General features: G+C 40.5%; 1 protein-coding gene across 8 annotated transcripts; it reads right to left on the minus strand.

Moving 5' to 3' along the window:
* Positions 1–7,509: 7,509 nt before the first annotated feature.
* Positions 7,510–114,086, minus strand: BTBD7 (BTB domain containing 7). 8 transcript variants are annotated; one of them, XR_010323219.1, is made up of 12 exons: positions 113,957–114,086; positions 70,010–70,197; positions 68,212–69,291; positions 34,437–34,645; positions 32,835–32,910; positions 30,132–30,292; positions 26,441–26,584; positions 24,705–24,894; positions 21,465–21,643; positions 19,663–20,103; positions 16,729–17,668; positions 7,510–13,737 (listed from the first exon to the last, which is right to left on the minus strand). XR_010323219.1 is itself a non-coding variant. In XM_003408843.4 (11 exons), the coding sequence occupies exons 2-11, from the start codon at positions 70,089–70,091 to the stop codon at positions 16,853–16,855; spliced, it is 3,378 nt and encodes a 1,125-aa protein (XP_003408891.1). In that variant the 5' UTR covers positions 70,092–70,197; positions 113,957–114,086; the 3' UTR covers positions 7,511–16,852. The 8 variants fall into 8 exon arrangements, 6 of the variants coding, with proteins under 6 accessions (XP_003408891.1, XP_023402290.1, XP_064148973.1 ...); XR_010323218.1 differs by having other exon boundaries at positions 7,511–13,737; positions 15,884–17,668; XM_003408843.4 differs by having other exon boundaries at positions 7,511–17,668.
* Positions 114,087–144,179: the final 30,093 nt, after the last annotated feature.

A 144,179-nucleotide genomic window follows, 5' to 3' on the forward strand; every position in this document is an offset into this window, starting at 1 on the left:
CAGGCATTCAGCCATGGGATCAAGCCTCGCTTGAAGCTTGTGCTGCTGGCAGACTTTTCCATAGCAGAGAGCACTCCTACAGTCCTCTAGCTTCTGCTTTTGAATGCTCGCGTGATGGGGTGCTCATTACCTCACTAGACACGCATTCCCAGTCCTCAGCGACTCCTATGGAAAAGGCTAGGGCTTCTGGACTACTCTGTCGGCTTCCCATCCATATCTTTGCTCCTGTCTTCTCCCCGTGTTTCCTCCTTGGCAGGAGTGGGGGCTGTTGACGGTGCTTTCTGTTAGCCTGCCAAGCAACTCCATTGTTCCTCCTTGACTCCCCCCACCTGGAGACTCCCTGGGCTCCTGTGTGGTTCTTGCTCTGTTTCCCTCCCTCAGGGCCCAGCCTCCTAGCTTCACCCTCTTGTGTCTGCCTCAGGCCTCAAGACCCAGCTGACCAGCAGTTTAGTTAAATGAGCTGAATTGAAAAGGCTACAATCAACCCATTACTTTTGTCTCCTTCCACCCCAAGCACTCTGTGGAGCAAGGTACGTCCCCTGGGGTCTGGAAGGCCCTGAGACCCTGGGACCAACTGTGGCCTGTGCTTTACCTTTTCGTACGTCCCCTTTGGCCCCACGTGCAACTCAGTGTTTCCATGGCAGAGGCCTGCTGAGGCGCAGAGCAGTGGGATGACCATCTCAAGGCCAGAGCACAGCCCATGTATGGGGAAGGGACTTGTTAGCCTCCCTCAGGAAAGCTCCCTGAGGCAGGCCCAGAGCTGTAAACAGAACTGGGCAGCCCCTGGGAAAAACAGAACCTGCTTTAGAATGACAGAGTTGCCTTTTCTACACAGTTTATTCCCAAAGGCTGGAGTCAAAAGTCATTCCCTGGTTTCCTTCTTGGTCCGTGTGCAGGTCAAATGCCTTTCCTGGTATCTTCCCTGCATTGCGGCCCCTGCCCCTCAGCCACCTCTTCATTGTGGATGGGGAAGACCTGAGACATCGTGACAACGCTAGTATTCAAATCACTGACGTTTCACTTTGGAATAGCACTTAACCCAGTTGGTAATAATATATCTGTGAGTGTATTTTGTTAAAATCTGTTCCCCCACTAAGCCACAAAAATTCCGTGAGGTCAGGGACTGTGTCCTTTCTGTTCATTATTAGAGCGCTGGAGCCATTGTTTGTTAGATACATGAATGACAGTGCTCATTTGTGCATCAAACAGTTTGTGAGCGCTGGGCACGGGCTGGAAGCTTCTGTGTACATTATCTCATTCAGTCCTCACGATGACCCTAAGAGTATCATTGTCTACCCCCATTTTAACCAGTTAACCAATTGTCATTGAGTTGACTCCGGCTCAAGGTGACCCCATGTGTGTCAGAAAACTGCTCCATAGGGTGTTCAATGGCTGAAGTACATCAACAGGCCTTTCTTCTGAGGTGCCTCTGGGTGGACTTGAACCTCCAACTTTTCAGTTTGCACCACCCAGGGGCTCCACCCCCATTGTACAGATATAGAAACTGAGGCTCAGAGAAGGTGAGGTGGTACAGCTAGTCAATGATGACACCCAAAATCAAGTATGGACTCACCTGATCCCAGGCCCTGCCTCGTACCCCACCAGTCTGGCCTCCCTGAAGTGGGGGCACCTGGGAGCTGTTAAGAGACTGGGCAGAAATAAAGGAAGAGGCCGATGGTGTTTGTCTAAATCACAGGGTGCCATATGCTACCCTGGAGTAACAGGGGCATTGACCCTTCTTGTTTTATTTTGGACTTAACCTGACAGAACTGGACTCTCTTCCAGCATCTAAAAGGAACCCTAATGGCACAGTGGTTAAGTGCTCAGCTGCTAATCAAAAGGTTGGTGGTTCCAACCTACCCAGTGGCGGAGAAAGACCCGGCACTCTGCTCTCAGAAGGATTAGAGCACAGGAAACCCTATAACCCAGTGTCGTTGAGTTGATTCCGATTCATAGTGACTCATAGAGTAGAACTGCCCCATAGGGTTTCCAAGTAGTGGCTGGTGGATTCAAACTGCTGACCTTTTGGTTAGCAGGTGACCTCTAAACCACTGCACCACCAGGCCTCCTATGGAAACCCTATGGTGGCAATTCTAGTCAGTCACGTGGGGTCGCTGTGAATTGGAATAGACTTGATCACACCCAGCGACAACAATAACCAACATCTAAGCTACTCCAGGGAGGTTTAGAAAACCTACCAAGAAACAAGACTCCAGCTCAGCCTGCCCAAGTGCACAGCTGGGAATGGAAGGTGACACCCGCTGGAGTGTGTAGGCCTGCCTTCGCCTACCAGGAATGCCACACAGAACAGATGATTTAAAATGGTAGCCGCCAGGCAGATGGAGGTGGGCTGAGGTGGGGGCTGACAACTTGGGTAGACTCCATCAGGGAACCAGGAGCCACTTCGTAGCTAGAAAAGAGAAACACTGAGCTGTAGGAAGTAAGAGGGAAGGCGTCACCCTGCCTGGTCTGTCTCAGCTTGGGAAAAAGCAAGCCCACAACCTCCCAGGCAGAGATTCCTCCCTCAGGCCCCAAGCTTTGTTGGGCATCTGGATCCCCTGGGGACCTACCCATTGGCAAGTGGATGGTTCAGGCAGCTCAGCCGGAGGAGGGCCTAGGTGGGAGTCAGAACCGCTACTTGCCCTGGCAACACTGAGGGAAGAGTTAAATGGAGATGGCTTTGCAAGGCCTTTGTAGATGGTGAGACTTTTCTGTCTTGTGGCTCTCACTATAACCCTGTGACAAGGGCATTGGTGCAGTGTACAGCAGTTCCCCACCTTACCTATGGTTTCAGTGACCGCCCCCCACCCCCGTCAACTGTGGTTGGCAAGTATTACACATTCACATAACCTTTTTTATAGTATATTGTTATAATTAATTTTTGAATATTTTTATTACTATAAAAAATGAATTCATTATTAGTTATTGCTGTTAATCTCTTACTGAGCCTAACTTAAACATTAAACTTTAGCGTAGGTACGTATGTACAGGACAAAACACAGTATATATAGGGTTAGAGACTATCTGTGATTTGAGGCATCCATGCGGGTCTTGGAATATATCCCCCACGGATAAGAAGGGACTACTGTAGTGCTAAGAACTCCACCTGTGAGACTGGACAGACCTGCTCGCAGATCTCACTGGCCATGTTAGTTTCTGTGCCTCAGTTTCCTCACCTGCCCAATTAGGGCAATATTTATATACCTTACTGGGTTGTGGAGAGCATCATGTGCCTGGCACAGCGTAGGTGCTCACCACATGTGAACTGCCCTTACTACCACTTGACAGGTGAGGAAACAGGTCCAGAGGAACAGCAACTGACCCAAGATAGCTCAGCAAGGCAGCAGTAGAAAGCAGGTCTCTCCTATCTATTCAATTTAGTGATTTTTTTTTTTTTTTGTAGAGGATACAGAATCAAGTGACATAATCAGGGAGAAAGTGTTTTTTGAAAATGAAAACTAGACTCCACCTAACACTGTGAAGGCAAAGATTGTTTCTGTCTTCTTCACCATCTTACCTCTAGGGTGTGGAATACAGGAGGTTCGCAAGAAGTGTTTTTAAATGGATGAATGAGCACCACAGAGCAACGTGATGCTGTTAAGGGCAGTCTGTCATATTTAGCATTTGACCTTTTGCAACTCAGAATGGAACAAGACCTAGGAGGTCCTATCTCCACAGCCTTTCAGGCAGTAGCCTGTGGTGCATTCCTACCTGCAGTACTGTTTTCCACCAACAGAGGGCAGTCTCCCAGGGAATGTGAAGGCTCACAAGAAAGGTGATGGAAGACTTAGTCCAAGAAGGAAGCTGCTGGGGAGTGGAGGCTGCTGCCTGAGGCCCCACCATTCACTGGAGGGTTGCTAACTTTCGGGAGCTTGGAGTGTGTAAGACATGGAGACCATGCCCACGGTAACCGAGAAAGACCATGGTGTCCATTAGTGACTTGGGAGTCCAGGGGAAAACAATGCACTGGGCGGGCACTCTGCCTTCCCAACTGAAGGCTCAGGCTTTTGAACAGGAAAGAGCTTGGGTGGAAAAAACGGCTTTTTCATGACCCAGGATAGGCTTAGGGAGGAAAGGGGAGGTGTTATGGATTGAATTATGTCTCCCCAAAATATGTGTTATAAATCCTAACACTCCTATACCTGTGGAAGGATCCCTGGTGGCACAGTGGTTAAGGGCTGGGTGCTAACCGAAAGGTTAAACCCACCAGCTGCTCCGCAGGAGAAAGATGTAGCCGTCTGCTTCATAAAGATTACAGCCGTGGAAACCCTATGGGGCTGTTCTACTCTACTCTGTCCTACAGGGTCACTATGAGCTGGAGCTGACTCAACAGTAATGAGTTTTTTTTTTTTAATACCTGTGGAAAGGAGCCCTTGCAAACAGTCGGTGGTTTGAACTCACCAACCGCACCGTGGGAGAAAATACCTGACGATCTGCTCCTGTAAAAATTTCAGCCTAGGAAACCCTATGGGGGCAGTTCTACCCTGTCCTATAGGGTCTCTATGAGTCAGACTTGACAGCACATGTGGATGCAAGCCCACTTGGGAATAGGGTTTCTTTGTTAATGAAGCCATAACCATGTAGGATGTGTCTTAAGCCAATCTCTTCTGAGATACAAAAGGAGCAGATCAGACACCGAAGCGAGCAAGCAAGCACAGACAGGCGAAGATAGATGCCACGATGCACGAAATCACCAAAGAACCGAGGAACCGATGCTGAAGAGACAGGGTCCTTCTCCAGGAGCCTACAGGAAGAAAAAGCCTTCCCCTAGAGCCAGTGCCCTGAATTTGGACTTCTGGCCTCCTGAACTGTGAGAAAATAAAAAAAAATTGTTGAAGCCAGTACATGTGGTGTTTCTGAGACAGGAGGGATGAGCTTGTTGGAGGTAATTGCTGAGCACTTGAGAGGCGGTGTGTGTATATGAGTCTAAAGTCCAGGGTCAAGGCTGGGGATAAAGATTTGGAAGTTACTGGCCCCAATGGTAATTGAAGCCGTGGAAATGAATAAGCTAGTCTTCCCTGGGGAGGTGTTTGCAAAATGAGGACAAATAAGGGCCTAGGGAAGCTCCCAGGGAATGCCAACATTGAAAGGACGGAACCCAAGAGGCGGGTCAAGAAGAGCAGCCAGACAGGTGGGAGGAAAAGCAGGACCCCCAAGTTACAGAAGCTGCGGGGGCTATGGTGTCAATGCTATGATTTCAATTATGACAGAAAGGTCTTTTGGGGTGTCCAATGGCCAAATAAATAGCCCCCTCTTCCATAGTCAGAAGGAGACTTGGTAGCACAGTGGTTAAAGCAATCAACTGATAACTGGTTTGAAACCACCAGTGGCTCCATGGAGGAAGATGTGGCAGTCTGCTTCTGTAGCAATTACAGCCTTGGAAACCCTACGGGGTCGTTATGAGTTGGAATTGACTTGATGGCGGTGGGTTTGGTTTTGGACCGGTCCCTAGACGTAGTCCCTGGGTGGTATAAACGGTTAAGCACTTGTCTACTAACTGAAAGGTTGGCTGTTTGATCCCACCCAGATGCACCTCGGAAGAGAGGTCTGGTGATCTGCTTCTGAAGGGGCATAGCCATGGAATCCCTATGGAGCGCAGTTTTATTCTGACACACGTGGGGTTGTCGTGAATTGGAATTGAATTGACGGTAACTGGTTTTTTTTTTGTCCCCTAGACAAGTTCTAAACCAATTGAGAAATGAGTCAAAGAAGATAAATGGACTTCTCTCCCCCCCACCCACCCGTTTTATATCTGATAAAGCTGATTTTGGACAATGTGGCTTTATCTGTAGTTAAATGGGCTCCTCATGCTGACCCCCAGGATTAGGGAGATTCACCTGCAGGCAGGCACCACCACGGCAGGAAAAACACTGCAGGGTTATTACTGCTGAGCTTCCTTGTTGGTTGAGGACATTCAAGAGCTTATGTGGTCTTTGGGCAGCTAGCTCCCAAGAGGAAGGAGAGAAGAGAGGGATGATGGAGCCAGGGGCAGGGCCTCGAGCTTCCTAACTTGAACTCACCAGCAGGCAGGCCAGAGTACAACGGAGAGGGCAGAAGCCAGGGGTGCTCCCCGAGGGAGGGCCCTCTGCATGGAAGGAAGACACAGGGCGGCATGGGAGCTCCCCTGAACTGAGAAAGATGGAGGTTGGGGGTGACCCTGGCAATGTGCAGTGGGCACGGAAGCAGATTGTAGAGGGGAGCAAGTGGGTGGTGAGGCTGTGGGCCGCAAGCACATGCAGCCATTCTCCGCAGGTTGAGGAGATGAGGAGAGGGTGGGAGCTAGGGGAGAATGTCGGTCTAGGAAGGGTCCTTTTTCTTTTCTCACAATTAGACACTTGGGCAGACTCACACTCTTATGGGAAGGAGTCGGTACCGAGGGGACAGACGGAGCGATAGACGGCAGTGGGCCGCAGGTAAGCGCAAGTGGTTAGAAGACAGGATAGGACGGACTCAGAGCACAAGGGGGCACCAGGAGGGGATGGCGGCAGGTGAGGTGTAGGTTTGAAGATCAAAGGGCACAAAACTGGGGCATTCCCATCTGAAGGCATCTGTGTTCTGAGAGGTCAGAGAGTGAGGAGGGAGTTGAAGATGGCGAACAGGAGAGCAGAGAGATGGGAAAGTGACCTCCAGAGAGCAGGTGAAGCCAAGGCCAGGAGGGACTGGGGGCCTGGGGACAGAGGCTGTGTGACTGTCTCCAGTCATCCTCCAAAGCCAGGATTTGTGGGCTGAGTGCTGGGTTTGGCCAGGAGGTTGGGTCAAGGTGAGGGCTGGCACCCATGGAGGCTGGGCTGGCTCAGGAAGAGGGGAGGTCAGGGCTGGAGTCTCAGGGGAAGACAAAGGAGGGCGTCTGGGAGGAGGGCCCAGGCAGGCGCTCAGGAAGGAGAACATGGCGGCCTAAGCACGGGAAGTGAGGTGAAGATTTCAAAGGTACAGCCATTCTCAGGACAAAGGGAGGGTGTGGTATGGCGCGGGTGGCAGAATAGGAGGAAGAGCAGGTGGCTGGAGACGGTTCAGGACAGGATGACTGCAGGTGTTGGGGCGGGGAGAGCGACCGAGGCTGGAGCCGAGGGCCTCAGTGTTTGGAAGGAGTAGCCAGGGGGCCGGAGGATGAGCTTGGGGCAGCTGGTGTTACAAGAGGGAGGAGACCATCCACCATCCCTCCTGACCCCAAGATCCATGGAAGTGGGGGAATGAGCCCATGTCCTGGGAGAGGACAGCAGGGGACCTGGAGAGCTGGGACTCAGCTAAGGCAAGAAACAGACAGAATAGGAAGAGGAGGAGAGTGGGGAATTGGTGGAAGGAGCCTCAGGCAGGGTAGAGAGGCTTGGGAGGGTGGGGAACAGTGGGTAGGATCAGGGAAGCCCCTGGGGAATCCAGAGAGGCTGGATAATGGGAGAAGGCCCCCAGGAGGTGCAAATGGGTTGCTCTCAGCTACTAACCTAAAGGTTGGCTGGTCGAACCCACCGAGCAGTGCTGCAGAAGAAAAGCCTGGAGATCTGCTTCTGTAAAAATAACAGCCCAGAAAACCCCATGGAGTAGTTCTACTCTGTAACACATGGGGCTGCCATGAGTCGGGATCAACTCGACAGCAATGGGCTTGGTTTGGGAGGGGCTTACACAGAGCAATGACAGAATGACTCAGGAGAGGGGGACTGGCAGGTAGAGGGGCTCAGTTGGCTGCAGTGTTGCAAAGAGCACAATCCCAGCAGTAGTGGGGGGCACTCAGGCCCCTGAGGGCTCTCCTACACCTGGACTAATGAGAAAATCTCGGGGGCCTGGGTCGGTCTGTCAGAACAAGGAGAAATGAGAACAAGTGCTTTTAGTTCAGTCGCAGAGGGTGGGGGGCATTTATGGACATCTAATCAGAGTGCAGAAACAGAGGACATTTACGTAGCTAGTTACTGGTGTGAGGGGGAGTGTAGAGGTCAGCCAGGGCCCACAGAAACCTCGCCCAGAGAGGCAGGTGTTGAGGAGGCGGTTCTTGATCTTGAGAATGGCAATAAGGTTGGAGCCCTGGGGGTGCAATGGTTAAGAGCTATGGTGAGCTATGGCTGCTAACAATAAAGGCGAGCAGTTCGAAGCCACTAGCTGGTTCTCGGAAACCCCGGTGGCAGTTCTACTCAGTCCTATAAGGTCACTGTGGGTCAGGTTTGGTTTTTGCTCAGGGTGATTGGAAGGTTACTCAGCACTCAACAAGGGAATGGCTGTCACCTCTGTTTTAAGAATGAGGACACTGAGGTCAGTGGTTTGCCTGGATCTCACCTGGTCCACTCCCAAGGGTCGTCCTTGTCCAGGCACAGCCTTCTGGGGGACACACCCCTTCCTCCTGTGGGGTCTCCTGGCTTCAGTTCCTCCCTCGCTCTGAAGCCCTGCCACAACCCATCAGTGGTCACAAGCACTCAGACACCAGACTTTATGGATGCAGATGCCCTGAAGTTGAGACAAGTGACGATGGCCACAAATCAGAGGCCCTGAAAGAGGAGGACATCTTAATCCTGACCCTGATGGAGCCACAGGGCAGCCCCTGAGGAAGTGACTGTGGCTGTAGGAAGCTGGTGAGCATTGGCCCTGAGACTGAATAAAAAGGGATCCATGGGCAAAGGGTATACAGACCTGAGGGACCTGCCGGTAAGATGGGTCAAGGTAAAGCCAAGGGAGATGAGCAGGCCCAAGGAACACAGCAATGACACCACTGATGTGATGTGTGAAGTCGCATTTGGAGCAAGGACAGCGAAGGCAAGGTTAATGGATGACAAATGGTAGAACCACGCCACTCTCTCACATCCTGTCAGATAGCACCTTCCAGCCTGGCAGGGTAGAGCAAATTTGAAGCAGGACCTGAGGTGGCCCGGGACAGAGGATCTCGGGACCCTGAAGGCCCTGTGGTAGTGAGCAGGGACCCAGCACTCAATGACAATCTGTACAGGACAACCAAAAAGGGACCTGGGCCCAAACACTAGAAATGGCCAAATGTCTCATTTGCATTTGTATTTTTAAGTGTGGGATGGGAGATTCTGGTAACTATGGACTGGTTCCCCTAACGAGAACTCCTTAGAGGGTTGTAGAATGAACTACTGGCTACTGCTAGATGATTTCTGAGCTCCTGAAGAAACTCGCTGTGACTAGGAACTGAGAGTCCTTAAGAACAAATTTTGCCAACCTGACCTCCTTTTTCATGTTGGCAGGGTCTATCTAGTCTTCCAGTGGGGGACAAGCCCAGCTAGGCTGCACTTGGGCATGTGACAATCTCTCATGACAGGCACATGGAGATGCAGTAACGTGGGCTGGCTAGTAACCATGACACCACCCAGCTTTTGTGGCTGTCTTATACCCGACAACTCCTTCAGCTCCCACTCTCTTCCTCTTCACCTCTAAGCTCCTCAAAAAAAAATCATCTACACATTGTCTCTGCCTTCTCACCTCCTGTTCACACTTCAACCCGTCCCACCTGGCTTCTCTCCCTACCCAGCCACCAAGCCGCTCTTGCCGGCCGCACTCACCTTCTCCGTATGGCCAACCCCGAAGCATCTTTTTGGGCCTGATCTCCCAAAACCTCTGAGCAGCAGTTACAGAGGAACTTTTTGTGGGACAGGGGAGGGGCAGAACTGATCCTTAATCCCTTACCTTTAATTAACTTGAAAGACTAATACATGCATGGAATTTAAAAATTCAACCAGTACAAACAGTATACAATCCAAAGTTCTTCCCTCCCAGATTACCAATGTCTTTTTCCAGAGGTGGCCCTGTTACTATCTTGTAGGTTCTTGAACAACTTTGTATGTATACAGGTTTATTATGTATCTCTGTTTTCTGGTCTTCTCCACAAGTGGGGGCAGGTGGTAGCAATTTTGTATTTTGCTCTCTTCTCGTGTATATTCTGAAGATCATTTTCCCTTCAAAGTCTCTGCCTGGCCTTCTGCGGGGCCACACTGCTGGGTTTCTGTCCACCTGGTGGCTGCCCCTGCCAGCCTCACCCTCTAGCTGACCTGACCTGGGAAGGCTGCAGTTCCTCCAGGTGCACTCCTGGGCCCTCTTTTCATCTTAAGTTTCTCTGTAAGCCGCCCCATCTGCTCCCAAGACTATAAATGCCCCCACATGTGCGGACATGGCACAGTACCTCTCCATTTGACCCTTCCTGCCAGCTGACACCAAATTGACAGTTAGTTGGCTGCCTAGCAATTATTTCCAAGTTAACTAACCAACATTAAACTCCCCATCTCTCCCCTAAGCTGAGCCCTTGTCCATCTCTCCCTCATCCAGTCACCACGTAGGTAGGACCTGTCACGTGAAGCTGTCCTGTCCTGTCCTGTCGAAAAGGCTGTTCTCAGCAATCTCTTGGCCTGCTGTGCCCGCTGGCTGGTCTCTCACAGCCACTCCTGCTCCTCTGTGATCCACTTCTCATACTTTGGCCCTGATTGGGAACACGCAAAGCTGACTACATCACACCCCTGCTTAAAACCCTGTGTTAGCTTCCCATTGCTATTAGGATCAAGTTCAAAATCCTTACTCTGCCCTCCAAGGGGGGCAAGTCCAGGCCTCCCCCACCTCTCACCCTTCAGGAGTTTCAATCCCCTCCTCCTCCTCCCAGAGCTCAGCCTTTCTAATATCCCAATCCACCTCTCCAGACACCTGCCTCTCCCCTCCTCCTCGCCCGGCACCCGGACCTTCAAGCTCATTGCCACATTGCCATCTGGCAGTCTTCCCCATCGCCAGAGCCAGTCAGATCCCCAGCCTTACCTCTGCAATCATTCAGTGCCTTCTCTTCCTTGAGAGCCCAAAACTGCTGAGGGTGGGACTGTAACTGTCGTGCTCATTACAGTTGCCTGAGTACTGAGCAGTGTCTGGCAGGAAGCAGTTGCTCAGCAAGTATTTACTGGATGAATAAATAAATGTTTGCCAAACAAATGCCTACCTCCACCTCTTTGCACATTCGGATCCCCCTGCCTGGACTGCCTCACAGCCTGATTCTCAGCACAATACAGTCATGGAGAACTTGGGCTCTGGAGCCAGTACTGCGGGGTTTGAGCCCAAGCTCTGCCAACTTACAAGCAGTGTGATCTTAGACAAGTTACTACCACTGTTTCAGTTTTCTCGTTTGTAAAATGACACTGATAATAGCACCTAATTCATAGAAGACAAAAGGAAATAGTACTTAATTTATCGAAGGATTAAAGGAAAAACGTATCAAGAGCTTAGCAAAGGTGGTGCGAACAGTTTGTGCTGGGTTACTAACCTACAGGTTGGTGATTCAGACCTGCCCGGTGGCACTATAGAAGGATGGCCTGGTGATCTGCTTCCGTAAAAATTACAGGGAGGAAAACCCTTTGGAGCAGCTCTACTCTGTAACAAATGGGGCCACCACGAGTTGGAACTGATGGCACTAGGTCCGTAACCAGCACGGAATCCAGCATATTTCTTGTTGGACTCCTTCCATTAATTCCTGGGCCTTTTCAACCCAGCTACAAAAATCTCCTACTGCCCTGAACTGTTTAAATTTTAGGACAAAAGTCATCCCCAGGTCAAGTTTAAAGGTACCCTGTCTGTTTTGCCTCCTGCTTCGTATCACCTGACTCTGGGACGAGAGTGACCTAAGAATGTTCGTCAATGTATTGAGAAAAGGTAAGGCTTCAGGTGGCTAGGCAAGCTAGGCTGAACTCCAGTTTTTCTGGGGACAATCCAAAAGTACTGAAATAAAACTTGATTTCTTTTTCAGATTTTTAACAAGTTCCACCCACAAAAACCTGAGATTGTATTTTTCCTTGATGCTCCCCAGCTTGACAAGGTGGTTACAAAATATACAGATAGAGAATCGCCTAGCCAGGCATGAAGAGTGAAGTACTAGGACAGAACTCATTAGTGAGATGACTGAAGTAAAATTTAAAAATACGAACTATTGTATAGCAATGTTATGAAATGGAAATTAGAACACTCTCCATTTTGCATGTTTCTTTTTCCCCAGAAACCTAGACTCCACCTAGATCATGACTCTGTTTTCTCTTTCATGCTGAAAAATACCATTGAGGCTCAGTTTTAAAGAGAAGAAAGCTCAGAGTCTAACTCAGGTCTCCGACACCTGGCAGCTGTGACCACCGAGATGGGGTCTGGGTCCTCACAGACGGACTGCCGCGCCCCACCCACCCCAGCTGCTCAGTGCCCTTGGGTGGGGAGCTTAACTTCCTCTACAGAACCCTGGACAGGGAACTCTCTGTTCAAATTTGTAAAATGAATCTCTCAGAAATGTCCCAATATCTGTGATTTCCAAGAAACCCATAATACCAGTAATTAAAAAATGCCTCTGAATAAATGAAATCCTAGAAACAGGAGAAATTCACGTAAAAAACTTCCCAATTCTACCCTAGAGGGAACAGTCACGTCTACAATTGAGGCTGTACGCTACACCGCTAAAACAGACGGTCTCCAACTCAGCAGGTTCTATACAAGCCATTTATTTGAAATGCCGGCTATGTGTAGGCTAAAGTCAGTGTTACATGCTTATCAGTGACAGTAGAAAAATAGAACCAGTGAAAACCTTTGTACAACTGTAATGGTACTCAAAAGAGAAATGTATCGTTTTACAACGCTTGACACAGACGAATTCAAGTTTGGAGGTACCTAAATAAAAATACTATATATTTCTTTAAAAAACACTATGTACAATTGAAGCGTAAACAAGTTTTACAAAGTACTGGTTATGCAGGTTGTAAAAAACACTTGCATAGGACATGAAATCAGTTTTAAGAAAAATTTCTGAGCCTTTAGCATTGAAGGCACTTGACTTTATACCAGTAACAGCACAACCATAAGAAATGCAGTATTGTAAAGATACCAGCAGCCTGAAGTACAGATGTGGTACACAAACAGCAAGTGGAGTTCAGGAACCTCGACCTTCCAGCCCCCCATCGAGAACAGGATTCCGTACCACCTGCCCACTGAGCTCAGATACAGCCCTGTGCAGGTGCACCTGGAACTTTCAGAGCTATCTGATCTCTTAGAACCCACATGAACACACAAACACAGAGGTTACTTTCAAGACGCACACTTGCAAGTATTCTTTCTACAGAAACGGCCACACCATTATAATATTTTATCAGAAAATGGGAGGTTGACGCACAATCTTAGGGTTTTCTAGAGGGGTGGGAAAAAAAAAAAAAAAAAAAAAGACTTGCCGATACAATTATTATATAACAGCCATTGCAATCCATAGGACAAAAAGACAACACATCATAAAACATTGTTCATACAACAGTGTTCATGGAGGACAGGAAAACACCTTTTAGCAGTGTGCACGGTAATTCTGTTAGTAAGATTATCTGTAATGAGGTTTGAAAGTAAATTACTCGTAGACAAAGTAAACCATGGCAGAACCGGGAATAGCACCCATCACTGCTGTTTTAATAGCTACACAAAGTTGGAAGTCAATCGGATAATTAAAAAAAAGTCAAATGAGTGTTTCCCTTTGAATTCAGTCCTAAGATAAAAACATGAGTACTTCGGAATTGCAAAGAAGTATTTTTAAGTGTTTCATGAAACATATTTTTCCCTAAAAGGCAAACTAAATATTATGAAGACATGTGTTTTGCCTAGTATAGTCACTGAGAAACATTCACCTTTCAGCTCCAGAAAATGGCACACTGATGTCACTTTGTGGCCCCTTGGCTGCGCAATTACTGTCCTCCCATTTGTGTCTGCGTCACCACTGGAACTCAGCTGCACAAGAATTGTGTCCATTGCTAGAGCCTGAATAACAAGTCAAAGGGATGACAACTGTAATGAACAAGAGTTTTTGAGGGAGCTCAAATAAGGATTAAGTCAAGTTTCACAGAGAGTTCTACGCAAAGACAAACACAAAGAACTCTCGCTGTAAGTCACTACAATCTAACTGGTTACTGAAACACTGGGCTAGCTGAGGTCTAGCGACATATCCCAGAAGAAGCTACAGGGGCCTGTGAGGAAGGGTAGCTTACATGAAACATTTAAACAACTACTGGTTCAGGTAGTTTTACCTTTCATGCTGCTATTTTCCTTAGGAGTCACAGGTGACTTTGAACTTACTCATCAAAATCATAAAACTAAAACAAAAAATATAAGAAAAAGACCAACAGTATCTTTAAGAAAATTGAATCCCTTTCCACTCTAGGATCTACATGGTAGTTTTCTAACCTCAACACACAGTGGGTACTGAAAGTGTGATTGTCTGAACGGCCTGATTGTCGATGGCCTCAAAAGGAGATCTGGTATTTTTGTGATTTGGTTCTCATCACATTTCTATACCAAGTAAAATGCCAGTTCTTGTGACCTAAATGTTTTGTTTTACACATATATTTTCTTTTTCTGAAAGCAACCTTACTCAGACTTCACATTTATCTTAGTACACCATAAAAAAGATGTAACGGATAGGTTCAAAAGCCAGAGGCACATCGCTATCCAACCTACCTTATAAACCACACTCCACAAGATACACTAAAGGTCCACCAGTACCTACCCTACCACACACGGAACTACATGTTTACCTGCTGCAAGTCACATCAGTCCCCAATCTCACAGATTAAAGCTACTTTTCCCTCTATACACAGAGTTTAGCCACATGCGCTACTAAATCATTAAAAGCAAATTTCATAAATAACATTATGAACAGCAACCCCCTATTTTTATAATTTTGGGATATGAAAGAAAATCCAATGAATTTTAGGCCAAGGATGTGTGGGATCGATAGCTCTGGTCTAACAGTTTAATAAACCAGGTCAGAGGTTAAAAAAGTCCACCCCCCCGCCCCCAATTAGGTCTATTCATTCTTATTTGCAGTATCAGCACAGTACAGTCTGATTCAGAACAGAAATTTAAAACCGGATGAAAATAATTCATGTCAACACATATCAATACATGTTAAAGGATATGACGGGATTAACAACTTTTGTTTCTGAAGAGGGACAGAGACTGGGCTTCAAAAGACACCATCATCTTAGAGTCAAACCTCCTAAAAATGAAAACAGAGTTCTGTGTTTTGCTGTCTTTAAGAAAGGAGCCTTGAAGGAGATGCCCGCCCACCTTCCAGCAGACCCGCGTGTCCTCGGGCGATGTGGAGTGCAATACACAGCATCACCAACGTGGACGGACGCACTAGCAGCAGCTAACTAGCCAGGCAGCAGTGTGCCGGTGGGTGGAGATACACTGATGTGGTTCCTGTCTTTGAGACTATCTACCGTTAGGATTTCTTAACATGTCAGATTATTCCTGAGTGTATATCCACAGGGTAAAGTAGGAAAAGACTGTAAGAGAAACTACAGTTTTGGGAGAAATCAGAGCTGCTGACATCCAATAGAACCCTATTTACTTAAAAGTGCATGTAATTAATTCATTTATATGGTAGCTTGTAAAGGCTCCCGAGTCCTGCATAGTTTGGGGTGAGTGTGAGTGACTCATAGTTACATATATACACACATACACAGAAAAGAGGCTTCCAAACATCCTTCACACAAGGAAACGTTCGGAAAGCGTCTTTCCTTCTAAGTGCCACGGCCACATGTGTGTATGTGTTTGTAAAAATACAAAGTGAATGCTCAAATAATGCTGAAGTGATTTAAAAACTCAAATACTAATATATTTACATTGGGGAGTAAGAAAAACAGTCCTTAGCTCACACATTGCCCTTCCAAGGGAGGATCTTCAAAGATCCCCTGTGCTGCGGTGGTTCAGAAAAAGGCCCAAACCGGCATCCCAAGGTGGAGTTCAAGTAGGACGTGTAGTGTTTAACTGGGAAAAAAACCAACTTTTTTTTCTTTTTCTGTTTTGGCAACAAAGCATTATGCATTCTGCAACAACTTTCTATAGGACACCAAAATTCAGACATACTTTGAAAGACATCTGAAAGAAAACATATGCTTACAAACACCAAATGACATCCGTAAGACTGAAGCCCTTTTGTTTTGTGTTGTTTCCCACAGAGCAAGACAACAGAAGGCAGTAAGCACTCCTTCCACCCGTCTCAGCTGGAGAGTCAACTCTGAGAATCAAAAATCCAGTCAGGGAAACCCTTTGTTTGCTATTTCCACTGCTTTATAATTCCAATTAATTTGATCTCTTTAGAACATCACTTAGTGATATTCTAACGCACACTACTGGAGTTTTCCGTGATTCTGGTACACAGTCCATCCTGAAGAAAGCAACAGCTTTAGCCTGGGCACGGAAGACTTTTCTCCTTCCGTGTTCTTTACGGAACCAGAAAAGTTCAGGATCCTGAGTGGACTCCCGCTGGAGGAATGGAGACTAGCTCCCGAGACTTATTAAAAAAAAAAAGAAGACATTAATGGAGATCGAGCAGGAAGATTTCTGAACTAAAGTCATTACCAAAAAGAGGAAGATTTTGATGTGCTGTTCTTTGGAATTTCTGTAATTAAAAAATAAACACAGAACTATTTCATAAGAAAATACATCTTAGTGTGCAATCCAATGCACATGGGAATCAGCAGATGAAAGGTAAAATGCAAAAAAGTATGAAAATAGTCCTTTAAATGTGGCAATAAAGTTTAGCATACTGATATAAAACCAATACAGATAAAATAAATGTACAAGTGCAAAAAAATTCCATCATTTTTAAAGAGAAAAAAAGTGCCAGCTTGCTTGCTCTTAAAAATGCTTCCCCACACAACTGTTCAAACACAAAAGAGACAGACGCAGCTTTCAAAAGAACCCTCTCAGCATGCTATGTCTAATAAACACATATATACACACACGAGGAGGAGCCCATGTGAACCCGAGCTATCAGCTGGCACGGATGAACTGCTCTTTAAGTTGCTGGGTTGCATCATAAATGGGATGTCTCACATCTCAGGCACAGACGATGTAGAGGATGTTCTCAGAGGGCAGACTTCTTGTAGAGGAAGTCGGGCTTGCTTGGCGACCTCCTTCCTCTGCTTACTGAATCCTCTCTTTCCAAATCTGGGTTTCTCTGGGCTCCGTGGCCCAAGGACTCACTGTCTGCCAGTCTCCGAGTGGATCTCTCTTCTGGAGCTTCAGAGCTACATGCAGAATGGGAAGGTCTGTTAGAAGTCAGCCCAAAAGTCAAGTCGGTTTCTACTGCTGTCCGTCCCCTCATGTGGGCTGGGCCATTACCAGCATTTTCCGGGGCTGCCAAAGGAAAGTCTGACCGCTGGGGAGGTTGTTCGATGACATCAAGGTGGATTGGCTCGCTCTTTTGTCTGTGTAGATGCCCATCAGGGGAAAGTGGATATTCTCTCCTAGCTTCTTCCTGTTTTTTAGGAGAGGTCTGGCTAGGTAGGTAGGCTGACTTTAAGCCACCTGGTGATGCCTTATTGTGGCTGTACAAATCGGGACCAAAATACCCAGCCTGTGAAGGTGGGGGGCTCCGTCTGCTAGGAGCCGGAGTAGAAGGTCTGCAAGCAGCATTTGAGAAGTCATAGAAATCTGGGTATTCCTGCGGATTTTCCCTAGGATCTGTTTTTCGCTCTAGCGTGTGTTTCTTTTGAGAAGTGTGTGAATGCCTCTGTGGAATACAAGATAGATGCTGGGGAGGCCCCGGTCCTACTTTGGAAACTGATTGGCTTAATTCTGTATCTACAGCAAGTTCTGGAAGCCTTCTGTCCTTGAGTGACAATGTGGATACCCCCATGGCGATGTCTGGCATTAGCTCATTTAGCACAGGTTGTGTACACTGCAAACAGAAAGAAAAGGGGGGTAGTTAAAAAGGGCCCCAGGATCCCTCTTTGTAAAAATAACGTCCACTGATTTTATTATAAAAGTAATACATGCTTATTTAAAAAAAAATACAGAAAACAAAAAGCAAAAGAGAAATCACCACTAAATTTCCCCAGAGGGAACCACTATTAGTGTTTTGAGGTATTTCAAGGTATGTCTTATACCTTTTTTCCTTGCATATAATTTTCACAGAATTGAGTACATATATAATTCTACCATTAAATTTTCTCGAAACCACCATTTTAAATTACTGTGTAACATTCCACTGTATTGATAAACCATGACTTAACCAGTCTCCCACTGCTGGACATTTAGGTTGTTTCCAGCTTTTCATTATTATAAGCAAGACTGAGATGAACATAAAGCAATTACCTTTAAAGGGAGTTTTATTTAAAATACAAAGTAGTAGAACTTTTGTAATTATAGATGCAAGGGCCAGGCCGATAGGACAGGAATCTGGTTTATCAAACACTGTCAACCTTTGTGTTTCTGATTTGGGACTGGGGGTTATGGCAGGGAGAGTGGGTAGAGGGGTCTAAGATAGTGACGAAGAATCATAATTTGGCCTAAGGTGCACACTAGTCCATAGCTTCCAATAAGCTGTGTTTAACGACATTTCCCTGAACTAATACATGCATGCATCATTTGTTTTTCTCTGTACTGAACGCTATCAACAGTGTGCGACTAAGTAGCAAGATTTAAAGATCATTATTTTTTGTCAAATGTATTACATAAACCAGAAATTCCACCTCTAATGCAGTGAAAATCGAGTACGGAATTTTCTCTTGAATTAGTATCTCCGAACACTACCTACGTGACTCAAAGTCAAACGAGCGCTCTGATGGACGTGCTTCCTGGAGGCAGAGGCATGCAAGGGGGTGAACTTTCTGCCTATTTTCTGAATGGGGAGTCTTTTGCCATGTTGTCCCTGATGGTATATGTGGCCTAAGAAACTTCCCTTCTTGTCCTATCAGTGCATTCTATAGAATAGTAGACTCTACAGAACAGCAGAATAGAACTTAGGCACAGATTCTAGGCGTGGACTTGAACAGACCATTATGACACTCGTACATCCATTTATATTGACCATTGTTACTGTGTGCTGTTGAACTGATCTGGACTCATAGCGACCATGTATGACAGAGTAGAACTGCCCCACAGGGTTTCCTAGGCTGTGAGCTTCACAGGCACAGGTTGCTAGGTCTTTTCTCCCACGGAGCCATGGGTGAGTTCAAACTACCAACCTTTCAGTAAGCAGCCAAGCTTAACCACTGTGCCAGCAGGGCTCCACTGCCCATTAACCCTTCCTAATACTTGCAGTTAAACTAAGGACAAGGAAGGCAGTCCACTACTCCAACCACATAAAACTTTAGTCTGTCTCCTGCTGTCCTTTCTCATTCACCTATACCATCTCTCTCTTTTCCATACCCTTCAAGTCTCTGCTTTCAGTTCGTCAATAACACTTCTGGACACAGCTGAATCCCAGTGCGGATCTTGGGGCCAAAGGAATTACTTCTAATATTATATGAATTAAGTCTTTCCAATTGCCTCATATACATGTGAGATCTGAACAATGAAGAACTGATATGTTCAAACTGTGGTGCTGGTGAAGAATACTGAATATACTATGGGCTGCCAGAAGAATGAACGAATGAATCAATCTTAGAAGAAACACACCCAGCATGCTCCTGGCAAGCGAGGATGGTGAGACTTTCACTCACTTCTGACACGTCATCAGAAAAGGGCATTCTGTTTGCTAAAGAGAGTCAGTGAAAACAAGGGAAACCCTTAATGAGATGGACTGACACAGAGCTACAACAATGGACTCAAACATACCAATGGTCATGACGACGGTGCAGGACTGGACAACGTTTCGTTCTGTCATACATAAGGTGCCACGAATCAGAGTCGACTTGACAGCAACTAATAACTACTGAAGTGTTGACTTACCACTTGTTTCTCAGATGTCATTGCTGCTGATGCAGCAGCAGCAGCAGCCACTGTCTGCCTCCCCAAGCCTGCAGTGTTTGTACAGTCAGGGGGTGCTGCTTTAATGCTTGGCAAATAGACTGGAGGAGGGACCGCTTTCGGAGGTGTTCTGGAGTGAAAGAGGGAATGACTGCAGGGATAAGAAAACGACCGTGAAGGATGCTGGCTGGGAGGTTTTTGCTTCCAACCCACTTTTAGTTGGTTATGGATTGGGGTAGCTGGGGGGTGGTATGGAGGTGGAGGAGGGGGCAAGGGTGGATGGAAGGCCACAAAAGAGTCCAGATCTGTAAACATGGTTTCTGCAGTAGGGGTACTGTTAACCCGACATCGCCCAGCCTGTTTCATTGTCAAGAGTGGACTTTCATCCCCAAAACGTTCATCAGGAAAGAACTTGTGAGGATTCTAAGAAAGATTAAAAAGAGAGAAAAAAAAAAAAAAAGTTAGAACATTAGCAGATTTCTTAGATGGAAATTTACAGGCTGAAAGAATTAAGTAAGCTACCTGAAAAAACCACATTCAGCAAGAGTAAAGAGCACAACATATTTTTCCAGGCCAGAAGCCCAAGAAAAAAATCATCTTAATAACCAGCAAGCAGGTCACTCATCTCTTGCAAGATTATGCAATAATGCAGAAATAGATAATAAAACCCAATTCAAATATGTCTTTCCTCAGAAAATAAAATGAACATTAAACACCAAAGGAAGAAAAGATGTGCTACTAATAACCCTCCTAAAATATTCTGACAGAAGGTCTGAACACTCTCAGTCTGAAATAAGGACTACAAAATAATATCCCTTACACATTGTACGTGACTAAGTTTGATGAGTACTTTGAGAAACATGAAAATACTTAAATTATAAAACTTTTATGTAAATTAAGATACAATTTAGAATGTTAAAGAGAATACAAACGAATAGAAAACCAGACTATATATTTTATAGATAGAGACCATAGCAAAAATAGAAAACCATGAACTGAAACATGGCCTGCTGTCTTGCCTAAGAACGCCACACCATCTTGAAGATGTAGGCTGAAGGAGTTTGGACTCGGTCGCAAGAAAACAATTAGATCACCTGGTCAGATGAAATGACATTTTACTCTGGGCTGTCTGAGTGGCTGTGATCAGACTACTTTACAGGTCCTCTTGTCACTGCCAGACCAGTGCTGCTGCTTTCATACCTCATAATTACTAGAAATGAGTGTTCTTTTTTTTTTGCTAGATTGAAAAACAAAAAAAGCACACATTCCTTGATTCTCATGCTTATATAGCATGAGCCCTCGGGGAAAAAAAAATTTCTTGTAGAAGGGGGAGGAGAAAGAAAAAAGAAGGGTATCTGGAAGACCCAGAAGTATGGCAGTAGGCCCAAACCTGCAATCTGGAGACCAAATATGGCAGTACACCCAAACCTGCAATCTAGTAACCAAACCAGGGTGAGAGAGCAGGAGGCTTTTCTACATCCTCTGCCAGACATTCGCACCAAGGGATATTTTAGCAGCTAACATAGCAGCTAACTAACATTTATATGCTTATTATGTGCCGGATACTTAGTTGCTTTACCGTCAGCACCTCTTATCTCCACAACAACCCATTTTACAGGTAAGGACATTGATGCTCAGAGTGGTTAAGTAACTTGCTCCGAGTTAACCAACTAATACGAAACAGAGTCAGGATATCAACCCCAACAGGCTGCTCAGAATCACTAAATACTCCCTGAAGTGGTCAAGGCTCCCGATTTTCAGTCCAGTTTAATGCTATTTCCCACCTGCAAGAGCTCCGCAGCAGCATCTGCAAGGCCGAACTCTCTGAGCACGCGAATCTGGATCTCATAGCTGACAGTGGCGCCTTCGCCACAGTTCAGCGCGTAGGCTCTCTGCACCTGCTCAGTGTGTCGGAGTTCCTGCAGACGCCTGACCATGTCTTTCATAGTGAGCAGACGAGGAACTGCAAGAAGAAAGAGCGCGTATAAGCAAAATCCATGAGTTGAGGACACAAAAGATAAGCCCGTGAGCACATGAGAGTCTTAAGAAGCACGTGTTTTGCATCAGAATCTCTTACAAATTTTTTTTATAGTATTTTCATTTCCTGGCAACATGCGATTTATATACTTTTTTTTTAAATTTTATTTTATTGTTGTTGAGAATATACACAGCAAAACACATGCCAACTCAATCGTTTCTACATGTGCAATTCAGTAACATTGATTACACTTTGTGTGCAACCCTTCTCGCCCTCCTTTTCTGAGTTGTTCCTCCCCCACTGACATAAACTCATTGCCCCTAAGGTTACTATCTAATCTTTCCAGTTGCTGTGGTCACTTTGATCCCATAGAGATAGTTCTTAAAAGAGCATAATGCTCAAGGCAGACTTTTTTTTTTTAACTAGTTAAGCTAAAATATTTGGTTTTAAGAAGACTTCAGGGGATGTTTTTGCTTTAAGGTTTATCTCAGGACAATGGCTTCAAACATCTAATTATTTTTCAGGGTTGATTATACCAAACAGCTCCTGAGTTGTATTATCTTAATTCACAGCCCAGATAAAATTTTATTTGCACATATTCTTTTCTAAGTCTCAGAGCAGGCTCTAAGTCTTCAAAACACATTCATTCTTTTATTCAAATAAGTTTTTGAGTCCTATGTGCTAGGGACTGGACTCGAGGGTCCCCAGAGTAAAGACGTGGTCCCAGTCCTCTAAGAGCTCGGGCTTCAGTGAAGTAAACTAGTACAGGGAGGGCAATCCGCACAGGGTGCTGAAGTGATGTGGCAGGCGGGAAAGGCTTCTCAGACAAGGTGGATTCTGAGTGGAATCCTGAAGAATGAGAGGAAACTAGCCAGGCAGAGAATGCAGGATGAAGGCTTTCAAGTGAGCGACTGCATGGTATAAGAAGGTGGCATAGCTAGAGCTTAGGGCTCAAAGGCACAAGCAGGAAGATCGTTGAGGAAGAAGGACAAAAGATGGGTAGCGGCAGAGCACGTGTCATGATAAGGAGTTTAAACTGTACCCTGTGTACAACAGGTGTCATCTGTGCAGGGAATGCCAGGGTCAGAGCTGTGATTCAGTGACAATGCTCTGGCAGGAGTATAAAGCAGGGTCTGTGAGCTGTGGCCTGCAGGCTAACTCCCGCCTGCCCCCTGCAGGCTAACTCCAGCCAGCCGCCTGTTTTTGCAAATAGTTTTACTGGAACACAGCCACATCTGTTCGTTGAAGTACTGTCTATGGCTGTTTTTTGCCTACCATGGCAGAGTTAACTGGTTGTGATAGAGACTACATTGTCCACAAGGTCTAAGATATTTACTATCTGGGCCTTTACCCAAAAAATTTGCCGACCTCTGGTGTAAAGAACAGAATGGGAGTAAGATTAGAGGCAGGGAATCAGTGAGGAGGCTACTACCACAATTCCTGAGCCTGTACTAAGGCTTGAAACAGTAGGGCTGGGGAGGAGGGGAGGAAGCCTATAGATCTTTATTAGGTAAATTGTCTGGAGTGGTGATTGATTATTAATTTTTGCAGGAAGGGACATGATTGTTTATTGAGTGTTTACTTTGTGCAGGCAAACTCCTAAGGGTATTACTCATGGTGCTTCATTAAATTCTCACAACAGCCCAGAAAGGAGATAGTACCCTCATTTCAGAGATGAGGAAATGAAGGCCTAGGGAGGCAAGCGGCTTGTGCAAAGTCACACAAATGAAGAGGCAGAGCCAGGATATGAGCCCACAGGTCTTTCCCACTAAGCTATACTAAGCTCTAGTACTTAGTGTGGTTGGCAAGGAAGCGAGAGACCTAAGACGACAATTACAGCAGGCTACGTCTCATTAGCTGAACTACAGAAAGACAAGTCTGAGTTTTCTGAGCATTTATAATTGTGAATGTTTTTGGTTTTGAGATTCTGTTCTAAGTATTATTTTATGGTGATATTCAAGTGTACTAACCCAAGCCTATAAAAATAATGCTAATTACCAAAGCAACAAAATCTGCACAATCAGCTAAAGAAATATTTCTCTTCACACTGTTATTCAATGTATGCTTTAAGTAATGATAACTGGAAAGAACCATACATGTCTGACCACTGGATCACTGTTGTTTTTTCTTCTCTTACATAGTGACACTCGAGCCCTTTGCTCAGAAATCTTCGGGGATAACAGTTACACCTCTATCTGTGGGCAACTGCCCCAAAATACTAAGACATGAGCCTGCATTGCCCCTTCACAGAGCAGACCCTGAGAAACTGGATCTCCAGGAAACCCATGGGCCTCACATTCTTCTGGGTCATATATCGATTCAAAGAAGTTCCTGACCCAGGTATAAATTCATATTACCTTCCCAACAGGTCTTATAATATGAGAATACCCTATAGTGACCAAAAAAAAAAAAAAAATCTGCTACACCAGTGGTTCTCAATAGGGGATGACCTTGTCCCATGGGGCATATTTGGCAATGTCTAGAGACGGTTCTGGCTGTCACAACTGGAGGTGGGGGTGGCATCTAGTAAGTACAGGCCAGGGATACTGCTGAACATTCTACAATGCACATGACATCTCCCTACAACATAGAATTATAGAGCCCTAAACATCACTAACAGAGTCCTGGTGGCGCCTAGGAGTCCTGGTGGCGCAGTGGTTAAGTGCTTGCTGCTAACCAAAAGGTGGCCAGTTTGAACCCACAAGCTGCTTCGTGGGTGAAAGATGCGGCCATCTGCTTCCATAAAGATTACAGCCTTGGAAACCCTAAGGGGCAATTCTACTCTGTCCTAAAGGGTTGCTATGAGTCAGATTTGACAGCAGTGGGTTTTGGAAATGTCACTAGGGCCAGGGTTGAAAAACTACATATACTTGTCAATGTAAAATAAAACACAAAACAAAAAGCTTCTAAGTAGAGAAAAAGGCATAATGGGTATTGAAACGTGGAGAGAATTCACATACACAAAGGGGTCCGAACATCGGCAAGTACGAAAATGACAGAATTACTCATGCAAATATAAACGTCTGATGAAAAGCTACCATCTTACCCGGAATTTCATTGGCTACAACTGAAGGAGGGCTTGACTGGTTACTGCTGATCTGCTGGTGGCTGGCCATGTGACAACACTGTGGCACGGCGTTACTGACCATATAAAGTGTGTCTGGCACATTGGACATTCTAACCATTCGCAAACGCACAAGATCTGTTTGTTCCACCATCATCTCGTCGAGCACTGACTGGAATAATAATTTAGTATTAATAGAGTTAGTCAACCTGTCATTGCTGTGAAATCACACCTGGAGGAAGATTACTGCCTTCAACATATAAAATGGGAATTAGTTTACTGTCTCTAGTTCATAAAGTTTAAAATTAGTGGGGAAAGGAGAAAGTACCACTTTAATTTTTAAAGAATCTTTTTGGAGCATCTTTGAAAAGAAATAATCATCTGAAAAGTTTGGTTTTAATTGAAGTATATGAAATTTGATAGAGGGATATTAATAAGAAATAAATTATACATAAAAGCACTATAAAGAAAACAATGCATACATGAGCTAAAATCAGATCCAGTGAAAAATGCTCAAAATAAAAAATACTAAATATTAAATTAGCAGACTTATAAATAAACTCCATTTTGTTAAATTAGTTTCATATGACTCTATCTCGCCAAACTGCAGAAGGGCCAAATTGAGATAAGGTACAAACACTATTCACACACACTAGGGGCAACTGTCCACTTGCGTTTGGGCAGAGCCACCTGAGACACATCCAAGTTCCCAGGAGGCCTGTCTCACTGGCCTTCCACAGTCCCATTTCGACACAGAGGAGAACGTAGGTGACATCTAGTTTACTACAGACCTTTTATCAAAACCTAATTGACTTTTTGTGAAGACCTCCGGCTGTTTGAGTGACTCAGTACTGAACCTATTTCAGAAAGACCAGGCCCAACCATTCTGGTTTTTTCCCCTGAATTTTACAACTATTTAAAATGCCAACTACTTAGTAAGAGTTAGATTATACACCTATTCAATAAAATAAGGTAAACTTCCCCCAAATCCTTTCATATATCTTAAACTAGAAACTCTCGACAATAAAAATAAGGAAATTTAAAGGCAACTTAATTCTACGCCCAAATTGTTTTGCCTTTTACATTTGTTTCAGAAAGTTTAATGGTGATTTCTGACTTTCGAAGACTGTCAGTTCCTCAAAAGGCCAACTCCAAGTTCCTATGTTAGAATGCATCTAATGAAAATTACAGAATTCCATTTTCACATTATCATTTTTTTTGAGAGTTCTTTATTACAACATAATGCCAACTATTTATATAATAGCCTGAAATTCTGTCTTATTTTGAACACTCATTCTAAAATCAAACACAATTCCCAATGGTCAGCTACTCTAGAAACAACTCACAAGAAGCCCCGTGTTTATGTTCACTAAGGAAAACAAAATGTGGCAGTCTTCTTTGTAACATCTTCTCCATCCTCAAGACCACAAAATACTTACAACCATTTGGTAAAATGATGTTTCCCCCCCAAGTTAACAATTTACAAGGTAACTACAGTGAGAAAAGTGTAAAATGCATTTTAACATGACCTAAGCTTTAAAAACGTTTGATAATTAAACGTTTCTGAAAACTATTCTGTTGAGTAGTCAAACAAGAATTTACCTTCACTTTATTACTGGATGTTTTAGCTATTTTCAAATATTTAAATACCACAATAAACATCGTTGTGTATCCAGTTTGTAATAAAGTAGCCTCATATCCTCCAATGTTTTCATTACCTTTGCTTCTTCCACGTAGGGGGAGAACAGTCGAGGACGAACATATATACCAGCGTTCTTTTGCCGTAACCAGGCGTTTGACTTTCCACCTTCTGTTGTAGGAAGCATATCTGATGGGGGAGTACTAATCAAGCCTCTTTTCATCTTAAAAAAACAAAATTTTTTTTAAGATAAACTACGGATTTGTGTATACTTCAGTACTACTAGGATAAAAATATTTGTACCTATAAATCAAAACATCCAAACTTTGCCACTTAAATAAAAATACAGCAATATGTGAAATTTAAAAATATCTCAAATGCTTAATAATATTTAAAGGACTCACCAATAAAATATATAATTTAATACGATATACAGTATATATAATTTTCCATTTTTCTCTAACAGAGGAATGATTTTTTAAAAACAAGAGACATTATTTTAAAATTGTAATGAGTTGGACTAACTTCCAGAACAGAACTCTCAATGAAAACCAATTTTCACTTTTTTTCCTTACTCAATTAGCCACTGACTCTTCCCTCCATCTACCTGGACCTTTGTCTATAGCACAAGGATGAAGGGCAATATGTGGCTAGGAACACAGGCTCTAGAGGAAGGCTGACTTGGTTTAAACTTTAACTCCTCATTTAACAGCTGCGTGACCATGGGCATCCCATTTTACCTGGGCCTCACTTCAAGGGCTCATGTATGGCCCTAAATTTAAGATACTGCTCAACTGATGGAAAGTGGTGGCCCTGCTATTTCCTCATCTACACCACGAGAACATAAATATAAGGTGGCTATGAGAATTAAATGAAGTAAGGCAGATAAAGCACTCAGCGCACTGCCTAGGACGTACTAACAGGGCATTGAGGTTAATGGTCAGTATTAACAAGTTTTTACTGAGGATTATAATTATGTGTTAGGCATGGAGTTAAGAAGGGAGACACACATTTTCTAAGACTACTAAATCAAATTTCTAAAACATTTTTCTAAACCAAATACTACAGGGTTCAATTTGGCTTAAGTCCCAGGTTTTAAATGAAACCAAAAATTGTTTTGTCAATACTGCTGGGTGCCATCGAGTTGATTCCAACTCTCAGCGACTCCACGTGACAGAGGAGAACTGCCCCACAAGGTTTTCTAGGCTGTAATCTGTTCGGAAGCAGAACTGCCCGGTACTTCTCCTGTGGAGCTGCTGGGTGGGTTTGAACCTCCAACCTTTTAAGTTAGCAGCCAAGCACTTAACTACTGCACCACCGTACTCCTTCGCTAATATTACAATTGTTAAATAAGCATCTGATTGCTACATTAGTTAGAATTACTTTTAACTACTTAGATATGGCATTATATATATTAAAAAAAAAAAGTTGCCATTGAGTTGATTCCGATTCATAGTGACCCTTTTGGACAGAGTAGAACTGCCCCATAGGGTTTCCAAGGAGGGTGGATTCAAAATGCCAACTTTTTGGTTTGCGGTTAAGCTCTTAACTGCTGTAGTATGTATAAACTAGAAAAAACTCATAACTCTAATTATAACTGTAATAATGATATTCTTCCAGTCTTTTTCAAACAAATTTTTACAAATGTAAATATAGAATACATAAAAGTATATATTTTGTATCCTCTTTTTTTAAGTTATATTTCATCATTTGCATTTTCCATGTTACTATACTTAATAGTTTTTTTTTTTTAATACTTACTAGTCTTTATAACCACTGTTCAGGGCAACAAAATAATCTAGTCTGTTGAGTAGTCACACTATAATTTACTTTCATTTTCCCTGTTATTAGACATTTAGGCTTTCCAAATATTTAAATAACACTTATAACAATAAATACCTTTGTGCATATCTATATTTTTAAACCACTGCTATATTGTTAGGTGCCGTTGAGTTGCTTCCAACTCATGACGACCCCATGTAAAACAGAATGAAATGCTGCCTTGTTCTGTGCTATCCTCACAATCATTGCTATGTTTGAGCCCATTGTTGCAGCCACTGTGTCAATCCATCTTGTTGAGAGTCCACCTCTTTTTTGCTGACCCTATACTTTACCAAGCACGATGTCCTTCTTCAGGGACTGGTCCCTCCTGATAACATGTCCAAAAGTGCCTGAGACAAAGTCTTGCCATCTTGGTTTCTAAGGGAGCATTCTGGCTGCACTTCTTCCAAGATGTATTTGTTCATTCTTCTGGCAGTCCATGGTGTATTCGATATTCTTCACCAACACCATAATTCAAATGTATCAATTCTTCTTCAATCTTCCTTATTCATCATCCAGCTTTCGCATGCATATGAGGTGACTGAAAATACCACGGCTTGAGTCAGGTGCACCTTAGTCCTCAAAGTGACATCTTTGCTTTTTTAACATCTTAAAGAGTTCTTTCGCAGTAGGTAAGCCCAATGCAGTATGTCATTTGATTTCTTGACTGCTGCTTCCATGGGTGTTGATTGTGGATCCAAGAAAATGAAATCCTTGACAACTTCAATATTTTCAATTCCTTGGCTTTTTAAAAAAATTTTTTAAACCGAACTTGGAATTATTTCAAGAGCAGCATTTGAAAGTGGAATTATCAGATCAAAGTATACGAACATTCTGATGCCTCTTGATAATTGCTATTCATCTGGATTGCTTCAAATCAATGGCATCAATGTACCAGCTATACTTCCCCTACAGGCCAGAGGTATTATTTCAAAGGTTACTGCCTTAACAGGCAAAAAAAAAAAAAAAACACTTGTCTTATTTTGCCTTTTTTTTGGTGTGATTACTAGTGAGACAGAACATTTTTTCAAATCAGAGATTCCATAAATATTTAATTGTTTTCTTCTAGTTTCTCCATGCTTCAATTTAATATTTAATTCTTCAATCTAACAGGGATTAACTGTGTGTGCAAGTGAAATGAGAGTTTGACGTTAGTGACTCTCCACCTCTTGCTCAGCAGTTATTCCAGCACTACAATGATTTGCAATAGCTCCTTTATTATACATTTAATTATTATATTAACTAGGATTTTTTCTGGACTATTTTGTCTTGTCTATTACACCAGCGTTATGGTTTAAACATTCATAGAGTTTTAAAATATATTTTACATCCTAGAAGAGTTACCGCATTTCTTCATTATGCCCTTTTTAAATAACTTAAAAATTCTTATCAGTTTATTTTTCAAGATGACTTTTATAATGTTTCTGTGTGATTTCAAAATCTATCATGAGACTTATAAGAACTACATTAAATTTATAAACCAACTTCGAAGAACTAATATTGATAGTGATAATATCTATTTTCCCATCCATTAACTGGAGTAATTCTATTAGTTTACCGAACAAACCCCACTCTCCCTCCTGCTCTACGTGATTTATCGCTGTTCTTGAAGAGTCTCCAAAGGTAACTTCTACCTTTTCCATTTTAATGAGGAACTACTTGGTCTACACTGGAAAATGACTCAACTAACTCCCCTGCAAAGTATGCTCCTACAAAAATGGGACCAATTCACCCACTGAGCTCTTATTCACCGAATATTTGTACTGTGCCAGACACTGGGGACACATAATTGAACCCAAGGGATATCTGTCTGTCCTCATGGAACTTAAGAGCTTCGCAATACTTGAACAGTAGTAAAATTATTTACAATGATTGCAAAACAAGATAAGCACGTACATTTTGGTATATTTTTCTTTTCATGAAAGGGACAAATGAAGAAAGACACTTACTGCATCACTTAAGATTTCACTGTTTATAGGCAAGATGTGCTCAATTCGCACAAAAGGTAAGAGAGAAGAAAGGATCTCTCTCAGCTCTTCGACGTCCAGGTCTCGTCTTTTTACACCTCTTTTGTTCACACTATGAGCAGTGCCACTCAGTAAGTTTGGCTCTATGAGAGAGAAAATGAAAGGTTCCCAACCAAATCTAAATTTTCAGAGAAAAGCTTTTTTTCTTTAGTATAGTCTCAGTAACACTCTAATATACTTGATTACACATGCTTTGAAAAAGGTTATAAAAGATTTTTTGTCAAAAGAAGTTTATTTAACAGAGATGTTCTTGGACAGAGAAAAAGGATGGTGTCAACAGTACAGCAACATTCTTTTATGACTGTTCTGCCCTAAGGAATAAAGGATTCTTTTCTGTATACTAATTCACGAGGAGAAAAGATGACAATTCATTAAAATCTAGTTTGATCAGGGGTTTTTCTTAAGCTTCCTTGCTTTTGTGGCCAGTTTTCAGTACAATCATGGCATCACAGGACGTATACTGTTTCTGGTCACTGTAGGTTACCAGTATTCTCATCAGGCTACCATATGTTTATCAGCAATTTAACAAGACATTAATCACTTGGTGCCCAAAGCAGCAAAACCTAATGGGCACTGGATCTAGCTTTAAATTTTTTAAATTTCCATACTATGGGAATGTTACTACATAAAAGTGAACCTTTGATCTCTGACATGTAATATATTTCTATTTTCCAGAGCAGAGAATAAAGGTTTTCTTCATTGGATATTACTGAAAGGGGTTGATGTCAAGTATATACATGCTTATGATTTTGAGGTAGGGAGAAAAATTACATAAATTTCGGAAATCATTAATCATGTCTTCAATCTAGGGAGCAGTATTTTTTTTTCTTTTCTTAAAAACATTACCACTGAATAACAACTTTTATCATTCATGAATGTAAACGCTGCATTTTTTGCAAACACTTTACAGGCAAACTAGAATTTCTCTTCAATCATGTGCTACATATGTACATAAAGGGGTTTTGTTTTGAGAAGTTACGCTTTTTCTGGAGTCATTCAAAATAAGTGTTCCAAGTATGTGCAAAAGGTATTTTCTTTCTTGCCACGGTCTGGCTTCATACTTATATGCTATAAACTAAAACCAAACCCAGTGCCATCGAGTCGATTCTGACTCATAGCGACCATATAGGACAGAGTAGAACTGTCCCACAGAGTTTCCAAGGAGCGCCTGGTGGATATGAACCGTCAACCTTTTGGTTAGCAGCTATGGCTCTTAACCACTATGCCACCAGGGTTTCCAATATGCTATTAGGCACTGCTTTTCAAATGTTTTTTCTTCTTAAAGTAGTGGAGTTCTGTTTTCAAATGAAACCTTACATGCGACTCCCAAAAATTAACAGGTAAGGACAGAACTCTTATTATGAGAGGGTGACTAAAGCCAAGATGGAGCCTGGTTTGCTTTGCTTCCTTCTCACTCCTGCAGAAGATTCTTCCATTTTAACCCAATCTGAAAATTCTGTTTTAAGGGGAATTTTTCCAAGAATGCTTATTATATGCCCACAATAAATTTAATAGTTCATCATTACCTACCTTACATCAACGAATACGCCTATGTCATTATTATGTAGTATTATATATATATACTGGCATTTCAAAAACTTACCAATTACAGTGGTTTTTGTACGAAAAAAACTCAAATCTGAGAATTACTAAAGGCTTCTGCAGGCCACAGAAAAATAAATTAAGTGAAATAATATAAGAAAACTGCCTTTGTTCCCTAGTGCTTGGGTAGTAGCATACTAAAGGGACACTACGAAAAAGTTTGAAGGCAGGTTTAGCACAATACTTTATTATATTTAAAAATACGAATGTAGTAAACATTCACTCTCTGAACGTACTAAAAAAACACGGAACACTTTAAACAGATGAAGTTTATGGTATGTAAATTATATCTTAAGAAAACTATTAAAAACGACAAAAGAAATCTGTATTTAATTTTTCTAATTAAAAAATTTTAAATCTGGGTCTAATATATAGGAAATACAATATTTCACGAGAGGAAGAGGAAAGGTGAGTGTTCTACCTCAGGACATAAACAAAAAGCTGCTGGAGAACCATAAGCTTTCCAAGCTGAAGGCCCACCCTCCCACACGGCGCTTCCTACTCTATCCCCAAATAGACATCATTCGGAAGTATGATTTTCCCTTCATCTTCCACAAAATTTAAAAATAAACAATATGCTTTTTTTTGTTTTCATATTTTTTTGAGGTGAATTCGTATCACATAAAATTTGCCATTTTAAAATGTATAATTCAGTAGCTCTAAGTCCATACATTCACAATGCTGTGCAACCAGCGCTACTATCTAATTCCAGAACATTTCACCCACAATATGCATTTGTAACACTTTCATCATTATATGAAAAGAATCCATTCTAACACAGCTGTCAATCAATCAACACTTATTTTAAGCACACAGAAACATAAAAAAATTAAATTTTCCAATATTAATATTTCTAACAAACCATATCCTCTCCACTAAAGGATCTTACTGATTGTAAAAATTTATCTGGACCAGGCCATGGAGCCTATTTTCAAGAGTGATATGCAGCACTCATTTCGGGAAGCTTTTGGGAGTGTAAGAATCACCAAAAACGTACAGTGCAAGCTACTTTTCTGAGCTTACCTCTGTCTGCTATTCTTTTCATCAATTGATGCTCTCCCCATTTAATCAGATATTTAAGGACATCTTGCTCACTTGCCTATAACAGAAAATAGATATTACTTGTTTTAGTAAAATTACATATTTGGTTAATTTCATTCATGACTTTTCCTAACCCATATAGCACACAACTTACCCTGTTTTACTCTCTACATCGGCTATTTGAAATTTTAGATTTAAATCTGTAGTCCACAAGCAGCACATATATAAGACCTAATTACATGTGTTCTATCCATTAGCCTCGATCTTGGCTCCAGCTAAACATTTATTCTTATTCTATTTTTTCTTTAACTTGCTTTCTCCATCCATTTTATTTTCTCTTACTATATGGTTTCTATATAGCTGCCTTAAATTATTTTTGGAACAAGATGGAGATAAAGAAATAAAAGTATAGGAATACAGAGTGACTAGGTTTCCTCCAAGGACAGAAAAAGCACGCATGGCTCCTTGAGCGTATCTGGTTGCTCCAGTTTTGGCTGAAGGTATCCTACTGATGGGAGAGGACCCTTCAAATACAGTCTGTGAAAAGGCAGTGTACCCCTCATTTCTTTGTACTTTATTTAAAAACCTTAGAGCAAAGGGCTGCTCTCCAAGTTTTTCACTTTTAAGAAGAAATGCAAAGCTCTTGAAGACAATAATCTACAAGAACTGAGAAACCCCAACTCCCATACACATACTGCACGTAGCCTGGGTCAGGACAGTGAACCAAGGTAAATGAACAACGACCCTAAACAAATCAAACCTGGTGATGGCAACATCTGTGCTGTAATCAACGTGACGTAAAAAGGAAAAGCACAGACGGTAAGTTATTTAATCTGTCACTGAAATTCTGACTGAGATGGTAGCATTTCATAATTTTTCTAGTATAAATAGAAGAAAACAAGAACTGGCTCCACGGGTTTATGTCTTCATAGTATTAGAATTGTTGTATAATTTTCAGCATAAAATTAATACAGTCAACGAAAAAAATGAAGCTTAAACACACTCTGCCAAAAAATATTTTTTGTAATACTTTAAAGCTATTTTTAGTTTAAATCACCAAGTTAGATTGACATACAAGGACAAGAATTTGCTAAAAAACAACTTCTGACTAAAAATACTTGAAAACATTATACTTTGGTAGAGCACATACACTGATCGTTTAATAGTCATTTCAGTAGATCAGAAACTGAGTATTATTCTTACTTTGTGCTGTTTAAGATATTGTCTACAATCTAAGTATCTGATAATGCCACTAAAAAGAAGAGAAACGGTTATACTGAATCTGCACCAATGGAAGCCAAGACAATCACTGTCGGGATGTGCTTGTGATCCTGCCTACTGCCTCAGCCTCTTCCTTGGTACAGCTGTTAGGACCTGGGCTTGCTCACAGTGTTGAGGTGCAGAGTGCATGAAGGGCCAGTGAACACAAAGTTTAAAAATGTGAAGAGGGCATTCCTGGGGGGGTTGATCACAGCCTGTTTCTCTCTCCCTGCCCTACCCTAGAGGGAAGAATAATCACGTACAGATGAATTTCTTGGTGCACGTATGAATGACAATGAATTTGAGAGGTGTATAAATGATTACCTGTAGGTAGTCAGACTGGATAGCAGTAAGCAGATGGTCTTTGCTGAGTTCATAAAAAACATCCGAAGTCATGACCTGGGAAAATTCCTCACAGAGGAAATGTAAAGCTTGCCGGTGCACCCACTTAGAGCCGTATGGATGAGAGCTCCACTTGAGGATGGCAATTAAGGTATCTAATGAGATGCTCTCAGCAATGATATCCTCACAGCCTAAAAGAGAAGGCAAATACTTCTTGAGATTAATCATAAATATTATTTATTGAACATCAGTGTGCTAGGCACTATACTTAAAAGTAGCAGCAATAGCATAAATGAACTCAAGGAGATAAATAAAATCTCACGGAAATCACCATGACTTGGTGGGATGGGTAACAATAGACTATGACGTCTGTAGGAAACCCGCTGCTCTAAAGAAACTGATCTAGAGGAAAAGGCAGGGAATTCTCACAACTGCTGAAGAAAATAAACATCTTTGTGCAAATCTAAAACCTGAACAAGACAGGACAGCAGAGAGCAGTGGACCAAAGGGGAAAGCGGAGTAGGCAGACATGATACGGCTGTGGGAACCGGCCAGTCAGAGAAGGAGACGGGTGACAGTGGACTGATCAGAGAATGCCAACCTGATGATGGCTGGCTGGGCAGCCAACTAGGAAGACATCCGCTCTCAGTGTCATCCTAGTAAAGACATAACATCTTGCATTGCTGATAGTTTAATCCCTCAGAAAACAAACAAAATACTGACGTTTTATGCTCATCTTGGGCTTACTCTGGCAAACTAAAAGAAATAAGTGGTGTAGAAGAAAAGGACCAGGATCTTGGAGAAAGTGACTACAGCGTCTTAAGAGTACAAAAAAGAGAAGAAGAAAACCTGAGGATAGTCAGCTATTCTCCTCAGGAAAGACAATTTCAAAATACAAAGATAAAACACAAGTAAAACCTGAGTAACAAAGGCTGTAGAAGGGAAAATTGTGAAGCTGGACAGAAATTCTTTACAACTAAGTTTACTATAAAATAAAAAGCAGTCCTGGTAACACGAGAGAAGAGGCATTTCAACAACATCAACGGCAACAAAAACGTGGCTATACAGGCTGCTTTCTAATGAGCTCAGGGCTTTAAAGATATAGCCAAAAGAAAGGGCATCAATGAACTCAACAGAGCTCCAAAGCTCAAAGTCATCACGAAACCACAAAAGACGAGAAGACCAAGAGGGGAAGATCCCACGTTCAGGTGAGGAGATTGCTGGTAGCCAATACGGAGTCCACCTAAAGTGATGCCTCATTCCCTTTTCTGATACAGTACCTTCTCAGGGAAAATATCACAGATAGTTGTGTAACTTGATTTCCACAAAGTATTTAACAAAATATGTCATGATGTCACCAGATTATTAGCTCCACAAAGACTGGGACTGCTGTCCTCACTGTGCCTCCAGCACTTCTCCTGCACATGGTAAGTGCCAAATAAATATTTGTTGAATGTCTGAACGAGATCTTTGTAGGTAAGATGAAGCAATGCTAGATGAATGACACAACAGTGGTTAACAGAACCATTCCTAAGTAGCACTGATTAACCCGGAGGTGTGGTGGGGAATCTGTTTTTGCCGTGTTTATCAAGAACTTGGATGAAGATGTGGAAAGCATGCTTCAAAATCTCCAGATGACCTAAAACTAAGAAACACAGTTAGTAACACACTGGATAGCAGGATCTTAATTGGCCAAAAAGATGGGGCCAAATGAAGATGAAATTTAAGTAGGAAAACTATGAAGTTCTATATTTAAAGAAAATCAACTACAGAGTAGATGACAGGGAAGAGCTAGCTTAACTATCACCTCCATAAAAGAGAATCTGGGTATTTTCACTGAATGAATGCAAAATGTGACAAGGCTGATATAAAACTGAAACAATCAAAGGATTTCAAAATCCAAGCACAGTCCTAGTGAAGGGTGATAATGTTCTGCCACCCTGTGGGGCTCTGTGTTCTGTTCTGGGCCCTGAGTTTTACATGGGGCACTGGCAAACAGCAGAACTCTCAAAGGAAGGCAGGGCTTGAGACTTGTCACAGGAGAAAAGCTCCCAGCAAGCAAGGTTATTTGGCTTCAGTAAGAGAAACCTGAGGAGAGACAGAAGAGCTGACTTCAAGTGTCTGAGGGACCTTTATGAGGCAGAGGAAAAACAGCTGACTTTACTGTTATCCCTAGGGCAAGTCCTGGGAAACCAATGGATGTTAAAAGAAGGGAGATTCTGAGTTAATATGAGGAAATTTCTAACAATTAGAATCGTCCCTTTCTTCTTTCCTCAAAATAAGGATCCTTCTAGCAAAGTGTAGGAGCAGAGGCTGGCTCATCAGATTATGAGTAGAGCACAAAGAACTCTTACACCGGATGGGGAACTAAGGTCAGATGTTCTCCAAGCTGCTTCCACTGCAAAGATAAAATAATTTTTAGAAAGCCGGTGTCAAAGTAAACATAAGATTAACGTATTTAGTCTAAACATTAAAATGAGATCCTTACAAGAAACACTAAGCCCACCACAAGGAATCTGTGTGTACATGACACCCAAAGACATGAATATGTGCTAATGAGAAGTGGGAAAATGGAAAAGTTTCTGAACGGTTTTTTATGATTTTGTGGTGAGCCAAGCTGAGGACAGACTTCATCCAGTAGCCAGTGGAGGACTTCTGTGGGTCTGCTGTTTTAAAGCAGACACTGGCACAGAGTTGGGTACGATGAGTCCACCTGACAGGAAGGTCAGCGTGATAGATGTGTTTGGGACGGAAGCAGGGAAAACTAGAGAAAAGGTGGCTATTTGAAAGGATGCATTACAATCTTACTAAACTGGGATACTGGCCAAGGTAAGGAAAGAATTAAAGGTAACATGTATGTTTAGACTTCTGAAGCTGGCAAAGAAGCAGGACACAGAAGGAAAAACGGGCTTTTTTTTTTTTTTTTAATAACTTTTATTAAGCTTCAAGTGAACGTTTACAAATCCAATCAATCTGTCACATACAAGTTTACATACATCTCACTCCCTACTCCCACTTGCTCTCCCCCTCTTGAGTCAGCCCTTTCAGTCTCCTTTCTTGACAATTTTGCCTGCTTCCCTCTCTCTCTATCCTCCCATCCCCCCTCCAGACAAGAGTTGCCAACACAATCTCAAGTGTCCACCTGATATAATTAGCTCACTCTTCATCAGCGTCTCTCTCCCACCCGCTGACCAGTCCCTTTCATTTCTGATGAGTTGTCTTCGGGGATGGTTCCTGTCCTGTGTCAACAGAAGGTCTGGGGAGCATGGCCGCCGGGATTCCTCCAGTCTCAGTCAGACCATTAAGTTTGGTCTGAAAAACGGGCTTTGAAATTGTGATTGGACTTGAGCTCCCAGGTTTGCCATTAAGTAGCAAAGTCACCTTGGGCAAACTGCTTAACTTTTTTGAGCCTGGAATTTTGTCATCTGTCAAAATTAAGATATTTCCTATCTTATAGGGTTGTTACAAGATTTAAATGAGACAGTACCCTTGGCGCTCTTCACTTGTCCAAATAGTCTGGAGTACCTACGTGCCAAGCACCGTGAGTACATAGCTTTATCTTGTTAACAAACTGTTTCCTCAGGTGATGTCATCCACCTCCAAAGCCTTAACTCTCATGGCATTCCTCTAACTAAAGTCCCAACCCAGACTGCTCTCCTGACTTGGACTTACTCCGTAAGCTTCCCACTAGAAAGTTCACATGGATATTCCACTGTTATCTAAAATACAAAAATCAATTAGATATCTCTGAGAAATCTAATTCTCCCCTTCCTAATCCATGTTTTCGAGAAGGATATCACATCTACGCAGTCACCAAAGCTACAGGCCTATTACTGATTCTTTTCCCCATCTATCACCAAATGCTGCTCCTTCTATCCTTTGAAATCCATCATCCTCTCCTTTGGATCTTCACTTCATCGCCTGTTTCAGAATCTGATACTTTCTGCATTACTGCAAGAGCCTAAAAGAATTCCCATGTCCAGTCCTTCTCCCTTTCAATCCATTCTCCATACTGTTGCTGAAATGATCTTTTAAAATATAAACCAGATTATGTATTTCACTGTAACAAATTATTTAATAGCTTTCAATGACTTCAAGATAAAATCCAACCTACATATCCTTTCATGATCTGGTCCCTGCCTACTTCTACAGCCTCATCCCTGCTTCTACTCTACCCATTTAGCCATATTACATTTCTCACAAATGCCTAAAACTCCACCAAACTCTCACCTTCAGGTCTTTGCATTTGCTGCTCTATTTTCTCTGAAATGCTCTTAACTCATCTAAATTCTTTAAGACAGCTTAGACGGTGCCTCTTTCAGAAGCCTACTATGATCTGCCCCCGAAAGCCTAGGTCAAATGCTCCTCTTAAATGCTTTCATGGTACCCTGTATTTCTCTCTATAATAGCAGTGAACTCTCACAGTATTATATCTTTCTTATATATTTGTCTAAGGAGCCCTGGTGGTGCAGTGGTTAGAGCAATCAATTACTAACCGAAAGGTCGGCAGTCTGAAACCACCAGTAGCTCCTTGGAAGAATGATGCGGCAGTCTGCTTCCCTAAAGATTTACAGCCTTGGAAACCCTATGAGGTCACTACGGGATTGACTCGACGGCAGTGGGCCATATATATGTCTGACTCCTCCACCAGACTAAGAGCTCTTTTGGGTAGAGGCCCCACCCTCTCTCTGATTCTACAGTGTATGACGTGTAGTAGGTAACTAAAAACAAACACAACAAGAATAGTTAGCATGTCTATTGAAAGCTTATGTACCCAGCTCTGTACTATATTCTTACTTTAGAATATTTAATTTCTCAGAATACCTCTAAGAAGGTTTTATAATTATTATTCCCATTTTACAGATGAGAAAACTGAGACTCAAAGATTAACTTGCCCAAGGTCATACAGCTAGGAAGAGAAGTCATACTTAACAAATCTTTCCCTTCCCTCTTCATATCTGCCTTGCCTTTTACTCTCTAAACTTAGGCCTTTTACTGTTCAATGTTCATTAGAACTTCTTCGCTTAGAGCCATTTCTCTCATCAACAGAAAGCACCTTGTTAATACACTGAACATGGCGATACTGACTCACGAAAGTCAAAGGAAAACAATTAGGCAACAACAACAAAAACTAATCTTGGAAGGTATATTTTTAAAAAGACTTCTTTTCAAAATAAATATTTTCATATTATGGTAAACGATTTCAACTACTGATAATATGCCTCTTGTCAAAGTTATCAATACTGGCATGAAAATGGAAATACAGCAGCAGAACAGAAAGGACGCTGGCAGAGAAAGGCCAGCAAGCAGACGCCAGAGGCTTCACACAATGCCATCTCCCTGGTAAATTTCAGACTGGCCTTGAAGGTCCAAAAATGTTATTGCCACCCTCAAAGATGATCAGATTCTTGGTGACAAAGTAATACTAACCCCAAATCCATAAGACTAATGTATAAATCAGAATGCCCATTTATGGGCAGTGCAGGCATTCATTTCTGGTGAGAACAACGACATATTCTGTATCATCACTTCTTAAACTCTCGTGCGTCAAGAAGGTTTTTGTTCTTTTTAATTTCTAATCAGTCGTGGACCAAAACTTTAATAAACTTCAGTAAAAATGTCCCGAGTATTACGGTAATGTCAGATTGCTACAAAAGTTTCTGACTGTTTACTCTCAATTTCCGAACTTCTCTCACTGCAGGCATGCTTTGAACTGCGCTGCTCTATCTCCTGTGCTTCACCTGTTTCCAGTCAGGATACATACAGTTCAAATCCGTTTCCTCCCATGTGGTACTAACTTCCAGAGGGAACTCTTTCTCCTCCCTTTTCTTTCTTCCTATGGGGTTTACCAACTCTATGCCTAACTATAAAGTAGTACATATCTTATTTATTTCTTTGAAGACAATTAAATGCCACTATCAGAACTTTTTTTTTTTTTTTTTTATCAGAACTACTACTTTATCTTTTAAAATCAGAATTTTAGAGCTTAAACTATTAATCCACATACGGTATATTACTATCAGCCATATTCTTCACCAGCGGCCCACTGATCCCATCCCCATCCATGGGCAGGGTACACTTTCCCACTCCTGGACTTTGGGATTGACAGTGAGGTTTCCTCAGCCAATGAAATGTTAGTAGATATAATGCGATAAAAGGGTCGAAAAATACTTACAGGAATTGGGCTTTCCCTCTTGCCATCTGCCACTGCCACATGAAGAACATACTGTGGCCAGCTTGTTGTTCCCAAAAAGGTGAAAGAACAATGTGGGGTACAGAGGCACCTCACCTACCCATAGTGGCAACCAAAGTGGCCTCAGCTGCTGCAAACGGAGGCAGGGTTGTCCCAGCTGACCCACAAACTTTTGAGAAATACCTGTTTGTTACATACCACCAAGGTTCTCAGTTTGGTATGCAGCAACGGTTGACTAATACACCATGCAACTTTTTGGATGAAACCAAAAGCTTTCATTAACAAATGTCCTTGTAATAGAAAAACTCTGTAGCCAAGACATTTAAGGACTAAAAGGGCCAATGCATTCTGCTCAGGGAGGCTGTGAGGCTGGACGATGCCATATTATTATGCAAATAATGTGCACCTCCTACCTTTGTTTGCCAACAGGACCCTCCCCACTACCAGGTATTTTCCTAAGTGTGCTATGCTAACATTTTTTTTTTTTCACAGTAATATATTTTAAAAAGTTGGCATAGTGGCACTTATATGAAAATACCTCGTGGGGGGAGGGTACAGTTGGTAAACAAAACGTAGAAGGTATGCATTATTTGGGTAAAATATGGTAATAGGAAGTAAACTTCTTAAAATCCTTTTTGCTTCTGTGATACCCACGTTTTACAGACCCATACCCTATGTGTTTACCTCTCCTGTTCTCTTTCACGAGAATCTTTTCTGACCCTCAATGTGGGCAAATACGCCTCTTTTAAAAAATTTGAACTACACAAACGATATGAGTGATCAAGACTGAGCATAAAAAGTTGAAATACAAAGTAAAACAAACTAATTTGACATTCAATAACAAGCGATTGTTATTGCTACATGTTAAGTAGGATTACTTTCTCTTTTTATTATCAACATTTTTTGTTTTGCTCCGCTTCATGTTCCTCTGGTAAGGAAAATAAGCCACAACGTTGAAAGGTATCAGGATCTCTCTTTATTCCCACTCTCATAGACTTCATTATTCCTAGGTATACCCTCATACTTGTTTCACCAATATGACTGGGAAACCTTTTGACTGGCTCATGTCCATCAGGAAATATATAAAAGCTTCCAGATTCAGAGCTTCATACTGGGGCAGGGTGGGAAGAGGAAGAGAGCAGACAAGGGGGAAGAAAAGAAAGAAAAATCACAGATTGCCATGGAACATACAAATCTGTCTTGGAAGGAGTACAGCCAGAATGTGCCTTAGAAGCAAGGATGGTGATATTTCGTCTCACATACTTTGGACACGTTATCAGTAGGGATCAGTTCCTGGAGAAGGACATCATGCTTGGTGAAGTAGAGGGTCAGCGAAAAAGAGGAAGACCCTCAACGAGATGGACTACAAACAGAGGCTGCAATAATGGGCTCAAGCGTAGCGACTGTGAAGATGATGCAGGACTGGGCAGTGTTTCGCTCTGTTATACAAAGGGTCCCTATGAGTTGGAACCGACTGGAGAACACCTAACAACAAAATGCAACGTAAAACAATGTAACAAGTTTAGAGTGAAGGCTGGCCTTAGAGCGTGAGTACTGATTCTTCAGTGGCATCAGAGTTAGAAATAAGACTGAAAGTGCCAACAGGCTTGAGAGAAAAGCAGCTTCGATTCTTTCACACTAACTTGTACGTGATCGATTCCAAATCCTGAGGAAAAGAAGTACAAAACGAGGGGAGAGTGAGGGCAACAAGGTGTCGCAGAAAGCACGGGTTTGGAATTCAGGCAATTATGTCACTGACTCCCCGTGACAGTTCAAGACACATCCCCTGTTCTCATTTCCTCATACATAAACCGAGGATTAAATTAAATAACACTGGGGAGCCAATGTGTCCATCAACATCACCTTTTTTCTAGACTAGAAATCTTAGAACAGCTGTGACTACTCACCCCTCAATACCTAACTTATTGATATGTCCTACTGATTCTTCCTTTAAAATGCTCTTGGATTAGCCTCTTCATTCTCTATTCCTACTAACACCACCTTTGTCCAAATTCTTAGCGCCTCACATACCATTTACTGAAAAGCTTCCTACTTATCTCCCTCCCTCTAGGCTTCCAATCCATATTGAGCACACTGATGAAAAGATTAGATTTTTAAAACATTGCTACCATCACATCATCCCTGCATCTCTATTTTAAAAAGGCAACCAAGAATTCCAAATCCAAGGTAGAAAGTGAGTTAGACATATGGGTTGGACAGTAAGTAAATCTGTGCCTCGGTGTTTTTAATTGCCACCTCCTGGACTCTGCTACTTCCAGAGCTGGTTCGATAAATGCTCCTCTCTACTATTCCTCAGGGCAGTTCAGAAGAGCATTCTAGAGAGCTCCTCGTGGTGTAGTGATTAAGTGTTCGGCTGCTAACCAAAGATCGGCAGTTTGAATCCACCAGCCACTACTTGGAAACCCTACGGGGCAGTTCTACTCTGTACTATAGAGTTGATACGAGTCAGAATTGACTCAATGGCAACGGGCTTGTCCTCTGAGGATTAAGGCAGGGTCGGTCACCTCTTGTGGTGACGAGCTCACTGATGCACTCTTGTAATGCTTTCCCTTCTTCCCTGTTTCATTCCCCACCCCCACAACCCAACTCCCACTCTGGTTCATGGAATTACTTACCAAATAAATTACCGGTATGAAAGCCTTTGTTCTGGACTGTGCTTTCAGCCAAAAGGTAGGAGGGTGGGAGAGGATGCTCAGACAAAGACAGCTAGTAAGAGATGTGGCCAGAGAAAAACAAGAAATCTCTGAGACCCTGGAACTAGCTCACTCACTGGTCAGATGGCAAAAAGGACCAGTTCCTAATGATAAGTGAGGTGGCAAGAACCCCTACATACAGAATGGCGATACTAAAATTTCACCAGTAATGGGTTAAAATGAGGTGCAAACAGAAGATGAAGTATTAGTGGGAATACTTGAATGGTATGGAAACATTAGTAATTATAAGGACTGTGATGTTGGCTGGCTTCAGTTAACAGCTTTAGAAGCCATAAAAAAAACAAAACTGGCTCAGGTTAGCCAACTGTCAAGTCAAGGCATTCTGTTAAAGTCAGAAGACTTCCAGGTCACTGTTCAGAAGGACTCTTATTCTCTGGAGTTGCAGGGCAGACTGCCAAAACTCAGGATCAACATTTAATTTTAAGGATATCAGGGCTACAAGGAAGACTTGAATCCGAAGCCTCGGTAAGTCTTCTATGGGTCCTGATAGGAACAGTCAGACACAAAGACCTGGAATGGGGATGTTTGGGTGGATGAGCTGAGAATGTCCAAGCTTGTCTTCAGGATCTGCCCGCCTCCTCTCACTAGCTCCGAACCAACAATCAGAATCAGATTCACAGCGTGGTTTGAGCAGGAAAATACAGTCCCTCGTCTGGGAGAGAAAAGTAAACACACCCCAAGTATTGCAGGATCTGGCTATACGGAGGAGGAGCACATGTGGAAATGGATCCTGAGTGTTGGACCAGGGTGCCAGACTTACGATGACACAACAGGAGCAGGAAGAAGTTCATCTGGAACCCAAGAATTCACTGGGGCGTATTTTGGTGCTTCTTTGCCCAGGGTAACAGAGACTAGACAACTGTGGCAACTATGGATACAACAACTAAGTGCTACTTATGGGATAAAGGTCTGGGTTGCTCCACCTGGCAGGCAACCTAGACCTACTGAAATACTGGCAAAAAATCTAGGTTGGGTGATCAAAGAGGGACGTTGTGCTGACTTGTACTGTGTCAACGTGTTTAAGCCAGAGGTGTTTCCTACAGCCTCCATCCCTCTATGATTCCAAGCTAGAGTTTGCCAAAAGAGAAGTATGTGAGATTTAGAAGGCAGAAGGGAACCAGTAGCCATTACTCCCTAAAAGCCATTGTAGCTAGATGTGGTGACAAGTAGACACAAAGGTACCAGTGGGTCTTACCTTGTCCTAGCTACCGTCTGCTTCGCATCTGGCTCTTCCTCCCAACTGCAGCCCTGCTGACCAGGAGTGACCCTATGCCCATCATCAGGTGTTTGGCTGCAGAGCCAGAGACAGCAACTGTTGTTCATCAGCTCCCCCTCTGCAGTACCACCGCAGCAGCTGGGTGGGCTTGGCTTCTCAGGTTGACTGGCTGATGATTACTATGGATCCTACCACTGTGCCTTTCAAACCTTCACTTCCCCAGCTTCTCCTGCAACTGGGTAAGGTCTAATTCCTGTAACAACTCCTTATCCCTTAACTCAGAGCTGCTAAGCTTTCCTGATTGAGCTCTGACTGATGCTGTTCTGATGAGAATATCAAATACAGCCTCCAGCCAGTTGCCCCATCTGGAACTGTGGCTAACTCCACCATCTTTTCCGAATTGAGTCTTTTGTAGAATTATGACTGACCACTACTTTGAAGGCTTGGAGAAGAACTGGATTTAAAGGAGAACACAATTGATCTGAGTGATGCAAGGGGTAGACTGGATTAAATATCTCTTATGTCTACCTCATATCCTTTCTACCTTTCACTGTAGCAAACCAATTTCATAGTTGTAACCTGGCAGCACCTTGCCTCAGCATACTTTGTACCTCTTGCTTTCTGCTATGAAAATTTTGACATTTTTGAGTAGGGCAACTCTGTGCAAACCTTGAGATACAAGGGAGTTAACAGCCCACGTGCAATCTCTTCCACTGGGGGAATGGGAGCTGGTAGATAAATGATTCCCTCTCCCACCCCTAATGCGGATAATTCTGAAGTGTGTCCCATATGGCTCCTCAGATGGTTCCAGCAGGATTAAGCCCCAGTTGCCCGTATCAGTGAATCAGCTCAATAACACACTCTTGTATTGGCTCTCTCTCTCATTCTCTGTTTCACTCTTATCAGTCCCGCACTCCTGTGCTCTGGAAGCACTTCCCAAAATAAACTATCTGCATGCAAGCCCTTCCCCAGGCTTTTCGTGCTGGAGGAAACCTAGGCTACAACACAGCAGATACAAAAACCTCTAGTCTTGACACTGATCTATTAAAAAACAAACATAAAAACCCTTTAACTGTTACTCTGGATTTTGGTCAAGCCGATGGACCATTCAGCCCTGGATTCCACCTTACCTTTCTAGCCCTTCGTTTAAAAATTATTTACCGAGTTATGTGTCAGGCTCTGTACTAACGCTGGGGATACAATGCCGAAAATTAGTTCTTGATCTCAAGAAGTTAACAATCTACAAGGAAGTTGGTCACCTCAACTCTGTAAGCGCTATGACAGGAGTGTACAGGAGGCTCCGGTACACAATGCGGGTGCCACCTAAAGTTTTGGGGAGGTGGGAACAGTTAAGGTATGGGTTTCCAGGTGAGGTGACATCTAAAATAAACCTTTAGGGGGATGGGAAAGAAATGGTAGCACAGGCAGATGGAACAGCATGTGTCTGAGTGGTGGTCGTTGAGGGAAAAAAATAATCATAAATAAGGTAAGTGGTTTCAAAAAATGGTTTGATAGAGAAAAAGAACATTCAATAATACAATCTAGGTTCTTTCACAAAGTTTAGTTGCCTGTAATCAATCAATACTACAGATTTGTTGCTCAGAATGTTTCAAGTAATTTGAACCTATTCTAGAAATGAGGTTATTAAATTTCCTCTACAAAAGTGCCTATCTTAGTTTTTATCAGATTTCAATTTTCTCATAAGTTAAATAACATGAAATTTTTGTTGTTAGATTGTTTTTACCTATGAAGATAAAAGAAGATTAAGTAATATATTAGTTTTCTGTTGCTGCCCAGGAAACTCTGGTGGTGTAGTGGTTAAGTGCTATGGCTGCTAACCAAAGGGTTGGCAGTTCAAATCCGCCAGCGCTCCTTGGAAACTCTATGGGGCAGTCCTACTCTGTCCTGTAGGGTTGCTATGAGTCGGAATTGACTCGACAGCACTGGGTTTGGTTTGTATTGCTGCCCGCAGTTCCTTGCCACGTAACTCTCTAATAACATGGCAGCTTACTTCTTCAATGCCAGCAAGGGAAAGTCTCTAGCATTAGACTACTACTAATATGGAGTCTTATACAATGTAATGTAATCATAGGAGTGACATACCATCACCTTTGCCATAATATATTGGCTAGATGCGAGTCATAGATCCTACTCACACTGAAGGGGAGGGGATTCCATAAGGGCGTGAACATCAGAAGATGGGGTTCATTAGGGTCTATTTGTCATAAGTAATACATTTATGACCACTTCAGCTATACCCTTTCTGACTAAAAATCCTATCACTTAGTCTTAGCCCCTTAAGTAATGCGGTGCAGTAAATTAATATGGCCCTTCTAGGCATAGTCTTTGTAACTCCCACCAAATGACTGGGTGCGGGTATGCAAACGAGGTGCTTGTGGCCCACCAAGGGGATTGGATAGCTTGCCAATAATGTAAATAAGGTACATGGCACCCTTGTGGGGGGTGGGGCCATGCAAATAAAGCATATGAAACCCTAGTGAGGGGACTGGTCAGTTTCGCCACCCCCTAGGCTTAAAACGAGCCATCCCAGTGGTGGAAGAGAGGATCTCAACACCACCAAGAAAGAAATGCCAGGAATGGAGCACATCCTTTGGATTCAGGATCCCTGAGCTGAGAAGTTCCTGGAACCAGGAGACCAAAATATGAAGAGAAAACACCGGAGATGGTGAGAAGCATTGGCATGGAAATGGTGGCAGCAGGGGCAGGAGATCGGCAGAAGACAGCAAGTGGGCTTCCTGGCCCATGGAGTGAGAAAGCTGAGCGCTTTCTGGCAGAAGGCTTGCTGGCAGAGTGGGGTGCCTCCAGGCACATGGTGGAGCTGGGTTTGCTGACCCAAGGAGCTAGAGCTGAGCATCTCTGGGCCAAGGCTTACTGGTGCAGTGGGGTGTCTTGGGGTACTTATCAGCAGAGCTAAGAGCTTTGTAAGACTTGCCTGAGCAGGGCAGAGGCTGAGGGGCCAGAAAGAGGCGTGCCTGCAGGCATCGCTGAGAAGAGACTGTCCTAATGGAAGAACTGTATCCTGAGCTTTCCTGATCCTGAATTGTAACCTGTTACTTCCCTAATAAGCCCCATAATTGTGAGTATGGCCTGTGAGTTCTGTGCGGCCATTGCAATGCATTATCGAACTCAGCAGAGAAGAAGGTCGTGGGAGGGATGGTTGGTGTCAGAATTGGTAAAAATGGCGCAGAAAAGAGGCATGTCTGATCTCTGCCTAATAGGAATCAGTCTTGGGCTGTCTATTTTGAGTCTCCTTCTAGCTCATGAAGTTACAGAAGGTCAGATGACACCCCTGCCATGCCATTTTTATAGTAACACTCCCATTCCATTGATCTACTTTGCTGTCTTTTTTCAGAACATGTATCACTATTTGTCTCCCTTCCCCTGCAAAGGCTGCGTTTTTGTGTTTTATTTCTCTTGCTTTTGACTAATGTTCGGAATTTGATTGTCCCTGTTGGGTGTCATTGTTAGTTGTCATCAAGTCAGCTCTGACTCATGGCGACCTTATGTATAACAGAACAAAATGTTGCCAGGTCCTGCACCATCTTTATGATCCTTAGTATGTTTGCGTCATTGTTGCCGCTATTGTGTCAAGCCATCTCACTGACAGTTTCCCTTGATTTTGCTGGCCCTCTACTTTACCAAAAATGATGTCTTTTTCTAGGGAACGGTCTTTCCTAATGATGCGTCCCAAGTAAGCGAGTTGAACTCTCACCATCCTAGCTTCTAAGAAACATTCTCTTTGTATGTCTTTAAGGCTGATTTGTTCACTCTTTTGGCAGTCCACAGTATATTTAATATTCTTCACTAACCCCACAGTTTGAATGCATCAATTCTTCTTCTGTCTTCCTTTTTCATTATCCAACTTTCATACAAGGCAACTGAAAAGACCATAGCTTGGGTCAGATGTGCCTTAGTCATCAAAGTGACATGTTTTTAAAACTTTCATGAGGTCTTTTGCAGCAGATTTGCCCGATGCAATACATCGTTTGATTTCTTGACTGCTGCTTCCATGGGATTTAATTGTTGATGCAAGTAGAATGACGATGTTTATCAGTCCAGTTGTGAGGCTTTTTTCCTTCACATTCAGCAATGCTCCATACTGAAGGCTTTGGTCTTTGACCTTCATTATTTAATGCTTCACTTTGGGCAAGCAAGACTGTCACATGCATATTGCAGATTGTTAATGACTCTTCCGCCAATCTTTTCTTTTGTGCTTTAAGAGAAAGTTTACAATTCAAGTCAGTTTATCATACAAAAACTTATATATGCAGTTATGTGACCCTAGTGCTCTCCCTATAATGTGACAGCACACTCTTCCTCTCCACCCTGTATTTCCATGTCCATTCAACCAGCTCTTGTCCCCCTCTGCCTTCTCATCTCACCTCCAGAGAGGAGCTGCCCACATAGCCTAATGTGTCTACTTGAGCTAAGCAGCACACTCCTCACCAGTATTTTATGTCTTACAGTCCAGTCTAATCTTTGTCTGAAGAGTTGGCGTTGGGAATGGCTTTAGCTTTGGGCTAACACAGAGTCTGGGGGCCATGTCCTCGGGGGTCCCTCCAAACCCCCGCCCCTGCTACGCTGTCCTTCGAATCGTTCGGTTTATTCAGGAAACTTCTTTGCTTTTGATTTAGTCCAGTTGTGCTGACCTTTCCTGTATTGTGTGTTGTCTTTCCCTTCTCCTAAAATAGTTCTAATCTACTATCTAGTGAATACCCCTCTCCCAACCTCCCTCCCTCCCTCTGCTCGTAACCACAAAAGAATGTTTTCTTCTCGGTTTAAACTATTTCCCAAGTTCTTATAATAGTGGTCTTATACAATACTTGTCCTTTTGCAACTATTTCACTCAGCATAATGCCTTCCAGGTTCCTCCATGTTATGAAATGTTTCACAGATTCATCACTGTTCTTTATCGATGCGTAGTATTCCATTGTGTGACTATACCATAATTTATTTATCCATTCATCCGCTGATGGGCATTTTGGTTGCTTTCATCTTTTTGCTATTGACTACCGCCAATATTATGTAACTCCTATTCATTCTCTAGGTCTAGGCTTCTCTGCAAAGTTCCTCTTGACACTGTCCCTTCTCCGCATTTTCCATACTGGGGTTTGGGGCTTCTCTTCCTCCTATGCGCTCCTTCAGCATCTAGTGCTTTGTTCTTTTACAGCACTTGACCATGTTACGCCGTTGACAGTGTAGTGGTACTTACCACTGGATGGTTTTATTCATAACTTCACTCTCAGGGCCGGGCATACAACAGGTGCGTGACACACCAGTGGCAGTGATATTTACCACTGGACGATCCTATTCATTACCTTAATCTCAGGGCCTGGCTTACAACAGGTGCGCAATAAATGTCTGCTGACAAGAGTCATAGTGTCAGTTCTACACCAAGAAGCCCATTTGAATTAACAGGTTATATCTTTTTTTGCCTTTGTTCCATCTTTATCTTTATTTGCTTGAAAACTCAGACAGCTACTATTCTTTCGGCCATGTAGTTTTTATTACACTGTATCCATCTACTTCTATTTAATTTAGTGCCTCTAAAAAACTGACATCAAAATGTAGTTCAGGAGTGCTGTTCACCTGTGAAGATCTTTGTATCTCTGTAGCAAGACCAAAGCATGTAATTTATTTCTGAGCACACTACTTAAGTGGTCATACTGATTCTATACTAATAAGAAAAAAAAAATTCCTAAAATCTGGTCAATTACTGCTGAATTAATATTTTCAAGAGTCTAAAAAAATTTTTTAACCCTTCACAGAATGAAATAAAATTCTTTAGGAATAGGCAAATCACACACACACACACAAAATCTTTCTTCACCAAGATTTTTACATCCTTAGAATATGTTTAAAATTCTAAATATTCACTACCTCACTGCAATAAATGCTCTAATATTTTAAAATACTTCAATAAGAAATGGATACTTTAGATACGTAACATTTTTATTATTTGACTTATAAGCAGAAAACTAACAACTTAGAGTTTAAGATGAGTATAAGTATAGAAATATAAACCATTTCAAAAAATAAACCATTTAGTCACACAGTTTAGCTTAGAAAATTTTCTGAACCTCTCATGAGATACAAATTCAGCTGTCAATAGGTTTAAAAAACCAATGTCATGCCCATGTACAGAATTATTTTAGTGAATCAGTATCAAAAGTCACCATCGTTCTTTAACGTAACCTTCCATGAGGAAGGAATACTGTCAGTGGAAACCTAATACTAAAACGAAGCCACTATGGAAAAGGCCTAAGTCTATTACAGTCAAAGAGGAATATGCTTAGAAATAAAGACATATTTACGTAAGTGTACAAATGCGTTTTCTGTTTTATGGCGCTTTCATATGTGTGGATATTTCATCTTCAAATGGCAAGACATGTAAAACATTTATCAGAAGTTTTTAGCATGTCACTGCTAAATATAACAGATACAAAAATATTTTAGTGCAAACAATCAAAGCAGGATTAAGTGAGGTATTCCACAGAAAGAGTTTAGTCCAGTGTCTTGCACACAGTAACAGCTAAATAATAACACTACTAATTTTTATTCCTGCAATAGTTTCCTTCCAGGTACTTCTAAAACCAGAAATACGTGGAATGCTTATGCCTGGTCAGAGTCCTTCTACTCTGGATATTTTAGGAGGTAAGAGCAATATTTGGTTTTAAGGCAGAAACTTCAACTCCATATCTAAATAATGAGTCTGAAAAGCCAGGGTATTTGTACACTGCAGAGGTCCTTTCTCCCTTCCGTCATTTCCCCTGCTCAAATACTAATGCCACCCCCCAATCCTATTTTCCTCACACCAAATAACCTGCATCTTTGACTGCATTAGTGTTTGTATTCCCGGATGGTGGAAGCTGTTAAGACCGAAAACTTGACTATGGCCAAGTCAAAAAACTAAAAAAATAAGTCGGAGCTTTAGAAGACGGTAACAATTAGGCCATTCCTCGTAATGTTTATAAGAGAAAAGGGGACTATAATTGAATCAAAGTGTAATGGAGTGGGAGTTAACACCAATCAGCCCACCATGGCGTGAACCATTTTTTTATGAACTTATTTTGCCATCTAATGTTAAATGTTCCTTGTAATTGTAATGATATGTGTTGCTACTGTCGTGGTTAGATGCTGTAGAAGTTAGTTCTGACTCATACCAACCCCACGTACCACAGAACGGAACACTGCCTGGTCCTGTGCCATGCTCACAACTGTTGCTATGTTTGAGCCCCACTGTTGCAGCCACTGTGTCAATTTAGCTGACAGTGACTTTACCAAGCATGGACTGGTCGGTCCCTCCTGATAACATGTCCAAAGTACATGAGACGAGGTGTTGCTAGCCTCATTTCTAAGGAGCATTCTGGCTATACTTCTTCCAAGGCAGACTGGTTTCTTCTTCCGGCAGTCCACGGTATATTCAATATTCTTTGTCCATACCATAATTCAAAGACATCAATTTTTCTTTGGTCTTCCTTATTCACTGTTCAGCTTTCGAATGCATATGAGGCAACTGAAAACACCATGGTTTGGGTTAGGCACACCTCAGGCCTCAAGGTGACATCTTTGCTTTGTAACACTTTAAAGTCTTTTGAAGCAGATCGGCCCAATGCAAGACATTGTTTGATTTCTTGACTGCTGCTTCCGTGGGCATTGACTGTAGATCCAACTAAAATGAAATCTTTGATAACTTCAATCTTTTCTCCATTTATCATGATGTTGCTTACTGGTCCAGTGGTGAGGATTTTTGTTTTATGTTGAGGTATAATCCATACTGAAGGCTGTAGTCTTTGACCTTCATCAGTAAGTACTTCAAGTCCTCTTCACTTTCAGCAAGCAAGGTTGCGTCATCTGCATATCACAGGCTGCTAATGAGTCTTCCTTCAATACTACTGGTTCTTGATCAATACTACTGGTTCTTGATCATACGCTGCGTCCTGAAGTGGTTGAACACTGACCAATTCTTTTTGGTACGATGACTCTGCAGAAGTAGATCACCACATCCTTCTTCCTAGTTTCTCTTAGTCTAGAAGCTCAGCTGAAACCTGTCCATGGGTGACCCTGCTGGTATTTGAAATACCAGTGGCATAGATTCCAGTATCTCAGCAACATGCAAGTCACCACAGTACAACAAACTGACAGATGAGTGCTGCAATCATATGGGTGTTGAGGCTAAGTGTGATATATATGTCATTGTTTTTAAAAAGTCTGAATTTAGTAACTTCTTCAGACTTTGTAAACTTGGAACTGTGCTGTCAAGTGATGTGTAGGGAAAATAAATTCTTATCTCTAGAAATTTCCTACTAAAGAGTTAGCATAATTGAGTTTTTAGAACATTTGTTAAGGCTCTCTCAACTGTGAGCAAGGTAGAGTACTTGGTGCCTGCACATATGCAAAGAGGAATACAAGTTGAGGAAACCGGACAGAATTTATATGGTTAGTAAGCGGCAGAGCCAGGACTAGAATACATGTCTAACTCCAAAGTTCCTATTTTTAAAATATCATTGAAGTTGGGCACTGTTATCTCCAAACCTCTTTATGCAAATAAGCACCCACTCTCCAGGCCTCACAGGGTTGTTATAAGGATGAAATGAAACCATCTATGTGAAATGACTATCATGAAGCTAAGTACATAGTGGCATTAAAAAACTGTTGGTTTCAATTCTCTCCTCCCTGGTGTAGCATCTTACATAACAATCCACACCCAAACCCACTGTCATCGAGTCAATTCTGACTCATAGCGACCCTACAGGACAGAGTGGAACTGCCCCATAGTTTCCAAGGAGCGCCTGGCAGATGTGAACTGCTGATCATTTAATTGATCATTATTGAATACTATACTGTATATAACAATAGTATTCAATAAATGTTAACCTGAAATCTTTTTTAAAAAATTAGTTTTTAAAACTCTGAAAATACTATGTGTCTTATTTTAGGTCTACTGGCACCAAAAGCGCTAAACAATTGATACAATTAACCATTCTGCTTTACTCTGAAAATCATATATAAACGTTGATAAATGCAAAGTATAGCTAAGAACAGATATCTCAATAATTCAAAATACAACGTGATACCATAAGTTTATAAGTCTTTCCCTATTTCGTCTTTTTCCTCCACCCACACTTGGCTTCAGTATCACAGAGAAAAGGTTTTGCTTATTGTTGAGAAAACGGCTTCTAATTAAATTCCACATAACATTAAATAAAAAGAAGACATGCAATAGATTTTACATGAACTGTACATATTTTTAGAAATAACACTTCTTTCTATGGCTACAAAGTGCCCGATATACATTTACACTTAAAAAGTTCACAATATTCATTTACACTTACTGTCTTATACATATACAAATAAGAGTGAATGAATACTCTATTTTCAATAGATAATAGACAACTTTTTACAATTTTATTTTCCCTTAATAAATCACACAGGACAAATAAAAGGTAAAAAGATGCTTAACTTAGAATTTCCAATTTAATATTCAGAATTATGTAATTAATCCAGAATTATTCTCATTGTAAATAAATTTTTATTATTGAAATTTCAGATAATTAGTTCTCTGATCTACATTATGAATTAGTGCAAAAGGTAAGCATACCCTTGCATTAAATTTTCTTGGCTTCAAAAGACGAATAGTCTTGACCAGCTTCCAAGATTGTTTTAAAATCAACTGATGCTCTATTTTATATCCATGGGCTAACAATTAGAGCTGATAAATTTTATTTGAAATTTAACTTACAACCGTAAGTTTAACTTAGGCCACATCTAAACTTACTTTTCCCTCCATTTTATTGCATTATTTATTTATAATTACCCAAGTATTCTTCACCAAATCCAAAAATGACTACATTATATACAACCTACACCTGCTAACCTAGCCCATCCCCTTACCTCCTTACAGCCCTCCCAACAAGCAAATATTTTTATGTACTTTGTTTCTACTACATATATAGGTATAGCTAAACAATACTGCTAGTTTTACCCTTTAAATATTTATAAACAAAATGAACATTGCTGTCCAATAGATTCCAACTCATAGCAACCCTGCAGAACAAACCAGAACTGTCCCATAGGGTTTCCAAGGCTGTAATCTTTACAGAAGCAGACTGCCGCATCTTTCTCCCTTGGAGCTATTGGTGGGTTTGAAATACCAACCTTTTAGTTAGCAGCCAAGCACTTAACCACTAGACCACAAGGGCTTCAAATGGTATCAAATCAAGACTACAATGAGATATTCTATAGATACTCAACTGGCAAAAATTAAGTTTGAAAATGATTAGGTGTTAGAGAGGATGTGGAAAACGGAATCTCTTATACCTTGACAACTGGTACATAAATTGATACCATCACTTCGTGAAACAATTCGATGTTACCTTGCAAACTTGAATTAGAGCTACATCCAACCAGATGGATGAATCGCAGAAATCCATAGTGAAGGGTATTTTTCTAATTAGTAATGATGTTTATCGTGTCCAAATACATACTGTGTGATTCCTCTTCTGTGAAATACCTGTTTGTGTCTTTTATCTACTTTTCTAATATTGTTGTCTTTTTCTTGATTTACTGGAGTTCTTTACATATTATTGAAACAAATTCTTTGATGTTTTGCAAATATCTCCTCCCTATTCGCAGTTTCTCTTTCACTGTTTTTAATGGTATTTTTTAATTGCATTTTAGGTAAAAGTTTACAGCACAAATTAGTTTCTCATTAAAAAATTTATACACAAATTGTTTTGTGACATTGGCTGCAATCCCCGCAATATGTCAGTACTCTCTCCCTCTCCCTTTACAACCTCGGTTTTCCGTGTTCATTCATCCAGGTTTCCTACCCCTTCTCACTTTCTCATCTTTGCTCTTGGGCAGGTGTTACTCATTTGAGCTAAGCAGCTGGTTCCTCAAGTGTGTTATTGTTTGTTTTATATAGGCCTGTCTAAATCTTTGGCTGAAAGGTGGACTTTGGGAGTAACTTCAGTGCTGAGTTAGCAGGGTGTCTGGGGGTCACAGTCTTGGGGGTTCCTCCAGTCTCTGTCAGACCAGTAAGTCTGGTCTTCTTGTGTGGGTGTGTGAATTTGAATTTTGTTCTACATTTTTCCCCTGCTCTACCCAGGACCCTCTATTGTGATCCCTGTCAGAGTGATAGGTGGTGGCAGCCAGGCACCATCTAGTTCTTCTAGGCTCAGGTTAGTGGAGGTTGTGGTTCATGTGGTCCTCTAGTCCTTTGGACTAATATTTTCCTTGTGTCTTGGGTGTTCTTAACTCTCCTTTGTCCTGACCACATCTGTGTTTTAAATGGTCGCTTGCAAACTTTGTAGACCCCAGACACTACTCACCAAAGTAGGATGAAGAACATTTTCTTTATGAACTCTATAATGCCAACTGACCAAGATATCCCCTGAGACCATGGTCCCCAGCCCTCGGCCCCAGTACCTGGTCCCATAGAGTGTTTGGATGTGTCTAGGAAGCTTTCATGGCTTTGCCTTGGTCAAGTTGTGCTGATTTCCCCTATATTGTGTCTTGTCTTTCCCCTCACCGAAGTTAACTTTTGTCTACTATCTAGTTAGTGATTTCCCCTTCCCACTCTTCCCCTCCCCTCAAACAAAGGGGTTCTATGTGTAAACCTTTTCTTGGGTTTTTATTAAACTTACCTTTATAAATAATACTTCGTATTTATCTCCTGAAGGGCCCTGGGTGGCACAATTTGCACTGGACTACTATCCTAAAGGTTGGCAGTTTGAACCCATCCAGTGGTGCCACAGAAGGCAGGCCTGGTGATCTGCTTCTGTGAAGATTACAGCCAAGAAAACTCGATGGCGCAGTTCTACTCTGTGACACACGGAATCACCATGATTCGGAATTGACTCGACGGCAAGGAGTTTGATTTTGGTTTATTTATCTTCCAGGTTGGGTGTTACGTATTTTCATTTTATCTGTAACTTCTAGGGTTAAACATTACCCCACACTTTAAAGAAAAATTCACTCAGTTTTCACAGGTATTAAAAATAATCAAAATATATAACTGAAAGTCTACTAAGGGCAAAGTGTTATTTGCTCGAGTTTGAACCTGTCTTTAGGGAACATAAACTAGTTGGTAGAAGAAATGAGACAGGTACATAGGTAATTCCAAAAGAAGTTAGAAGGTGTAAAAATCTAAAAAAAAAAACAAGAAGTTTTAGAAATTCTCAGAAAGTAGAGAATACTTTAACTTGGAACAAGGGAAGTAGCATGTGAGTTTGGTCTTGAAAGGTAGGGTAGAATTTGGACATTTAGTGATCAAAGGCAAAGATATTCCAGACAAAAAAACAGTGAGCCAAGGTAGAGGTGGAAGAGTTTGTTGTCTGTGAAAATGGTTCAGTTTCTAAAATATGTAATAAAATTATGAGAATTCTAATGTACAATATTTAAAGATTGTTGTTTAAATGCTAAATTTCATTATGATTAAAGATGCAAAACTTGAGTCATTTGAACTGCCATTCATGAAACAGATGAATTTCTACGTTGCATGTTTAACTGAAACCGGCATTTACTACACTGATCTGTTGATCACATTCTTTAGCTTGGCTCCATTATTCTCCTGGAAGCACACTCAGGCTAATTTGCTGAAGAGGAAACAATTACAGACAGAAATAAAATGAACTGCCAGCTCAACTGAACTGAGACAGAAGGAAGACTGTCAACATGGAGACAATGAAGAGGCTGGGAAGAGGGAGCAATGGATTAGTGAGTGGGGACAGTCAGTCTTTGCTATTCTGCATATGTTTCAAGTCTCACACTCTTGGAACCTGGTCAAGTTGCTAAGGAAATAAAAATTAGGTCATTGCTTTCAGTTAAGTTTCTTGGTTGGATTTTTAATTCAATAAAATATAATCACATGTATTATGACTAAAAATACGGGCAATGCATTACACAGTTCATTTTGAAACTTGTTTTAAATAAATTTCATATTCCAGAGAATGAAAAATGCCTTTTTGATCAAGATGGAAAAGTAAAATCTGCAGTTTAAAGTCTACTGCTAACTACCCTGCACTAAATAAACTATGCATGTAGATGTTGGTGCTAATTTTGGGTATTTTGTTCTGAGGTCAACAGTATTTATGACATAAAACGTAAGTTCTCATGGTAGGTCCCTGCGTTGTTAAAGTTCGTGAGAAAATCCTCTGTTTCTTCTAATGAGTGGATTTTTCCTCAAAAAAAATTATAAAACAGTAACATATTCTCATTCTTGTTCTCAACATTTTCAGGGCTGCTTTACTTTCAAATGACAATGGTTCCCTGAAATTTCATTTTATGAGAGGCATTAATATCAATCTGAGCTTTAAAGTTTCACAGTAATTTAACCTGAGATAACCCTCGGTAAATGATGCTTCTCCATGAAGCTGTCTAAAGAAGTCCTGGAGTAAAGCTTTGCAGAGTAAAAGAATCATTTTGTAAGACAAAAAGGTTACCTCTTAATTTATATTCTGGGATACCCTGGTGGTATAGTGGTTAAGGGCTACTGCTGCTAAGCAAAAGGTCAGCAGTTTGAATCCACCAGGCGCTCCTTGGAAACTCTTTGGGGCAGTGGGTTTGGTTTTAATTTATATTCAATTATTTAACAGTTGTGTATGCCAGTGTCATTGTGAAAATTTAAAGTGCTCAAACGCCTGGTCCTTCTCTTGAGGCTCTTCCAATCTAGCCATTTCTTTTAGAATTTTTGGTTTTTATACACACTAGTCTTTTTAATATAAGTACTGTTACCAAACAGGCTGGTAAGCTTCAACAGTAGAAAACAACTTTAGTTAGCTTAAACAGAAAAGGAATTTCTTTGAAAGGATGCTGTTAGCCCACAGAGCTGCTGGGAAAGTGTGACACTGGTCTCAGAAAACAAGAACAAAGGAAGGGCACAGAGCGAGGCCTATGCCAGTAACAGCCCAGTGAGTGCTTGTGCTGCCTTGGAACCCTGGCCACTAGAGCTACTGCTTCAGTCCCCAACGGAGAATGCCATCATTGGCGCCACTGCCACTGACCTCACTCCTTTTCCACTAGGTGTTTCCGCCTCCACCCTGCTTCCGGAAAAAATTCTCTACGGCCCTTGCTTCTCTGTGTCACCAGCCACCAATCCAAGATATCTAGGGTGATTGTGTCTGCCTGGCTGAGGTTAGTTCCATGCTGAAGCCCCAGTGGCAGAGAAAGCAGAGAAAAAGCAAATATTTGACCTTTTAGGCTTTTATACTGGGAGGTAGAGCCCCTGGGTGGTGCAAATGGTGAATACACAGCTGCCAACTGAAAAGTTGGAGGTTCGAGTCCACCTAAAGGCACCTGGGAAGAAAGATCTGGCAAACTGCTTCTGGCACACATGGCGTCACCATGAGTTGGAGTGGACTTGACAGTAACTGGTTTATACTGGGAGGTAGGCTTAGCCTTCTATCAAAACGCATACAATGAGGAATTTCCCAAAACTGGGAAGAAGGGTCTAATGCTGGGTAGTCAAAAAATCAAATAACCAATACAGAAACACTGGTCTATTCAGGAAAGAATGGCTGAAACAATACAAAGCCCTCTGTTCTCTAAGTGCTTTGAAGTAAAGTCCAAGTGGTGATCTACCCAGGTCCCTACCCCCACATTTTTAAAACCTTCTAGCTGGGCCCACATTACCCCCACATACATGTTTAGCCCCATCCCAAGAGGTTCTGTAACAAATCAAGCTCACGGCTGAGACTCCTCTGAGGTGATGTTTCAGTAACTAGTCTGCCGTTTTGTTCCTATGACAGGGCCACAATCTCCCACCTGAATCCCTGGAAACTGATTCTCATACTGCTCCCCTTTCTCACCATGCCCAAATTCCTGGGCGTAGAGACAGAGCTGACAGGAGTCACAACTTCATCACTTACAGGCTTGGAAAGAACTAGCTAGTTATTAATCTCTGAGCTCCACCGTTCTCACAGGCTGTCAGGAGATGAAGATAAAGTAAAAGCATTTTGTAAACTAAAATTATAAGCAGAATCTCAGTAGTTAACATTCCCAATAGATAATACGATAAATCCCCAAGTTCTTTAGGATTGTGGCTTTATCTACGTCTCTGTTTTTTTGGGGCACTGAAATCTGTGTTTTATTAAAAAAAATTAATTTTGTAATCAAAGCGGTATACACACATAATTTTAAAAGCCTAGTAGTAATAAAAAGCTTACCCTAAAAACAAAATCCCCCTGGCCCTATTTCTCTGCCCCCCAGAGGCAACCACTCTGAATTCTTTGGTGTTTCTTCTAGTATTTAACTTTCTATAATGTGTATTAAATCAATATTCAATGTTCATATGATGATCAACTATGTAAGAGCTGTTTAATGCTTAACCAAGCTATACACTAGAATATTTTCTTTCATATGTAATTTTAAATTTTCCTTGGAGATATTAATTTCATCTTCTATGAATCTACTGCTATTTCTTCATGAATATGTCAAAAGATCCATTACATCTTTTTCAATTATTTGCCAGTTATTCAAATATTAAGGAGACTTGTATCTTCTGAGATACCTCCTTGCGGAGCCTTTCCCCCTCCTCGTCCGGTCTGGACCAGATGTCCACCAGGCCTACTGCAGCTGCCACCCAGGATTTCCTTCTGCTTCTTGCCTGTGTTGGACCCCATTTTCTGGATCCCAGCATTTTTGTTCTTGGTTTACTTCACCGTTTTATAGAATAAACCCTCCAGTAGCTTCTTGAGTGGGGATAGAGGGATGGTCAGTTTTTTGAGGCATGACTGAAACAAGCCATTGTTTTATTAGCTGTACACTTGACTGACAGCTTGGCTAAGTGTAGATTTCTGTGTTTAAAACAATTTTCCATCAGCTTTTTGAAGGTACTGTATTGTAGTATTCAGCTGTTTCTACTGAAAAGTTCAATACCATTCAGATTCCTAATTTTTTGTATGGAACCTAGTTTTTTCCTCTCCACAACACTTTAGCATCTTCTCTTTTTCCCTGGTATTCTGAAAGGGAAGGGTCTTTTTTAATATGGAAATTCCTTTAGTTTTGGCAATACTTCTTAGATTTCTCCTTAGATAATTTCTTCCTTCCCTTTTCTCTAGTATATATTTCTAAAACTACTGTGTTAAGATGTTAGACTTTCTAAATGAATCCTTTATTGTTCTTACTTTTCCCTACTGTTATCCATTTCTTTGTTACTTTCTAGGTTTTTCTCAATTTTACCTTCTATTTTTCATTTTTTCTCCATTTTTATATTTTATAGCGTCTTATTTGTGTCTGACTGATGTAATAAAATGTTCTTAATATAGAAGAATATTTTGATCTTTTGAAGTTTTCCTCTACTCCCTTTATGGCCTGTTTCCTCTAGCACTTTGTTTGTTCTCTTTGTTCTGATCTCCATCTCAATTTGGAAGCTTTCCTCAAATTTCCAGTGATCTTTGGATGTGTTTTCACATGTAAGACAGAGGCAGTAAACAGCCATTTGGAAGCTCTGTTGTACAAGCTTCACTGTCTTCTCCATAGAACAACGGAAAGGCAACCTGGCTTTTTCTTTGTACAACTCCTAAGCATAATTTCACTGTGGAACTCCAAAACATCGGTATCTGGAGGTCCATATACTCTTGGGCTGAGGCAAAGCGAGGCAATTTACCTGAGCTCCACTTTACTGTCTTGCGTATGCCTGGCTGGGACTAGGGAAGGAGAAGGCAAATACGTCATCTCAAGTTGCAGGCTTTCAAATAATTCCAGATTTCAGCCTTGCACCTTGCCCTAGCTTCCTCTGTATTTCTAGATTTGGAATCTCTCCAGTTTAATGTACATAGAAAATAAATCTCAGGTTTCCTGTGTTTGGTTGGGGTAGGTGTGGAGCGGGGAATTGAGGGGATGGGACAAGGTTTGCCACCTGGCTGCAAGCTATATTAACGTAAGAACAGGCAAATGGACCACTGAAATGAAATGGAGGATGAGGACTAACCCACGTATATGTGCGGACTTAATAAAGGGTGGCACAAATCGGAGGAAAATGAGTTATTTAATAGAAGGCATTGAGAAAACTGGCTTACTATATAGAGAAAAATAAAATCACATCACTTTCTCAATAGCAAGGAGCCCTGGTAGCACAGTGGTTAACGTGATCAACTGCTAACCAAAAGGTTGGTGATTCGAAACCACCAGCAGCTCCAGGGGAGAAAGCTGTGGCAGTCTGCTTCCACAATGATCACAGCCTTGGAAACCCAATGGGGTCACTATGAGTCAGAATCAACTCGATAGAGGTTTGGGTTTGGGTTTTCTCAATACCATATGTAAAGGTGAATTCCAGGGCAGGGTGAAGGGTCCAACCATTCCCTATTTAGACTTAAAGTCAAATTCCTCTTTTCAGTTCTACACCATGCTCAACCAGGCTTTCCAGAGTACTTGGCACTTCCATGGCCTGAGCCATTCCAGTGTTTTAACACTGGTGAATTGCCTCGCTCCTCCTCAGTAGCTCGCTCTACAGGCTCTAGAGCTATAGGCCTCTCCTTTCTGTTAAGCTAGTAATCAGTCCTTTATCTGCTTTCTATCTTCCGAAAATCCCAACATCCTTTTCTCCACTGCTGTTTTCTTCTCTGGTATCTTTGCCCTTAAGAGTTTATACCTGTTTTATTCCTTTATGAGTCGGAATTGACTCAACGGCATTGGGTTTTTTTTTTTTTTTATTCCTTTACTATAATATTAGCATGGCTTTGGAGAAAACAAATAAACTTAAGTAAAATCTGCTAGCTTAAATGGAAACCAAGTGAAGCTAAACCCAATCCTAAAATGCCAGGTCTGTAAGCTGAGGCCTCCTTACCTGTTAATTCACCTTCCTAACGGTAAGTCTCTGTGTGGTGCCAACATTCAGTTGCTAACTGAAGGGTTAGAAGTTTGAGTTCAACCAGAGGGACCTCAGAAGAAAGGCCCAGTAATCTTCTTCTGAAAAACCAGCCCTTGAAAACCCTGTGGAGCACAGTTCTACTCTGACACACATTAGGTAGCCGTGAGTTACAATAAACTTGAGAGCAATTAGTTTAATAGTGGCTGCCTACTTGTCTAAGTAAAACACATTCTCTGTGTAGGCCAGAACCCTCTCTTTTATCCACTTGCCAGACCACTCTGGCTGTCTGCCTACGTTGTCTCTTTTTATGATGCTTTTAAAACTATTAAATTACCTCCTCCACCTTGAAGGGCATGTCTAGTCTCAGGTCCCAGCCACCCTTGATAGAATTTGTTTCACTTTTAAACTGGGTTTTAACGTTAAAGTTAAATTTAATTTGGGATAAAAAGTAACAGTCATTTTTTTCAAAGACATCAACCAAGGGCCTACTATGTTCCAGTTACTGGGGACACAAAGACAGAATTACACGGTCATACCTACAAGCTGCCCTACAGTCTAGTCTCAAAGCATTTCTTAACTGGGAATCCTCACCTGAATCACTGCACACAGAAAATGATTTCAGTGACTCCTATCTCAGTTCCCCCCATAATGGTACATAACTAGTACCATCCTGGATGCATGGACAGAAGTTAATTCGCCATACGCAACAGAGGACTCAGAGTATTATAAATCCACTTGCAGAACTCCTGTTGAAGAAAAGCTGACTGTAGAGTGACAAATAGCCAGATATTTACAATAGTTTGATAAGTGCAATAATAAGAGGTATGCACCAGCCCACTACAGTAATATTATATATAAAAAAAAAACTTAAAATCAATAATTACCTAGCAAAAATCTGTAGAAGCTTTTTAGCACTGGGTTTAATCAATATAATTATAAAATTATTTTTAAAAACTTAAGTTACTTTTAAAAAAGGCTATGTGGTAGTGAAAGACATGTTGTGCTAAGATTATCATTAAACAGCTAACATTTATGGAATGCTTGCTACGTATCAGGCACTATTCAGATCACTTAACATGTATCATTTCCTTTAATTCTCATAATCCCATCTCACAGGGTTACCAAACCAAAACAAACCCAGTGCCGTCGAGTCGATTCCGACTCATAGCGACCCTACAGGACAGAGCAGAGCTGCCCCATAGAGTTTCCAAGGAGTGCCTGGTGGGTTTGAACTGCCAACTCTTTGGTTAGCAGCCACAGCACTTAACCACTATGCCACCAGGGTTTCCCCTCACAGGGTTACTATTCTTATTTTACAAATGAGAAAACAGAGGTTTGGAGAGGCTAAAGGGACTTGCTTAAGGGCAAACAAGTTGTGACGTGGTAAAGAGGATTCAAGCCTAGCGTGTCTGGTTTTAGAACCTAAGCTCCCAAGTGACCAAATATTTTCCTTCCATGAAAACTGTATTAAAGTTACGGTCTGTTATAAGCCCTAACACAGAGTATTATCATCGGTATGTGGAAAAGATAAGGTTGACATGGAGTGTAAAAAAATAAGCAAACATATAAAACCCAAACCGTATATTTTGAATAGTGAAAGGGAAGAGAAGAGGTATGTATATCCAAATTTAAGAGAATATTTAAAGGAGTGTTGTTTTACATATTTAAATAAACTGAACAAATTAAAATGTCTGCATAAATGACAATAAAAAATAACTTACTTAAGAAGATAAAAGAATGCTAGAGTAATCAAGTATCAAAGAACCAAGAATTGGCTCACAATTTTACTTTTCATTAAAAGCTTTTCTCAGAACTTTATCAGGAATTCTTTCTCATTTTTTTTCAAAGCAGCAATGTATATACAGTACACTTTGGTTTCTTATTATTTAAATCTGTCAAAAAAACAATTGGAGAAAATAGAGTATTATACCTTTTCACTAACGCTGCAATCTTCAAATTTTTCTGAAGAGGCATTTTCTGATAAATTTGATTTTACAGAGTAAACAATAGTTATTCACATTTATCAAAGCCTTCCTCTGCATAACTATTACTGACATTGTTATTTAACTGGGTTTTTTTTTTTTTTTTAATTTCTCAAAGCCCCATTAATTTGTTAAGTTAGCAATAGAATATACAGTAATGCACTGCTTAATGGCCACAACATGTTCTGTGAAACAGAACATTACATGATTTGGATGTTACACAAGCATGCCTAAATCATGAGCAACGGCATTCACTGATTTTCCACCTTCGTGTTGTTTAATAACCTTTTGCTTCACTTAGGAAAGCTACATGGATACTGCAGTGTACCTGTTATTGACTAATAGCCAAGATACTGTACACACACAGTACTGTATTTCAGCTAGCATCTGCCAAGGTAACACATGGTTTAAGTAGGTTAATACTGTATAATACTGTATACATGATAACACATTGTAACTATATACTACTGTATACACAGGTTAATATGTAATCTGTATTTATAATTGGAGCTTGCAGGGCTAAGGTAGTGCCGCGTGAGTCTGGAGGCTGTTACTGGTACAGGTTTGTACTGTATAAGACACTGAACTTATACTAAATTACTGTATGTACACTATAATACACCATACAGCTATATGTACAATATTTATCCTATTTTACTTCTATAAACTAACTTTAGGCTACTTCGTAAACTTTTTTTTTTATATTTAAACTTCAAAAAAATTTTTTTTCACTTTTTAAACTTTTATGTAAACACTTTCTTAGCCTGTATCACACACAATTTAAGGAGGAGGATCAGGACCATTGCATCGCTGTTTTCAAGTTCCTCAAATGTTCCACCGGAAAAGCTTCGGGTTGGATACCCTCCACTGATGACTGTCATCAACAACGACAACTTTACCTCCTGTAATGCCTGAAGGGCTTGGCTGAGGCTCTTCTTGGGGAGGTGCTGGCTTCTGCGGGAATATGTCCAGTGTAGTTTGCTTATTCTTTTCTTTATATGCAGCAAACACTGCACGAGGATTCCTCTCCATCAGTGAAAAGCATTCAGTGTTCGGGTCCACGTCTCCAGCACTCGTCAGCAAGCTGTCAAGGTCTGCAAGGAATGTGGCTAACCCCTTACCAGTGAACCTCTTCTACACCTGTTCTTCTCCCTCTGCAGTTTCCTTTCCCCTTGGCTCTTCCTCGGCTATTCGCTCTTGCTCTAGCTCCAGCAACTCTTCATTTGTTAGTTCCTCAGGAACCACCTCTAGGAATTCTTCCATGTCCTCATCATCTATGTCTAAGCTCAGATTGTTGTTTACCATGTCAACAACAGCTCTATTAATCCTTGCAATCTCATCATCCTTTTCAAATCCTTAAAGTCATGGACATAACGCTTCCGTATTTTTTTCAATATGCCATTCGTGCGCTCTTTGGTCACATCATCCCAGGCCCAAACAAGGTTTTTCATGCAGTAGTAAAGGTTGTACTCCTTCCAGAACCGCATCAGTGTCTCGCCAGTGTCCTCAACTGCAGCAACAGCCTGAATAAAGGTCCTCTTCAGGTAGAAGGCCTTGAATGCTCCAATAACCCATTAGTCCACTGGCTGGATAAGTAAGTGGTGTTTGGTGGGAGGAACACCATTTTGATGTTGGGGTGGAAGTCACCAATGAAATCGGATGTCCTGGAGCACTGCCTACAATTAGCAAAATTTCGAAAGCTATGCCTTCTTCCAAGCAGTACTACTCCATTTCACTGGCACAGCAATTGAGAAGGGCACACTGACATAGCATTTGTGTTGTCCAGGGCTTTTTACTGCCCCTGTAATAAACCGGTAAGGTGTGTTTGTTAATGTTCTTGAAAGCCCTGGGGTTTTCACTATGCCAAATAATAAACAGCTTTAACCTGTAGCCAGCAACACTGCTTCCTAACAATACCGTCACTCTGTCTTTAAAAGCCTTCAAACCTGGCATTTACTTGGCCTCCTTACAGATGAAGGTCCTTTCAGGCTTTTGTTTCCAGAATAAGGAATTTTCATCCATATTAAAAATCTGCTGGGGCAAGTAGCTTCCCTCTACAATTAGCTTATCTAAGGTTTCAACAAATTTTTCAGCAGCCTTGACACGAGCACTTGCAGATTCACCGCTCACTTCCACACTGTGCAGTGAAAAATGTCGTTGGACGCGCCTGAACCACCCAGAGCTAGCAATAAACTCGATTATCGTAGTCTGGTCCTGCGTTTTCTTTAAGCATCTTGAACAGGCTTCATGCCTTAGCACTGATCATCAGCTTGCTGAGAAGGATCTGCTTTTGTGTTTGGTCCTCAATCCACATCATTAGCAATTTCTCCGTATCTGATATAGGTCCCCCTCATACTTTTGTTAGTTGTATAGCTTTCAGTGGAGCCAATCCTTTAACGGCTTGGAGAATTTTTCTTTGTTTTTGAGGATCATCGTGATTGTTGAATGCGATGTGTCTAAATCGCGAGCAATAACATTCGCTGATTTTCCACCTTCCTGTTGGTAAATAACCTTTGTTTCACTTCCAAATCGATAGTTCTCCTTTGCCTCTTGCTGCTGCTATTACTAGCACTGGTATTGCTGTGTTCAGGAGCTATGATGCACTTCAGCATAACATTTTCGAAAGAAAATTAAACAGAGATAATGCTATCACACTCAGTAGACACGCAATAACGAGAGACTGGATGCTGCTGCTACCTACAAGTTGAAGCATACATACACTGTTATATGGTAAACCTTTTATTTTTAAGTAGGGACAGTTCACGTTAAAATAACGATAGAAAGTATAGTACAGTACATACCTAAGCCAGTAACACAGGCGTTTATTACGACTATAAAGCCGTATGTATCACAGGTTACACATGTACTGTACCATTATATACCTGGCAGCACAACCGCTTTGTACACAAAAGACATGAGACACTCATGCTACATGCAGAAAGCTGTTCTACTTGCTACATTCGGCCACGCCCACTATATCCTGTTGTCCCACCGGGATTTGTGAATTCTAGTATAACATTATAGTACCAAGGACGTCTATGTGGTTGGATGTTGCCCGAACGGACATTATGCAGTGCATGGCTGTATATTATTCTCAAGTGAGAAAAACTGTGCCTAGCTTTCTATATTTAAATTCATGTCTTTTACCCAAACCATTGACATTCTTTTCTAACTGGCAATTTCTAATGTTCTTTTAGTAACTATGCATTAAACCTGCTGCCGTCAAGTTGATTCCGATTCGCAGCAACCCAATATGCATTAGCTAAATTAAATTTCTCAAGTAATCTCATGTCAAAAGCTTGTTTCCTTTTAGTATATAGCCATAGAGAGCTAAGTATGTATTCTGTCAAAACAGCAAACTTCCTCTGATCTCCCCAGTAAGATGTCTTTCCAGATGTGAAATACTAATTCTGACACTTAACCACAGATATACACTTTTCATATGTGTCAACTTATATAACGTAACTTTCATGTATTCGTTTACCTATAACACAAAAGACATGCTGTCCTAAACTAAGAATTTTATTTTAAATTAAATGAAGGCGGCACATGGTGAGTCTAACACTCACTGCCTTACTTGCTGTAGGCTGGATGTATAGATACAGGATATTTTTTAATGTAAATCTGAAGCCCTGCCCAATTCTCTGAGTCAAGTAAGTTTGTATCTAAATGTCACTATCTTCATTTTATAATGACTTTTTTGAGGGGGTAATGAATTTTTGGAGCACTGGCTGTGTTTTCAATTTGGAAGACAAATGTAATCCTAGAAATCAAAAATTAAAAATCAGAATGCCATACCTTGTGCAAGCATGTTAAATTCCAAGAACAGTGCTATGTGGTAAAGTTCCATGGCTTCTTCCGCCCTGGTCATGTTTGGCTTCCCTGCAACGAGAGCCTGAACTTCACTGAGACTCCCCACAGAGAGGCTACAGTGCAAAACAGAGAGGTCCACCACGTCCGTATACATACAGTGTAATATAACTTTCGCATACTTTTTTGGTATGATGGACTCATCTAGTATAATTCTTGTGGGAGTCCTCAAAGTTCGGTCTGTGATTTCTTCACCAGTCCGTATCCTCCTTTGCAATAAATTTCGAAAAAATGGAGACCGTGCTGAAATAATAGCCTTGTGAGCTTTGAGCTCTTCATCTAAACAGTTCTGATTTCCACCGAAAGCTTCAACCAGTTCAGAGTCTGAAGAAAAACTAAGGACAACATCATAGTAACACATGTAATCAAAGAGCCCACGCATATCTACATCAAGGGAATTTGGTGTTCCAAATTCTTCACTAAGCTGAACGAGGATATCAACATTTTGAAACCTTGAATCCTCCATTCCAAACTCTCCCGTATAAAGGTAGTGTAACAAAGCAGAAAACATAGGCATATCTATACCAGCTGTATTGATGTCCATTACTATCTCTGCTCCATATTCGGGTGAGGAAGAAAGCAGTGTTTTAAAAAATGGACACCTTGCCGCCAAAATGGCACGATGAACAGGAAAACAAGTTTCTTGAAATATTAAGTCTACATCAGTACAATACTTGTACTCATAAAGATCGGCCATATCTTTCTGCAATGTCTGGGCTTCCGGCCTAGCCAAACTGGCTTGTAGAGAAAGCTCCTTTAAGGCTGAAGTTCCCTCATATTCCTCCACCAGCGCATTGACATCTCTAACATCCCACCCAGAGAGGAATTCTCGCATCTGCTTGGCGTGATCGGCAGACCTGTTAGATTTTCGACGCTTAATAAACTTCTTTTTGAGGGTGGCAAGGCCAGAGGTTCTCTTTTTTTTGTCTTGTGGTTTCTCATGGCCATGGTCAAGGCTATACAATTTTGATTCACAACCATAGCCTTGCTGAGAATAGGATGATGTTCCTAAAAAGGAAATGAAACAAAAGAAAATTTGTTATTTTTCTTTAACATTCTTTTTCAAGTCATTTTAATGTATTTTCATGCTGAATAAATCTGCAAACAGATACTGCTGAACCACTGAAATGACACTGACTTGTTTTATAAAGGAGGATAAAAATATTCAAATAATTCAATTTTATATTAAATAAGAAGAAGGGACAGAGCAGATTATTCTGAATTTTAAAATAAATGCTTTTGGTTCTCTGGCTATCAAAGGCCGTATTTCATAGATCTTAATCATAGATTTTTTGGAAATGAGAGCTAGACAGACATATTTCTAAATTTAAATTACTTGTATATAATTAGGAAAAGTTTCTTTTTTTTCTTAACTACATCGACGAGGCATTTGCATGGGCAAAATAAATGGGCCAGGACACAAAAAACAAGTATTTCACTGTTTTCACACCAATGGAGATTGCTACTTTGGATAGAGTAACTGACAATTATGGCCAAGATGACAAAATAAAACAAAAAATCAATTGTGCTATAGCAATTTGATTAGGACAAATATCATAAAAGCCAGATTTACATTTGTTGGGGGAAAATACCTAAATGCTATGGAATTATTATCTATAATAGCTTTTCCACAGCTCAGTTACCTTTTCACCAACAAAGTTCATGGGAAACACAATTCTATTTATATTCACAAAAGAAAACGAAGTTGGAAAAACTGAAATGTTACCTATAAAGGTCTGCTGGGCTTGTGAGTTTGCCCCTACCCTCGGGGAACACGAATGAGGATAGTTAGATGCATTAGCACCCATTTTCTTCAGTCGCTCAGGCGTTCCATCTGCTGGTTTTGCAGAGTGTAATCCCAGAAGCCTTTATGAACCTTCAGTCCTGGATCCAGCAGCCTCTTTTCATCCATTTCTTGATATAAAACAAAAATAATTTTACTTATTTTTCAAATGTATCTCAAATCACACAGTTTAAGGAAAAAAAAAACAAAAAAGCAAGCTACTGAAAATTGCTTTTGTTTGCAAATAATGACATAGTGTCAAATTCACATGTAAAAACTTCAGGAAATGTAAATATCTAAATGTGAATTAGGAATCTACGTTCAATGCAATTTTAACTCTACACCCTTTCGAGGATAATAAAAAGTAACATGTTAGATTAATGTAAATACAAACAGTTATAGCAAGGGTATTTCAAGTCACAGGGAAAGGTACTTGGGATAAAAAGCAATGTTTAAACTACCAGCCGTAAGTGAACATTCTGAGCAATTTACAAACACTCACGTAGTACTACCAATACTTTATATACAAAGAGCAGATTATTAAGTGACCGGGTTCTTGTTTTTCTGCCTTATATACAATTGGGCGTTTTACTCAAAGATGGGGAAACAAAAGTAGACAGCTAAACCTAAATTATCTTTAGGGTACTTGCTCCATAGTAATTTTGACAGAAGTTATTAAGCGTATTAAAGCACAAGAAAAAATTTTTTAATCTATCCTCCTTGTAAAGCCCTAAAATAAAAATACTGCTTTCTATACCTGATAATATGACTCAATATGGACAGAGCAGTACCAGTAAGAGATAATTTTGACAATTATAGATTAAATTATGTACCACAGAACCTTAACTCAGAGAGCTGCTAGGAGCAGATAGACACACAACAAGAAGAAGCTGTAGGGACCTAATAGAAAGAACAGAGTTACCAGGAATACTTCTAAATCCTTATACCATCTGGAGAGAGAAAATGTATCTGTCTCAAAGAGATAACGGTTTAAGAAGAGAAAACACAATTTAAAATCTATTATCGGAATTGTCAGGAAACCAATCAGTAGGCAGTTCGTCTAACCTCATAACGAAGGATGAAGTGTTTTAACAAATAGAGTTAAACACACACACACACAATCACCGAAAAACCTGCTGGAAAACAGAACTGTGTCAATATTCTTAGAATTTATTTTCATCTCAGTAATTGGGACAGCATAACCTTAGGAATTAAGAGAATTAAGAATCCTTAGTTTAAGAAAATCACTGTTAACCTTTTGTGTTTTTCTCCAGTCTTTTCCCACTATATATATAAAATCAAAAGCAAACCCGGCACCTTCAAGGCGATTCTGACTCACAGTGACCTTCAGGACAGAGTAGAACTGCCCCACGGGGTTTCCGAAGCCATAATCTTTATGGAGGCAGACTGCCACATCTTTCTCCTGCGAAGGGCAATCGCTGACATTTTGGTTAGCAGCCAAGTGCTTTAACCACTGCACCATCAGGGCTCTCTCAGTCTTGGAAACCCTATGGGGCAGTTCTACTTTGTCCTATAGGGTTGTTATGAGTTGGAATCGGCAACGGGTTAATCTCTAAGGAAGTAGACTGGCACATCTTTCTCCAGTGGAGCAGCTGCTTGGTTCAAACCTCTGACCTTTTGGTTTGAAACCGAGTGCTTTAACCACTGCACTACCAAGGTTCCTTCACAATACATATGATTATTTAAGCACTAAGTATCTACTTATAATGTTCAAGACTGGGAAATTTTTTACTAACTAGATGTAGAAATTATGCAAAGTAGCACTGACTTCAATCAAATCACATACTGAGATAAGCAAACCTTTTATTTGAAACTTGTCTACCTACCTATAAGAACACAGCACCATAAGACTTTACTTTGTTTCATGCCACTGTAAGACAGAAAGGCTACAGGGTATGGACAGCCAGACATAAGACAGTGCATTCTGTAAGAACCACATGGTAAGGAATCTAAGTCTCATGAGCCAGTGTACATTTACAATAACTTCTTTAAAGATATCATGACGACAGGTTAAATTACTGTTTGCATATAAGCACTCTTTTGGACATGCGTCTGGTCTTTTTATTTTAGCTCTGCACCACACCTAGGCCAGCATGATACTAATAAAAGTGTTTAATATATTGACTATTTTGTAAACATTAAACGATCAAGAAAATTAATTCTTTCAGCAAAGTCAGTTTTACTTGGTTGAGTATCCAGTTAACAATTTCTTGAACTTTTATGCTTCGCTGTTGTTGTTGCTGGTTGTCCTCAACTCGAGTCCAACTCATCGCAACCCCACGTGATAGAGCAGAAATGTCCCATAGGGTTTTCCGGGCATTAATCTTAACAGAAGCTAACTGCCAGGTCTTTCTCCTGAGAGGACAGTGGGTGTCCGAACCACCCACCTTCTGGTTAGCAGCCATTTGCGCTAACTGCTGTGCCCCCAAGGCTCCTGTCTGATACTTCAGTGCAAGCAAATTCCCAGTCTTCCGTTCTTAAATACTAGGAATGTAGAAAAGTTTATTATTTTTTTTTTTGTAATTTAGACTGAAATATTGTCAATTTTTGCTGAACACAAAGTAAATCTGTCATGTGTTAACTTATGTTCAAACTTAAAAACAGTAAATCTAATAAATCTTAGTTTTAAAGTTGAGTGTCACAAGAGCATCAGGGCTCTAATTAGGCATTTTCAGTGGTTCTTTAAAAAAAAAAAGAGAGTCCTGGAAGCTTTGTTTGTTTGTGGCCTCATTTATAAGTTAATTCTAGTATGATTCATTAAAAATTTTTATTTAAAACATAAAAATGTCACAGACAATTCCTTCTCAAAAAGGTTGGAAAGTATCCAAAGAGATCCAGAATGAAAACATTATGCAAAATAAAAGCCTTTACCAAAGTGAGGGAAAAAATTTAACAACAAAATGGGTTGAATTAACTTGGAAAGGGACAGCAATAATGGTTACACGATATGCAAAATGGAACTCACGCCACTGAATTTTACATGCAGAAACTGTTTTGTTGTTTATCTTTTCATCACAATAACAATAAAAAATAGACGAGCTTTGAACCCGGGAGTAACAGTGGATGGTGGACAACACCATCTAAGGGTTTCTAAAGGAAGGTTGGCATGTTGTCACTCCCATGGTAGGCCTCTTCTCATGTACTTCTTTACTCCTTCCTGCAGTTTCATTTTGGATTTGCTTTTTTATTTCTATTGCCTGCAGAGAACACTCACTACTGTAGCACAAAGAGTGCTGAAACAAAACAAGGAAGAATGGAGTCTTGCTTCCTGGTAGAGGAAAATCAGTCACAGAAGTGCACAGAGTTCACAACTCTCAGTTCAAAACACACACACACACACAAGAATCATTTCCATCTGGCAATTCTGTGAGGTTTCTAGGGACTCAAGGCACTATTACATTGGTCTATTTGAGATTTAAATCATGTTAAAAACTTTTTTTTTTTTAAACCTTCCATTTTTTTTGATGAGCGCAATTAGATACTCTAATGTTTTATTTAAACATGCAATGGTTGTAAAACACCAACAGCCCCACTGAGGACACAAGAACACCTAGCATACACTGGGGAGGTCACGTGGCTGAGCTAAGGATGCCTGGCCATTTGACATTTTAAGCAGCACCATGAGGACAGCTGGGGTTTCACCCTGGAGAGGCAGCTTGAAATAACTGTCTCTGGAATGGAGGGACATAGTCTTTTCCCAATAGCACCTGGTCAATAGGAACCCCCCCAGGAAGAACTGATCTGGGTGACACTCATATGTCCCAGTGGAGCTCTAATACTAAAATAAGCACAGGTATTGGGAAGAAGGGGAAAAAAAAAGAAGGAAAGACGGGAGGGGGCAGCATTTCTCAGGATCAGGTATGATCCCCGAGTCCACCCTGTGTCTCCAGTTCTAAATCCTGGGGGGGTAACCCCTGGCTGATTCTGGTACTAAAGCCATATTTCTTCTCAAAATTCTCAGGGAACCATTTAACTTACTTCTCAGGTAACCAAAAACCTATGGCAAATTGAGCACAGTCATTTATTTCTTAATCTAATTCACTGTCTTTCAACGCTGGAAATGCAAATTAGAGACTGTATAACCTCTCCAGGGAGGGTTTTTCCCAGGCCAGCCTGGTCTGTCTTTGTAGGCAACAGACTAAAATCCAATCTGTGGATAATGTGGCAGTACAGGAAAGGGAAAGACAGGGCCTTCGGGGTGAGAGGCCCAGAGGATATAAACGGCCCTTTTTGTACAATCATCATTCTGGGGAGCTTCCTTCTGTTAATAACCAACATGACCAATCCCAATCAGATGATGTGACTAGCTTAAAATAAGCTTCAGCGATTGCAGCAGACCCAATTGAGGAAATAAAAAATCATGTTGAATGCAACAGGGACAAAAAAATAACTCTGTGAAATTTAAAAAAACAAACAAAAGCCTTAGTCCAGTATTTTCCAGTTTTCCCAAGGTTTGGAAAATGCAGAGGTAAACAAAGCCAAAAAGGTTTGTTTACTTCAGGACTTTTTTTTTTTAGCACCTTTAAAGTGCTAGGAAACCCTGGTGGCATAGTTGGTTAAGAGCTCAGGCTGCTAACCAAAAGGTCGGCAGTTTGAATCCACCAGGTGCTCCTTGGAAACCCTATGGGGCAGTTTTACTCTGTTCTTTAGGGTCGCTATGAGTCAGAATCGACTTGGTGGCAATGGGTTTGGTTTTTGTTTGGTTTTAAAGTGCTAAAACCCATTGCTGTGGAGTCAGTTCCGACTCATAGTGGCTGTATAAGACAGAGTTGAACTGCCCCGTAGGGTTTCCAAGGAGTGGCTGGTGGATTCGAACTGCTGGCCTTTTGGTTAGCAGTCTCAGCTCTTAACCACTGTGCCACCAGGGCTCCTTAATGTGCTAAGGCGCATTGTAAATCCCTAAGCGAAAGCATTCTGCATGATCTAAAGGAGCCCCTTTGTTCCACAGAACATGAAAGGAATGTACTTGTATAATGCACTCCAGAAAATGTTGACCTTCTCTATAAAAATACTTTTTACTACTCTGCAATAAGGAGAACAATGGGAGTCAAGAGACTAGGACAGAGTTCTCCCCGGCTACTAATTTACCATGTACGCGGGACAGCTTTTATTGGCCTTAGTTTCTGCATCTACAAAATAAGGAAGCTGAAACTGGGTTCCCAAAAACACAGTGAAGCGACTTATTGATTTGGAAAGTGAAGATGGGGAAGAGAGTTATTTCTATATTAAATGTTAGTCTCAAGAGAAAAAAAAAAAAAAAGACAGCTGGACTTTGAGTTTCAAACATGTTTTCCCCATCTGATTATTAGGGATAGTTATAGAAGGGTACGAACGAAGGACACATATAAATATGAAAGACAATCCATAACGAAAGAAATGCAAAACTACAGTAACACTTCACTCTTGTCAAACCTAAGTTGACCATAAAATGTATCGTCCAAACCAGGGCACTTGAGAGTGAAAGGGGGCACAAACCAGATGGGATTCGAGAGCATGTGTAGCCCAGCTATGACCAGGCAAGTGGATTAACAGTCACCCCTAAAGTCAAAACTCACACTTCTACAGCACCTAGAAATAAAATTTAAAACAATACAAACATCCAAATCAGAAGAAAACAATTTCCTAAGCCCTTCTCACACACAGAAAATGTTTGACCTAACATAACAACTAACATTTACTGAGGGCTTACTATATGCCCGACTCTGCTCTAAGGTCTTTTACATGTATTAATTCATTTAATTCTCCCAACACCTTTTTTACTGATTAGGAAGGAATCTGAGGCTGAGAAGTTAGTACTGTGAAACCTGTGAGAGCCAGAACTCAGTGGGACTGCCTCGTTTTTCCACGTCCTACAAGTTTTCTGCCTTTGATAGGGTGCAGTCTTACCACTTTTCTATCTCTATTAGTAGAAAATATTTGAGTTTTCCTTCTCTAACAGGTTTTTGCCCTATGCAGGTTCTGGTTTTTGCAGGTTGTACTGTTTTTTTGCCCAAGGTCACACAGATAAGTGATGGAGCCAGTTTGTAAACCTTCAGTTCTACCCCTGGATACAACTCAAAAGCAAATGACATAGACCCTGAACAGCAAGTCAGAAACAGAGTCAGACAAGAAACCCTTTGCCTTTTGGGAGAGAGCTCTCCTCAGCCACTAATTTGCCACTTATGTGGGACAATTCTATGGGCCTTTGTTTCTGCATCTGTAAGATAAGACCAAATTGGAGGCAAAAGAAAACTACCAATCAGGCCAATCTCTTTGGGGCCATCTAATACAGAATCAGATGACCACCCTGTTCATTCCAGTGGCACAGAAGAATACGTTTACAATAGCTGCAACTTCACTAAACCTGTTGCCATTGAGTTGATTTCAACTCATAACGACCCTACAGGACAGAGCAGAACTGCCAAGGAACGCCTGGTGGAATTGAACTACTGACCTTTTGGTTAGCAGACATAGCACTTAACCACTATACCACCAGGGTTTCCCCCTTCACTAAAGGTAAGGCAAAATTATGTTCTACTAAACATGTTTATTGAGGCGGAGAAGTCTGAGTCATGCGGCTGGAAAGGGCTTTCAAGCTTATCTTGGTCAAGCTTATTTTTAAAACTGAATCAACAGTGCCATCAAAAACCTATTTTAAAACATTTTTGAAGCTTTATGTTAAGGTTCAAAATTCAATATCTAAGGAAATCTCCTTTCTAGGTGAAGCAAAAATAGATTACTTATTACTGTATTTATCTTCAAACACCAAAGAACTCATTTTAAAAAAACTTCTGCCAGGCAAAATCTTGCCATTTTGGGAATGTTTCATTGTATCAACTAGTAGCCCGACTACAGGAAGAAGAACAAGGGCATCAGGATTGGAGGAAGACTCATTGTAACAACCTGTGTTCTGTAGATAACATAACCTTGCTTGCTGAAAGTGAAGTGGACTTGAAGCACTTACTGATGAAGATCAACGACTACGGTTTTCAGTATGGACTGCACCTCAACATAAAGAAAACAAAAATCCTCACAACTGGACCAACAAGTGACATCATGGAAAAAGGAGACAAGATTGAAGTTGTCAAGGATTTCACTTTACTTCAATCCATAATCAATGTCCATGGAAGCAGCAGTGCAGAAATCAAACAACACACTGCATTGGGGAAATCTGCCGTAAAACACCTCTTTAAAGTGTTAAAAAGCAAAGATGTCACTTTGAGGACTAACGTGCGCCTGACCCAAGCCATGGTATTTTCAATCACCTCATATGCATGCAAAAGCTGGACAATAAGGAAGACCAGAGAAGAATTGATGTCTTGAATTATGATGTTGGCAAAGAATACTGAACATACCGTGAACTGCCAGAAGAACAAACAAATCTGTCTTCGAAGAAGTACAGCCGGAATGCCGGATGGCAAGACTTTGGATATGTTATGAGGAGGGACCAGTCCTTGGAGAAGGACATCATGCTTGGCAAAGTAAAGGGTCAACAAAAAAGCAGAAGAGTGAGATGGATTGACACAGTGGCTGCAACAATGGGCTCAAACACAGGAACGATTGTGAGGATGGCACAGGATTGGGCAGTGTTTCATTGTTATACATGGGGTCACTATAATTTGGAACCAACTTGACAGCACCTAACAACGTTCTACTACTACCAGTAATGTCTATCAGTTAATGAGTACTGACCCTGTGTCAGGTACTCCTAAGCAGTTTTCATGAATTAACTTCTTTAATTTTCTCAGCAATGGGAGGAACAGGTCTATGAGTATCCCTATAAGAAGAGACTGGAAGTTAGGAAAATGAGGCGTGGAAGGGTTAAGGTACTAACCCAAGGTCACAGAGCTGGTAGGCTGCGGAATAAGAGTTGGTGTTCAGGCACCTAGCTCTTATATGTATGAACAATGTTACCTTTGCAATTTTTTTCTCCTAAATGTTTTGAAGGAAAAATTTCCAGAGCAGACAAATACAGTTCCACTTCCGAACTGGGAAGTGAGTACACACCTGGCGGTGTTATTTTTGGTGCTTCGAAGGATCTCTCAGATATAGTAAAAAATGACTTAAGTCCAAGAGGATAGTTTATAAAATCAAAGCAAAAGGAAAGTAGGAAACTGTCTTTCTAAATATTTATAACTAGATTATATGTTCCTTGATAGCAGGATGACACTTTGGCTTCCTTTTGTGTGTATATGTGTGGTAAATATATACACAAAAAACATCTGCCACGTCGACATTTCTTACACGTACAATCCAGTGACATTAATGACACTCACCATGCTGTACACCATCATTACTATCCATTTCCAAATTTTCCATCATTTCAGTATTCCCCAAGGAACAGCTCCCTCTTTTCCTCTCCTTCACCCCCCTGTTAACAACTAATAAACTTGGGTCTCTATGCATCTGCCTATGCCAGATATTTCGTATAAGTCGGATCATACAATATTTGCTCTTTTACGACGGACTTATTTCACTTGACATAATATTTTTAAGGTTCACCCATGTTGTAGCATGTATCAAGACTTCATTTCACTTTACGGCTGAGTAAAATTCCTCTTCATGTATGTACCACCTTTGGTTTATCCATTCATCTGCTGAAGGGCATTTAGGTTGTTTCCACCTTTTGGGCACTGTGAACAGTGCTGCGATGGGCACTGGGGTCTTAGTCATCTAGTGCTGCCATAACAGAAATACCACAAGTAGATGGCTTTAACAAAGGGAAATTTATTTTCTCACAGTTTTTTAGTAGGTTACATGTCCAAATTCAGGGCGTCGGCCTTCTCATCAATGTTCCCCCAGACAAGGAGCCTCTTCACACAGGGACCCTGAGTCTAAAGGTCACGCTCTGCTCCTGATGCTTCTTTCCTGGTGGTATGAGGTCCCCAACTCTCTGCTTGCTTCCCTTTCATCTCTTGAGAGATAAAAGGTGGTGCAGGCCACACCCCAGGGAAACTCCCTTTACCCTGGATCGGGGAGGTGACCTGACTGAAGGCAGTGTTACAATCCCACCCTAATCCTCTCAACATAAAATTACAATCACAAATGGAGGACAACCATACAATCCTGGGAATCATGGCCTAACCAAGCTGATACACACATTTTTGGGGGGACATAATTCAATCCATGACAGTGTACAACTATCTGTTCACATTTCTGCTTTCATTTACTTTGGGCATATATCTAAGAGTGGAATCACTAGCATATGGTAATTTTTATGTTTAATTTTTTGAGGAACTGTCAAACTGTTTTCCACAGCGGCTGTACCAGTTCACAAGCCTACTGGCAATGGAAAGGGTTCTAATTTCTCTACATTCTCACCAACACCTGTTGTTTTCTTTTTATCATAGTCATCTTAGTGGGACTGAAGTGATATCTCATTGTGGTTTTGATTCGTGTTTTCCTAATGGCTAAGGATGTTGAAGGAGCCTGGTGGAACAATGGTTAAGAGCTGGGCTGCTAACCAAAAAGTCCACGTTCAAATGCACCAGCCACTCCTTGGGAACCCTATGGGGCAGGTTCTACTCTGTCATATGGGGTTCACTATGAGTCCGAACCGACTCGATGGCACATAACAACAATGATGTTGAGCATCTTTTCATGTGCTTGTTGGCCATTTGTGTATCTTCTCTGATGAAATGTCTATTCAAGTCCTTCGCTCATTTTTTGACTGGGTGGTTTGCCTTTAGTTGTTACTTTGTAGGAGTTCTTTATTTATTCTGCATATAAAACGCTTATCAGGTATTTGGTTCTACCCCCTAATTTTTCTCCCAATTGCTAGGTTGTCTCTTCACTTTGCTGATAAAGTTCTTCAATGAACACAAGTTTTAAATTTTGAGGAAGTCCAATTTATCTATTTTGCATCTTGTTGCTCATGCTTTTGGTGTCATACCTAAGAATTCATTGTTAAAAACTAGGTCCTGAAGTATTACCCGTTTTCTTGTTAAGAGTACTGTGATTTTCGTTCTTACATTAAGATCTTTGGTCTATTTTGAGTTAATTTTCATATATGGTGTGAGGTACAGGTCCAGCTTCATTCTTTCGCATGTGGAAATCCAGTTGTACCAGCATCATTTATTAAAGAGACTATTCTTTCCCCATTGAATGGACTTAACACCCTTGTCAAAAATCAAATGACCAAAGATGTATGGCTTTTATTTCCACACTCTCAATTCTATTCCAACGGTCCATACATCTATCGTTACACATTTAATACATTTTTGGATTCAGTTTGCTAATATTTTGTTGAAGACATTTGCATCTATATTCATAACAGATATTGGTCTACAGGTTTTTTTTCTTGTGCTCTTTAACTCCGGTATCAGAGTAATGCTAGCTTCATAAAATGTGTTGGGAAGTGTTCCCTCCTATTCTACTTTTTGAAAAAGTTTAAGAAGGAATGGAGTTACTTCTTCTATAAACGTTTGGTGGAATACCCCAGTGAAGTCATCTGGTCCAGGCCTTTTTTTTTTTAAAGGAGGATTTTCATTACTAACTTAATTTCTTCTGAGCTCTATTTCTTCTTGAGTCAATGTAGGAAGTTTATGCATTTCTAGGGATTTGTCCAGTTCACCTATGTTATCTAATTTGTTGGCATACAATCGTTCATATTATCCTCTTATGTTCCTTTTTATTTCTGCAGGCTCGGTCGTAATCTCCTACTTTAATTTCTGATTTTATATATTTGCATCTTCTTTTTTCCTTTGTCTAGCTAAAGGTTTGTCAATTTTATTACTCTTTAAAAAAAAAACTTCTGTTTTCATTGATTCTCTATTGTTTTTCTATTCTCTAGTTCATTTATTTCTGTTCTGATCTTTCTTATTTCCTTCTTTCTGGTAGCTTTTTCTAGTTCCTCAAGTTGTAAAGTTTGGTCATTGACTTGAGATCTTTCTTCCTTTTTAAAGTCTGCATTTATTGCTATTCCCTCTGAGCACTGCCTTTGCTATGTTCCATAAATTGTAGTATGCTGTGCTTTCATTTTCATTCGACTGTAAGTATTTTCTGACTTCTTCCTTGATCCCACTGGTTGTTTACTAGTATGTTTAATTTTCACATATTTGTGCATATCCAGTTTTCTTCCTGTTACTAATTTCTAATTTCACTTCAGTGTGGTCGAAGATACTTTGTATGATTTCAGTCTTTTTAAAGTTATTCAGACTTGCTTTGTGGGTTAACACATGGTCTAGCCTGAAGAATGATCCATGTGGACTACAGAAGAATGTATACCCCTGTGCTATTGTTGGGTGGAGTGTTTTATATATGTCTGTTAGGTCTACCTGGTTTATAACCAGTAAAACCAGCTGGTTTATACTGCTATTCAAATACTCTATTTCGTTACTGATCTTTTTTCTAGATATTCTGTTCATTGCTGAAAGTGGTCTCTTGACATTGCCAATTATTATTGTACAATTTTATTTCTCCCTTCAATTCTTTCAGTGTTTGCTTTATATATTTTGGGACTCTGGTGTTAGGTGCATATGTATTTATAACTGGTATCTCTTGAGAAACTGGCCCTTTTATCATTATATAATATTCTTCTTTGTCTCTTATAACAGATTTTTACTTGAAGTCTATTTTTTCTGCTATTAAAATTGTCACCCCCAGCTCTCTTTTGGTTACTATTTGCATGGATTTTTTTTTTCCCATTCTTTCACTTTCAACTTATTTGTGTCCTTGAACCTAATCTGACTCTTGTAGACAGTATATGGTTGGATCATTTGTTTTTTTTATAAATTCTATCTCTCTCTGCCTTTTGATTGGAGTGTTTAGTCTATTTACATTGATGGTAATTACCGATAAGGAAAGAAGCCATGGTGGTGCAGCAGGTAAGCGCTTGGCTGCTAACTGAAAGGTCAGTAGTTCAAACCCACCAGCTGCTCCGTGGAAAGAAGATGTGGCAGTCTGCATCTATGAAGATTTAGAACCTTGGAAACCCTGTGGAACAGTTCTACTCTGTCCTATAGGGTCACTGTGAGTTGGAATTGACTTGATGGCAATGTATTTGGTCTTCTGGTTTATTGATAAGGATTTACTTCTGCCACTTTCTTGTTTGTGTGTGTGTGTGTGTGTGTGTATTATATCTTCTTTCTCCCTCAGTGCCTCCAATACTGCCAACTTTTCTGTTATACTGATTTTTTGTAGTAAACCATTTTGATTCTCTTCTCTCTTTTTTTTTTTTAAATATCTTCTTTGTGGTCACCAGGAGGATTACATTTAACACCTTACATTTACAACAACCTGTTTCAGTTGATACCAACTTAATTTCAATAACATACAAAAACTCTATACCTATTCCATTCCTCACCGCTGCCTCATTTATGCTGTTGTTATCACCTATTACATCTTTATACATTATGTGCCCTATAACATAAATTTATACATATTTTTATATATCTGTCATTATAAAGCCTGGAAGAAATAACTAGAATTGCCAAACCCAAATACCTTAAAACTTGTCCTTATACTTGTCTATGAAATAACCTTTAACAGAGATCTTTTTTTTTACGCATGGCTTCAAGTCATTGTCTAGTGTCCTTTCTTTCCCATCTAAAGGGCTCCCATTAGCATTTCTTGTATGACAGGTCTAGTGATTACGTACTCTCTCAACTTTTACCTGGAAATGTCTTAATTTCACCTTCATTCTTTAAGGAGAGTTACACAGTACAGTGCAGTGAATTACTTATTATGGCCCTTCTAGCCATAGTCTTTGTGATTTCCACAAAAGAACTGGATGGGACTATGCAAATATGGTGTTTGTGGCCCACCAAGGGAATTGGACAGCTTGCTAAGAATGCAAATAAGGTGAATGGAACTCTAACGAGGGAACTGATCAGTTTTGCCATCCCACTAGGCTTAAAAAAAGAGAACCAGTCCCAGGGCAATGGGTGGACCAGACCTTGCTGCCACCAAGAAAGAAGAGCTAGGAGTGAAGTGCATCCTCTGAAACTGGGGTTCCTGTGCTGGGAACCTCCTAGACCCAGGAAACAGAGAGAGGTGTAGCACTAGAGCCTCTAGATCACCGTTTCTTCTGCCAGCTCAAACCTGTTGTTAAATCCTTCCATTGAGTTTTTATTTCAGTTATTGCATCTTTCAGTTTCAGTATTTCTGTCTGGTTTCCTTTTATAGTATCCATCTCCACAAATGGTTAAGTGCTCAGCTAACCAAAATGATGGCGGTTTGATTCCACCCAGAGGTGCCTTGGAAGAAAGGCTTGGCAATCTACTTCTGAAAGATCACAGCCATTGAAAACCCTATGGAGCACAGTTCACTCTGAAACACAGGGGTCACCATAAGTCAGAACTGAGTTGACTTGATGGCAACTGATTTGGTTATTGGTTTAATGTAAACTGTGGACTTTAGTTAATAATAAATATATCAAGACTAGTACGTTAATTAGAACAAATGTACCACAGTAATGTAAGATGTCAATAATAGGAGAAACAGTGTTGAGGGGGGTATATGAGAACTCTCTGTACTTTCTGCTCTAAAAAATAAAGTCTACTAAAAAAAAGGACATATTCTTGTTGATGAGGTACTGTGGGTTTCACCTGGAAAGCTGGAGAGTTAAAAAAACATGCTGGGTGATCACTGCCTGAGACTATGGCAGCATACGGAGAAGAGAATAAAGGACAATACAGAAACACGAATATAGATACTTAAAGGTGCCGTCATTCAGGGCAATCTTTGTAGACAGTTCAAATTCCAAACTACTGGATCATCAAAGAAATAGTTACATGAATGATTCCATGAATTACTCAAGTTCTTGTAAGTGAGAAGATGGTAACAGTTTAGAAGTTGCAGAAAATTCTGTACAAATCCTATTTTCCCTCATGTCACCAAGACTGAAAGAGTCCAAATAAATATGGAGGGGGGACAAAAAATGCCACGCTACTTATAAGTTTTCAGGGAAAAGAAAGATCAAGTTACACATAATGGGGGCATTAGTCCTTTTAATGGTCACTCACTCCAGGACTTCTGCCCATCAGAGTACTTACTGATATTTACAGAATCTTTGTTGGTATGCCGAATGATGAATGTGTTCCTCGTTAAGTTTTTTCCTCAAGTTGTCTACAGTGATAATCTTGTATACAGCCGTCCTAGTGAAAGATCTAATGGCGGGTTTGATGACAAACAAGTTTTGAGAAACTTTAGCTACTGAAGGACCCTCTTGCAGAGACACCAACAAGGCCTCTTACTAAAATAAGAAGCAGCAGAAAATCAAACAGAAGTCTCACCCTTGTAAGATTTTGAGAGGCCTTCCCTGCAACTATGATAAAAATTTTCCGATCTCCCTCCTCAACCCCAGTGCTCACTCTGTGCTACCCACTTACAAAAAGTTGTAGGAGGAACACCGGGAGAGGATATTAAAGTTCAAATATATCAGACTGGAACAGATAGTACAGGCCCTGTTTATGCAACATAAGCCTGCACCTTAAAACACTCTTTTGGATTTGTTTAGAACATCTGCAATAAAAAATTAAGACAACGTATGAAGCCCTTATTATAGAACACATAGGGAATACTCCTCAAATTGGTGAGGGGGTGGTAGAAAGGAAGAAGGGAAAGATGACTGAGGTTTACTACCTTGCGTGACTGAATGGTTAGCAATGCTGTGAACCAAGAAGAATTATGGGAGAAGCAATCTGTGGATTTTTTAGAGGTGTTAAGAATAATGGGTTTGAAGTTTCAGAAAGATGCTGTTGTTAGTTGCCATCAAGTCAATTCTGACTCACGGCAACCCCATGTGTGCAGAGCAGAACTACTCCATAGGGTTTTCAAGGCTGTGACCTTTGGGGGGCGGATTGCCACGCTTGTCTTCTAAGGTACCTCTGGGTGCGTTTAAACTGCCAACCTTCCAGTTAGTAGCCAACCACTTAATCGGAATGTGCCATTCAAGGAAGAAATAATGCAAACAAAACATACAAAAGAAGAAGTCTAAAAACAAGAGTCTCCTAATACGAATATTTTCATTTCTAGAGGTAACACTCGGGCCTGTGTTAATAGTACCACATTCTCAACAGAACTCATTTAGTTCTGATTAAAGATTTATAAATGTTCTACCAATGTTTACAAAAAGATAAATGGAGCATCTAAGGAATAATGTTGCTCATTTCTTAAGGCTCAAAGCTATTTCTGGCGTAACTTTATATTGCTGGATAAAAAAAAAAAATTACTGGATAGCACCCTGTAAAACAAAGGTGATCTCCAAGCTCTCTTCCAATCCTTAACGTGTCTCAGTCTAAGCATTCTCACAACATATCTATATTATTGTAATATATCAGTAAGACACCTTGGCGTTTACAAAATGTGTTCCCTCAAAATACGTACTGAAGTCCTGGTCATCTATACTTATGGATGTGATTCTGTTTGTAAATAGGGTTTTTCTCTTACATTAATGAAGTCATACCAGAGCAGGGTGGGTCTGAAAGCTAATCACTTCTAAGTTATAAAAAGAGCAGAAGAGACACAGAAACACACTCGGGGGAACAGAGATGGCAAGGAGCTCCCGTGGTTGCTGACAAAGGACCTCTCCCTAGAGCTGTGCCCTGAATTTGGACTTCTAGCTTCTTAAACTGTGAGAAAATAAACTTCTGTTCTTTAAAACTACCCACTTGTGGTATTTTTTGTTACAGCAATACTAGGTAACTAAGATGCTTAGGTATTAAAATATTTCATTAACTAAGTTTTTTAAAGATAGCTTCTTGAAAGCAACATTCTCTACCGGTTGTCTCATTTCTGCCTTCTCTGAAAGGACAATACTCTTTGGGTTCACTGTGTATGCCCATCTGTGAAGAAAATACTATCTCAGAGGATGAGGGTGTGTATTATACACAATAATAACAATCATTATTGGACTGCCTCCTCAGCAGTAATATCTTGCCAGCCCACCCCATGAATACGTAAATGTATGATATTCTCTAGAAATTTTAACAAAATATACAGATAAGTTTCCTTAATATATTTTTTCCATCTTTAGCTTTTTCTTAGTTTTCTTTCTCATGAGATATCGTAGACCAATCCATTTCCTCATTTGGGCACTGGGCACTGGATGAGATAACAGGTCTTCATTTGACTCCTGAGTTGTCTCTTTAAAAAGTGTTTCCTGCTCCCATCTTAGAGCCTGCTATTTGCCTGGAACACTTTTCACAAACTCTCTTCAGGGTTCATTCTTTGCTCTAATGCTGATCCCCTCAGAGAGGGCTTTTCCAATCATTCTATATAAAATAATATTCCATCGCATCAATCTCTATCCTCCTTTTTCAGTGTACTTTGCTTTATAGCACTTTTCACTACTTGAAATTATATGTTTACTTAATTGTCTCTCACTAGAATGTAAGCTCCATGCGGGACAGAATTTCATTTATTCAACACTAAATCCTCAGCACACAGTACAGTACCTGGCACACAGTAGGCACTGAGTTACTAGTGTTGAATCAGTTTTTAAAAAAATAAACATTCAGTAAGGAAAGGCTTGTTTTTAATCATTCTTTAAGTATTTCAGTCTAAAAACTGTTTCTTAGGAGCCATATTCCTTGTACATAGTCTGAGATTCTTAGAAGAGTGTGATTAAAAAATCGTACTAGTAATTGGGGGGGGGGGGAAGGCATATCCTAGAAAAAGATTTATGGAACCGTGGTGGTGCAGTGGTTAAGAGCTTGACTGCTAACCCAAAGGTCAACAGTTTGAATCCACTGTCTGCTTCTTGGAAACCCTATGGGGCAGTTTTACTCTGTCCTAAAGGGTCACTATGAATAGGAATTGACTCGACAGCAGCAGGTATTACGGGTGCACACACAGCCTCAAATATGACTCTGCTGAGATGTTTCAAAATATATAAGCAATAAAGTAATTATTTAAACACACACACTAAAACAATAAGGCAATGACATGGCTTCCCCTTTTTTACATTCCCCCCAACTTCCTTTTAATGATGACAGTGGAAGTTATCTTACATCAGAACGGGGACATATGGTTTACAAAGAGCTTTTTCATGCATTAAATCATTTTATTCTGATACCAAGTGCTCAATGTAAAGGCAGGCATCACTCTATTTTCTGAATGAGGAAGTTAGGGAGGTTAAATGACTTAGTCAAAGTCAAATACATAGTAAAATGGCAAAGCCAAGACTAGATCCCAGGTCTTCTGATCCCTACCCTAATCTAGAGTCCCTTTGCTTCCAAACAAAACAAAACAAGAAAACATCTCAAAGTCTTCGATGCTATACAGACCTTTCTGAAAGCAACAAATATGTTTTCCTCATGTTACTCTATGTCAGCTGTTGGTTACTCAACTCTTACATTGCTCAAGTTTCCACTTTATCTCTCCAACTACCCTAAGGTTAAAGATACAAATCTTATATTTCTTTATCTCTCTAGTGCTCTGCACTGTTGGTAAACAACTAAAAAAAGGTCTCTTAATTGTGGATTGCACTCCATAAATAATCAAACCACCTAGCATTCAAACACCAAAGACATATGAACAGCTTCCCTATTTTTACTCCTTATTACTTATTTTTTCCCCCTCCTTTGCAGGATAAGTTTTTGTAATTTCTATAATAAAAAAGAAAAAGTAGATAGAATAGTGTAACGACCCCATCGTCAAATTTCAGCAATTATCAATCTGTGGCAGTCTTGTATCATCTGTGTCCCAATGCACTCTCCACCCAATCATCTGGATTATTTTGAAGCAAATCCCACAAAGCATATCATTTCATCTGCAAATATTTCTGTATGTACAGAAAGCTGTTAAAAAAAAAAAAAGACGATACCATTATCACATCTAAAATAATAATTCCTTACATGAACTTCGCAGGCAGTGTTCACATTTCCCCTACTGATTTATTTTCTCTTGGTTTGTTTGAATCGATACAAGTAAGACTCCTACATTCTGACTAGATGATTAAAAAAAAAACACGTCTCTTAAATCTCCTTTAACAAGTTCCTTCTCCATCTTTCTTTTTTCCCCCATCTTCTCACAATTTTTTGGTAGAAGAAATCAGGTTGTATAAACTGGTAACAGCAGTTTTCCATAATCTGGACACTGCTAAATGCATAACCATAAAGTAGTTTAATATATTTCTCTGGTTCCTGTATTTACTGTATATTGATAGTTAGATTCAGAGACTTATTCAGATTCAGAACTTTTGTTATTTTTTATTAAAAAAACTTTTTTTTTTTTTTTTGGCCAAGATTGCTTCACAGGTGGTAGTGTGTACTTCCATCAGTAGGTACATAATGTCTACTTAACTGAGACCTTGTAACACAACTCTAGTTTTCTCTGATAGCTTCCTTGCTTTCTGAGATAACATCTCATTCCAGGTTTACCTTGCATTTTTCTTACCTTAGATCTGGAATTAGCTACTTTTTTAAGAGTCCTAATTCCTTTTAGTGGGAAATGGTATTTAGAAAACACAACCTGGGTGCTGGGATGCTCACTGCCTTTTCAGTGCACAAAACTAGAAAATTCTGTACACACTCACATTTATATATACAGGCGCATATACATGAACACATATATATCCTGGGTTTATACTGACGCTTCCAATTAAAATTCAGATTTAAAGGATTTTAATCTAATCTCAATCTTACATCTGATTCTCATTTCTCACAAGCCCAAACCCTTTATTCTCAATGTTACTTACATAGTTGCTCATTGCTGCTTACATAACATATACATGACAGCCTCAGAACAAAAATATCAATACTACCACCAACAATATGATAAATAAAAATAATTTTCTTTTCTTGCGATTCTTTTTATAGTTAGTATATACCCAACTTAGGACGTATAGTCAAATTAAATGCCTTTTAAGTTACTTGGAAGAGTCTACTCGGAGTGCTATTACCAACTGAGAGAACATTTCAAAACTTTTATTTTTATATTTAGGCACTACAGTTTAGTGTTGTTACATACTTATAAAATACTAAGATGGGTCTAAAATCAAATCCACAAAACAAGGTATATTTAAAGAAGACAAGCTTCTATCCCTATTTACTTTATCCTAGTCCCTTCCTTCCTCATAGGTAATGTTATTAATACTTTTATTTAATACCCCAAATACCCTCTATTTGGCTACTATCCATTGGTTCTCTACTATGTAATGCTGAAATTAGCTAGTAATGCTGAAATTAGCTAGTAATACCCTCTCCTTCAGCAAATAATTTTAGGGAGTATCTTTTTAATTACAGTTAATATTTATATCAGGTAATCAACCAGCAGGTTTATTCTACCTTTCATATAGTCTCCCCACATTTTTGATAATAAAACTTTATCTACAGAATAAAACACAGTGATTATATATGAGATTGTCTTGCTTACTCTTAGTTTTACCAGCAAAAATACACTTAATGCCTGTCATCAGTTTAAAGTACCAGTTAAAGATTACTGTTAAGTATACATGTTCATGGAGCCCTGGTGACACAGCGGTTAGTTAGGAACGTGGCTAACCAAAAGACTAGCAATTCGAATTCACCAGCTGGTCCTTGGAAACCCTAAGGGGGCAGTTCTACTCTGTCCTATAGGGTAGCTATTAGTCAGAATTGACTTGATGGCAATGGGTTTGGTTTTTGATGTTAGTTCAGGTCAGGTTTTGCTGTCAAATGCATCCAGGTCAGGTTAGCGTTTGCCATCAAATGGATTTGCCTCGCCCACTCCCCCGCTTAAAAAAAAAGACGGTTTTCAAAATTCTGAAGATTGTGCACCTGTAGTTTGTAGCTAAAGATCAGGTCTCTTTCCCCTACTCTCCCTCCTCACCAAAAAAAAAAAAACAGTCAAGTCAGGAAACATTTTTTTTACATATTAAAGAAGGTATCTTTTAAACTGGCATTTTTGTAAAAAATTCCACTGTATTACTGCAAATGGAGACTTCTTGTTAAGAGTTTTGTTTACGAGAATCTTGTTAAGCACACGTGGGCTTTTTCTAATATAACTTATTATAATTCAAAAGCGCTGCCTGTCCCCTGCTGATACTCCCCCTCCCCATTAGAAATGCATTTTTCAAAAGAGTACAAAAGGGCATCACATTCCATTAATCTATGCAACATTCTTTTAAGTGAAACCATTAGAACTTTTAAGACTGGAAATAAGGGAAAGAATATAGAGAAAGGAGAAGGTGCGTGGTTCTTAGAACTTTGACTATGATAAAGAGATTCACAGATTAATTTTGGGAGTGGGAGGTATCTAAATTTTTTCATTCACATCTCCTAAAATGAAACTATATATTCTAGTATTTCTAATTATGAAATAGTTCTTAAATATCTGCTATAAATGTATATTTAGCATGGTCTGAAATTTACGTCATGAACAACTTAGGAATACCAAAACAAAGACTGACGCATAGCGACCCTATAGGACAGAGTAGAACTGCCCCATCGTTTCCAAGGAGCTCCTGGTGGATTCAAACTGCCGAACCTCTGGTTAGCTGCCATAGCACTTAACCACTACGCCACCAGAGTTTCCAACTTAGGAATAGTCATTAGGAAATCTTGTAGAACATCATTCTAAATAGGCTAAGAAAACTCAAGCCAGGGAAAGAATCATTAAAAGAGATAGTCATTTATGAGAAATGATTTTTATATGTAGCTATATTCTTCTTTACGAAAATTAAATTTATATCTACTCTTAAACTTGGAAACTATTACGTTCAGATGTATATTAAAATTTGAAACGAATACTTAAATAGGCTACTCTAGAACAGAAATGACAAACATCGAGTGTAAATAGTCAACAAAAGCAAAAAGTAAAAGTGAGCTATGTTACAAATCTTTTACTGCTAGACATCGAGTATGGGTATTGTTTCAAATTTAGGTTCAATATTATAAAGGCTGTTTCCTCTTTAATAGGCCAAATACAATGATTAGGTACAGGGCTCCAGAATTATTAACCTAATTATTTTCTTTACCATACCCACATTTCTTTTACGCAAAGTGCACAGACATTAGTTTTGCTGATTTTTAAATCTTTAAGTAATTATCCAACTCTTATGTTTAATACATTTCTGATAAAAAGTCATTGTGCTCTTAAGAACATTTTCAGGCGGGTACCGTCATGGGTTGAATTGTGTCCCCCCCAAAATATGTGTCAACTTGGTTAGGCCATGATTCCCAGTATTGTGTGGTTGTCCTTTATTTTGTGATTGTCATTTTATGTTAAAGAGGATTACGGTGGGATTGTAACACCCTTACTAAGGTAACATCCCTGATCCAACGTAAAGGGAGTTTCCCTGGAGTGTGGTCTGCACCACCTTTTATTTTACAAGAAATAAAAGGAAAGGGAAGCAAGCAGAGAGGCAGGAACCCCATACTACCAAGAAAGAAATCAGGAGCCAAACAAGTCCTTTGGACCCAGGGTTCTTGGCACGGAGAAGCTCCTAATTCAGGGAAAGATGGATGAGAAGGGCCTTCCTCCAGAGACGAAAGAGAAAGAAAGCCTTCCCCTGGAGCTGATGCCCTGAATTTGTACTTCTAGCCTACTAAACTGTAAGGAAATAAATTTCTCTTTGTTAAAGCCATCCATTTGTGGTATTTCTGTTACAGTAGCACTAGATAAATAAGACAGGTTTTTGTAACCTAAACCTACCATCACCTATTTGGTGATGGTACACATCACTACTATCAAACAATGTATTTTCTTCACCATCTCACATCCCAATAGGTTTGCTATTTGCAAAATTAAAATGTAATTTAATTTTCTTTATTAAAAACATGGAAAAATAATTTTTAGCATCTTAATGGCCTGTTTTTTCCTTTTCTAGAGGGTTTGAAAACTTGGGATTTACACTGCTGAGTCTGGAAAGAATTTTAATGGTTTTAGAACACATCAAACTATCCTAAATTTTCTCTTCTCTACCTACCCCAGGAATAAGAATCTTTATTTTTCCCCATTCGCTTATGAGAATAATACATGCTTCTTGTAAAAAAAAAAAAAAAAATTTTTTTTAACATACAGGAAAGTATAAAGAAAGGCAATTCCCTGAAATCCGTTTCTATCTCCACAAAGATAACTAGTCAAGATCCAATTTCTACTTTTCTAATTTGTGACATAAATTAACCTTAAACAGTTTTAAATAGGATATTTTACAGACAGTTCTGGAAAAAACTATTCTCATTTAATAATGTAACAGGGATACAAACACATAGCCACACGCACAATTTTACTTTACCTTTTTAAAATCCCTCTGGAGAACTGTACTGTATAGGTATGCCATAATTTGTTTAACCAAATTCATATTGAGGGTCATTTCCAATTTTTGATAAACAGTGCTGCAATCCCTTTATGCTTACCTTTGCCCACTCTAAATTACGTCATTAGAATAAATTTTAGGTAGGATTGCTGGGTCAAAGGGTACACACATTTCTAATTTAGTCACTTAGTACCAGAAAAGCTGCAATTTATACACCTACCTACTCTGCATGAGAATGGTGGAAATGCTGGGCATTATTAACCTTTGCCAATATGACGGCAAAAAAAAAGGTCTTATTGCTATCTTAACCTGTGTTTTTTATTAAAGAAAAGCAAAATCGCTTAGTATTCTTAATTATCTCTTTATATTCTTTGTCCATTTTTCTATTTGGTTTTTCTTTTCATTGATTTGTAACACTTTTAACGTTAAAATATCAAAGGAAAATATTTATATTAGTCTTTTTGAACTATGATGGGCTTTTGTCATAAATGTTTAAAATTTTCATATAGTTAATTCTGTCAGCCTTTCCCTTTGTAACTTCTGAGTTTCAGGCTTCCTGCTGTAAACATTTTTATATCAGAAAACAAACTTATAAACATGTAAATAGGGAACACTAATTAGGAAACCTCTTTTTTGTTGTAATCTCCAAATTAGGCTATGTGGGGTAAATACACTCTTCAATCAGAGCATAAAGCTGACTTTAAATAGTGTTTATAGCACAGTTGTTATTAAGTAATTCAATGTGCTTTTTTTTTTTTTAATTATATCTTAAATACAAAGGTAACTCAGTTCTCTGGCGTTGCTGGGAAATGACGTAGATCAATTTTCCAGATAACTGAGGGAGCTTTTGGTAGCCACTGTGGTATACAGTGTAGACAGATAAATGCCGCTGAGTGGACTCTGACTCATGGCGACCTTACGTACAACAGAATGAAACCCTGCCAGGTCCTGTGTCATCCTCACAACTGCCGGCATGCTGGAGTCCACTGATGCAGCTACTGTGACAATATCTCACGGATGGTCTCCCTCACCCTCGCTGACCCTCTACTTCACAAAATGTCTCCCTCAGTAATTGATTTCTCCTGATGACATGTGCAAACCAAGTGAGTTAGACAATGTTCTTTTGTGATCCATAAGATTGTCATTGGTTAATTTTTGGAAACAGACTGCCAGGCCTTTCTTTATAGTCTGTTTTAGTCTAGAAGCTTCACTGAAATCTATCTACCATGGATGATCCTGCTGGTATTTGAGATGCTGGTGGCATAGCTTTCAGCATCACAGCAACACACAAGCTACCACAATACAACAGACTGACTGATGGGTGGGAGTTCCCTGAGACCTCTGTGACCTTCATAGTTATTTAGCTACTTCTCTTCAGAGCCTTTAGTGGATCTGATTCCAGAGTACATTAACCCTTTCTAAATGTGTTCCATAAGCGTCTATTATTGCCTTTCTGTTCTCTAACTGGAATCTACAATAAATGAAGTCTGCCAAGGGAAATCGGATGACCAAGCGCTGTGTTAAAATAAGTAGGAAAGCCTCCATCCTTAAGAAGTGAGCAAGTATGTAAGCTTTGTCATAATTACACCTTTGGGAATTAAAGGTTTTATTTTAATTCTTAAAATTTTACTTAACTATAGTTTAGCAAATTGCCAGAAGTTTGCCAGATAAGTAGGGGTATTGAAGGTCTTGAAGCTTCCAATACTACAAAATACAATAGTGTAAATGAATGCTAGCCTCTGACACAAAATCCGAGAAGCTAATCAGATGATCAAATACTGATAAATTTCAAACACAACTGACAAATATAGAAAAAGTATATTTGAATAATTTCTCACTAGCTTAATTAATCTTCCTCATATTCATTTTTACAAATGGCTTCATTCTTAATGCTAACATAAATAAAGGGCCTTCACAGATTTAAGCAATTTCAAAATAAAATTTAAAACGCTATTGAATTTCTCTCTGAAAAATGTGCTTTCTTAATATAGCCCACTCTCAACTCTCCAAGGATAAAGGCATGAAGCAATATGAAGAATCTCTAGAACTACAGATACAATATCTAAAACTTGGAATATAGTATCTCATTTTTTATAGTAGATATACTTTTAAAACTCTATTATGCTTAAATAGCTCCTGAACCCATCACCTGTCACTTTCCTCCTTGCTCACTCTTTTTCAAATACTATCTTCCCTGCTGTTCTTAAACATTTCAAGTCTTCTCTCACCTCAAAGCTTTGGTAGTAACTACTCCTTCTGCCTGAAAAAGTCTTCCCTCAGATATCCAAGGAAGATTCCCTTACTTCCTTCTTGTCATGCCACCTTATCAGAGGTCTCCCTGACAGTGTTAGTCAGAACTGACTCAACAACAACAGGTGTTTTTTGTTATTGTTCTCTACCCCTACTCCAGTACACTACACTCTGTTTGATTTGATAAATTAAACCATTTGACCCTGAGAAGTGGCATCTTTGTTGATTTCAAAAGGATGTCTGGCATTCATTCTCTTGTGTCAATGTAAGATATTGACTCTCACAGTTAATACAGTTCCTCAAACATTGCTTAAATCCATGCTGCAGTGTGATGGATCACTTTTATATGGCATTTCTCTCCAAGGTCTTCTAACTCCCACCAAACGATTGAGTGGAACTATGCAAATAAGGTGCTTATCACCAAAGGGGATTGGAAAGCTTGCTGATAATACACATAAGGTGCATAGCACCCTTATGGGGGGTGGGACCATGCAAATAGGTGTATGAAAACCTGAGGGGATCTGTCAACTTTGCCATCCCGCTAGGCTTAACGGGAGACACTGAGAGGGGAAGGAGTTGTAACACTGAAGGCAGCGAGAAACAGTGGCATAGCAGTAGCAACACCGATAGTGGTAAGAGACAGCAGGAACCAGGAGACTGGTACAAGACAGCTGCAGTGGGGCTTGCTGACCTGGGAGCTAAGAGTCCGGAACAGGGCCCAGCAGCAGAGGGCAAGAAACAGCTATCCTGATGAAGAATGATATCCTCAGTTGTTCCTCTTTCTTCTGAGTTGTTTCTAATTCTGAGTCGTCCCCTGTTAATTCCCCAAGAAACCCCTTAATCGTGAGTATTGTCTATGAGTTGTGTGGCCATTGCAACAAATTATCAAGCCCAGCAGAAAAGCAGAGTTCTGAGGGAGGGACGGCTGGTGTCAGAACAGGTAAGAAGGACAGAGGAGATGTGTCTGACCTCTGCCTCACAGGAATCTGCCTTGGGCTGTTGATGCTGATGACTCTCCTCCCCGCCTGTAAAGCTAGATGAGGAGATCGGATAACTCGGCCACACTGCTTTTACACACAGCAATAAAGGTCTGCGGTTTGAACCCACCAGCCACTCCACAGGAGAAAGATATGGCAGCCTGCTTCTATAAAGATTTATAGCCCTGGAGAGGCTGTGGTGCAGTTCTACTCTGTCCTATAGGGATGCTAGGAGTCAGAATCGACTCCATTACAGTGGGTTTCTTAATTTCTCTAGAGAGGAAATGAAATCAACTGACACCAAACCTTTTAAAAACAACTTAAGTCTAAGCCTTCTCTTTTCTAGCTGACCTGATCTCAGTTCTTCCCAACTTTCCTCATCTTTAAGATCAAAGAAAAAAAAATTAACAATCAATGGTTTTTAATATGTTCACAGAGTTGTATAGCCATTGTCACAGTCATTTGTAGACTATTTTCACCGCCCCAAAAAGAAAGTTCAATTAGCAGTCACTCTCCATTCCCCAATTCCCTGGCCATCGGCAACTACCAATCTACTTTTTGTTTCTATAGATTTATTTACCTTGTATATTTTATATAATTGGAATCATACAATATGTGGTCTTATGTGACTGGCTTCTTTTACTTGGCATAATATTTTCAAGATTCATTCATGTTGTAGCATATATCAGTACTTTATTCCGTTTTAATGCTAAATAATATTCCACTGTATGCCTATGCCACATTTTATTTATCCATCAACCAATGAGCCTTTGGGTTTTTACTTTTTGACTATCAGGAATAATACTGTTTTTTTAAACATGTGAGTGCTGTTTTTGGGGAGACAAATGTTTTCATTTCTCTTGAGTATATACCAAGAAATGGAATTGACATGTATTTTTTAATTGTTTTCTGTCTCCCTTGCTTCCTCCCTCATTATAAAGTAAACTCCATGAGGTCTGGGTTTTTGTTTTATTCATTATTATATCTCCAGTGCCTACAGCTGGGTCTGGCATGTAATAGGTGTTCAATAAATTTTGTTGAATGCATAAATAGAATGGTAAAATAAGTTTGCCTTCCCTGAACACACCAATTGAGCAGAGAGGGAGGGAGCAAAATGGTAAAGAGATAACCGTGCTGTGACAAACTGTGAATGCCTAGATAATATAGACAAATAAGATTTGATCAAACTCGTAATTAATTAAGCTTTAATCCTTAATATTAGACAGACTGCTACTACTTTCATTAGCTCTCAATTAACTCGTGCTGACTCTGTTATCCTCCTATAAACCAAAGCCAGTTGCCACTGCGTTGATTCTAACTCGTAGTAACCCTGTAGGACAGAATAGAACTGCCCCATAGGGTTTTCAAGGCTGGAAATCTTTAAAGAAGCAGACTGCCATATCTTTCTCCCGCAGAGCCACTGGTGGATTTGAACTGCCGACTTTCGGTTGGCAGACGAGCGCTTTAACCACCGTGCCACTAGGGCTCCTGCTTATCTTCCTATAGCTGTTCCTCCTATAGCTTTTCACAGTCTTCTGCTCACTCATCTCTTTCGGCAAACAACCTTGCTTCCTACTTCACTGATAAGACTGAAGCCAAACAAATGTTCTTTTTTCTGTACTACTTATGAGTATTGCTATACTCCTCCCGTTTATTTTACCACCCAATTTCATAAGTCATTTACGTCTGGTCTTCACTTCTCAACACCCTACTTCTTAATCCCTTTAAGTCAAGATGGGGATATTAATTTGCAAAACTATCTCTACCTCCTACTGAAACTTGCCAAATGTAATGTTTTCCCCCTCAATCTTTATCTTCTTTCATGTCTTCATGAAAGTTACCATTATTATTTTTTTTTGAAACATTCTCTTCCTTCAGGATACCACATAGTCACAATTTTTCTATGTATGACTCCATTTTCTTTCACTACTATAGCATAACAGATCACTTTTGTGTGGCCTTTCTAGCTATGGTCTTGTAACTCCCACCCAAGTGATTGGGTGGGACTGTGCAAATAAAAAAATCGTGGCCCACCAAGGGGATTGGTTAGTTTTGCCTTAAATGAAAGCCAATTCCAGGGCAGAGAGGAGAGCCCACCATCACCAAGGAAGAACAGGCAGAAGTCAGTGCATCCTTTGGAGCCAGGATCCCTACGCTAAGAAACTCCTGGGAGCAAGAGACAGAGACAGCAAGATGTAACCCTGAAGATGCTGAGAGACCGTGGCAGGAGAGACCTGGCAGCAGAGGCCCGGCAGCAGCAGATGGTGTGGTGGGCTTCCCCGGCTCACAGAGACAGAAAACTGAGCACCTCTGGGCAGAGGCCTCGGGAGAGGCGTACCTGCAAGCACAGTTAGGAAGAGGCTGTCCTGATGGAAGAACTTATCCTGAGTGTGCCTGAACCTGAATTGTAACCTGTTACTTTCCTAATCTTAAGTCTTCCTCCAATCCTGATGCTCTGTTCTTCTTCGTATAGTTCAGCTTATCGGATAATTTGCTCAGCATACAGATGGAATAGGTATGGTGAAAGGATAGAACCCTGATGCACACCTGCATTATGCAGATGACACAACCTTGCTTGCTGAAAGTGAAGAGGACTTGAAGCACTTACTGATGAAGATCAAAGACTACAGCCTTCAGTATGGAGTACACCTCAACATAAAGAAAACAAAAATCCTCACAACTGGACCAATGAGCAACATCACAATAAACGGAGAAATGACTAAAGTTATCAAGGATTTCATTTTACTTAGATCCACAATCAACACCCACGGAAGCAGCAGCAAGAAATCTAAAGATGTATTGCACTGGGCAAATCTGCTGCAGGATACCTTTTAAAAGCGCTGAAAAGCAAAGATGTCACCTTGAAGACTAATGTGCGCCTGACCCAAGCCACGATGTTTTCAATCACCTCCTACGCTTGTGAAAGCTGGACAATGAATAAGGAAGACCGAAGACTTGACGCCTTTGAATTGTGGCGTTGGCAAGGAATATTGGATATACCATGGACTGCCAGAAGAAGTACAACCAGAATGCCCCTTAGAAGCAAGGATGGTGAGACTACATCTCACACACTTTGAATATGTTATCAGGAGGGATCAGTCCCTGGAGAAGGATATCATGCTTGGTAAAGTAGAGGCCAGTGAAAAGGAGGAAGACCCTCAACAACATGGACTGACACAGTGACTGCAACAACGGGCTCAAGCATAGCAGCAATTGTGAGGCTGGCGCAGAACAGGGACAGTGTTTCATTCTGTTGTATGTAGGGTTGGTAAGAGTTGGAAGCGACTCAATAGCACCTAACAACAAAAACACTTCCCTAATAAACCCCATAATTGTGCGTATGGTCTGCGAGTTGTGTGGCCACTGCACTGCATTATCAAACCCAATAGTGTGTGCTGTGGGAGGGACAGCTGGTGTCAGAGCTGGAAAAGGTGGCAGAGAGAGACGGCATGTCTGACCTCTGCCTCACAGGAATCAGCTTTGGGCTATTGATCTTGGTTTCCCTTCCCCCTTGTGAAAAGGGAGGTCAGACACTGCCCCCAAGCCATTATTACAACTACTAAAACATGGGCTATCCCCAAGGCTCTCTTCTTCGTACTCTCCCCTATTATTCAACATCACTGTTTTTATCTATCATTTGACAAGAATAAATTACCTGACAATTATATCTCTAGCTCTAGCTTCTCTCTCAAACTCCAATCTTAAATCTTTAACTTCTAGCTGGACGTCTCACCAGAAGCTCAAACTCAACATATCAAAGCCAAAAAAGATAATTATTTTAAACCACTCAGCACATAGTAGGCTTTCAATAATTATGACTGAAAAGTTAAAGAAGAGTAGAACAGGAAACTAAATTAGTCCTCTCTACACAAATGTCTTGTCTTTGTTAGAGACATTCTGGGCATTGTGGGTCAAAACCACAGGCATCTCACCATTACCCTCATTCCCTATATCAAACCAGCTCACCAATTCCACTGCAAACAACTCAGACCAAGTCATTATTACCTTGTCCTCGGATTGTCACAAAACCAAACTTGGTCCCTGCTTCCAGTCTAATTTATCTAGCACACCAACACCAAATTAATCTTCCTAAAAGAGAGCTTCACTCAAGAATGCAGACTAAGTACAAATTCCTAGCTACAAGCTCTATTTTTTAACGTCTATCTTGTTCATACTCTACATGTATTTTATAATTAAGTTATGCCAGTATTTCCCAAAGTGTATTTTATAGAACACTAAAGCCTGAAAAATATACTAAAATGAGCCTTTTAAAAAAGGAATCCTGGTTAGTTTAGAAAACACCAATTACTACAGCCCTGTTCTGTAGACTTACTCATTGAATATTTGAATATCATCTCTACGCCTAGCACTATACTAAATGCTGGGGGGTTACAGTGGTGAATAAAATAGTCTTGGCTCTCATGAAAGACATGCAGATTTAAACAAATAATTACATAAATAAAACTATACACAGGGACAAATGTCATAAAGGAAAAGCATGGGCTACTATGAGAAAGAACAAGTACAGCTGATCTGTTGACAAGAGGTGGTGGTGGTGTGGAGTTAAGGCAGAGTAAACAGTTTAGCAAATTCTAGGAACAGGAAAAAGGCCAAGGTGGCTAGTGGAGTGAAAGCAAAGAGGTTTTGGGCGGGGGGGCGGGGAGGTTGGATGAGGCAGGACACGTAGGTCATGCGTACTATTGCAAAAGGCTCAGAGTACTGCAGCTAAGAAACCTGTTCAACTTTGTTTAATCAGTGGTCCCAAATATATTCATCACGGGAACCTAAGAAAGGCCAATATCAGGCCATGTGCAGTGTTCCAAGAAACATACTTTCAATTATATGACAGTGGTCAAAACGTGAAGTGGGGAAGGTTTGCACTGGGCTAGTGTTGATACAACTTTATTTTAATTTGCATTTCCCTTTTGAGTGAGAATGAGCATCTTTTCATATATGTAAGAGCCTTTTTTCTTCCCCTTTTCTGAAAATTGCCCGTATCCTTTTGCCCATTTTTCTATGTTGATCTTTTAAAAAGTAAGGAACCAGTCAAGTTTTGAGATTTTCGTGCAAGGTGGCTGGGAGATTGGTGATGTGATTCATAGAAATATATTACATTTAGAGGTGCTTCCAAATTTGGGAGAGTGAAAGAAGAGACAGATTGTTTTGAATTTGCTGAGCTCTAAGAATTATCCCATTCCAAATGGCCAACAAGCACACGAAAAGATTCAATTTTGTTAGAAGCAGGGAAATGCAAAGTAAAACCTCGAGATATTACTACATACCTCAGAATGCCTAAAATTGAAAAGACTAATAATATGTGTTGGGAAGGATATGGAGCAAAAGGAACTCTCGTATACTACTGCTCGGTGTATAAATTTAAACAACTACTCTGGAAAAAAATTCGGCATTAATTACTAAAACTTGAAGACACATGCAACCCTGAACATTCCCAAGAAAGGTTTGTCCGACTGGCCTTTGGCTGGCTCCTCTGAGTCCCTTGAAATACTCTGCCTGATAACGGTGTTTTTATATACCTGAGGCCTTGGGTCAGGCAGTATGAGTTTGATCACATAGTTTATACAAACAAGATGATTCATGGTGAATGCCTGTTTTTGCTCAGAGAGGTGAGAGCTGGAATCTGAGTAGCTGAGATCAATCACAACTGTGCTGCATGCCCATGTGATGTGTACTAAAAACCTGGATAGACAACTATTGGTCTGTACTTGCCTGAAGCAAAAGAGAAAGAAGGAAACCAAAGACTCAAAGAAGAAATCAGTCTATAGGACTAACAACTCACATGAAACACAACCCCATCTATCCTGAGACCAGAAGAACTAGATGGTGCCCAGCTAACACTAACAACCATTCTGACCAGGGACACAACAGATAAGACCAGATAGAATGGGAGAAAAATGTAGGACAAACCTAAAATTCCTAAAAAACAGCAGATTTACTGGACTGGTAGAGCCTAGAGGATCCCCCTGGACTATTACCCTGAGATACCCTTAAACTTGGAGCTGAACCCACTCCTAGGAGTCACCTTTCAGCCAAATAATATGTCGGCTCATAAAATAAACAATCTCATCTGTGAGTACTGTGCTTCTCTTAAATAATCATCTATATGAGGCCAAATGGTCAGTATTTACACTGAAGCAAAGATGGGGCGGCGGGCGGGGAGGGGGGAGGGTAGGGAAGCCAGATTAATGGAAACAGAATAACCAAAATGGAAATAACGAGAATGTGAGAATGCTAACACATTGTGAAAAATGTACCAATGACACTGAAGAATATGTACAGAAACTGTTAAAGGGGAACCTAATTTGCTGTGCAAAGTTTCACCAAAAATACAAAAAACAAAACAAAAACAAAAACCCTGGACACTAAGGCTCAGGTGAGCTTCCCTAGTTGGCAACATTTCACAGATGTTGTCACACACAGATACTGGATGAATTCACCATGTCCCTGTGCGACTCCGCTGGGAGGGGACACCTGGAAGTTTGTGCCTTCATCCCATCTACCTTTTCCCTTTGCCGATTTTAATCTGCATCTTTTTGCTGTAATAAACCGTAACCATGAATGTAATAGCTTTCCTGAGTCCACTGAGTCTTTCTAGTGAACCACTGAGCCTTAGGGTGGTCTTGGGGACCCCTGCCACAAGCCCCAGACTGGAAACAACCCAAATCACTGTTGACAGGAAAACTGGGTAAACTGTGAAAATGAAGGAACTACTGCTACAAGCCACAATATGAATTAATTATACAAACAATGTTGGGTGAAAAAGTAAGTCACAAAGGAATATCTACTACACGTGATTTAATTTACAAAGTTCAAAAAAGAGAAACTGAAACTATAATGTTTAGGGATATCTAGGTGGCATTCAGGTTATCAAGCTGTTTTTCTGAAAGAGTAAGGAAAAAAATTACCATAAAAATGAGAATAGTGGTTACCTTTAAGAAGAGGAAGGTGGCTGTGATTCGAAAGAGGCATGAGGGAAACTTTTGGAGTATTTACAATATTCTATTTCATTACCAGGGTAATGGCGGTTTTAACATAATTTGTTAAATTTGTTTAATGGACTTCTTTGTGTGTTATTATTGCACAATAAAAAATGTTCTGTTGGAGCTAGCACAGATTAGGAAGCTGTTAGCTGAAGCCCTGAAACTAAATCCACTTCCTTAAAAAAAGTTTAGAGAAGAATGAACGGAAGCCTACGTGCGGAGCCACAGGAAATGCTGATGATTTGGGGGCTGGAAAAGGAGGAGAAGTGAGTAAAGGAAAGCATGAAAGACACTAATAAGGTTGGGCAGTGACCAGGAGAGGCTTCATGGACGAAGTGGCATTTAAACGAGGTTTACTCCAAATTAAGAAATCATTCCTTTTCTCTGTGCTACGAGAAACTTTTGGATACACTTCTAACACAGTCCTTATAGTTCTGTAAGAACAACGAATTGTTCAGATTTCTAAGCCCTCAAATAGACTTAAGTTCCTAGAGTACCAGGACTATGTCCCATTTTCAGTAACTATGTATTGCAAGAATCTTGAAGAGTGCCTGGATTATAATGGGCCCTTAATAAACAAGGTGCTTAGAAAGGGAGAAGGAAAACAGGAAAGGCCCATATCACAGAAGTCAAGAAAGAAACGGATGTAAAGAACTCTATGTTCGGTTTTAAATGTGTTTTTTTTTTTTCTTCTATCTTTAACAACTTCTCAGGTCACTACGGTCTTTGCTAAATCTTTTTCACTCTACTCCTACCTCCTCATTTTTCCTTAACAAATATCTGGGCACCAGCTACATGCAAGGCACTTAGCAGGTACTGCAAGAGATAAAATAATGAGCTTCCAGCCTACTGCAGGACATATTTCACCTACAAAAATAACACACAAGGGTGCAAATGATGGGTACAGAGAAGAAAGGGAATATGAATATGGCATAGGAGTTAGAGGAGGGTGATTAGGGAAGGCTTTCACAGGAAGATAGCACCTGCTCCGGTCTTCATGGAGAAATGTAGGTAAGGGCATTTCAATACAGAGAATAGCTTAAGTCACGGTATTGTTGATAGCTGCCGCCGAGTCGGCTCGCAACTCATGGCGACCCCATGGACAACTGGATCGGACTGTTGTGAACCACAGGATTTTCATTAGCTGATCTTCAGAAGTAGATTGGCAGGCTTTTCTTCCTAGCCTGACTTAGCCTGGAAGGTCCACTGAAACCTGTTCAGCATAACACATAAGCATCCCCTGACAGATGGGTAGCAGCTGTGTATGACATGCATCAGCTGGGAAATGAACTCAGGCCCGCTGCACCGAAGGTGAGAATTCTACCACTGAAGTAAAGGCATGTTGTTGTCAGGTGCTGTTGAGTCGGTTCTAACTCACAGTGACCCTATATACATCAGAACAAAACACTGCCCGTTCCTGTGCCATCCTCATGATCGTTGTTACACTTGAGCCCATTGTTGTGCCACTGTGTCAATCCATCTCGTTGAGGGTCTTCCTCTTTTTCACTGACCCTCCATTTTACCAAGCATGATGTCCTTCTCCAGGGACTGGTCCCTTCTGATAAAATGTCCAAAGTATGTGAGACGAAGTCTCATCCTCACTTCTAAGGAGTAAAGGCATAGGGGCAGGAAATTAATAGGTCATATGAGGGATAGCATATAAGTGCTAGGAAATGAGGCAAGAAAGGCAGACTTGAGAGTAGACTGACATGGGAGAATAAGGAAGAAAAAAGATGATGCTATTGTCTAACTACATAGAGTTGATAAAGGAGACCAAAATGGAGCAGCCAGAAAGGTACAAGAAAACCAGAAGAAAAGTGCTCACACAGAAGGCAAGAGAGGAAATTGAACTGCAAGTGGAAATTTGGAGAGAGCAGGTGTTTTATAATTTTCAACTTTCAGAAGTCTGGCTGCAAGCAGAGACATGAGGCAATGGTAAACAGGGATGTGCAAGTCTGGAGAAGTGTGGGAGGGGAGGGAGATATTAAGGCAAATGAGGATATGAATAGGAATGATATAGTAGAGCAGTTTTTAATCAGGTCGATTTTGCTCCCAGGGGACATTTACATGGCAATGTCTGGAGACATCTGCCACAACTGGAGGGGTGGGAGGGGTGCCACAACTGGGAGACTGTGGGGTTTACTACTGGCATCTAGTGAGCAGAGGCCAGGGATGCTGTTAAATATCCTACAATCCATAACAAAGAATTATGTATTAAACAAATGTCAACAGTACCACAGTGGAGAAACCCTGCATAAGGCATGCAGAAGAGAGAAAGGTTAACCAAAGATGCAAAGCCCTTGGTAAAGTGAGAACATTTGTGGAGGAGGAAGACTTTTCTGGTTTTCTGTCTAGTGACCATGACTGAGAATTACAGCATGATGCTGAAGTAACTTCATGGCTTAATTTATTTGAAAAGTCTATTGAAACATAACTACATTCCAACTTCTCCCATAAACACATGAATACAATGTGTATGCCTTAAATCATTATCTATTCTGTGACTACTTGAGGTAGATAAACCACTTATCTTTTGGGTAAAATCAAAGTTTAAAATGTGGGATGCTTCTATGTTGTTTAATTCCATATACGAAAACAAATTACATCCATTAAAAGCTTAACGGATATAAATGATGAGATTCCATTTACTAGTGCTATTTTACCTTTTTAAGGTTTATTTTATAAAATTTCCTACATACCATTTAGAAGCTAATTACAATCTATATTTTGACAGTTCCCACAGGGATACCATCTGAAAAGGAGGCCTACAAAGCACCAGGTTTTAAAGTTGCAAAATGATATTGTTATAATAGAGCTAAAAGGTGTTAACAGTGGTCATAAAAATCAGGTTGTAACTATCTTCGGTAGGTAGGCAATATATTTCAAAAGCACAATTAACTTGATCATAAAAATTTCACTTTTATCACAGGTAAACACGAAAAGACTATTTACTAACACATGCATATGTGAAAGGTACTGAGAAGAATTTAATCAAAATACTCTGCTCTCATATAAGAGAATTATCATCCACTTAAATATTTTCTGAGCACCTATAATATACTAAGCACATGGGGATGTAACAACAAACGAAACAGAAGTAAATTTGCTCTTAAGATGCTGCAAGCCTAGTACACCAAACCAGTAAGTAGGCAATTACCACGTACAGGCAACAGGGATTAGTGAGGGTGAAGAACCCTGGAGCCAGACTGCCTGGGTTTGGATCCAGCTCTGACATTTCTAAACTGTGGGATCTAGTGTTAATTTTTTATTCCTAGGTGGCGGGATCTAGGGTAAAATTTTTATCTTCTCTGTGTCCAACACTAGCAAAAGTATCTACCTTGTAGGGTTGTTGAGAAAGTGACATTTGGGATGAGATCTAAGATGGAAGCTAGAAAATGTGAACCCTTCCCCCCTTTTTTGGTGGATGTGAGGGGGAGGGATGTCAAAATGCTCCAAACAGCTGAGGGAATTATGTGAAGTCCCAAGGAGAAAACAAAACTTGGTTCACTGAAGAATTAAAAGTACTGTAATTCTATAAATAGAGTGCAGCGGGAAGGGATTGTGGCAGTAAAGATAAGAGACTGGAGAGGAAACAGGGCCAGATAACAAAAGCCCTATGACCTATGGCCCATGACAAGGACTTTATTCCAGAGGGAGAGGAGCTTTTTTTTTTTTTTAAAACATACAGTATTGCTTGAATTGAGATGTTTTCTTATTCAAGAAAATAATAACCCCATAAGACATAAAAACTGATCATATAGAAGACAGATCCTGGCTTAAATACTCAAAAGCTGAAACCCAAAGAGCATTAACAACATTGGGAGAAAAAAGAACGAATGTCTGGGCACCTGCATTCCAAACAGCATGTTAAGTGTTTTCACAGAGATTATCTTAATTAATCAAACAAGTGAACCCTGAGGAGGCTGGCACTACTCTCTTTATAAATGTGGAAACCAAGGCACAGGGAGGTTAACTTGTCCAAAGTAAACAGTGAGCAAACCAGCTATCAGAACAAGAAAGGTTGTTCCTCACAGACAAATATGACAATTTTGTCTTTTTATAATCATCCCAATATGTAATTTCTACATGTATAATCTATTCCTCTTTTCCTTGTTTTAAAAATAAGCACAAATTACTATGTTAAAATTTCATTTACTTGACTAAAGCCAACAAATGGTGAAGTACACTGAATCTGAAAATTTTCCCTCTCCTTCCCATCCCTCCTCCTTTGTCAAACTTTATTGTTGAAGCATGTGACAGAACTATGACTGTAATTAAGGCTATAATGAGACTTCTCCGTCATAAGGTATTACTAACATTTGCTACAAACTCATCTAGTTCTGCCACAAAGCTTTTTGCTTATAAGAAAATTCTCATGTCTAGTCTTTAGTAAACAAAAAATATTTTGGGAAAGTCTAAAGAATAATTAGGTCTTAGAAGGACATTATAAAATTTTTCTCTAAAGAATAATTCACAAATAAATCCCAGATAAAACAGACCTAAATATAATTTCAAAAGACAGTAAAAAAAGACATATATTATACTTGAAGTTAGTTTTGGCATTTGTCTCCCCCCGAAAGAGAAAGAAAGAAGCAAAGGAGAGAGAAACGGAGGTGGAAAAGAAGGAATAGCACAGTAACAGCTAATTCATGACTGCTCCTTCCATGTTTCCTGCTTAGAGTAAGGAGAATTTTTCATTTAACATAAGAGACTATGGCTAGAGGACACTGTCACACTTCCTATGTAAGCGAACATTTCTAGAGAATAATGAAGGGCAAGCAAAGAACAATTTGCATGTCTGGCCTAATTGGTTTTTCCATTTTCACTTTAAAGACAGTGACATTTTATATTTATAGAAAATTATTTACAAAGCACTTTTCATGTTATTATTCCATCCTAACAACTCACTTCTGAGAATCTATTATGTACCACTGAGCTATGTCCTCAATGCTTTGTTTCAAAGCATAGAGACTCCTGCAGAGTGATTATATTAGATAAGGGCTGGAAGAGAGGTCCACAGTACTAAGGGAGTGCATGGCTATTGGTAAAGTAACATTTGAATTAGGTCTTCAAGAATAAAGAGGCTTGTATTAATATCAATCAGGTGATTTCTGATGGGAAATAATTCCAAAGAATTGGCCTGAACAAAAAGAAATTTATCTCTCATGCAGAGCAGTCCAGCGGTTGGGCAGGCTCCAAGTCTAGTACAATATGTGGCTAAATGATATTATCAAAGACTCAGGTTCTTTCTACCTCTCTGCTCTGCCACCCTAAGGCAGACTTCATCCCTCATGGCAACTGGGGCCACACATGCCCATGTTCACAGACTATGAGAAAGTATCCTCTCCTCCAGATGCAGAGTCTCCTCTCCTTCAATCTGACTGGAATAAATAAGTTTACAGGGAAAATTATCTGACTGGTGTGGACTAATCAAAATCTACTCCTGGAGTTGGTAATGGATCACCCTTTGGGTCTCTGGATACATGAACAAAACCAGACTTCTGTCAGGAAAGGAGAGGGAAGTAGATACCAGACGGGCAGCTAACAGAGTTCATGACAGAATAAGGGCAACTCCCAAACACTGGAATAAACACATGAAAAACACAGATGCATAGGGAACAAGAACCACTTGGTATGGCTGGAGTGATGGGAAACCAAAGGCTGGGCAGACTATAAACTTGTGAGTTTGGACTTTATTCTACAGATGACAGAAAGTTAACAGATTCTTTAAGTAGGAAAACGGCATGCTCCAACTGGTTTTTTAGAAACCCAATTGTAGTAACAATATAGAGAACAGTACAGAGAAGGAGAGAGGGAGTGGGAGAACAAATGGCAAAGGCTTAACTAGCAATTACTGATAGCAAGAAAAGGATGGAATACAAATTTTCATAAGATGGAAAAGCCGCTATGTAAGATGAGGAAATTAGCCTCAGACAGGTTAAATAGCTTGCTTAAGATCACAGAACTATGAACAGCAGTCAGAGTCTGCATGGAGGGTGGATTCCCAGGCCAGTGTTCTATTACTGCATGACTGTATTTAAAAACCCCAACAATATTCAAAAAAGGGGCTGTTGTGAATCCTGTGAATTAAAGGACTCCTATTTACTCCAACTTTAGCATTATTATTAAAGTTCACTATATGGGTTTAATGTCAGTTTACAAAAGTTAGTACATTGTTTCCAAAGTTTCTATACTGTATGAGATACTAATAATGATACAGTGAAGAATTCAATTTGTAATGTGAAATTCACAGACTGTCAACATTTTCAAAAATAAAGAGAAAGTTAAAAAGCACTGCAGTTTGCATTGAATAAAACTTGAACTTGTTTTACAAATAAGTTACTGCAAGTTTGAGTTTCATTATAACTCCGGACTCAACTAACGCTTCAAAAATTTCTCCAAATTATGCCTCCCTTTCAAATTTTGGGTTCTGACAATTTACGCTAACATCAGTTTATTCCATCTATATGCTTTGCAAATAATCCAAGAAACTGGACTATGTGAAGAACTCACCATCAAGACTAGAGAAAGACTCATTAACAACCTGCGTTATGCAGATGACACAACCTTGTTTGCTGATAGTAAAGAGGACTTGAAGCACTTACTGATGAAGATAAAAGGCTACAGCCTTCAGTATGGATTACACCTCAACATAAAGAAAACAATCATCCTCGCAACTGGACCAATGAGCCACATCATGATAAACGGAGAAAAGACTGAAGTTGTCAAGGATTTCACTTTACTTGGATCCACAATCAACATCCACGGGGCCGTAGTCAAGAAATCAAATGACACACTGCATCGGGCAAATCTGCTATAAAAGACCTCTTTAAACTGTTAAAAAGCAAAGATGTCATTTTAAGGACTAAGGTGCACTTGACCCAAGCCATGGGGGTTTCAATCCTCTGATATGCATGTGAGAGGTGGACAATGAATCAGGGAGCCCAAAGAAGAACTGACGCCTTTGAGTTATGGTGTTGGCAAAGAATACTGAATACACCACAGACTGCCAGAAGAACGAACAAATCTGTTGTGGATGCAGTACATCCAGAACGCTCCTCAGAAGCAAGGATGGCGAGATTTCATCTCACGTACTTTGGGCATATTATTGGGGGAGGGGGGGAGCAGTCCCTGGAGGAGGACGTCATGCTTGGTAGACGATCTGCAAAAAAGAGGAAGACCCTCAGCAAGATGGACAGTCTCCGTGGCTACAATGATGGGCTCGAATATAATGACTGTGAGGGTGGTGCGGCACTGGGCAGTGTTTTAGTCTGTTGTATGTAGTAGGGTCGGTATGAGTTGGAACCAACTCGACAGCACCTAATAATATCAACTTAAAACGAAATGTAGGTTATCTCACTTTTAAAAAGATACTTTTAGAAAACGACATTTGCCTGTTTCTTTCTAAATCAGGTAAGTTTTTGTTTTATTACCATTGTACCAAAACTAGGTGAACAGGGAAGGCTGTTTAAAAAAAAAAAAAAAAAAGACAAGCATTTTTTCCACAAAAAAATTATAAATGATATAATTTTAAGATTATTGCATTAAACCTTAGTGCTCTGTTTGATTTAATTAATAACCTCAGTGAGCACCTATGTGCCAAACACTAGGCTAGGTGCTGGGAATACTGTCGTGAGCAAAATTGACGGGATTTCCTATCCTTATGATGCTTCTAAGTTATTTGGGAAGGCTGATGTTAATCAATCATACGAATACGTACCTGAATAACTACAGTACTATTTTCCTTTGGTCTGAAAAACATGATTTCAAATGTACAATGATGAAGCCTAAAACTTCAATGTCGCAATAATGTCATTTTGCCAGTCACACCAGATTTTTCTCATTAACCAGGCTAGAAACTCTTTCAGCCCCCATAAATGAATTTTTTTTTCTTAAAACATACTTGCCATGTAATTCTTCCTACTGACTCTATCCTAAATTAGGATCTCATCTTTTCATACTCAGGTAACTGCCAACAGCTACTGTCTTCGCTGGTCCATTCCATTCTCTCCTTATTCTAACTCAACCTATACATCATTGACATGTCCATGTTGCTGGTTTATTACATTAATCCTTGGCTTCCAAACTTTCAATGGTTCCCCAAACCTTTCACAAGAGGATAAAAATCCAAATTTCCCTCAATCCAACACTCAAACTCTTTTACAGACAGATACTCTTTTGACTGTCTAACGTTTCCCTTTTTAGTTTCCCAAGGCAATTCAGTTGTTGGCTCATTCTAGTTTCTTCCTATCCCCTTCTCTGAAAACTAATCTCCACTTTTTACTTTTGCTTTTTCTTCACAAAGTAAGTGCTCTAACATCTCTAAATCTAAACCCTTACAGGCCAGCCCAAGTCCCAACTATTCCTGGAGATTCTTTAGACTCCTGATGCCTTACTCATCTCCCTATACACTATACATCTATATCATCCTTTGTATTAGCAGAACTCACTAGGTTGTCTTCTAGACTCTGGGGATACCTCTCATCTTTCCAACAGGAAACCTGGGGCAAAGTCTACATGTTATACCTATTTCTTTTCTCCCATAGTACCTAGTATAATGCAAAACACAAAGCAGAGCTTCAATAATCACCTGTGTAACTGAACACGAGTTCAATGTTCGATGTGTGAGTTTCAGTGACTAGAATATAAAATCAGAGATCACTTGGCGTTATTGTATTTCTGAAGGTTAACCTGTGACATGCTACAAAGAAAACTGTTATGACTCAATAAGATACATGGCAACTAGGTAGTATAATTTGGAAAACAACTCAGGTCTTTTAAATCCTAAAATTAGAGCCTAACACAAAGAACTTCTTTAAAATGCTGGTATCTGGGCATAGAACAACATAATACCATATTTTTACACAAATACCATGTACCTTCCACGTTTGTTTGCCAACCTTGCCCTCCTCCTGCGAGGTATTTTCGTAAGTGCCACTGTAACAATTTAACATATCATTGTAAAAAAATTAGCATAGCACGGTTACAAAAATATCTCGTGGGGGAAGCGTGTCACTTATATGAAAACACAAGAACAGACCAAATTTTATTAGTGCTTACCAGGATTGGGCGGGGATTACTGTTTACAGAGTACTGACTTATATACTTCAGGGCTTCAGACCAGTTCAGAACAGTTCACTGCTGACATAAACATAATCTCCCGCATAGATCCTGAAAGTCTCAGGAGCCTAATGTGGGAGACTGGATTACTGGCAAGGCTGTGGAGAGCGTCACACATTCAAATCCTTGCGATGGCAGACAACAAATTTGGTTGCTATGCAACATGTTCGTTTAGGTAGGCAATTACTGAACATAACCGGTTTGAAGCCCTGATCACTTAAAAAAAAAAAAAAAAAAAAGAGTAGCTGCCAAGGCTGCTCATGTATAGCCAAACATGATATGGGATTTGGTTCCTTGGTTTGGAGGTTTAGGGTCATGGTTTCATGGGACATCCCAGTTAACTGGCCTACTATTGCATTTAGTGTTTCTGTTCTACCTCCTAGTTCGTTACATAGTACCTGCGGTCTTAAAAGCTTACAAGCGGTCATCCAAGGCATGACAATTGGTCTCTGTTCACCTGGAGCAACAAGAGGAAGGAACAGGATAAGGATATGGAATTTGTGGCTAATTGCCTCCATGAACAACTGCCTCCTTTGTCATGGGACCAGAAGAACTGGATGGTACCTGGCTACCATTACTGAACATTTTGAACAAAGATTCTGCAGAAGAATCCAGATCAAAAGGTGGAAATGCAGAACAGAATTTCAAATTCTCATGGAATCCAGACTTTCTGGAGCCAAGGGGGCTGGATGAGCCCCCGAAACTATTGCCTTGATAATTGTTAAAACTTAAACCAAAAAAATTCCCTTCTTAAAACTAAACAACCATTCAGCTTAACTAGTGAAAAACGCCTGCCTTGAGCATTTTTTAACTATCTACACGGGATCAAAGTGACAAGAGCAACTCAAAAGATTAGATAGGAACCTTAGGGGGAGTGAGTTTATATGAGTGGGGGAGGAACAACCCAGAAAAGGAGGGTGCGAATGGTTGCACAACTTGAAGAATGTAACCAATATCACTGAATTATACATGCAGAAACTGGCATATGTTCTGCTGTGTATATTCTCAACAACAACAAAAATAAATTATTTAAAAAAATTGGAAACAGAATCTTAAAAAAAGAATCAGAGTGAGGCTCTCTCTTTTCTGTTATCAACTTTAATGCAAAAAGTCCTAGAGATGGTGGTGGTGGTGAAGAACACAATCAGTGAAGAGTAAGAGGCCTAGGTGTGCTGTGAAAAGAGCTCTCTAAACCGGAGTGGAGAGGCCTAGTTTCGGCCCAGCCCCTTGCCAGCTGTAGACCTTGAGTAAGTCACTCACCTCTTTGGGCCTAGTTTCCCAGTTGTAAAATAGTCACACCGGTTCTCTAAAGGTTTTTCTAACTTTAAAATGCCAGGGCAAGTCTAATCACAGCTGCAATTTCATCTCTTTCTTTCATTCCACATTTCTGGATGAAAGTAATTTATTTCAGCAATCTAAAAGAAATGGATGCTATTCAGAGACTAAAGATTCTGTACGTTGAAAAGCTCAGAAATTCTGTAAAAATGCCTATTTCCTCATTACAATAAGATGTTTCAGCATAGGAAACAGTGCTCTACTAAAGATAATCAAGTCTGCTTCTGTAAATTAGGCCTAATCCGCAGTACTCATCATCTGTGCTGCTACGTGAAGAGGTGTTATTGTAGTTCAAAGCAGAGGCAACACTCCTCGGAGCTTCTCTGAATAGGGTGCGAAAGTTCTCATCCTCGGGGGAAAGACTGGCAGAAAGCTACGCTAACGATGAGGTACTGAAAAACGCACGCTTTTTGCCATGTAAGTAAGTACTCCACGCACAGCCTCCTCTTCTTTGTCGAACCCAGGTATTGTCTCCTTCCCCAGCTGTCAAAGCTCCACTCCAGTTTCACCCTGAGAACTTACCGGGACCACGGAACTTCTTCCCCAGGGACCGGCTGTCTGCCCGAGGGCCTGCTGCCTCCCCGGCGCTCCGACGGCCGCTCTCACGCCCACCCCGGGCGCTCGCAGCCCCGCGCCCAGGTAAACACGCGCCGCCCGAGTCTCGGGAGCGCTTTCCCCGCGTCCCAGGAGCGGCGGGTCCCGCCCCTCGGAGCCCGCAGCCGGCCGGGCCCCTGCTGCGGCCGCTTCGGGCCGCTCTCCCCGCCCCGAGCGCCACACCTCGCGCCTGTGGCCCCGGGACGGCCGCGCACAGCCCAGCCCGCCCCTCGGAGCGCACGGGGACCGGCCAGTCCGCCGCCGCCTCAGCCCCAGACGGACGGCTCCCCCCGCCCCGCCCCGCGCCCCAGCGCCTCCCGCGGCCGCCCGGTCCCAGCCGCACGCCCCGCCGCCTCGTCAGCGTCCCTTCCTCGCCGGGACGCCCCGCCGGCAGAACCTCGTCTCCACAGCCACGGAGACACCGAGGGGCACTCACCCCGGAGGATCCTCCTGCCGCTGCTGCTGCCGCCGCTGGGACTGCTGCCGTCGCCTCCTCCGCCGCCGCCGCCAGCACCCCCGTCCGCACCGGCGCCAGCACCCCCGGCCATCCTCCTCCTGCCGCCGCCGCCGCCGCCGCCCTCTCTGCTCCTGTCAGTGGCTCAGGCTCCGGGACCGCTCCAGGTTCCCCTCGCCGCCATTTTGACTCCTAGAGCGAGCAGGAGGGGCTTGGCTCGGCGCGGCCCTGGGGCGCCTGCGCGGCGCTGCGGAGCCGGCCCGAGCTCCGCCCCCCGTCGCCGCGCTCGGATCACGTGGCCAGACGGCGGCGCGCGCGCCGGGGCGGACGGAGGAGGCGCGTTCACGGGACGGGGGGCCGTCGGAGCCGGGTGCGTGCGCATTATTCCGCTCCGGGTCTGGGAGCGAAGTTTCAGGTCAGCAAGAACTTGAGGCTTGTTGGAGCAACCTGCTTATTCCAGGGAACTGCGATACATTTTTTAATGAAACAGACTGGAATTATAATAGCTACTGTATAACCAACCGGTTCTACCAATTCATGTTCCAATTCGGCCCGCATCCCTTGGTTGATCAAACACAATACAGTCCGCTCAAAGAACAGACCGCCTCCTCGGAAAAGTCCTTTCTCACAGACTCGGAGTTTTGGTGTCTTTTTCTTGACAGTTTATCATAAGCATCTGTGTGATATTTCTACAGGCCCTACCTTGCTAATTGTATATATAGTACTTTAAAAAATATCTTGAAGACACTGAAAAGTTTCCTGGACAAGATACCCACATAAACAAGGGAAGAGAATTGAAAACACACATCGCCACTTGGGAGAGCCAAATTGCTCTTCTCTAGGAGTCGGAATCGACTCGGCGGCACTGGGTAGATGCCCCTAGTCTGGAGTTTGCAATAATTTCAGCAATGCAGTAACAAAAGTACCTTATATTTATGGAGTCCCTTAGAGTTCTCACAACACCGTTAAATACAGGGTTTCCTTTGAACGCCAAAACCACCCTTTGAGGCAGTCAGGAGACTTGTTATTATCGCTGTTTTACAGCTAAGGAAACAGTCTCAGAAATACTAAGCCATTTGCCCAGGGGCACACACACAGCATTAGTAAGAGGGCAAGCCAAGACTAGAACCCAGACGTTCTGACCTTTGGTCACTAGGCACTCTTACACCACACTGTCGTCTAATAAATTGGTTGCTTGGAAATTGACTCCAACTCATGGCTAACCCATGTGTGTCAGAGTAGAACTGTGCTTGCACGTGTTTTTTTTTTTTTTTCTTAATAGAATTTATTTTGCCAATTGACTGAGATGTCCCCTGAAGCCATAGTTCCCAAACCCCTGCCCTTGTTCAGCCGACCTTCGAAGCATTCAGTTTATTCAGGAAACTGCTTTTGGTCCAGTCCAGTTGAGCTGACCTTCCCTGCACTGAGTGTTGTCCTTCCCTTCACCTAAAGTAGTTCTTATCTACTATCTAATCAGTAAATAACCCTCTTTTCTTTTTCTTCACCCTCCCTCCCCCCTCTCATAACCACAAAAGAATGTGTTCTCAGTTTAAACTATTTCTCAAGATCTTATAATAGTGGTCTTATACAATACTTGTCCTTTTGCAACTGACTAATTTCACTCAGCATAATGCCTTCCAGGTTCCTCCATGTTATGAAATGTTTCACAGCTTCATCATTATTCTTTATCGATGCGCAGTATTCCCTTGTGTGAATATACCGTAATTTATTTATCCATTCATCAGTTGATGGACACCTTGGTTGCTTCCAGCTTTTTGCTATTGTAAACAGTGCTGCAATAAACATGGGTGTGCATATATCTGTTCATATAAAGGCTCTTATGTCTCTAGGATATATTCTGAAGAGTGGGATTTCTGGGTTGTATGGTAGTTCTATTTCTAACTTTTTAAGGAAACACCAGATCGATTTCCAAAGTGGTTCTACCATTTTACATTCCCACCAGCCAATCTCTCCACAGCCTCTCCAACATTTATTATTTTGTGTTTTTTGGATTAATGCCAGCCTTGTTGGAGTGAGATGGAGTCTCAGCATAGTTTTAATTTGCGTTTCCCTAATGGCTAATGATTGAGAGCATTTTCTTATGTATCTGTTAGCCGCCTGAATATCTTCTTTGGTGAAGTGCGTGTTCATATCCTTTGCCCAATTTTTAATTGGGTTGTTTGTCTTTTTGTGGTTGAGTTTTAACAGAATCATACAGATTTGAGAGATCAGGTGCTGGTTGGAGTTGTCATAACTGGAAATTTTTTCCCAATCTGTAGGTGGTCTTTTTAATCTTTTGGTGAAGTCTTTAGATGAGCATAGGTGTTTGATTTTTAGGAGCTCCCAGTTATCTGGTTTCTCTTCGTCATTTTTAATAATGTTTTGTATTCTGTTTATGCCTTGTATTAAGGCTCCTAATGTTATCCCTATTTTTTCTTCCATGATCTTTATCGTTTTAGTCTTTATGTTTAGGTCTTTGATCCATTTGGAGTTAGTTTTTGTGCATGGTGTGAGGTATGGGTCCTGTTTCATTTTTTTGCAGATGGATATCCAGTTATGCCAGCACCATTTTAAAAAAACACTATCTTTTCCCCAATTAACTGACAGTGGGCCTTTGTCAAATATCAGCTGCTCATATGTGGATGGATTTATATCTGGATTCTCAATTCTGTTCCATTGGTCTATGTGCCTGTTGTTGTACCAGTACCAGGCTGCTTTGACTACTGTGGCTGTATAATATGTTCTAAAATCAGGTAGAGTGAGGCCTCCCACTTTCTTCTTCTTTTTCAGTAATGTTTTACTTATCTGGGCCTTCTTTCCCTTCCATATGAAGTTGGTGATTTCTCCATCACATTGAAAAATGTTGGAATTTGGATCGGAAGTGCATTGTATGTATAGATGGCTTTTGGTAGAATAGACGTTTTTACCATGTTAAGTCTTCCTATCCATGAGCAAGGTATGTTTTTCCACTTACGTAGGTCCCTTTTAGTTTCTTGCACTAGTACTTTGTAGTTTTCTTTGTATAGGTCTTTTACATCTTTGGTAAGATTTATTCCTAAGTATTTTATCTTCTTGGGGGCTACTGTGAATGGTAGTGATCTGAAGATTTCCTCTTCGATGTTCTTTTTGTTGATGTAGAGGAATCCAAGTGATTTTTGTATGTTTATCTTGTAACCTGAAACTCTGCTTAAGTCCCCTATCAGTTTCAGTAGTTTTCTGGAGGATTCCTTAGGGTTTTCTGTGTATAAGATCATGTCATCTGCAAATACAGATAATTTTACTTCTTCCTTGCCAATCCGGATGCCCTTTATTTCTTTGTCTAGCCTAATTGCTCTGGCTAGGATCTCTAGCACAATGTTGAATAAGAGCGGTGATGAAGGGCATCCTTGTCTGGTTCCAGTTCTCAAGGGAAATGCTTTCAAGCTCTCTCCATTTAGAATGATGTTGGCTGTTGGCTTTGTATAAATGCCGTTTATTATGTTGAGGAATTTTCCTTCAGTTCCTATTTTGCCGAGAGTTTTTATCATGAATGGGTGTTGGACTTTGTCAAATGCCTTTTCTGCATCAATTGATAAGATCATGTGGTTTTTGTCTTTTGTTTTATTTATATGGTGGGTTACATTAATGGTTTTTCTAATATTGAACCAACCTTGCATACCTGGTATAAATCCCACTTGGTGGTGGATTATTTTTTTGATATGTTGTTGAATTCTATTGGCTAGAATTTTGTTGAGGATTTTTGCATCTATGTTCATGAGGGATATAGGTCTGTCATTTTCTTTTTTTTGTGGTGTCTTTACCTGGTTTTGGTATCAGGGAGATGGTGGCTTCATAGAATGAGTTAGGTAGTATTCCATCCTTTTCTATGCTTTGAAATACCTTCAGTAGTAGTGGTGTTAAGTCTTCTCTGAAAGTTTGGTAGAACTCTGCAGTAAAGCCATCCGGGCCAGGGCTTTTTTTTGTTGGGAGTTTTTGATTACCTTTTCAATCTCTTTTTTTGTTACGGGTCTATTTAGTTGTTCTATTTCTGATTGTGTTAGTTTAGGTAGGTAGTGTTTTTCTAGGAATTCATCCATTTCTTCTAGGTTTGCAAATTTATTAGAGTACAATTTTTTGTAATAATCTGATATGATTCTTTTAATTTCATTTGGGTCTGTTGTGATATGGCCCATCTCATTTCTTATTCAGGTTATTTGTTTCCTTTCTTGTATTTCTTTAGTCAGTCTGGCCAATGGTTTATCAATTTTGTTAATTTTTTCGAAGAACCAGCTTTTGGCTTTGTTAATTCTTTCAATTGTTTTTCTGTTTTCTAATTCATTTAATTCTGCTCTAATCTTTATTATTTGTTTTCTTCTGGTGCCTGATGGATTCTTTTGTTGCTCGCTTTCTATTTGTTCAAGTTGTAGGGACAGTTCTCTGATTTTGGCTCTTTCTTCTTTATGTATGTGTGCATTTATCGATATAAATTGACCTCTGAACACTGCTTTTGCTGTGTCCCAGAGGTTTAGTGGGTAGAGGTTTTGATAGGAAGTGTTTTCATTCTCGTTGCATTCTATGAATTTCTTTATTCCCTCCTTAATGTCTTCTATAACCCAGTCTTTTTTGAGCAGGGTATTGTTCAGTTTCCAAGTATTTGATTTCTTTTCCCTGATTTTTCTGTTATTGATTTCTACTTTTATGGCCTTAGGGTCTGAGAAGAGCTTTGCACGACTTTAATTGCTGGTTTTTCAGAAGTAGATCACCGGGCCTTTCTTCCAAGGCACTATACTAGACTTTAGCAATATATTATGTATTTTTCCTCCAGGAATTTATTTAAAACCCTCTTCAAAGTATTTACATTTTCAGTCTCTACCCTCCTTTTGGGAAACAAGTTCTTTAAGTCCCACAGAGTCTTTTTGTTGGTTTGCTCTCGAATCACCTTTAAGCTTCAAATGATAAGTGCAATATGGAATTTTGTGATGTGTTTTTAATGATTTTTGGATTCTTTATTATTTTGTGCATTTCCTATTTGGAGGATTTTAATTTTTTAGACATGCTTCAATGGAAGGACTCTATCTCTTTGAACATCTTGGTTGCTTTTCCCTAGACTTTCTTCTAATTATTAATCACCTCCTTAAAAAGATAACTCTTTCCAATTTGTATTACTTCTTTTTTTCTTTCACCTTAAGCAACTCCCCATCCCAATCCTCGAAGGTTTGGATATTGTAGCAGAGACTGTAGTAGCCCCTTGTCCAAAAAAGGATTCCTGTCTAGCTGATAAGGCAACTGAGCACGTGGCTGTAGCAGTGGGCAGAAGTACACGAAAAAGTGAGGAATACAAGGGAAATTGGCCCAGCTAGTTGGAAAATCTCCGGGGCAGGCACTGGGTTGGGTCTGGGTAGCTGAAGCAAATGGAGTCCCTGGGTGATGCAGTTAAGTGCTTGGCTACTAAATGAAAGTTTGGTGGTTCGAGTCTACCCAGAGCACCTCGAAAGAAAGACCTGGTGATCTTCTTCTGAAAGGTCCCAGACACTGAAAACCCTATATGTAGTTCTACTCCAAAAAACATGGGGCCATCATGAGTCATAATTGAATCGACAGCCACTGGTTTTTGGTTAGCTGAAGAAAAGAATTGGCTTTGGGTGCCCACCTTGTATTCCCCTATACTGCTATGCTTCCCCGAAATGTATAATGGAACCCTACCTAAATTGAAGCCACCTACCATTATTTCGCATTATTGTACCTTTATTTGTCTTTGTCAATTAAATATTGCATTAACTGATACCAGTGACTAGTTCCTGCCGAGCTGACTCCGATTCATGGCAACCCGATGTGTGTCACAACAGAACTGTGTTCCACACTTTTCAGTGGCTGATTTTTCAGAAGTACGTCACCAGGACTTTCTTTCTAGATCCTCTGGGGGGCCTCAAGCCCCCAAACTTTGGGTTAGCAACTGAGCACATTAATTGTTTGTACATTAATTGAAAGAGCTGTTGAATACAAACTACCGAATTCCATTGTCCACACATCTCTTTTTTTATTGTGCTTTAGGTGAAAGTTTACAGCTCAAGTTAATTTCGCATACAAAAATTTATACACACATTGTTATATGACCCTAGTTGCAGTCCCTATAATGTGACAGTACACTCCCCCTTTCCATCCCAGGTTTCCCATGTCCATTCAACCAGCTCGTATCCCTTTCTGCCTTCACATCCTGCCTCCTGACAGGTTCTGCCCACTTAATCTACTTGAACTAAGAAGCACTCTCTTCACGAGTACCATTTTATGTTTTGTATTGCAGTCTAATCTTCGTCTGAAGAGTTGGCATCGGGAATGGTTTCAGCTCTGGGCTAACAGAGCGGGGCCATGTCTTCTGGGGTTCCTTTAGTCTCAGTCAGACCATTAAGTCTGGTCTTTATATATGAATTTGAGTTCTGCACCACAATTTTCTCCTGCTTACATCAGGGACTCACTGTTGGGTTCCTTGTCAGGGCTGTCATTGGTGGTAGCTGGCCACCGTCTAGTTCTTCTGGTCTCAGGCTTATGGAGTCTCTGGTTAATGTAGCCCTTTTGTCTCTTGGGCTAATAATTTCCTTGTGTCTTTGGTGTTCTTCATTCTCCTTTGCTCCAGGGGAGTTGGGACCAATTGTTGCATCTTACATGGCCACTCGGAAGCTTTTAAGACCCCAGACGGCACTCAGCAAAGTGGGATACAGAGGATTTTCTTAATAAACTTTGTTATGCCAATTGACCTAGATGTCCCCTGAAACCATGGTCCCCAGACCCCCCACCCTGCTACTCTGTCCCTCAGAGTGTTTGGTTGTGTTCAGGAAACTTCTCAGCTTTTGGTTTAGTCCCGTTGTGCTGATTTCCCCTGTATTGTGTGTTGTTCTTCCCTTCACCTAAGATAATTCTTGTCTACTATCTAGTTAGTGACTTTCTCCCTCCTTCCCTGGCCACCCTTGTAGTCATCAAAGAATGCTTTCTTCTGTTTTTAAACCTTTTCTTGAGTGCTTATAATAGTGGTCTCATACAATATTCTTCCTTTTTCAACTGACTAATTTCACTCAGCATAACGCCTTCCAGATTCATCCATGTTGTGAGATGTTTCTCCGATTCCTCATTGTTCTTTATCATTGTGTAGTATTCCATTGTGTGTATACACAATAATATCTTTATCCATTTGTCTGTTGATGGGTATGCAGGTTGTTTCTATCTTTTTGCTATTGTGTTCACAGTGCTGCAATGAACATGGGTGTGCATATGCCCATTTGTGTGACAGCTCTTATTTCTCTAGGATATATTCCAAGGAGTGGGATTGCCGAATCATATGGTACTTCTATTTCTAACTTTTTAAGGAAGTGCCAAATGACTTCCAAAGTAGTTGTACCATTTACATTCCCACCAGCACTGTATAAGTGTCCCAGTCTCTCCACGACCTCTCCAACATTTATTATTTTGTATTTTTTGAATTAATGCTAGCCTTGCTAGGGTGAGATGATATCTCATTGTAGTATTGATTTGCATTTCTCTAATGGCTAATGATTATGAGCATTTCCTCATGTATCTGTTAGCCACCTGAATGTCTTCTTTGGGGAAGTGGCTGTTCATATCCTTTGCCCATTTTTTAATTGGGTTACTTGTCTTTTTCTTGTTGAGGTGTTGTAGTATCTTGCAGATATTAGACATTAGACCCCGACTGGATATATGTTGTAGCCAATTTTTTTTCCCCAGCCTGTAGGTAATCTTTTTACTCTTTTGGTGAAGTCTTTTGTTGAGCATAAGTGTTTGATTTTTAGGAGCTAGTTTCTCTTCTGGTGTTTGTGCATTGTTAGTTACGTTTTGTATTCTGTTTATGCCATGTATTAGGGCCCCTAGCACTGTACCTATTTTTTTTCCACGATTTTTATCATTTTAGATTTTATATTTAGGTCTTTGATTCATTTTGAGTTAGTTTTTGTGCATGGTGTGAGGTATGGGTCTTGTTTCATTTTTTTGCAGACGGATATCCAGTTATGCCAGTACCATTTGTTAGAGGCTGTCTTTTCCCCAGTTTTTTGGCCATTATTATTTTTTATTGTACTTTAGATGAAGGTTTACAGAACAAACTAGTTTCTTATCAAATGGTTAGTACACACATTGTTCTATGACATTGGTTAACAACCCCATGATATGTCAACACTCTCCCTTCTCAACCCTCGGTTGCCTATTACCAGCTTTTCTGTTCCCTCCAGCCTACCAGCCCCTGCCCCAGGGCTGATACACCCCTTTAGTCTTGTTTTATTCCATGGGCCTGTTCAATCTTTGGCTGAAGAGTGAACCTCAGGAATGACCTCATTACTGAGCTGAAAGGGTGTCTGGGGGCTGTACTTTCAGAGTTTCTCCAGTCTCTGTCATGTCAGCAAGTCTGGTCTTTCTTTTTGAGTTAGAATTTTGTTCTACATTTTTCTCCAGCTCTGTCCGGGACCCTCTATTGTGATTCCTGTCAGAGCAGTCAGTGGTGGTAGCAGGGCACATCTAGTTTTACCGGACTCAGTCTGGTGGAGGCCGTGGTAGATGTCATCTATTAGTCCTTCCTTTGGACTAATCTTTCCCTTGTATCTTTAGTTTTCTTCATTCTTCCTTGCACCCAAAGTGGTGTTTTCCCCATTTAACAGACTTTGGGCCTTTGTCAAACATCAGCTGCTCATAGGTACATGAATTTATGCCTGAATTCTCAATTCTGTTCCATTGGTCTGTTTCTGTTGTTGTACCAGTACCAGGCTGTTTTGACTACCGTGGTGGTATGATAGGTTCTAAAATCAGGTAGTGTGAGGCCTCCCACTTTGTTCTTCTTCTACAGTAATGCATTATTCATCCAGGCCCTCTTGCCTTTCCATATGAAGTTGGTGATTTGTTTCTCCATCTCATTAAAAAATATTGCTGGAATTTGGATCGGGGTTGCATTGTATCTATAGATTGCTTTGGGTAGAAGAGACATTTTCACAATGTTAAGTCTACTTATCTATGAGCAAGGTATGTTTTTCCACTTATGTAGGTTTCTTTTGGTTTCTTGCAGTAGTGTCTTGTAGTTTTCTTTGTATAGGCCTTTTACGTCTCTGGTTAGATTTATTCCTAAGTATTTTATCTTCCTGGGGGCTATTGTAAATGGTATTGATTCAGTGATTTCCTCTTTGAAGTTCTCTTTGTTGGTGTAGAGGAATCCAACTCATTTTTGTATGTTTATCTTGTATCCTGATACTCTGCTGAACTCTTCTATTGCAGTAGTTCTCTTGTGGATTCTTTGGGGTTTTCTGTGTATAAGACCATATCATCTGCAAATAGGGATACTTTTATTTCTTACTGACCAATTTGGATGCCCTTTATTTCTTTTTCTAGCCTAACTGCTCTGGCTAGGACCTCCAGCACCATGTTGAATAAGAGTGGTGATAAAGGGCATCCGTGTTTGGTTCTCGTTCTCAAGGGGTATGCTTTCAGACTCTCTCCGTTTAGGATGATTTTGGCTGTTGGCTTTGTATAAATGCCCTTTACTAAAAAAAAAAAATTTACTAAGGTGTGGAATTTCCCTTCTATTCCTATTTTTCTGAGAGTTTTTATTATGAATGGCTTTTGGACTTTGTCAAATGCTTTTCCTGCATCAATAGATAAGATCAAGTGGTTCTTATGTTTTATTTACATGATGGATTACATCGATGGTTTTTCTAATGTTGAACCATCCCTGCATATCTGGTATGAATCCCACTTGGTCATGGTGAATTATTTTTTTGATATGTTGTTGAATTCTATTGGCTAGAATTTTGTTGAGGATTTTTGCATCTATGCTTATGAAGGATATTGGTCTGTAATTTTTCTTTTTTGTGGTGTCTTTACCTGATTTTTTTTCACTCTTTACCTGATTTTGGTATCAGGGTTATGGTGGTTTCATAGAATGAGTTTGGGAGTATTCCATCCTTTTCTATGCTCTGAAATACCTTCAGTGGTAGTGGTGTTAACTGTGCTCTAAAGTTTGGTAGAATTCTCTGGTGAAGCTGTCAGTGCCAGGGCTTTTTTTTTGTTGGGCGTTTTTTAATCACCTCTTCAATGTCTTCCTTTGTTATAGGTTTATTTACTTATTCTACCTCTGTTTGTGTTAGCTTTAGGTAGGTAGTGTGTTTCTAGAAATTTGTCCATTTCCCCTAGGTTTTCAAATTTGTTGGAGTACAATTTTTCACAGTATTCTGTTATGATTCTTTTAATTTCACTTGGGTCTGTTGTGATATTGCCCATCTCGTTTCTTATTCGGGTTATTTGCTTCCTCTTCTGTTTTTCTTTTGTCAGTTTGGCCACCGGTTTATCAATTTTGCTGATCTTTTCAAAGGACCAGCTTTTGGTTTTGTTACCTTTTTCAATTGTTTTTCTATTGCATTTATTTCTGGTCTAATTTTTATTATTTCCTTTTTTCTGGGGCCCGTGGGCTCCGTTTGCTGCTTTCTCTTTGTTCGAGTTTTAGGGTTAATGTTTTGATCTTTGGCCCTTTCTTCTTTTTGGATGTGTGCATTTATTGCTATTAACTGACCTCTGAGCAATGCTTTTGCTGTGTGCCAAAGGTTCTAGTAGAATGTGTTTTCATTCTCATTTGATTCTGTGAATTTCTTCATTCTGTCCTTGATTTCTTCTATAGTCCAGTAGTTTTTTGAGCAAGGTGTTGTTCAGTTTCCATGTATTAGGTTTTTTTTTCTTTGCTTTTTCTGTTATTGATTTCTACTTTTATGTCCTTATGGTCAGAAAAGTTGCTTTGTAGTATTTCAGTGTTTTGGATTCTGTTAAGGCTTCGTTTGTGCCCTAATATGTGGTCTATTTTGGAGAATGTTCCATGTGTGTTGGAAAAGAAAGTATACATGGCTCTTGTTTGGTGGATTGTTCTGTATATGTCTATGAGATCAAATTGGTTGATTGTGGTATTTAAATCTTCCATGTCTTTATTGAGCTTCATTCTCGATGCTCTGTCCTTCACCAAAATGGTGTGTTGAAGTCTCCATGCTGTTATTGTGGAGCTGTCTATTTCTCTTTCAATGCTGTTAGAGTTTGTTTTATGTATTTTGGAGTCCTGTTATTGGGTGTGTGTCTTAGTCATCCAGTGCTGCTACAACAGAAATGCCACAAGTGGATGGCTTTAACAAAGTGAAGTTTATTTTCTCACAGTCTGGTAGGCTAGAAGTCCACATGCAGGGTGTCAACTCCAGGAGAAGGCTTTTTCTATTGGCTCTGGAGGAAGGTCCTTACCATCAATCTTCCCCTGTACTAGGAGTTTTCTGCATAGGAATCCTGGGTCCAAAGGATGCACTCTGCTCCCAGCACTGCTTTCTTGGTAGTATGAGGTCCCCAATCTCTGCTTGCTTCCCTTTCCTTTTATCTCTTGTAAGATAAAAGGTGGTGCAGGCCACACTCCAGGGAAACTCCCTTTACTTTAGATCAGGGATGTGACCTTAGTAAGGGTGTTACAATCTCACCCTAATCCTCTTTAACATAAAATTATAATCACAAAATGGAGGACAGGCACATAATATACTGGGAATCATGGCCTAACCAAGTTGACACATATTTTGGGGGGACACAATTCAATCCATGACTGTGTGTAAATATTTATTATGGTTATGTCCTCCTGGTGTATTGACCCTTTAATCATTATGTAGTGGCCCTTCTTATCCTTTGTGGTGGATTTTACTTTAAATTCTATTTTATCAGAGATTAATATTGCCACTCCTGCTCTATTTTGATTGTTTGCTTGATATTTTTTTTTCCATCCTTTAAGTTTTAGTTCGTTTCTGAGTTTGAGTCTAAGGTGTGTCTCTTGTAGGCAGCATATAGATGGATTGTGTTTTTTTTATCCATTCTGCCACTCTGTCTCTTTATTGGTGCATTTTGTCCATTTACATTCAGCATAATTATTGATAGGTATTAGTTTAGTGCTGTCACTTAGATTTATTTTTGTGTGTGTGTTGTTGACAGTTTCTTTGTTGCACTTCATTTTCTGTGCTGAGTCATTTTTCTTCATGTATTTTCTTTTCATCTTTTTCATTGTCCTTGATTTTGTATTTCCTGAGTCTTTATGTTTTTCTTCTTTTTTATTTTGATGTGTAGGATTGTTTCCTTTGTGGTTACCTTAATATTTACCTCTACTTTTCTAAGTTTAAGCCAATTTTTATTTCTTGATATTGCCTTGACTTCCTCTCCATATGAAAGCTCTATGACTACATTATTTATTCCCTTTTTTTTGTTTTAATGTTGTCATCTTTTACATATTAACATCTCTGTTTCCCTCTTTTCAGTGTTTTAGCTTTGATTTATTTTTGTAACTTCCCTATCTGGGTTGATATCTGGTTGTTCTGTCCTGTGTTCTAGTCTTAGGTTGTTATATGATGTTATCGATTTTTTAACCAGAGGACTTCCTTTAATATTTCTCATAATTTTGGCTTGTTTTTAAAAATTCCCTTAACTTCTGTTTATCTGGAAATGCCCCAATTTTGCCATCATATTTGAGAGACAGTTTTGCTGGATATATAATTTTAGGCTGGCAGTTTTTTTCCTTCAAGGTTTTATGTATGTCATCCCATTGCTTTCTTGCCTGCATGGTTTCTGCTTAGTAGTCTGAGCTTACTTAGTCTTATTGACCCTCCATTGTAGATGTCTTTTCGTTTATACCCGCCTACTCTTAAAATTGTCTCTTTATCTTTGGCTTTGGCAAGTTTGATTATAATATGTTTTGGTGACTTTCTTTTAGGATCTACCCTGTGTGGGTTTAAATGAGCTTCTTGGATAGATATCTTCTTGTCTTTCACGGTATCTGGGAAGTTTTCTCCCCATAAATCCTCAGCAATTCTCTCTGTTATCCTCTCCCCTGTTCTGGTACTCCAATAATGCGTAGGTTATTCCTCTTGATAGAGTCTCACATAATTCTTAGGGTTTCTTCATTTTTTTGAGATCTTTTATCTGATTTTTCTCAAATATGTTGGTGTCAAGTGCTTGATCTTCAGTCTCACTAATTCTGACTTCCATTGCCTCAGTTCTGCTCCTATGACTTTCTATTGAGTTGTCTAATTCTGAAATTTTATTGTTAATCTTTTGGATTTCTGTTTGCTATGTATAAATTTTTTTTTTTTTTAATGTATGGATTCTTGCAGCCTGTTAAATTTGTCATTATGTTCTTGTATAGCCTTCATAAGGCTCTGTTGCTTTGTGTGTTCCTTGCCTTGGTCCGCTTTGCATCTGATCTCTCTGATTTCTTGATGAGTTCTGTATATTAATCTTTTGAATTGTACCTCTGGTAATTTCAAGATTTGTCTTCCTCTGGGAGGTTTCTTGGTTCTTTGTTTTGGTTGCTTGCTGAAGCCATCATGATCTGCCTCTTTATGTGGTTTGATATTGACTGTTGTCTCTGAGCCATCAATAAGTTATTATATTATTTATTTTATGTTTGCTTACTGTGTCCTCGCTTCTTATTTTGTTTTGTTTTGATATGCCCACATAGCCTGGTCATGTGAGCTACTTTGATTACTGGCATCTTTGGAGCTCTCACATTCTGTCACCAGGTGTTTAGAGCTGTTATTAGGTATGTGAGCCCAGAAGTCCATTTACTTGTCTTGTGTGGATTCAGCTCAGGTGCCCAGGTCATCAGTCACTGAGTGTGTGGTGCAGGTTCTCACCTATAGCCCTTGTTGGGCAGGTCTACATAGGGGTGACTGGAGTAGGCACAGGTATCTGGCTGTAGTAGGGGGTTATGTGCTGAGTAAGGTAGAGGGCTGATGGCTTCTCCTGAGTGCCTGAGTAGAAGGCATGTCCCTGTTTTCTAGAGTGCATAGATGGTTTTGCAGCCCGACTTCGGGAACCCAGAGCTGTTGGCCGTAAGGACTGGGAGACACTACTTATTCTCGGACCCCTGTTGCAGGTGGCTAGGTTCAGTGGGTGCAGCCATCAGTCCTCAGGCCCCTGATGTGTATAGGTGAGGACCGTGTTTAATGCGCAGGGGAGTGTCAAATATCACAAATCTCCCACTACCCTTACCTGTTGCAGTTGAAAATAGGCTTCAGGTATGCACCCTGTTGTGCTGTGCTAATGAGGGCTTACACTGTTGAGATGGGCCCACATAGGTCTAGGCAGGGGTGAAAGGCATTCAAAGTCTGTGGACCCCTTATGCCTGTGCCTAGGCAAAGGGGATGTGCCTGCCCTGAGTTTCCAGCTTAGGGGACTTGGCAGATTATTTTTTCCTGTTTGTTAATTTGTTCCTTCTCCAAAGCTGGGAGAATAGCTCGGGGCAGGGGACCAGTCCCAATTCCGGCCCAGGGGGCATGGCAATTGCTAAAGCTGGACTGGACCAGAGGTGAGCCGGGAGGAGGCAGGTAAATGGGAGAGAGGTACTTCCCAGAAGGGGAAGGGTTTTTTTTTTTTTTTGATCCAGTGCAGTAGGTTAGATGCTTGTACTTAACTTTCACAGATTCAGTTCTATGTCTCCCTGGTTCTGGAGGCTTGTGCAGAGTTTCTGCCGTTCGGTTTCTCCTGGTGTGGAAAACGTGTCCCAAGCACTACTGCTTGCCTCAGCCCCTGTGGGCCAGCCGATTCAGCCTGCATGTCGTGGGCCAGGTCAGGTCTGGCAAATCCTTGCTGCTTCTCAACTGTCTATCCCTCCATTTGCCACTCAGTTTGACTCCTAAACTTTGTCTTTGATGTTCAGGGCTCCTAGATTGTCATATATAATTGATTAATTTGTTTTCCGAGTCTTTGTTGTAAGAAGGACCACAGGAACCGTCTGACTACTCCAACATCTTGGCCCCGTCTCTCCACTAATCCACACATCATCTTGATAATTTATTAAAATGTTAAATAACATCAGACCCCACTCTTCACACTTTCTCATTTACGTTTAACTTTCATTACTTGAATTAGTTCTATTTCATACCCTCAATTTTATAAACAAAAGTAAAACAATCACAACAACAGTAGTGTTCTAAGTAATTTCCAGGATAACACCATTCTTCAAAGAGCCTTTGATGTGGAAATCTACCAAAGGCTTGTTGAAAAACAAATAAGGTCTACTAATTCTACCTTGTCTTTTTGCCTATCTGCACATTCTAAGAATTCTAGACTAGTTGGGAACGATTCCCCTTCACAGAAACCAGGCATAAGTGCTCCATGATTATTTCTATCCTTTAATTCATTCACTTTGTGAGCACCTTGTAGCTGCACTGTTGCAATATTGAATTAACTCAAGTTACATGCTTATTAGATTTTAAGCTCTAATCCTTAGATTTGTCTATTTCAACTCAGTCCCATGCACATTTTAAAAAATAGCCAATACAATGTGTTGAGCACAGTGCTAGATGCCAGGAGTAAAAATGTAAGTTGTTCCTGGCCTTTGAAGAGCTTTATAATAATTTGGGGGGGGAGGGGTAGTGGAGAATGGCTAGTACTAAGAGACAAGATTTAGTAGTGGTGAATGATACAGATTCTAGACTCAGACAGACCTGATGGGCATATGACACAAACCAGGCCAATCAGAAAATTTTTGGAAATTTCTGTCGAGGTTATCAGAGAAGATGTTTCTTCCTACTCTATTTCTCTCAGATTACAATTTTAAAGGACAGTGTAAATTGTCTTCTCCAGCTATGAGGAGAAAGCTATCTGCAACAGGAGAGAAGGAAGACACCAGGCAGAAAGAAACAGAAAAATTGAGAGAAAGAGAAACCCTGACATCATTTGTTATTGTTGTTGTTAGGTGGCATTGAGTCAGTTCCAACTCATAGCAACCCTATATATGACTGAAAGAAACACTGCCTGGTCCTGTGCCATCCTCACAATCCTTGCTATGTTTGAGCCCATTGCTGCAGCCTCTGCGTCAGTCCATCTGGTTGGGGGTCTTCCTCTTTTTTGCTGCCCCTCTACTTTACCAAGAATGATGTCTTTCTCCAGGAACTGGGCCCTCCTGAAAACGTGTCCAAAGTACACGAGGTAAAGTCTCACCATCCTCTCTTCTAAGGAGCATTCTGGCTGTACTTCTTCCAAGACATATTAGTTTGGTCTTCTGGCAGTCCATGGTATATTCAACATTTTTCATAAATTCAAATGCATCAGTTCTACTTTGGTCTTCCTTATTCATTGTCTAGTTCTCACATGCATATGACGTGATCGAAAATACCAAGGATTGGGTCAGGTGCACCTTAATCCTCAAGGGGACATCTTTGCTTTTTAACATTTGTGGTGCAGTGAATTGTTTATATTGCTTTTCTAGCCATAGTCTCTGTGACTTCCATACAACAATTGGGTGGGATTATGCAAAAGAGGTGCTTGTGGCCCACCCAGGAGACTGGACAGCTTGCTGCTAAAGCAAATAAGGTGTATGGAACCTGTGATGGTTAAGATTATGTGTCAACTTGGCTGGGCTATGATTTTCAGTGGTTTGGCAGTTATGTAATGATGCAATTTGGCAGCTATGTAATGATGTACTTATCCTCCGCTTTGTGGATCACTTTTATTTGCAATGGCAGAAATATGAATCTCTTCCAGTCAGTTGGCCAGGTAATTTCTAGGCATAGACAAGTGAGCACTTCCAGCGTTACATCTGTTTGTCGAAACATCTCAATTGGTATTCTGTCAATTCCTGGAGCCTTGATTTTGATTTTTTTTTTTTAACCAATGCCTTCAGTGCAGGTTCGGCTTCTTCCTTCAGCACCACCTGCTCTTGATCATATGCTACCTCCTGAAATGGTTAAATGTCAACCAATTTCTTTTGGTATAGTGATTCTGCATATTCCTTTCATCTTCTTTTGATGCTTCCTGGATTGCTCAATATTTTCCCCGTAGAATCCTTCAACATTACAACTCGCAGCTTGAATTCTTTCTTCAGTTCTTTCAAGTTGAGAAATGCAGAGCATGTTCTTTCCTTTCTGTTTTCTAACTCCGGGTCTTTGCACATTTCATTATAATACTTTACTTTGTGTTCTCGAGCCACCCTTTAAACTCTTCTGTTCAGCTCTTTTACTTCATCATTTCTTTTGTTTGCTTTAGCTACCCTATGTTCAAGAGCAAGTTTCAGAGTCTCCTCTGACATCCATCTTGGTCTTTTCTTTCTTTGCTGTCTTCTTTAATGACCTTTTGCTTTCTTCATATATAATGTCCTTGATGCTATCCCACAACTCATTTAGTCATCTGGTCATCATTTCATCTGGACATCATTTGAACACTGCATCTAGGTGTGCCTGAAACCAGTCCATCCTAGATCTTTTTGTTTTTATAAGCCATTCAGTTGCCCTAACTCCTCCTTTAGTCTTAAGCTAGTTGGAAGTGGGTTTCTGTCATTTGCAACCAAAAGAGTCTAGAATTCATGTTGTGTTCCTTTCCCTACGTTCTCTCTGTCAGTGAGTGGCACCTCATCCACCCAATCACCTAATCTGAAAACTTGAATCACCACCCACATCTAACTGTACATTTCACATTGTATCATCCTGGTCTGTTCCTTCCTTTATATCCCCATTTCTATTATACATAACCATTCACGGACGTCCTCTCTGGTTCACCTTTCTGGAAATACAGTATGGAAGCTGGTTTTTTGAAACATGAGGAAAAGGAAAATCGTTTTTCCTCCTGTTGCTTTGTATCTAGTGACACCGTTTGCATTAATTTTTCTGAATGTCATGAAGCCTAAAAGGTGAAGAAGAAAGAAAACAGGTATCTCATAGTGCCCAGGGCAGTGATAGTACCTTGTAGGTGCTTGATAAATTAAAAAATATATGAGTAATTATTCATTATTAAATTAATAAATAAAGCTTTTAGAAAATAATATAGGAGAATATCTTCATGACCTTGGGGAAGAAAAGACTTCTTAAACAAGACACAAAAAAATATTGGTCATAAAGACAAGATTGATGGATTCAACTACTTTTAAAATACGAATTCAATTGATTAAAGATACAATAGAGTGTAAAGACAACACACATAATAGGAAAAGCTATTTGTAACAAACCAAGAAAGAACTTATATCCAGCATACACAAAAAAAAATTCCTATAATTTGATAAGAAAAAGACAGACAACCCAAGAGAAAATGGGCAAAAGACCTGAATAAATGAGGAAATATAAATGAAAAGATGGCTCAACCATCTTAATGTAAGGAAGGTACAAATTAGAGCCACAATAAGGTACACTACTGACTCATCAGATTGGTAAAAATGAAAAAAAAAAAAATTCCAACAATTTCAAGTGTTGATGAAGAAATGGTTTAATGGAAAATCTGCTGGTGGGAATGAAAATAGAAATAAACATTTGGAAAAGCAGTTTGGCATTATCTAGAAGGACGAAAACTGCCTTGTCCTACAGCCCAGCAATACCACTAGTTAGGTATATAGAAAAACTTACAGACATGTGTACCGGAAGATATAAATAAGAATGTTCACAGCAGCATTGTTTATATGAGTCAAAAAGTGTAAATAACCCAAAACATCCATTAGTAATAGCATGGATAAAAAAGTGGTATATTCATGCAATAAATGAACTAGAACTATAAACAACATGGATAAATCTTACAAATATGATATTAAGCCAAAGAAACAAGACACAAAAGTAATCATACAAGATAATTCCATGTATTACATTTTGTCTACCTTAAGATACACATTTTTAAAATATATATTTTTTAACAATGCTGCAGTTGTGTTATATTTTTTTCTTATCATTGGGTCATGATTTAATTGACAGGTGTTTTTTCTTTCTTAGTGAGACATAAAATTGTTACGTCTTAAAATTGATGACATCTTAAAATCTAGGAAATACCAAAACAGGCAAAGCTAAGCAGTTTGTTTTATAGATGAAACTGTAAAGAAAAACCAGGATGGGTATTGTTGATACTATTCCAAGTACTTAAGATTCTAGGGAATATTCTGGAAGTCTATTAGGTAAGGGAAACTGTGGCGGCATAGTAGTTAAGAGTTTGGCTGCTAACCATAAGGTTGGCAGTTTGAGTCCACCAGGTGCCCCTTGGAAACCTATCCTATATGGTCACTATGAATCGGAATCGAGTCGATGGCAACGGGTTTGGTTTGGTTTTGGTTTATTAGGTAAGAATGCCAGCCAATCCTTAATCTTTTGGAAGTATTTGTTTCCCCTGTGAATCTTAGGGATGGGATTCACCTCAATTTACTCAGCATCCTACTATGTTTCAGGGCATATTGGCACACATTGTTGTGATCCTTCATTCCCCCCCTTCTTTCTTCACCTTTTTCTTCACGTAATTCCTCACTTTCCCCAATCAAGTGGTTTAAGTGATTATCCACCCCATGTTTTATACCCAGTCGTCTGATTTGATTAAGATTTTCAGCAAATGTTATCACCTTGGCTTCAGAGATTGGTTCAGGAATGAACATGTAACCCCATCAAGAGACCCATCTACTCCAGGATGCAAAAGAAAATCGCTTCTTCCTCAGAAGAAAGACTGGAAGAGATGCTCCCTTTTCCACAGGCTACGACTGTGAAAGGGTGTAGCCCTAGGAGTTCTTGGCAACCATTTTGGGTACAGGAGGGAGCCTACCTTAGGGTAAAGCTGATATGGCAGAAGTTAGAGCAAGAAGACCAAGAGAAAATCAAGTCCCTGGTGGTATCATCAGGGATGCTGAATCAAGCTTCACCTGAAATCAGTGCTGCCTCTGGCCTTTTCAATTATGTGAACCAATCAATTTCCTTTCCTATTAGGTTTTAACATTCATCCAAAGTAATCTTTTACATGATACAAATATTATCTCATTTAATTTACACGTCAGTACTCTAAACCAGTTGCCATTGAGTCAATTCTGACTCATGGTGACCTCAAGTATGTCAGGTGCTCTATGGGGTTTTCTTTTATTGTGTTTTAGGTGAAAGTTTACAGTGCAAATTAGCTTCTCATTCAAAAATTTATACACAAATTGTTTTGTGACATTGGTTGCAATCCCCACAAAGTGTCAGCACTCTCCCCCTTTCCCTTTATACCCCAGGTTCCCTGTGTCCATTCGTCCATGTTTCCTATACCTTTCTGCCTTCTCATCTTTGCCCTTGGACAGGTGTTGCTCATTTGGTCTCATATATTTGATTGAGAAGCATGTTCCTCACTTGTGTTATTTTTTATTCTACAGGCCTATCTAGTCCTTGGCTGAAAGGAGTGGCTTCAGTTCTGAGTTAGCAGGGTGTCCGGGGGCCATAGTCTTGGAGGATCCTCCAGTCTCCGTCAGACTAGTAAGTCTGGTCTTATTTTGTGAATTTGAATTTTGTTCCACATTTTTCTGCCACTCTGTCTGGAATCCTTTACTATGACCCCCACCAACGCGTTCAATGGTGGTAGCTGGGCACCATCTAGTTCTTCTGGGCTCAGGCTGGTGAAGCCTGTGGCTCATGTAGTATGTCAGTCCTTTGGACTGGTATTTTCCTTGCATCTTTGTTTTTTTTCATTCTCCTTTGCTCCGACTGTGATGGGACCAACAGAGGTATTGTAGATGGCCACTTGAAAACTTTTAAGACTGCAGGTGCTGCTCACCAAAGTAAGATGTAAAACATTTTCTTTATGAACTATGTTATGCTAATTGACCTAGATGTCCTCCAAGACCATGGTCCCCAGCCCTCAGCCCCATTAACTCAGTCCCTCAAGGTGTTTGGATGTATCTAGGAAGCTTCTATGGCTTTGCCTTGGTCAAGTTGCGCTCACTTCCCCTATATCGTGTATTGTCTTTCCATACACCAAAGTTAACACTTGTCTACTATCTAGTTAGTGGTTTCCCCTTCCCATTTCTCCCTTCCCTTGTAGCTATCAAAGATTATTTTACTGTGTGTAGGCAAACCTTTTCTTGGGTTTTTATAATAATGGTCTCATACAATATTTGTCTTTTTGTGATTTACTTATTTCATTCAGCATAATGCTTTCCAGATTCATCTATGTTGTAAGATATTTTGAGTGTCTTAGGCTGGGTTCTCTAGAGAAGCAAAAACAGTAAAGTGTATAAATACATATATATACAGAGAGAGATTTATTTCAAGGAAACAGCTCACGTGATTATAGAGGCTGGATGTCTGAAGTCCATGGATCAGGATAGGGGTTCTCCTGATTCATGTAGCTTCAGGGGCTGGCAAACCCAAGATCGGCAGGTAAGCTGCTAGCTCAAGTTCCAAGAACCAGAGGTCAGACGAACAAGAGGCAGCTGCAGGATCCAGAACAAGCCAAAAACCTTGGCAAGGTGAGCAGGAAGGAAGTAGGAGGTGGAAGGTGGAGAGATGAAGGCCGAGGTGGGTGGTGAGCCAACACAAGCCCCGCCCCCACTGGTACCACTCAGCAGATTCCATCATAGGGGTGAGCACATATCAAATTTCAACAGGCAAGCGATCACAACATTATACAACTGCCAAAATGCTGAGCATCATAGCCCCGCCAGTTGAAACACAATCTTAACTATCACATTGAGGAGTCATCATTGTTCTTTATTGTCAGGTAGTAATCCATTGCGTGTATCATAGTTTGTTTATCCATTCATCTGTTGATGAGCACTTATGTTGCTTTCATCTTTTTGCTATTGTGAATAATGCTGCAATGAACATGGGTATGCATATATCTATTCATGTGACAGCTCTTATTTCTCTAGGATATATTCTTAGGAGTGGGATTGCTGGATTTTATGGTATTTCTATTTCTAGTTTTTTAGGAGGCACCATATTGCTTTCCTTAGTGGTTGTACCATTTTACATTCCCCCCAGCAGCGCATACGAGTTCCAATCTTCCTGCAAACTCTCCAACTTTTGTTATGTTCTGTTTTTTGATTTGTGCCGGTAATGTCGAGGTGATATGGTATTTTGTTGTAGTTTTGATTTGCATTTCTCTAATGGCTAACGATCATGAGCATTTCCTCATGTGCCTGTCAGCTGCCTGAATGTCCTCTACTGGAAGGTCATCTGATACTTTATTTTGATCACTGGCTGGAGCCATTTTGTCCTGCTTTTTTGTTTTGATATTGTCCGCTGTCGCTGAGACATTAAGGTATTATTTTCTGTATTTATTGATTGTGTGTTCCTTTGTTGCAGTCCTGCTTCCTTGTTTTGTTTTGATATGTCAGGGTGTGTGGGCCAGGCATGCTTTGCTGCTTGCTCATCTGTGGGCACTATAGCTCTCACTACCTTGTCTAGGTGGGCCAGACCTGGGAGCCAGCAGGAAGGGGGCAGAGGTGGTGTACAGCTCTCTAGCCATAGTAGTGCAGTGTGTCCCAGCGGGAAGCGGGGGAGGTGGTATATGGGGCTAGGTGGGAGAGAGAAAGAAAAGGAAGAAGGGGGAAAAAGGCATGGCAGGAGCTTGTGGGCGCAGGAACGGTGGGCCCAGGGTGTCTTTAGCCAAGTGGAATGACATAGCCGGTCAGGAAAGGTGGGGGTGGTGTATGGGTCAAAAGAGTGAGGGGTGAGAAAGCATGTTTCTCTGGTTACGGATGCTCTGTCTCCTCTTGGGAGCTTTGTGAAGTTGCCTTCCCGTACTCCCTGTCTGAGGTTGTTGCTAGCTGTGCTCCAAGATGGTGACACTGTGCCATGTTAGTTGGCAGGGGACCTCCACTCTGTATCTCTCCTCATTCTGTTTTCCTTCAGTTTTTTTTTCCATTCAGTGTTTGATCTAGTTCTTTATCCCTTCATTTGGTGCTTAGTGTTCCAGGACTGATGTTTGTATCTGTTTTACTTAGTTTTTCAGGTCTTTGCTGCAGAGGGGCAGCTTGACGCGTCTGTCTCGGGTACCATGTTGGTTACGCCTCTCTCCATAGGGTTTTCAATGGCCGGTTTTTCTGGAAGTAGATCATCAGCTCCTTATTCTAAAGCACCTCTGGGTGGACTTCAACCTCCAACCTTTTGGTTAGCAGGTGATCGCGTTAAGTGTTTGCACCACACAGGGACTCCATCACCACTGTAAGAGAAATATTATTATACCCCCCTTAAAAAAATTTTTTTTTTTATTTATCTCAGGTTATGCAGCTAATAAATGATAGAGCTGGGATCTGACCTTTAATCTTTTGGTTCTTGGCCAATATCTTTTCACTTCAGCATAACAGATATCTATTGAGGAATTTCTAGATGGAGTTCAGGAGAGAAAGAGAAATGTCAAATTTTAAAACTAAAAGGTGATTTAAGAAAATTACAACTATTTTCACCATATCTAATTTTTTTGAAAAAACTTTTTTTTTTTTTTGATAATGTTACACATCTAAGAACACTGAACTTGGAACACCAAGATTATTTTTTGAACTGCCTAAGGGCAATTCTTTCTCAGGATTCTTTGTAATAATGGGCTGCAGCTTTTGTTGGATCTTATATTACCATTGTGCTTGCAATTCAAAAGTGTGTTACTGACATTACCAGTTGCATAACTTGAGTGTTTTTTTCCACCTTTGCAGCTCTTCTACCCTTGCTGCGTTCTTATCTGAGTTTCTCTGTCATGAAGGTCATTCAGCTGCAAAGGTAGACACAAAGACAGGCACTGCCTTCCTCAAAGTCCTCTGATTCTTCAACAGTAATTAACTGTGTTTCTCTAGAGAGGAGAGAATTCAAGGTGTTTGGGCCTGAGGTATTGCAGTCTTGATTCATTATATAATTGTCTAGAACTGATTTCTAAAATCAGTTTATTTAGAGCGTGAACATTTATAAAAATCACATTAAAAAGAGGTAAATGAGCAAGAGTGTCTTCCTTATTCATTGTATACAGAGCTTAAAAAAACCTGATATCCAGGTTGTAGCTCTAATTATGCCCTTTTATATAACAGCAGAAGGAAGGTCCTTCGTAGCAGGTCACTGGGAATAGATTGAAGCGAGGGCCCACTAAGCCTTTTATTGAAAATTGTAGAGGTTTGAGTTAACATTGCCAGTCTTTTGTAACTTAGAGAAATTAAACCAAGGAAGGTTGTTTGTACCGGTAATTTGAGGAGCTAAAAGTGTTATCTCCTGGGGTGGGGGTGGGTGGCAGGGAATTTAACTGTGCTGTGGCTGAATCTGGAGTCACATTTACTGACACTGTCAAAAGTAATTTGAGGGGGTTTTTGTCACAGAGAAAAACCTTTGGTTCTTCCATCAACTGCACTCTCCTCTAAGCTTTTCAAGATTAGGATTAGTTCAGTCAGGTTTGTCTTCTATTGAGCGCTTTTTTAGTTTGCTTCAGCACTTTTGTCACTTTTTTTTTTTAATTTAAAAGGGAAAATAGTCTGAGAATAAAAGACTTGGCTAATCCTGATGGTGCAACGGTTAAGCACTCGGCTGCTAACCGAAAAGCTGGTGATTTAAACCCACTCAGCGACTCCACAAGACATCTACTTCCATAAAGATTAAAAAAAAATTACAGCCTAGAAAATCCTATGGGGCAATTCCACTCTGTCACATGGGGTTGCTGAGTCAAAAGTTGACTTCATGGCACCTAACAACATAATATTAGTTAAAACTCTTTTGGTTGCAAGTGATGGAAATGAAGTTCTAACTAGTTTAAGTCCAAAACAGGACTTATCAAGAAGATGGGGTGGCCCAGAACTCAAGACAGGAAAGTGTTCAAGCTTCAGGAACAATGAGAGCCAGGGACTTGAACACTGTCAAGAGTGTTCCCTCCTCTCTTTTCTGCTTCTTTTAGCAGCTTGGCTTCATGATTCACTCACCATGGAAGGACTTTCTCCACAGGGCAGAAAAAAACATGGCACCCAAGTTATACTGACCATTACGACAGAGACTGAGTTCCAGCCCTTCAGCCCCAAGCATAACATCCCTGAAGAAGGGCTCTTTGGCCCAATATTTGAGTGAGGAGCCCACCCATCATCCATTCAACTGTGGCCAGGGAATGGGGTGATGATGTACTAAAATAGCAGTTCTTATAGGACACATTATAAGGTCTCTGGGTGGTGCAAACGGTTTATGCTAAATTATTAACCTAAAGGTTGCCGGTTCAAACCCTCCCAGTGGCCCTATGAAAGAAAGGACTGGTGATCTGCTTCTCCACAGGGTACAGCCAAGAAAACCCTATGATGCAGTTCCACTTTGTAACACATGGGGTTGCCATGAATCAGAATCCACTCTATGGCAACAGGTTTGGTATTTTTGGTTATTGGACTCATTCTGTAAATGAGTGGTGTTCAGACTATTTTTCTGGGGCATCTAAGAATCCCCTAAACTCTTTCAGGGAGTCCACAGTGTCAAATCTATTGTAATAAAAACAAAATTTTTTCATAATACTAAAATGTTGTTTGCCTTTTTCACTCTCATTGTCTTAAGAGCGTACAGTGGGGTTTTCCAGGGGCTCAATGATGTGATATTATAACAGATTGAAATCAAAATCAGATGTGAGACTCCAGGTGGTTTAATTTTCTATTAAGCCAGATGTTAAAAAGATTAAAAAATGTGGAACAATGCACTCTTCTCATTGCGGGCTTGTTGTGCAAAATTTATTTGTAGTTCAAGCTGCCCCAGTGGAGCAGTGGTTAAGCACTTACTTGCTAACCAAAAGGCTGGGAAACTATACGGGTAGTCCTCCTCTCTCCTATAAGACTGCTATGAGTTGGAATCTACTCAGTGGCACCCAACAACAACATATTTATATTTCATAAAAATGTTATGTTAGTGTGTGATGGGTTTGTTACTGTTATTTTTAAATAAATTAATAAGTACATTTTATTGGTAAATACACATTAAACATGTTACACATATTTTAAAGATTTCTAATACAGTAAATATTGATAGGTATAATAACAGCAATTAACAACAACAAATAACCTTAAAAAACAAAAGCTCTTTGGAGTTAACAATAATCTTTAAGGGGGTCCTGCTCCATGGGAGAAAGATGTGGCAGTCTGCATCCATAAAGATTTACAGCCTTGGAATCCCTATGGGACAGCTCTACTCTGTCCTATAGGTTTGCTAAGAGTTGGAATCGACTCCATGGCAGTGGGTTTGGGTTTTGGGTATTTGAGACAAAAAAGCTGTGAACGCTTAATGTAACTATGGCAACATAACTTGATTTTTCTGTGCCTCAGTTTCTTCATCTGTAAGTAGGGATAATAACAGTACTTACCTCACAGGGACATTGTGAGGATAAAGAGAATTAATATATGTCAAGTGTTTAGAGGAGTACTAGGCACATACAATTTGAACCATGTCTGTAAATTAAAACTTGCTAGTTGTTTTTGTGTGCTGTGGCTTTGATTCTGACTCATAGGGACCCTATAGGACAGGGTAGAACTGTCCCATAGGGTTTTCTAATGTAATCTTTACGGGAGCAGATCACCAGATGTTTTCTCCCCCAGAGATGCTGGGGGGGTTCGAACAGCTGACCTTTCGGTTAACGGCCAAGTGCTTAACCATTGTGCCACCAGGGCCGTCTTTACTTACTTGCTAGTAGCCACATTAAAAGAACTAAAAAGAAACACATGCAATTTATTCTAATGGGATATTTTATTTAGGAGCCCTGGTGGCACAGTGGTTAAGTGCTTGGCTGCTAAGCAAAAAGTTGGCTGTTTGAACCCACCAGCTGCTCCATAAGAGAAAGATGTGGCAGTCTGCTTCTGTAAAGATTACAGCCTTGGAAACCCTATGGGGCAGTTCTACTCTGTCCTGTAGGGTCAGTATGAGTTAGAATTGACTTGTGGGCAGTGGGTGTCAGTGGGTATTTTATTTAACCAAATATATCCAAAAGCATTAATTTCAACATATACCATATCTTTACTCAAATATCGTGTGCCTTCTACATTTGTTTGCCAACCGCTTCCTCCCCCACGAGGTATTTTCATAAGCACCCCACGCTAATTTTTTTTAGCACACTTATGAAAATACCTCACTGGGGGAGGGAGTGGTTGGCAAACAAATGTAGAAGGTGCTATTATTTGTGTAAAAATATGGTAATCAGTATAAAAACTTATTAATATTTCACATTATTTTTTCTTATTAAGTCTTTGTATTTCATAAATATAGTCATATTTTAATTTGAATAGTAGTTTCATCAGAAATACTTCATCTGTATTTGTTGTTGCTGTTAGGTGCCGTTGAGTCCGTTCCAACTCATAGAAACCCTACGTACAAAAGAACAGAACACTGCCCGGTCCTGTGCCATCCTCATAATCATTGCTATGTCTGAGCCCATTGCGACAGCCATCTGTATCTAGATTTCGTAAAATTTACAGTTGAAAAAGTAGATTTGCATATGCAAGTTGTTCCAATCACACTTAAAAGTCTTCCAGTAACTGAATCAAATATCAATTTTTAATTAAAATGAAATAAAACTAAATAATATAAAAAATTCAATTCTTCAGTGGTATTAGCCACATTTCAAGGGTTCAGGAGCCATATGTGGTTAGTCGGTACTGACTACTGCAATAGCCTCTCACCCTGGCACACAGCAGCCAGGGTGATCTTCGAAAAATGGAAACCAGACCACAGGTCCCTGCTTAGAGCTTCTAATGATTTCACATCACCAGTGATTCAAGTAGGGCACCCACCTGTGTTTACTAGTCCTTCTTCCTGAAAACCAATTACAATGGCAGTAAAGAAGCACAAGAGGAAATGAATCCACAAGTGAAATAAGTAGATGAGCAACAGTACACCAGTGATTCAAAGATTTTGGTGAGTTTCTGTAAGACTGAAGATGGATAAGGTTTTATTGATAGGTAAAGCAGGGAATATGGAGTCATAGTTCTGAGCACACAGGAGGCTGCAGAGGATAAGGGAGAAGCTTTTCACAACAGAGGGCCTCCAACCTGGACACTTAAACTGACAGCTACAACGAGCTGCAGTGGGAAGAAGGGCAGAAGTTCAAGGTGACAGATGGAAGAACAGTCAGTGCAAAGGATGTGTGGGTCAGCTGCTCCTCCTCCAACCTCGTGCATATTTGGCAGAGTTTGTTCTGGGCTAAAGCTAGAGAAATTCCTCTAAAGAAATGGCATTATTTCTTGTGCTGGCAGAGCAGAAGTTGAGAAACCTAGAGTAGAACCTTAATCACTTTGGCATGGCCAGGGAGGGCGGTAGTTGAGAGAGGATACCTGCTTGCCTGTCAGTTGATATAATCAAACCATACACATAGAACATGTGATCAGAATTTTCATTCTGGGGAGACATTGTCAATAGAAAAGAAACCCAAGTAATTCACCTGGTCTCTCATTGTTCATAAGCATGAAAGGACAACCGAAGGTAATAAGATACTTAAGCAAAGCTAGTGGGCCAAAACTTATCCTAGAGGAAACAGAGATCAGGGAACAGAGAAGAACTTAAAAAGAAGTTCAAATTAATATTCCCAGAGAAATATGAGGTGATCATGCACCTATAAAATATGACCAGGTGACTCTAAAAGAAACAAAAATCTTAGAAGTGTAATTCTAAAATGCAAAATTCAACAGAAGGGCTAGAAGAAAAAGTCAAGGAACTCTTCCAGGATACAGTACAAGGTGCTAAAAAGATAAACAGTGAGAGAAAAATTGAAAGACACAGAAGAACCACTAAAGAGAATCAATGTACATCTAGTAGGAGTTTCGGATTGAGAATAAAGAAAACAGAAAAAAATAAGTAATAGAAGTATATTTTCTAGAGCTAAAGAAAGATCTGAGTCTTCAAATTGAAAACTGTATTATTACAGTTCTTATCAGTTAAATTAGATGCTACAAAACAAGGGAACAATACTTTTGTAGGCTGGGTTCTCTAGAGAAGCAAAACCAATAAAATATATACATATATGTGTAGAGATTTATACCAAGGAAACAGCTCATTGTGATTGTAGAGACTTGAATGTCCCAAGTCCATGGATTAGGTAGAGGCTTCTCTAGATTCACAGAGCCACAGGGGCTGTCGAACCCAAGATGGGCAAGTTGGAGGACTGGGCTCCTGCTCACAGGCTGTGAAGATCTAAGAATCCTAAGATTGGCAGATAAGCTGATAGCTCAAGCCCCAAGAACTGGAGGTCAGGTGAACAGGAGGCAGCTGCAGGGTCCAGAGCAAGCAGAAAGCCAGAATGTCTGCTTATATTCGGATGCAAGCCACACCCCCAAGGAAACTCTCCTTCAACTGACTACTCACAGCAGATTCCATCATGGGAGTGATCACATATAAACACTGAGAATCATGGCCCAGCCAAGTTGACACACAATCTTAACCATCACAAATGTCTTTAAGATTCTGAAGGAAAATGATTTTGAACCTAAAGTTCTACAACCAGTTGTATCAGTTTCCTAGGTTGCTGTAACAAATTACCACAAACTGGATGGCTTAAAACAATATAAATTTATTCTCTCACGGTTCTGGAGACCTGAAGCCTGAAATCAAGGTGTAGCAGGGAGCACTCCCTCCAGAGAGTCTAGGGAAGATTCTGTTCCTTGGCTTTTTCAGCTTCTGGTGGCTCCATGCATTCCTCAGTTTATTGCCACATTACTTCAATTTCTGCCTCTGTGATCACACTGGCGTTGTGTAGTGGTTAAAAGCTCAGCTGCTAACCAAAAGATTGGCAGTTTGAATCCACCAGTCACTCCTTGGAAACCCTATGGGGTAGCTTTACTCTGCCTTATAAAAAAAACCCAGTGCCTTCGAGTCGATTCCAACTCATAGCGACCCCTTACAGGGTTGCAATAAGTTGGAATTGACTTGACAGCAATGGGTTTGTTTGTTTTTTTGGTGATTACATCGTCTCCTCTTCTGTGGTGTCTCTTCTCTGTGTGTTGCTTATAAAGATATTTATTATTGGATTTAAGAAGCCCTGGTGGCACAGCTAGCTGCTGACTGAAAGGTTGGGATTTGAACCCACCAGCCACTCTGTGGAAGAAAGATGTGGCAGTCTACTTCTGAAAAGACTTACAACCTTGGAAACTCTATGGGGGCAGTTCTACTCTATCCTATACAGTTACTTTGAATACCTGAGTCAGAATCTATTCGATGGTAAAGGGTTTTTTGGTTTTTATCATTGGATTTAAGGCTCACCTAGATAAACCAGGATGATCTCATCTCAAGATTCTTAACTTGATTTATATCTGCAAAGACTCTTTCTCCCAATGTCACATAAGTGCTTAGGACGCAAAGATATCCACCATTTGATCCACTATACCGGTCAAATTAGCATTTAAGTTGTTGATGTTAGCTGCCGTACAGTTGGCCCCTGACTCATGGCGACCCATGTATTACAGAGTAGAACTGCTTCATAGGGTTTTGTTGGCTGTAATCTTCACGGAAGCAGGTCATCAGACCTTTGGTCCATGGATCCGCTAGGTGGG

This window comes from Loxodonta africana, chromosome 10 (assembly GCF_030014295.1).
Source record: "Loxodonta africana isolate mLoxAfr1 chromosome 10, mLoxAfr1.hap2, whole genome shotgun sequence".
Classification (NCBI taxonomy): domain Eukaryota; kingdom Metazoa; phylum Chordata; class Mammalia; order Proboscidea; family Elephantidae; genus Loxodonta; species Loxodonta africana.

What these genes read in the sequence shown, in the direction of transcription:
- BTBD7 (XM_003408843.4), bottom strand. Translation starts at nt 70,091, where the DNA reads ATGGGTGCTAATGCATCTAACTATCCTCATTCGTGTTCCCCGAGGGTA. An exon ending in GAAAAGAATAGCAGACAGAG is followed by an intron (nt 30,293 to 32,834) that starts GTAAGCTCAGAA and finishes TCTCTCTCATAG; the next exon opens with AGCCAAACTTACTGAGTGGC. An exon ending in TGACATCTGAGAAACAAGTG is followed by an intron (nt 17,669 to 19,662) that starts GTAAGTCAACAC and finishes TTCTGTTTGCAG; the next exon opens with TGTACACAACCTGTGCTAAA.